This window comes from Vitis riparia, chromosome 12 (assembly GCF_004353265.1).
Source record: "Vitis riparia cultivar Riparia Gloire de Montpellier isolate 1030 chromosome 12, EGFV_Vit.rip_1.0, whole genome shotgun sequence".
Lineage (NCBI taxonomy): Eukaryota > Viridiplantae > Streptophyta > Magnoliopsida > Vitales > Vitaceae > Vitis > Vitis riparia.
In genome coordinates, this window is record NC_048442.1 from 6,513,598 (window position 1) to 6,657,776 (window position 144,179).

The window sequence follows — 144,179 nt, forward strand, 5'->3', positions numbered from 1 at the left end:
ATCCTCCAAATTGAAACATAGTTCTCCAGCAACTGATTGAGCAAGATCACTAATGAGGTCGTGCATGAGGAATTGTGATCCACCATTTCCAGACTGTTGGAAAAATGACCTTGACACCAATTCACGAAAGTACTCAGCACCTAAATCTTCCATTTGCTTATTTCCTTCCAATGGTTGAATTAATCCCTCTGCCATCCATAAGAAAACTAGCTCAGTTTCCCTAAATTCGTAGTCTTGAGGAAATGTTGCGCAATAAACAAAGCATCTTTTTAGTTGCGCTGGAAGATGATGATAACTCAACCGTAATGCAGGAATGATGCCACATTCAGTATCTGGTAAGGTCCAAATTTTGCTATTCAATATATGCTCCCATTCATCGTCTCGCTGTTTGGAGCGTAAGAGACCACCAAGCACCTTTGCTGCTAACGGCAAACCACGACACTTTTCCACAATCTCCTTGCCTATTGATTTTAAATGGGGATGTTTTTGCATGTCTCTGTTTTCAAATGCATGTTGTACAAATATTGACCAGCAGTCATCGTCTGATAAAGGCTCAAGAGAGTGGTGGTAGTTAACAGATGGTTGCATTATTAATGCCACTCCTTGATTACGTGTGGTTACTATGACTTTACTTCCTTTAGCCCCTCCCCTGAAAGGGGATCGCAAGTTATTCCAATCTTCATAGTTCATGTTCCAAACATCATCCAGGACAAGCAAAAACCTTTTTCCAGCTAATGATTGGCTTAATTCAACTTGGAGTCGATTGAAATTGTTGGAATCGTTGCTCTGGGGAGAGATGTCGCTGAGAATAGCCTTTGTTATTTTCTCCACATCAGACTCAACAGACACACAAACCCATGCTCATGGACTAAAATGCTTCACCACCGCATCATCGTTATACGCAAGTCTAGCTAATGTGGTTTTATCCAACCCGCCCATACCAACGATGGGGACAACAGCAGATTCATCGCTGAGCAGCAAATCTACGATCTTGTTTTTGTCATCATCTCTGCCATGAACTTGTGGTTCATTAAACAAAGATGTGGTGGGTGTTCTTTTCCAAGTTGTAGTCGTTCCTGCAACCTTTTTCAAACGCAGTTCGGCTTTGCGAGTGGAAATATCTTCCAAGCGGCTGGTGATATCCTTGATCTTGGACCCCATGCTAACATTAAAAGTAACATGACTGGGAGTGAAACTAGTACAGCAAGTAGGGATGAGACTCCATACCTTGCTGGTGGTGGCGGCGGCGTCGGCCTGAGGTTGCACTGCCAGCTTGCGTCGCAGCATTTCGGTGTTGAACTCGTCGAGGATGTCTTCCATGTCATAGGCCAAGTTCCTGAGGTCAGCAAGCCAGAGTTTGACAGAGGAACTTGTAATCTGCTTATCCTCGGCGTCGTTGAGCACTTCACGAATATTGAAGAGTTGGGTCTCCCACTTTTTGAGTTGAGAATGAATGTGTTCTTGCCGGGCAAAGGTGAGGAAATCAGAGGAGGCCAACTTATCAAACAGCACTTGAAAGGCGGCAGAAAGAAGAAGCTCTCCAACAACCTCCATGGTTGGTCTGAACTTTGATGGGAAAATGCAGAGAGAGAGAGAGAGGGAGAGAGGGATGAGATGGAAGTGAAGAAGAAACAGATAGGTTGCCAATCAATTATGAATTTCAGCTGTACTTTGGGCCCATCCATCGTGTCTTTTGGTTGTCGTAATGTACAAAATAAAATTCATGATGTGTGTTTTCAACTCTCTTACTCTAACATAATATATCTATTATTGAAATAAAGAAAACTATAAATGAATTAGAATGGAGTCAATTAAAATTTGATTTTAAAAATTGAAAATTCAAAAATTCAATCCATTAATATTATATATTTTCTAGATAGCTGACAACCTAATGAAGTACTAAAAAGAACTAAAAACATGTTAAAAACAAGTGATTACCTTCGAGATGGAAATACGATGTATGAACTTTCATCATGTATAACAACTTGGAGAAATTAAAGTATTTTTCATTAAATTAAATGAAATGATCGACCTTAAAATGAATTCCTTTTATGCTCATTAAATACTTTTGCTTGACTCTTCAATAAAATAAACTAAAAAAAAAGTGTTATTTTTTTTTCTATATTTTTAAAAATTGAAAAAAACACATATTTCCATTAGAATTTGAATATATTTAGCAAGTTTATAAAATTAATTAATAAGTTTTTATTTAGAATCATTGATTATGGAAAAAGGTATTCACTTAAAACAACTTTACCATGATATATTTAATGGTTAAAAATAAGTATCATAACATTTCAACATTAGAAAAATTATTACTTTAATGTCATAATATGTCTATTGTAAGTTAGTTTTTGTCCCCAAAAAGTGCTAAGTCATAATATGTTTATTTTAAATTATAGTTGGTTCCTAAAAAGTGTTAAGGAAAACATAATGTTAAAAAAATGATTTTTTCATATTTGATTTCATCATAAAATAAAAATAAAAAATCATCACATATTAATTAGAAATTTTTATATATTTAAATTATTTAATTTTCATATAGAAGAAAAAAATAAATAAAGAGTTTAAAATAATATATAAAAATAATTTATTGATTTTAAATCTATTTTTTATTTTATTTTATCATTTTTCCTATTTTCTTTCCTTTCTTGTTATCCATTAAATTTTCCCATAAACAAAACATAGCCTTAATAAATTGAGAAAAGAGAAAATTAGGACCAGATTTCCTGAAGCTTACAGGGGGAAGTCTGGAAATGGAAGCGGCGGTGTCATAATATTTAATGGTCTCCTGACTCTGAATTTGATTCATCTCCTTCTCCAGGCCACATGGTGCCGGAAGGAAAGATGCACTCCCCATCTCATCTTGCTCATATACTAGACGAACCCCACACCTTTTCACCACTTCGCCGGGAACTTTGGATGTAGCAAATGCAACCTTCAAGTGATCGCGTAAATCCACTCCAGAAATTAATCGATACCCAAACCAGATGTGGTCAGCTTTTGAAAAATGCATGGAAGTCGTGTTGTCGAGAGAGAAGCCGCCAGATTCATTCACACTAAAATACGCAGAACGGCCGAACTTACCCATGCTGAATTTTGGGTGGAAAACAGCACAAGCAGCCAATCCAATTGACTTGGTATTATAACAATCTGGAGGCAGCTCTACAGTTATTGAATCCCCCACGCTCTGATGGGTGAACCACTCTGGAATGCTACTCCCAGGAACAACAGCGTCATACCGATTTTCACCATACTGAATGAGGAAAAATTTGGGAGGCATGCATGTAGAGAAATAATGTTCTAGGATTAGTATTCCAAGATTATTTGTGGGATTTTGTCAATTATTTAACACCATATTAAACAATGTTTTAAGAATTAGTAGCGTGGGCAAACAAATAATAACATACCCTGACAGAATGCTCACTTGGAGCCATGGATTTCTGTATCGATGCAACAAGCCGAATTTCCTGTAGGATAGCTTCCACAGTGTCACTCTGCTCATTCCCCACTAGTCGGAAGCAATTAGAAAATTCGAAGTTGAAATCTCCGAACTTCCTCAATGCATATGCACTTGATGGATATGAAAAAGTTTCCAGGGATGTGCAATCATTGGCCAATAATTCTTTAATACTTGATGGAAGCTCTGGCAATGATTGAAGATTCTTGCAGTGTTCCACTATGAGCCTTCTGAGATGAGGAAGTCGACTCAGACTAGCAGGCACGGTGATGAAATTGTTTCTACTCAGATCTAAACATTCCAACCAAGAAAAGGAGCTAAATTCAACTTTTTCAAGGAGTGTAGAACCGTCAAAGAAGACAGTCGCAATCCATCTGTTGGTGATGCGCGCAAAGATAAAGCCAGATTCCTTGACTTAGATCCCCCCGCCTTACATCCTGCTAATGATAATACTTGAGCTTTAATAAACATTGTAGGCTCCCCATGTCATCTGGCAATTTCTTCAGTTCTGAACAACCAGAAAGAGTAAGAGTCTGAAGAGACGTCAGCTTACAAATGCTTTCTGGAAGACTTGCAACTCTCTTACAATTTTTCAGCTTCAACAAAACAAGCCCATTTAGATGCTCAATTGATGAAGGTAGCTCTCTTAGACCAGTGTCATCTAGAAAAAGCTCTTTCAAACTCTCCATATTTTCCCCTATCTCTGGAAGCTTCTTCAGTCTTAAGCAGTTTGAAAGAATAAGAGTTTTCAGGGACTTCAACTTAAAAATGCAGCTCGGTAATGACTCTAGGCTTTTGCACTCTTCCAGATTTAATAAAGCAAGTCCATTCAGATATTCAATGGACAATGGCAATCTTTTTATAGCAGTCCCTTTTAAAGAAAGCTCTGATAAATTATCCATGGCTCCCTGGACCTCTGGAAATTTCTTCAGTTTTGAGCAGCCAGAGAGAGTAAGAATTTGAAGAGACTCCAGAAGGATGCTGCTCAAGAAACTCTTGAGGTTCTTGCAGCCTTCTAAATTCAGGAAAATAAGCTTCTTGAGAGCTCCAATGGATGGGTGAACCTTGACTAAACTTGTACAACCTTCAAGAATTATTCTCCTTAGCTTTGGAGCTCCAGAGAAGTCTGGTGTTTTGATTAGATGTTGAGAGTGGCTAAGTTCGATGAACTTTAACTTATGGAATGACTGTCAAAGAAAAAGAGGAAAAAAAGGGCTAGAACAAATCCACTTTGATCGACTTTTTAATCCATTTAAAGAAAAACAACAAATTTAAATTATACGTACCTTGTTTCCTTCCCATAGTTGTTCAAGCTGACTAAAGCGCATTTTTAACTCGAGAAGCTTCTCAGGATGAAAATTTGATGGAAGGGACTTCAAAGGGTATCCATCCCAGTAGAGAGATCTTAAGTGGTTGGATAGAAATTTAAAATTCCCAGAAAGATGGAATTTACATTCAGTGTATGGACTTTTATAGCGATCATAGCGTCTCCATATCCAAGAACTTCCCCATATTTGTGCATCATAGAATCTGAGCACTCTTAATTTGTTCATCTTTGTGAAGACATTAACACTGAAGTGTAGCTCTTTTAAAGCAAACAAGTTAAGGACCATGCCTTCAACTGCTTCAGTCCCCTAACAATGAACCAAGAGCAGAGTATGAGCTCAAAATTAAAATTAAAAAGTTGACAAAAAAAAAAAAAAAAATTGTCATGCATTTCGGTCTTACTGTATTTGTTGTTAGCATATGAATGACATCCTCATTAACCCACAACCTGCTGCATTTGCCAGGGTCATTAATAGATTCTTGCCGAACAATTTCCCATCCCATTTTTTGTATCAAATCATGCATGCACAACTTATTATATGAAATAGTTACGAGAGACTTATCTATAAGATTACGTATTCCAATTTCTAGAAAGAAATCACAACTTTTTAGTAGTTTTGTGACATAATCTTTGTCTTGCCCTTTAAAGAAGCATGCAATGTCGAGAAATATATCCTTTTGATTATCATCTAATCCATCAAAACTTATTCTCAGCACATCTTGAATCTCTTTGTTTGGAATTCTTCTGAGTTTTTCCAATTCACTCTCCCATTCCTTTTTGCTTCTATTGTATAAAAAATGACCCAAGATTTTAAGTGCTAAGGGAATGCCCTTTGTATAATTTAGGGCACGGTCACATAGCTGTACAAAATCTTCTGTAGGAGGTTTATATTTAAAGGCATGCCGACAAAAGAGCATACGAGTTTCATCTTTGTTTAATTCCTTAACTTCATATATTTCCACTTTCTCATCTAGCAAATGCTTTTCTCTGGTTGTGATGATAATTCAACTTCTTGAACCAAACCAGTTGTGATTTTCAGCTAAAACCTCCAATTGTTGTGGGCAATCCATATCGTCAAGAACAATAAGGACTCTCATGGAGTGGTGTGTTTTTTAATAGCATTGATTCCTCTATTGAAAATTCTTGTATTTGGATTTCTTTCCCAAAAAATTTGTGAAAGGAGTTCCATTTGAATAACAGCTGGATCATTTTTTTGTGATTTTTCTCTAACATTTGAAAGAAAGCAACAACCTTCAAATTGAGTGCGAATTTTCTAATAAACAGCCTCAACAATGGTAGTCTTACCTATGTTAGCCATGCCCCAAAGTCCTACCATCCGAACATCATCTGACCCAATACCTAATAATGAAACCATGTTCTGTATATGAGAATCCATTCCAACTAGAGCCTCCATGTTACATGAGGATGCATCATTAAGTTCATTCCAGATCTTGGAAACAATTTCCTTAATAACCTTGGATTCATGTCTGTGAAATTCAAATTGAAAACTTTTTAAAGTCATAAAGGGACAAAGAAAAATAGATAAATAAAGGAGTACTAGTGCTTAGATTTGTTCTTTGTTGCGACTGAAAGAAAAGAAGGCAGACAAGATATGATTCAACTAGATGAAGCTACGATCAAACTATTAACCCCATTATCATGTTCTTAGGATGGGAACACATGGTATCCAATAAAAGAAGAGACATGAAGCTAGGAATACTGTATTGTGAAATTATATAATCCTAGATACTATTGTTCAGTCTGACACGCTCCCAATTGAGCAGTCTGCATAGAGAACATCTTAGAACTTGGATTAGGAACACTAGAAAAGCTATTGGATGCATTTTGACGCCACAATGATTGATTTTCAAAGCTGAAAAAACATATACGGTGATCCAATTAATTAATGGGCTGGGTCGGGTATCCCAGTGGGCCTTCAGGAAGGTTGAAAAGGCACTGATCCAATGCTGTTTGAAGAGGTGTTCCAAGCATTAATCACAAGAAAAAAAAACAACCTTATGCTTCTTGAAATTTCTGATTGTATATTAAAATTTTATATAATTGCATCAGTTTTTTGTTAGATGCTTCTTTTAAATGCTTGAAATCTTGATTTTTTTTTTTTCTTCTTGGATTTCATTTTGGATAATATTTTATGAAATGAACATGCACCCTAAGTTGTGCTTCTCTTGGCACAGATGCATGCCTTGGGTTGCACCTTGTGCTTAAGGCTTGGGGCACTTTTTTGCCTTAGGTGTGCTTTGTGTGTTTCAGACTATGGTATGCAGGGCACAGCACACAATGGAATATTGTAATTTAATGATAAGCAGTTATCTTAAAAATGAAACTTCAGATTAACAGAAAGTAAGAGTTTCTTTCTGCTAGTTATGTTGGTAAGAACATTCTATTCTTTCAGTGCTTGGGTCAGGCAGGATTTAGGTTTCAAAGGACTGCTTGTCTTTTTGTATACAGTCATTAACTTGTACAGGCAAAAGTTATATATACGGTTCAAACAGTCGGTAGAGCCCAGATTAGATGATTTAATATTCAGAATCTGTTTGGGAGTGTTTATAATTAAAATGCTTAAGTTACCTTAAGATTCCGGGCTTGGGTTGCTTTCCGAGCTTCCTTTGTCTAATTAATATATTCTCTTATGTGTTTACCCATAAAAAAAAATAATTAAAATGCTTAAGTGACCACCCTGGACTCACATCATGTCATTCTAATAATGTTAGGTGGTTAAGAAAATATTAGAAATTTTTTTAGTTAATACTTGTTTTATGTAGTGTACCTTGAGATTTGTGGATTTATAATTAGAATATGTGTTTTTGTTGTTGAGATTAATTAATTAAATTTTTTATTTTTAATTTGAGAAAAAGTATCAAATTCTAACTTTGTATTTTTCAAAATTAGTTGGAATTGTTAATTCTAGTGGATGATTAGATGAGTGTGAACTATGTTTTGAACTTCTAATTAAAAATAAATTCGTTAGAATTGATGGTTGTTAGTATATTTTGGTTTTGTTGTATAGTATAAGGTTGAATTTTGAAAATTTGTAGTAAGTTCATTTATAATCCAAATTTTATGATTCTTAGTGTTCAATGAGGAACATAAAAAAGCTTATAGACTTTAGTTTTGTTGAGAATTGGATGAATTATGAGGCAATTTGGTTGTTTTTGTGTGAACAATTTGGTTGTGTGTACAATAATAAATTGGGTGGATCATAATCATCTAATAATTCTAATGGTTTACCGTATAGACATTTTAGAGGGGTAATGTATTGTTGGATTCCATCCATAGACTTGTGTGTGGTCCTTGTGGCATGGCTCAGTTGGCATGTAGCACACAGAGCTTTGGACCCTAATACATTTACCCACAGTGTAACATGTTACTAACAGAGCCTTCTTCAAAAAGGTCTAGAGGGTAATCTACATAAGCAATATACTGATTTTCTTCTCAAGCAATGGGCTCAATGTGGTAGCATCAGGTTCCATTCCTAACGGGGAAAAATGTTTCCTATTAAAAAATTCATAGACGTGTATGGTGTAGGGATAGTGGTCTGGGTACCTGGGGTGCAGTTTTTCATTATATGCGACAAATGGAGTAGACTTTACCATCTTTTCATTTGTGCTATTCTGTTTATTTCCATTTAACTTACTTAGAATCCTGAGCAAAGTGATTTGTACTTTTGAAATATTGCAGACTGCTATTGGTGGTGGTGGTGGTGGTGGAGACATCGGAAAGAAAATCAATCATGGTGGTGGTGATGGAGGTGATGATGATGATTACTTTGACGACTTTGATGACGGTGATGAGGGAGATGAAGGTGGACTATTTAGGCGGCGCCTTGTTCTTGAAGAGGTTGGCACGTCAAGGGACAAAAATGCACATTCTTTGATAAGAAATACATTTTCTTTTATGGTATCAGGTTAAATTTTCCAGATGCAGTGATGATTTTTATACATTTGTTTCAGCTGTTTGACCGGAAATTTGTGGATGCGGTTTTAAATGAGTGGCAGAAGACAATGATGGATTTGCCTGCTGGGCTCCGTCAAGCTTATGAAATGGTGATTGTTTTTCCTACTTAATCTTATGGTTGAGGACTCTGAAGCTAGATCCTAACTGAAATATTGTTTCCAGGGTTTGGTCAGCTCGGCTCAAATGGTAAAATTCCTAGCAATCAATGCCAGACCAACCACTGCTAGGTTTATATCTCGAACACTTCCCCAAGGAATGTCTAGGGCATTTATTGGCAGGTAAAATTAATAAATACTCTTAGATTGATCAAACCAATGTAGTAACTCAAACAGCAGCCACTGCTTTATCTCCAATCCACCTTAATTCTGTCCTGAAACTACAAATTTGTCTTTCTCAATTTTTTATTTTTGGGTTGTCTTAGCTTTTCGAAGTAATCTGTGTATGTTGTCTGTTTGTGAACATTGTTGTGCAATTTTTGCTTCAATTATTGCTCTTAACCAAGTCACTTGTATGTAGGATCAGTAATATCATGCCTACCAATCTGACAACAGTAATGCACAGATACGTTTTATTCATCATATAATCACTCTATATGTCTTATCTTTTATCATATATATACATATATATGATAACTGCTTTGCTTGTGAATCAAGTCATTGGTGGCGAGTAGGGTCGCTTGTTTTTGTTTTTCTATTTATGGTCCCTTAAACAAATATAAATCTCTGTTGAATCATTAGTAGGACTGGTGATTACCAGTCAAAATGATTTTCCTTACCATCAGATGAAGCGAACCTAAACAGTCCTTTTTGTTCCTGAGTATGAGCTGGTTGCTCAGTGGCTGGTAATTTAAAATGGCAACTCCTGCTAGTCAGATTGAGAACGTTGTTTTAGTTTTCTAGATTTATCTACTACTGATATGATTTGATTTTTTTATTTTTATTTTTATTTAATATGTTTTTAGGTGGAAGATGGTCTTTAGTTTCTATCTTGCCCTTATGTGCATCTTTGATGGCCCAAAAACTAAACTTTGTCCAATTTTCTGTGGTTTTTTTTTTAATAGAAACATAAGATATACTGAATACGATACAAGTACAGGAGAAGGATGAGAGGTCCTCCCCTCAAAATACAAAACCTGACCAATTGTCTGTGGTAATATTGTGAACCTTTTTGCAATACTAGAAAAGAAAAGGAATAGCTGAAGTAGCCTGGTTTTAATTCCAGTCTAAGAACTACCTGTCGGACTGTTTGTATAAATCATAGCCCAGATAAGTCACAACCTAATGAGACTGAATAATGGTTAAATCAGTTGAATTAAGGTTATGATGGCAGTGGTGTCTCCCGGAGGTAAGTGTTGGTTTGGTGTGGAGTCTAGACTTTTGAAGTTTCAGTCGAGGAGACCAAGGGGAAGGTGATTGGAAAGATTTGTGAAAGGGGTCCAAACTTCTCGTCTTGGATAAGATTTAGTGGTAAGGGCTTGGCTTTGTTGGTGGAAGGAGCCGAGACCTGCAGTGCACTCAAAGTTGGGGAGCACTTTAGAAAGTCTTGGGTGGAGGGGGGGAGGGAGGGGGAGAGGAGTTACATGCTGGAGTTGCGCAGCAACAGAGTGGGGGGTATTTGCTGTGCTCTTTTTGGGATGTGGAAGGAAAGAGGTTTTCCTTGGTGTTTCCTGAAGGCAGGGGTTTTGTAGGGGGGTGGAAACTCCTGTCTAGCAAACTTAGAAACCTTGGTGTTTCCTTGCCTCAGAGGAAGGAACCTAGAGCTTCCTCAAGAAGGGCCTTGGTTCTCAGTGGGGGTGTCGTTGAGAATGAGGGCTCGGTAGCGAAGGTGGAGGCTTTTGGCTCTTCTGAATTTCGTAATGCTTTGTGGATTGAAATCCAAAAGGAGCTGATTGACAAAAATGTGGATGTCTTGAACAAGAGCCTTGTGGGAAGATGGGGAGGACTTTTTGACCAGCCCCCTGATTTAGTCCCTCTTAGGAATTGGGCTCTGTCCATTTGGAAGCTGAAAGGAAATCTATACTTGGCTTTGCTGTGAGGCTCATTCATTCTCTTCGAGTTTGAAGATATAGGTGAAGCTGAGAGGGTACTTCACTCAGGGGTGAAGTGGTTTGAAGGAAAATGTCTCTCACTAGAGTGGTGGAATCCCTCTGTTGGCTCTCTCTGAGGAAAGGGGTGTTTGTGAGGTGTGGGTAAGGATTTTGGGCCTTCCTTTGCATCTCTAGGGGAAAGGTTTGTTCAAAAGATTAAGGGAAGCGTGTGGGTGCTTTATGGCTATCGACGAGGACATGACTGAGCGTAGAAATTTGCAATGGGCCAATTGTTAGGATTAGAGGGTGGAGGTTTCCTAGCTCTTTGCAGGTGGTGGTGGGTTCCTTGTGCTTTGTGATTCAGTTGTGGTGGGAGGTTCCCTAATGGGTGTGTGAGGTGCAACCTTCCCGGTGTTGTAGAGGATGGGGGGTAGGAGAAGAGGGTAAGGCAAGGTCACACATGGGTTTGAATTTTGGGTGCAGCTGTACCATCATGTTTGGCGACTACTTGTGCAGGCCTGTACTATGACGTCCCACCTGTGCCTCGCACGCCTTACAAGAGTATTTTGGTTATTATACTGAAATAATGGTAATTAGTCTCCCTATAGAAAATAAAATCTATTTTAATCGTTTATATATACAGAATAATATTTTAATCTACTTTAAATATTATCATTTGATTACGTCTCATCCTAATTTCCTCATAATTTTTTTTTTTAATTTTTTTATTGTCAACCTCTAAATAATTCTTTAATTTCTTTCAAATTTTTTATTTAATTAAGATGAAAAGACACAACTTACCACACAAAATATCGTTCAATTAATACAACTACGAATTTAATCACATAAAATAATTGGAAAAATATTATTTCACAATAATCACCAAAATGAAATAAAATGATATGTTATTTATCCAATTCAAAATCAGTATTAAAATAAAGAAAACTACAAATAAATTAGAATGGAGTCAATTAAAATTTCATTTTAAAAATGAAAATTAAAATATTCAATCCATTAATATTATGTATTTTTTAGATAACTAGCAACCTAATGAAGAACTAAAAAGACTTAAAAACATATTAAAAGGAAGTGATTACCTCATAGATAGAACTTTGTCCTTCCATAGACGAATATGTTCAATTACCTAGAGAAATAAAAGTATTTTTCATTAAATTGAAAGAAATGATCGAATTAAAAATGAATTCTCTTTATGGTCACTAAAGACTTTTGATGGACTCTTTGATAAAGTAAATTAAAAGAAAGTATTATTTTTTCTACATTAAGAAAAAAAAAGTTTCAATTAGAATTTGTATATATTTAAATCAAAAAATAGTTTTTAACAATTATTTTTAAAAACTATTTTTCAGAACAATTTTCGAAAACAATTATCAAATAGACTTTAATTGTTTTCATCGGATTTCTAAGGTTCCTTTAAAAAAATAATTATATAAATGATTAAAAATAAAGTGATATAAATGAAATTTATTTTCAAAAAATATAGAAAGCATGTTCAAAATATTTCAATTTTGAACGACTTTTCATTTTAGAAAATATCATAAAACTAAAATCGAGAATTGTTTTTGTAGACATTTTTAAATAACCTTTAATCTCTAATCTTTATAAAGCAGATTGTAATCATTTCCAAATTAATAAATAAATTTTATTTACATTCTGGTCTATACATTTTATGCGCAAATTCAGTTAAATCATTAGATACGATTATGTTTTTTGTTATTTAATGAACTTGATTGCATGCTTGGTGCTTCCACCCCACCCACCCACCCCACTCACACACAAAAATGAAGGCCCAAATGCACTGTCAAACTTATGGCTTCATTTATATCCTTTTAGCTCTCTTGCCATTTTCCCTAAGCTCCCTTTTTGGCTCAGGCAAATTTTAAGATAATTTTAGAAAAACCCATTTAGACTATTTTGATTACACTTTATAAGGTTTTTGTAAAATTTAAGATATTCTTCTGCTTTTATTTATTTATTTATTTATTTTTATTTTAAGATATAATTCACATACTAATTATGTGAATTAGGTTGGTCATTTTAATGTATATATTTATCAATGGAAATTTATTTATATATGAATGTAGTAAGAAATATTCACGAAATTTTTGATAAAAAATGTCGATGAAGTGGAAATTAATCAAAACTTATAAAAACATTCGAGAATACTTCAAAAAATAATAAAAGAAATAATAATACACATATTAAAGTTATTTTATTGAAAAAAATGATATATGTATGATAAAATTTATAACATTTGATAAATATGTCACTTTGAAAACATATTTAATACTAAAATAATGATTTATATAATTTAATTGTACTTAATAATATAAAAGAAATGATGATATATGTATAAATTTTTTTTTTCAAATATTTATATTTTATATTTAATCTATATACAAACTATATAAAGAAAACCTGTTGAAAAATATCATGACCTGTAGTTTTTATATTCTTAACAAACAATTATATATATATATATATATAGAAAATGAAACCTTCACAGTGTTGCTCTGGTTTCCACCAGAGCCCCAAAGAGGTCGACAAGTAGTCGATAACCAAACCAGATGTGGTCGGCTTTTGAAAAATGCATGGAAGCCGTGTCATCGATATAGAAGCTGCCAGATTCATTCACACTAAAACCAAACTCATCCAACTCACCCATGGTGATGTGTGCGTTGAAAACAGCACAAACAGCCAATCCCATCAACTTGGTGTTATACCAATGTGGAGGCAGCTCTACAGGTACTAAACACCCTGCGCTCTGATGGATGAACCACTCTGGAATGCTACTTCCAGGAACAACAGCGTTATACTGAGTAGATAGACCAGGGTTATCAGGAATCACGGAAAAGTTGGAGGCATGCATGTAGAGAAATAATATTTCCAGTAGGATAGCTTCCACACTGTCACTCTGCTCATTCCCAGCTAGTCGGAAGCAATTACAGAAATAGAAGTTGAATCTTGACTCCTTCAATGCATATGCACTTCATGGATTTGAAAAAGTTCCCAGGGATGTGCACTCATTGGCCCATAAATCTTGAATACTTGATGGAAACTCTGGCAATGATTGAAGACTCTTGCAGTGTTGTTCCAGTGTGAGCCTTTTGAGGCTACAAGGCACGGCAATGAAACTGTTTCTTGTCAGATCTAAACGTTCCAATGAAGATAAGGAGCCAAGATCACTGGGTAGGGCTCCTTCCAATAGGTTGCAGTCACTTATTCATCAACATTTTCAAGGAGCATAGACTCGACAAAGAAGGCAGTGGCAATCGTTCTGTAGGTGATGAGCGCAAAGATAAAACCAGATTCCTTGACTTGGATTCCCCTGCCTTGCATCCTGCTAATGATAATACTTGAAGCTTTGTCAAAAGAGTAATAGAGGTGGGTACCTCTTGTATACCAATTCCATTTGCTTCGAGCTTTACTAAACATTTAGGCTCCCGATGTCATCTGGCAATTTCTTCAGTTCTGAGCAACCAGAGAGAGTATAAGAGTCTGAAGAGACGTCAGCTTACAAATGCTTCCATTAGAAAACCTACCCTTGCAGACCTTAGGACATTTATTACAACTACAACTACAACACTCACTTCTACACTATTATATTAAGGGCAAGTTCCATATGGAGGTATAACTTAATTACCAGAGAATGAATAAATTTGTGATGGCCTTTTATTGCTTCTATCCATATTTTAATAATTGTAAGGACACATAATTATTAAACTAAATGTCGTCCCGATTACCAAATCAATAAACTAAATACTGGGAATATCAATAATTAATAAACCAAGCAGCAACTGCATTGCCAAATTAATAGACTATGCATTTGCTGCATTAACAAGCCAAATATGGGCTGCACAACCAAAGTAATGTCCTCAACAACAATAACTACTGTTTCTACACCAGGATCCTCGTTTTGTTTTCAGTCACACTAGATCCAATGTCCAAAGCCTATGAGCACAAACCACAAAATGCAGCTAAAAAAAAAACCATAGTGAGATCAGTTATTGAAATCAAATAGCAAGAGAAAATGCATCTTACAGAGAGAAACCATTTCTTCATGCAGTGAAAAATGATAGAGAAATCGACTTCAAGGGAGTGAAATGGGAGAGAGAAGATGGACTTGGTGTGAAAGCAGAGAACCTGAAAGTAGAAGTAAAGGAAGGGTGTAAGAAGCAGAACATAATAATCATTTATGAGATCTATGAGAGCAGTAAAAAAAAAAACCACCAAGTCCATAATATTATTTATAGAATTGGCTGCCACTACATACCTTAATGCCAACTTTCCCACTAACTTTTGCCTCCATCCAATTCTTTGCATGCCTTAGAATTTTGGGTGCAGCTGTACCATCATGTTTGGAGACTACTTCTGCAGCACCTTACTTCGACCTCCCATCTGTGTCTCCCATTTCTTACAAGAGTATTTTGGTTATTATACTTAAATAATGGTAATTAGTCTCCCTATACAAAATAAAATCTATTTTAATCTTTTATATATACAGAATAATATTTTAATCACTATATCTATCTATCTATCTATATATGTATACACTTTAAATATTATCATTTTATTACGCCTCATCCTAATTTTCTCATAATTTAAAATTTTTTTTTTTATTGTGAACCTTTAAATAATTCTTTAGTTTCTTTCAAATTTTTTATTTAGTAAAGATGAAAAGGCACAACTTACCACATAAAGCATCGTTCAATTAACACAACTATGAATTTAATCACATAAAATAATTGGAAAAATATTAGTCCACAATGATCACCAAAATGAAATAAAATGATATGTTATTTATCAAATTCAAAATCATTATTAAATTAAAAAAAGTTACAAATAAATTAGAATGGAGTCAATTAAAATTTCATTTTAAAAATGAAAATTAAAAAAATCAATCCATTAATATTATGTATTTTTTAGATAATTAGCAACCTAAAGAATTAAAAAGACCTAAAAACATATTAAAAGGAAGTGATTACCTCGGACTGAAGAACGTGATCGTCCACATATCACTACCTTCAATTACCTAGAGAAATTAAAGTATCTTTCACTAAATTGAAAGAAATGATCGAACTCAAAATAAATTGTCTTTATGGTCGCTAAAGACTTTTGGTGGACTCTTCAATAAAGTAAATTAAAATAAAGTATTATTTTTTCTATACTAAAAAAAATGTTTCAATTAGAATGCGTATATATTTAAATAAGGATAATTAAAACATAACATTTAAGAGTAGTTTATAAAATTAATTAAAAAGTATTTATTCATTAGAATCATTGATTATGGAAAAATGTATTCACTTAAAACAACTTTACCAAGATATTTAATGGTTAAAAATTACGGGGACTACCAACAAGAGCGATGCTTATTGATAGTGACAGCCTCAATAATTTGGTGAGGTACGACACACCCAAAAAAAAATAATGAATAGAAAAATAGACAAAGCATATAAGACCAATAGTAGCATATAATAATGATAAATAATAAGAAAAATAAGAAGATGGTACCACTTGTGGTTGTGTATATGGCATAGGATGTTTAGGAAGAAAGGTAAGATAAAGAAAGGATCAAGTCAAAACAAAGTCTTCCAAAGTAAATTCCACCGCCCACCCTTTCATTTGTCCAAATGGGCGCAGAATGCCCTACCCTAGGCTTCACTCTTATGGATGAACTAGGCAGTTGAAGGACCTCAACAAGGACAAATCAATACTTTAAATATATGTATTTTATATTTATTGCCAACCGAAAGCAAGTTGGAGTAATAAACTTCAACCAAAACAAAGGGGCTTTTATTTTATTTTTTTTAAGTAGGTTTGTAAAGTATTGATTAATTACTATTTGTGATCATTTGAGCGCCCGTAAAGAAACAAAAGGGAGGGGAAGTGAGAACGAAAGTAGAAACTAACAGAATAAAGAGAGTAGGAATAGGGGCGTGGTGCTTTAATATGTTTATTTTAATAAATTAAGGAATGAAAAAATTAGGACCAGATTTCCTGAAGCTTACATGGTTCATCTCCTCCTCCCGGCCACATGGTTCATCTTGCCTAAATACCAGACGAGCCCCACACTTTTTCACCACTTCGCAGGCACGATTGAATCCAGCAAAGGAAACCTTCAGGTGATCGATGCTCGGGCTGAAAACCTTTCCAAAAAGGGGTCGATACCCAAACCAGATGTTGTCAGCTTTTGAAAAATGCGTGGAAGTCGTGTTGTGGAGAGAGAAGCCTCCAGATTCGTTCATACTAAAATATGCAGAACGGCCGAACTTACCCATGCCGATGTTTGGGTGGAAAACAACACAAACAGCCAATCCCATCAACCTGGTACTACAGCAATGTGGAGGCAGCTCTACAGTTACTGAACACCCCAGGCTCTGATGGGTGAACCACTCTGGAATGCTACTCCCAGGAACAACAGCGTCATAGAAAATAGATAGACCCCGCTGAATCATGAAAAAGTTGGAGGCATGCATGTAGAGAAATAATATTCTAGGATTAGTATTCCAAGATTATTTGTGGGATTGTGTCAATTATTTAACACGACATTAAATTATGTTTTAAGAATTCTTAGCATACGCAAACAAATAATAACATACCCTGTGAGCGGCAAGAAGATCACTTAGAGCCATGTATTGGGGTCTTGATGAAACAAGACAAGGTCCCAACAGGATAGCTTCCACATTGTCACGCTGCTCATTCTCCACTAGTCGGAAGCAATTAGAAAATTCAAAGTAGAAAAATGTGGACTTCCTCCATGCATATGCACTTGATGGATTTGAAATGGTTTCCAGGGATGTGCAATCATTGGCCACTAATTCTTCAATACTTGATGGAAGCTCTGGCAAAGATCGAAGACTCTTGCAGTGTTCCAATATGAGCCTATTGAGTCGAGGAAGTCGACTGAGGCTAGGCACGGTGATGAAACTGTTTCTACTCAGATCTAAACATTCCAACCAAGATAAGGAGCTAAGATCACTGGGTAGGCCTCCTTCCAATAGGTTGCAGTCACTTAAATTCAACTTTTTCAAGGGGCATAGAACAGGCAAAAAAGACGGACGCAATCCATCTGTTGGTGATGCGCGCAAAGATAAAGCCAGATTCCTTGACTTAGATTCCCCTCCCTTGCATCCTGCTAATGATAATACTTCAAGCTTTGTCAAAAGAGTAATAGAGGTGGGTACCTCTTGTATACCAGTTCCATTTGCTTTGAGCTTTACTAAACATTGTAGGCTCCCCATGTCATCTGGCAATTTCTTCAGTTCTGAACAACCAGAGAGAGTAAGAGTCTGAAGAGACGTCAGCTTACAAATGCTTTCCGGAAGACTTGCAAGTTTTTTACAATTTTTCAGCTTCAACAAAACAAGCCCATTTAGATGCTCGATTGATGAAGGTAGCTCTCTTAGACCAGTGTCATCTAGAAAAAGCTCTTTCAAACTCTCCATATTTTCCCCTATCTCTGGAAGCTTCTTCAGTCTGGAGCAGTTTGAAAGAATAAGAGTTTTCAGGGACTTCAACTTAAAAATGAAGCTCGGTAATGAATCAAGGCTTTTGCACTCTCCCAGATTTAATAAAGCAAGTCCATTGAGATATTCAATGGACAATGGCAATCCTTTTATAGCAGTCCCTTTTAAAGAAAGCTCTGATAAATTATCCATGGCTCCCTGCACCTCTGGAAATTTCTTCAGTTTTGAGCAGCCAGAGAGATTAAGATTTTGAAGAGACTCCATATGGATGCTGCTCAAGAAACTATTGAGGTTCTTGCAACCTTCTAAATTCAGGCAAATAAGCTTCTTGAGAGCTCCAATGGATGGGTGAACCAGGACCAAGCTTCTACAGCCAACAAGAAATATTCTCCTGAGGTTTGGAGCTCCAGAGAAGTCTGGAGTTTTGATTAGATGTTGAGAGTGGCAAAGTTCGACGAACTTCAAATTCTGGAAAGACTGTCAAAGAAAAAGAGGAAAAAAATTATAATCCACTTTGAAGAACTTTATAATCCATTTAAAGAAAAACAACAAATATAAATTATACCTTGTTTCCTTCCCATAGTCGTTCAAGCTGACTAAAGCACATTTTTAACTCAACAAGCTTCTCAGGATGAAAATTTGATGGAAGGGACTTCAAAGGGTATCCATCCCAGTAGAGAGATCTTAAGTTGTTGGATAGAAATTTAAAATCCCCATATAGATGCAATTTACATTTAGGGTACTGATATTTATACCAATCATAGTTTCCCCATTTCCAAGCATAATCCCAGCTATCACGTATTTGTGCATTACAGAATCTGAGTATTCTTAATCTGTTCATCTTTCTAAAGACATCAACACTGAAGTGTAGCTCTTTTAAAGTAGACAAGTCAAGGACTATGCCTTCAACTGCTTCAGTCCCCTGACAATGAACCAAGAGCTGCGTATGAGCTTGAAGTTAAAATTAAAAAATTGAAACAAAAAAGAAAAAGAAAAAAGGAAAGCAATTGTGAGTTTAGGTCTTACTGTATTTGTTGTTAATACATGGATGACATCCTCATTAACCCACAACCTACTGCGTTTGCCGGGGATAGATTCTTGCCGAAGAATTTCGCATCCCATTTCTTGTATCAAATCATGCATGCACACCTTATTATATGAATCAATAGTTGTGAGAGACCTCTCTCTAAGAATAGGTATCTCAATTGCTGGAAAGAAATCACAACTTTTCAATACGTTTGTGACGTAATCTTTGTCTTGCCCTTTAAAGAAGCATGCCAAGTCGAGAAATACACTCTTTTGATTCTCCTCTAATCTATCAAAACTTATTTTGAGCACATCTTGAATCTTTTTGTTTGGAATTCTTCTGAGTTTTTCCAATTCACCCTCCCATTCCGCTTTGCTTCTATTGTATAGAAGACAACCCAAGATTTTAAGGGCTAAGGGATTGCCCTTTGTATAATTTAGGGCATGGTCACGTAGCTGTACAAAATCTTCTGTAGGAGGCTCATATTTAAAGGCATGTTGACAAAAGAGCATACAAGCTTTATCATTGTTTAATTCCTTAACTTCATATATTTTAACTTTCTCATCTAGCAAATGTTTGTCTCTGGTTGTTATGATAATTCTACTTCCTAAACCAAACCAGTTATGATTTCCAGCTAAAACCTCCAATTGTTGTGGACAATCCACATCGTCAAGAACAATAAGGACCTTCATGGAGTGGAGCGTGTTTTTTATAGCATTGATTCCTCTATTGAAAATTCTTGTATTTAGATTTCCTTCCCAAAAAATTTGTGAAAGGAGTTCCATTTGCATATCAGCTGGATCATTGTTTTGTGATTTTTCTCCAACATTTGAAAGAAAGCAACAACCTTCAAATTGAGTGTGAATTTTCTGATAAACAGCCTCAGCAATGGTAGTCTTACCTATGCCAGCCATGCCCCAAATTCCTACCATCCGAACATCATCTGACCCAATACGTAATAATGAAACCATGTTCTGTATATGAGAAGCCATTCCAACTAGAGCCTCCATGTTGCATGAGGATGCATCATTCAGTTCTTTCCAGATCTTGGAAACAATTTCCTTAATAACCTCGGATTCATGTCTGCGAAATTATAATTGAAAACAATCATATGGTCATCTTTTAAAAGTCATAAAGGGACAAAGAAAAATAGATAAATATAGCAGTACTAGTGCTTAGATTTGTTCTTTGTTGCGACTGAAAGAAAAGAAGGTAGACAAGATATGATTCAACAAGATGAAGCTACGATTAACCCCATTATCATGTTGTTAGGATGGGAACACATGGTATCCAACAAAAGCAGAGACATGAAGCTAGGAATAATGTATTGTGAAGTTATATAATCCAAGATACTATTATTCAGTCTGACACACTCCCAATTGAGCAGTCTGCATAGACAACATTTTAGAACTTGGGTTAGGAACACTAGAAAAGCTATTGGATGCATTTTGACGCCACAACGATTGATTTTCAAAGCTGAAAAAACATATCCGGTGATCCAATTAATTAATGGGCTGGGTCCGGTATCCGAGTGGGCCTTCAGGAAGGTTGAAAAGGCACTGATCCAATGCTGTTTGAAGAGGTTTTCAAGCATTGATCACAAGAAAAAAAAAAAAAAAAAAACAACCTTATGCTTCTTGTCATTTTTGAGATCAAGGAGCACCAAACCTCATTGATTTGATGTAAAATGGAACTCAGCTTAATATAATCTCTACACCCCTTAATTAGGTTGTTAAAAATGAAATTTTACAAAACCCTCATCCTCGCCTTATCATTTTTCTCTTTGCTAAACCAACAGGAATAGTTGGATTAATACATACTTCAATTCCCTGAAAGAAATTTAAATAGATCGAGCTTAGAAAAGGAAAAAGAAGAATAAAAAAGCAACACCCAAATAGAAAACAAAAGAAATCCAGTTAGAAGAATTACTTATCTCGTGAATCCCATCCAGAAAGATTGGATGCCACAGTTAGAGCTTTTCTCCACTCGACCACTTTCTCCATGTTGTCCCTGTAAACTTGTTCATGCTTTGTAAATGCTACTCCATAACTCCCTTTTTGTTTTCTTACATGAGAGGGATCTACATTATAGAAAACAGGAAAAGCTGTATGTCTTCCCTCTTTGACACACTGAAGAATCTTTGTAAGTTCATCCAAACACCAACTTGAAGAAGCATAGTGTTCGGAGAAAATGATGATGGAAAACCTTGATTCTTCAATTGCCCTTAGGAGTGCTGAAGATATTTGTTCGCCTCTCCTGAGTTGGTCATCTATGAAAGCGTGGATTCCATATCGACGAAGCGCCTTGTGAAGATGATCAGTAAAGCTTTTGCGGGTGTCTTCTCCTCTGAAACTAAGGAAGACTTCATACTTCCATGGATGGGTGGAAGAGGAAGAAGCTACTGAGAGACTGGTTGAAGAAGAAGCCATTTGCAATTTGGAAGAAGAATGGTTGGAAGACGGGTAGCTTGAATGATCGATCCAGAGAATTGTAACTTCAAGATGGTAGCTGTGGCTGAAGACCAAATAAACAAAAAAAAGATAAGACCAAGGTTGCACATTCAAAAAGGAAAAGGAAAGGAAACACCGGGGGACACGGCAGAAAGATTGGAATGACATAAAAGTTAAAAAGAAAAAGGAAACCACTGGGAAACAAGGCAGAAAGAGAGGAATGACATGAAAGTCAAAAAGAAAAAGGAAACCACTGGGAGACTCAGCAGAGAGAGAGGAATGACGTAAAAAAAAAGAAATATTTAGATTCTTAAACAAAGGGATCCAACAAACATTATTTATTAAACAAAAGCTCCATAGAAATGGTCATGGAAGCTTTTAATAGGAAAAGTCATTAGGATATAGGAAGCTTGACTATATGATGGAAATATAAATTTTAAAATTTATTTATAAAGACTAGCTAAACTAGAAGTAGGAAAGAAAGAGCATAGAGGCTTCATATGCAAGTGCCCATGTTTGACCGACTTTTTGCTAGGGATGTTTCTCCCAATTTTCAGCTGTGACTTACTACCCAAGCTTCATTATCTTCCTAGTTTTAAAAAGGAAAAGAAAAGAGGGTTTCACTGTCTCAATAAATTGATGCATTTCCAAGAAGAAACATCTCAATTAATTTGAACCCTAGGACCACCTAACTTACTATTAGGATGTTAGATTTTTCACATGAATTTATCACTGAATTTAAGGCAAATTTCAAATTAAAATTGTGGAATAATATCATTGTTTTCTATTGGAAAGTGGGGTTCACACGATGGAAATGAAGGTTGAAAGTGATGTTTACACGTATGGAAGGAAAAGTTGAAAGTAGGGTTCACATGGTTAAAAATTGATGTTTAAAATGGGGTCCATATGTTTAAAAGAGTTGTCCAAACGGAGTCCACTTGGGAACCTTTATTTACCACTTGCATTTTCCATTTTCTTTCACATTTTTCTCCTCTTACTTTTTTATTTTTATTTTTATTTTTTGAGGTTGTGTAAGTGAAAATAGATTCTTTTTAATTCAATTGTACAAGCATATACAGTATAAAAAAATTTATGTATGATAAAATTCTTATATAACAAGCATAGTCTAAGCTAAGTCCACCTACGAACAACCTATTTCCTTTTCTTAGCATTTAATCTCAATGAAAATTCACCAATAGGACGTTAGATTGTCTTACTCAATTGCTTAGCCCCAAAGCATTTATTTGTAAATTTAGTGATTTTTTCTTTCTAATTTGTCATATTAATGTGTCAATACTTTGAGGAAAAGATAGAATTGTTGCATTAAATTATATATGAAGTTAAGCGAGTTGCAAGAGTTGTGGAATAACATTATTTTTGTTTTTACCACAATTTTTAGAAAACAGGGTTTAGATATTAATTGAAATAAAAATATAAAATGAATATTTTAAATCTATAAAAAATAATTATATTACATGATGCTCTGGTGATAATTAATTATGGTAAGAAAAAGGGTGCTTGCACCACTATAATTTTCTTTTATCATTTTCACCAGATTGATATATGATAGGTAAGGCTACAATTTGGACGGATTAGTATGTCCACAATTGAATCCAATGCAATTTTAAAGTAGGTTCAACCAATCATTTTTAGTATATGAATAAGGCTTGAGTTCAAATTTTTCCATCCAAATTTAATTCAAGTTGAATTTAAGTCAAGGTTTGAATGATCCGAGCTAGCCTAACTTAAAACTTGATTTAATATTTTTATAATATTATAATTTATATCCGTATTTATTTTATACTATTTTTTAATTCATTAAAGAAATTTATTTATTTATATATTATACATGATTTTATTTTACTCAAATTTAATTCACTTATTAACGTAGTCTTTTGATGCTAAACTGATTAACTTGACCTTAATTTAAATTTAGAAAAATAAGATTGAACTATGCTTGTATTAACTATATTAAATTAGACATTATATTGATTTAGTTCAAATTGAACTATCACCTTCAAAAACATTTCCAAAAACCGAGTACACTTATGGGATAAGTGTACTTGTCTAGGGTTTTGATCTCTTTTTGCTTAGGCTTAGCTTGAAAGATGTTATACCAAGTCAAAATCTTATGGCAAATTTCTTTTTCTAAATTCATGAGTTTTTTTTTTTTTTTTTGGGAAATTCTAGATACCGAAAAACACTTAAGGCCTGTATAAACCCTCTATTAACCCATTTTAGGGTTGGACATTTAGAGAGATTCAACCTAACTTGTTCTATCATTCCCAACTCTCAAAGATTCAATTCTTAAATCATGGGTTGTTAGAAGACCTGCATTCCCTTAGCGAGGCTGAGGAGAATTCATGATTGGAGATATATATATATATATATATATATATATATATATATATATATATATATATATATATATATATATATACTTTATTTCATTAATTCAAACTTGCAAAACAAAATATCATATCTCCAAAATTTTCATTTTTCATAAATAAAGAAAATTCTCAAATATATTTTTCATACAAAACACATACTTGATCCATGAGTAAAGATAAAAATAATATTTTTACACATTTCAAAATACAATATAAAAAAAAATATTTTCTTTTATAAAAATCTGCATTAATTTCCCTTACCTTGAAGAAGCGCTTAAAAACTTGAAGTATTTAGCTTGACGAATTTACTTCTCACCTAACATAATATCATACACAATTATCTAAAGGTAAAAATTTGACAATCCTAAACATATTTTATTTAGTATTAGGGATCCTAATTAATTTCTCATGCTAATATTATTACTACTCAATATTATTTTCAACTTACTAAACAATAATAAATTAATTTACTGAGTTTCCAAATTATAGTAAAATTCATTTTCTTTCCTAATCTTACCCTTCCTATTTATTTTTTTATATACTTAAATTAAATTAAAACCTATTCAATAAACTACTACTACTATTATTATTATTATTATTATTATTATTATTATTGTTCCCACAATCCAACGGTCACCTAACCACAATTCCAACCCCACAACCTATTATATAAAGATATATATATTAATATTGTTACTTTCAAAGACCAGCAACACCATTACTCCAAGCCACCAACTACACCCATTATTATTATAATAATAATAACACTTTTTTTTTTCTTCTTTTGTTTCTTTCTTCTTGGATATCCACACGCATCCTTGTTTTTTTTTCTTTTAAACCCTCTGCTACACGACACATGTCTATATTATTATTATTATTATTATTATTATTATTATTATTAAACGAACTCTAATCAAAATTGAAATATTCCAAAGAATATCTAAAGTGTTCAAAGCTAATTAACAAATATAAAATATTAATTTAAGGATTAAAAATCTTACCTGAAAAATTGATCTTTAAACCCTAAACTTCTAAATCTTCAACCATATGCTCTCTGATATTTTTTATCTCTATGTAAAAGCGTTTTCTGAATAAAGAAGGTAAGAAAAATCTAATTTATATCTAGGGGTTTTTAATATGAAAATACCTTTTTACCCTTATTAAATTACTTTAATTAATTAATAATTTCTAAATTTTGATTTTACCCCTAAATTGGGTTTGGGTCATTACATAAATCATCATCAACACTAGCTCTTTCTTGAAAATTATTATTAGATTCATAAAAATAACATAGATGGACCCCTCTACTACCATGACTTTTTTGTTAAAAACTCTAAAAGCTTTACTTAAAAGTAAGTCACCAAGGAAAATTCTAACATTTGATTTTGCATAAAATTTCCAAGGTTATCTTTGGTGCTTAAAATAAAATATTTGCAACCAAAAACTTTGAAATAGTCAATATTAGGTTTCTTGTTTTTTAAAAGCTCATAAGGAGTTTTCTTGAGGATGGGCCTTAACAAAACTCTATTTAAAACATATCAAAAAGTGTTAATCGCTTCAGCCCAAAAATATTTTTGTAAATCATTTTCATTTAGCTTGGTTCTTGTCATTTCTTATAGAGTTCTATTTTTCCTTTCAACTACCCATTTTGTTGAAGAGTTCTAGGAGCCGAAAAGTTATGGTCAATTCCATACTCATTGTAATAAATTTCAAAATCAATGATTTCAAATTCTCTCCTATGATCACTTCTTATACAAGTGATGGAAAAATCTTTTTCATTTTGAACCTTTTTACAAATCTTTGAAAAGACCTAAAATTCAAACATGACACATGTGTACCTAAAGAAATCATCCGCAATAACATAGACATAAGATTTTTTACCAAAACTTGGTGTCCTAGAAGGACCAAAAAGACTCATATACAATAATTTTAAAGGTCCTGATGTGGAAATGAAATTTTTGTTTTTAAAATTTTTTTATGTCCTTTTCCACTTGACATGCTTCACAAACTTTGTCTTTCTGAAAATTAATTTTGAAAAGGTCTCTAACAAGTTCATTTTTGTTGAGGTGTGAGATGATGTCCATATTAGTATATCTCAACCTCCTATGCCATAACCAATTTTGATCATGCATACTTGAAAGACATTTATCATGGTTATCAAATTTTTGAATATCAATTGTATAAAAAATTTCACTTCTATGGCTCATGAAGATGGCTTTGTCATTTTGAATGTCTTTGATGATGCAATGAAATACTTCAAAAATCACTTTAAAACCTTTGTCACATAGTTAACTAATACTTAAGAGATTATGCTTTAATAAGAGAAAAAGTGTTTGTCTCCTTTCTTTAGCCCAATGATCCTTTCTTTAGTGTAGTCTCCAAATGTCACAAAGTCACCCTTCTTCTTAATGAGAAATGCAAACATAGACTCATCTTCGATCATGTTTTTTTAACATTCACTATCCAAGAACCATTTGTCCTTTTTTAAGCCTTACAAGTATAACTTAAATAGATTTAGGTACCCATATCTTTTTGGGTTGTTGGGGGTTAGTAACATTTTATTTTTCAACCCAAATCTTCTTAATCTTTTAAGTATAAACCTTTTGAGAATCATTTCTAAGAGGGTAAGTACTACTAATGTGTCATCCTCTTCCACTAAAGTTGCAAATGGTGGAAGGACTTGCACTAGTTAATTCTTTCATAAATTAATTTTCGAAATACTTTTGATTCTTAGAAGATTTATGCCCTAACCCTTTTTTATCAAAAATTTAATTTTAACTAGCAAGTATCATATCAAAAGACTTTTGACCGCATGAGAAAATAGAGAGTGAAGAGGTCAACCATTCATTCTTCTTTTTCAAAAAAAGTTTTGGCATTTTCAACATTTGAAAACTTTTCTTGCACCTTTTCAAGTTCTTTTTTAGGTTTTTGAATTTTCTTTTTGAGGGACTTTTTTTTTCAAACCTAGATTTTCAAGGTCTTCATAGAAATCCTTAAAGGCATCTTGTAAATTATCAAAGCTAATGTTTGAATTTACCTCAATAGTTCATCAATGGCCATAAAGCACATGCATATTGTCACTTTCTTCTCCTTTTCTTTTTCGAATGAGTCTTCTTCACTATCACTTCATGTGGCTACCATAGTTTTATTCTTTCCTTTCTTTGCCTTACTCTTATAGAGAGGGCAATCATATTTGATGTGTCTCAGTTTCTTGCACTTGTAGCATATTATATCATTCTTCTCTTTGTCCACATTTAATGAAGCTTCCTTCTTTTGAGATTCCTTTCTTGAGGTGAATCTCCTTCCTTTAAATCTCTCACCCTTCATAAATTTCTTGAACTTTCTTATGATAAGGGCAAGTCTCCATCTTCTTCATTTTCATTTATTTCTTCTTCAACTTCCTCCTTATCATTTGTTGAGACTTTGAGAGCTATGATTTTCTTCTTCTTATCTTCAACATCATGATGACTTGTCATGGTAATTTCTTGCATCATCAATGATCCAATTAGCTCCTCCAATGGTAGCTTGGTTAAGTCTTTGGCTTCTTGAATTGTAATGACCTTTATTTCCCATTTCTTTGGAAAGGACCTTAAAATCTTCATCACTTTCTCTTATTTTTTGTAGGTCTTTCCCAAGGTTTAAGACCAATGATAATGTCAATGAACCTAATAAACATCTTAACAATAAGTTCATTATCTTTCATAGCAAACAATTCATAACTATGAACAAGTTTATTTATCTTTGATTATTTTACTTGATTAGTTCCCTCATGAGTTACTTCAAGCAATCTCCAAATTTCATTAGCCAATTTACATCGACAAACATGATTATATTCATTTCTATCAATAACACATTGCAAAACGTAAATGCTTGTAGCATTTAATTAAACATTTCTTCTATCATGTTCATTATATTGTTGCTTATTTTTTCGAACCATCACTCCATTTACAAGTTTTGAAGGAATAGTGAGACCATATTCAATAACATCCCAAAGGTTAAGATCAATAGATTGTAAAAACTAAGTTATTTTAGTTTTCCAATAAGGATAATCAGTTCCCGGAAAGAATGGAGGTTGGTTAGTTACAAAACCTTCCGAATGGTGTGAGCTTAATGGATTAGTCATATCTTCTGTTAGCCCAAGGGTTCTCCTAATCAAGTTTTAATGATAACAAACCATGGTTAAGTGACTAATTATTTTAAATTGTTAAGAATCTCAGGCATAATCTCAAAAATTCATCAAGGACCAAACGAATACCGGATCGAGATCATTTGGAAGACTTGTGATCATAGGAAATGAATGTAAGATGATAGCATGAGTGCACTTAGGATGTTCATACCTTTTCATGCATCGTAGAAAACTCGGTTTATTCTTTAAAACTTGATTTTCTTTAAAACCCGAGTTTTATCAAATATACCTTAGGCAAATTGATTCAAAATTGGCATATTAACTCACCTAAAGACCTTGCCTAAGTATTGGAAAAGAAAGAAATAAAAAAAGATAGGTTTTCGGGGCCAAAAGGCTCAACCGGTCGAGGCTATGGCCAACCGGCTCAACCGGTTTGGGAACCGGTCGATCGGTTTCCCTTGTCCAGTCGAGGTCAAGTCGAGGGAGGCACAAAAACCTTCTCTCTCTCCCAGTAGCTTTCTCTTCCCGGTCGAGCCTCACCCTTGTCCGGTCGAGGTCCGGTCGAGGACCGGTCAAGGTCCGGTTGAGGCAACGGTAACCTGTTATGCATTAAATGCTCCAACGACTAGTGATCCGGTCGACCCTTTGCTCGTCCGGTCGAGGCTACTTTCTGCTGTTTTTGTCTCCCGAGCTTAGAAACCTATAAATTGAGAGCTCCACTTCATTCATGACTAAGAGAACCTTTACAATCAATTGTCTACCTACCTGTTCTTGATCAAAAAGCTCTCATTTCTTTCTTAGTGCATTAAACCATCACTTGCATATTCTTAGTGCACTCTTGTAAATCATCCTAGCTTTCTCTTGTACTTGAGTCATCCTTAAGCTAGGTTGAGAGTTTCATATTTGTGTAAACTGAGTGTGAAAGCCTTCAAGTGGTTCAAATCTTGAAGAGATTGTGTAAGAGCCCATTGGAGCCGGAATCCAAGTGTAAGAAGATTGAAAGCTTGATTGAAGCTTCAAGTTAGTGGAACCCTCACTCGGTTAGGAGATTGAGGAGAGTGGACGTAGGCAAGGGAGTGCCGAACCACTATAAACCCGAGTTTGAATTCTCTAACTTTATCTCTTTCCTTTATTTATTTTGTGCATATATTATTGTGTGGAAAAAGATTTTGAAAAACCCAATTCACCCCCCCCCCCCCCCCCTTTTGGGTATTTTCCTTAATTATTCATAACCTTTGTTTTATCATCTTCTTAGATTGTTAAATCTTTAGCAAAAGGTCTAGCTTTGATACCAATTGTGAAATAGAGACTAATTTAATTAAGCAAAACCACTTAAATGGGGAAATAGGGGGAAGGAGAGTTGAATTGGGTTTTAAAACTTTTTCAAAAATACCCTTAATCCATAAATAAAAAGGCAATAAATTTAAAGAGATAAGAGTAAGAGAGATTCTAAGCACGGGTTTATAGTGGTCCGATCCTACCTATGTCCACTCTCCTCAAACTCTTTCCAAGTAAGGGTTCCACTAATGTGATGCTTTCAACCAAGCTTCCAAGTTCTTACAATTGGATTCACCGACTCTTATAGGTGTTCCAAGTAACTCTTCAAGTTTGTTCCCAACTTGAAGCCCTAGCACTTAACATTAATTCAATAAATGAGGCTTTAAGATCACTCAATCCTAACACAATTAATGAATAAATGCAAAGAAATTAGGATAAACACAAGGGTGCAGTAAGAATGATTTGCAAGTGTGAGTTTAATGCACCAAAGAGAGAATGAGGGCTTTGAACTAGAGAAATAGGTAGGTAAGAAGCTTAATGCAGGTCTTCTCTTATCAACAACTGAATAGGAGCCCTCTATTTATAGGTTTCCAAGCTTGGACACCAAAAATTGCACCAACTAGCCTTTCCCGATCAAGCTCCAATAGACCGGTTGACTAGTTGTTAGGTAATTAATGCATGGTAGGTGATCGTTAGGGGTTCGATCGGACCTCAATTAGGAAGGGGTTACCCTCAACTAAGAAAGGGTTTCCCTTGATTGGGAGCCCTTCTAGAAGAAATAGAAGGAAATGTACACCCTTGATCGGTCCTCAACTAGGAAAAGGCAACCAATTCGATCGATTCCCAACCATTTGAGCCGATTCAATTCTACCCTCAATCTATTGGACTTTTTCAGCTTTGAAAACAATCTTTTTCACTCCAATTTTCCTTTAACACTTAGGCAAGGTCTTTAAGTACCTTAGTCAAGTTTAAGTGATTTTGCCTAAGGTTTCTTAAACATATACTTGAGTTTGAATAAAATTAAGATTTAAAACTTAACTCGGTTATTAAAATGATGCATGAATAAAATAAAATTCCTAAGAGCACCCAAATATTCACCTTACATTAAGTTTCTAAGCTTGAATAGCCTTCATGCACCCTTGATATTACTTTCATTAGATCCTTTGATGATTAACTTGATTTCTCATTTGACTTTCTTGATTACTACCTGAAACTTATCTTGATTTTAACTCTTAGCATACTAACCATGATTTGTTATCATCAAAACTCACTTAGGAGAACCCTAAGGCTAACAGTTAGTAATAATTGTAAGATAAAAGAAAATTTAAATAATACTTCAAAGTGGAAAAAAACTCGTATATATCAAAAGTGACCTTTAGCCCTTTTTTTCATGGAAAAAAAATCAACTTTTGCTATGAATTTGCTTTGTTGAGTAATATGCTACCACAAATTTGTGCCAATAATTTTGCCTTTTAGCTACAAACTTTATTTTTTTATTATTAAAAATAAATGCTCATGAATTTATAACAACAAACTTACCACAAATAAATTTTCATGGAAAAAACTTTTTTACTACAATATACTCTTTTTTAATTACAAATTAATTTATGATAAGAACTCATATTTTCTGTTGTGTCTATAATTAATATGCTACTCTATTTAGATCTAGATAAAAATATAAACCTTGCCCAAGAAATTCTATTTTTCATAAAAAGATTGTATAATATGAAATATTACGTCCAAATAGTAGGCTTATGTTACTCTTGATTGTGAATCTTTCTTATACATGGGTTTTATATAAAAAAAAATATTTAAGAATATATAGCAATTTTTTTTTTTAACTTAAATCATGAAGAGAAAGCATATAACAATTTTTTATTTACACGTTGAGGGGTTACAACTTATAATTATATTATTACATATGGGTTCATTCTTGTTAAATTATATGAAGCAATATAACTATAATTGAAATACTTATAAGTTTTTCGATTTGACTAGTTGAGTTGCTTCTTTAATAAATTCAAAGGCATGACATGCAATTTTTTTTAATGGTTTTTTCCCCCAAAAACAAGGATATTTATTTATTGAGTCTCATTTGAAAAAACCCTTGCACCATGTTTGGTTCCAAAAAAATATTAAATAAAGAAAAAAATATTGTGAAAAAAATATGTTTTTTCATATTTGATTTTATTATGAAAAATATTAAAAGAATTCAAATATAATTAAAATTAATTAAAAACTCGAGCATTTTCAAATTATTTTATCTTTATATCCAATAGTTAAAATACATGAAATGATTTGAAGTAGCATATAAATATAATTTATTAACTAATAGTTAGAATGTGCAAAATCATTTGAAGTAATGTATAAAAATAATTTATTGACTTTAATTCTTCTTCTTTTTTTCCTTCTATTTTTCCTCCTTATTTTCTTTCCTTTACCATTTCCCTTAAATTTTCCAAAAAACCAAACATAATCTCAAGAATTAATAAAAATATATCATTAGAAACTTTAAGAAATAGGGTTTGATTCTAGCAAGGTTCTTCTCCGGCCATAAGTAAACAATACTAGTGGGATTTTTCAAGTTGTTAGCTATGACTCATTTCAAACATGCATATGAAAGCATACTTGACAAATGCAAATGAATAGGATATACAATTGATCCAATATCAAGTTTTTGAGCACCATGGACGAACATATGACATTAACTTAGTGTCATGTTCCTTTGAAGATTTGAAGATGATTTCTAGTAACATATTGAATGGAATAATATAATACGAAATCGAGCTTCTTGAATACGATAAAAGATTTTATGTGATTGTCATTGATAAGTGGAAAATATTTTGCACTAATATAATAACTAAAATCCTATTTAGTAACTATTCTTAAAAATGGTTTTCGTTTTCTATTCTTTTTAGAACATAATTAGAACTATTTGACAAACTTTTGATAAAAATAGTTTTTCCATAATTTATTTTGAAAATTAATAGTTTATTTTTTAAAACAAAATTGAGATTTTTTTTTTTTTTTAGTTATTGTTTGTTAAGTGTTTTGAGCCACAATTAAAAAAAATAAAAAAATAAAAAATATTTTGAAAACTTTTACATCATACATAAGTGTACAATATCTTCATTGAGAATGAGCTGAGAAAAAAATCATATTGGAGTTCTCAAGCATAATTTTATTCCTAAAACTTGAAAACACAATTTGAGTACATTTTACTAAAATCATGCTTTCAAGACATGATTTCAATAGAAAAATATTGAAGATTTTATTAAGATACATTCAAATCGAAAATAATAATACAAAGCTTTGATAAAGATGGGAAAAGCAATAAAAATAAAAATAAAAACATGAAAAGGAAATAAATTCATTTACTTAAAAAATATAATATAAAAAAGAGGTAGATATAATAAATAAAAAAATGAAGTGAAGTCTTCAAAACATGACTTCAAAATAATATAATTGTGTCTTTAAAACACGACTTCACAATGATGCATTGAAATTATGTCTTCAAGCCATGATTATAAAACAAGTTGTAATATGACGCATTTATGAAGCTTATGTGACATAAAGTATTATAATTTTATCAATAATTTTAAAACCATTACTTTTCAAAAATGATTTTTTTTTTTTTAATTTACTATAAATTTGTCAAAAATCCTTGATTTCCATGGTAAAGATCAACCCTTTATCATAGATTGAAAAATAGAATTAAAGGGCCTCAATAAAGGGTTCTCTTGGGCTTAAGAATGGTTCACCCCATACTCTCCCCAATTTGTTTTGGGCTTAAAAATGGTCCAGCCCATACTCTCCCCAGAAGGGCAAAAACAAATGAAGTTAATACCTTCAACCCCCCCTCTCCATTTCGAGACTGCTACCTCTCAAACCTCATCCATCCACCACTACCCCTCTTCCCCACGGAGGCGCGCGCTCCCACGCGATGGACAACCTCCACCATTACCTCGTTGACCACCCAACACTGGCCAACTTCGAATGGAAACAAGGCCACACTTGGGGCGCCTCCACCCAATTCCTGACCCTCACCATCTTCTGCTATCTCACCCTCACTTACCTCCTCTCCCACTCCCAAATCCCCACCCTCCACCCCCTCCTCCTCCGCCCCATCTCCGCCGCCCACAACCTCCTCCTCCTCCTCCTTTCCCTTGCGATGGTCGTCGGATGCTCCCTCTCCGCCGCCTCCCAAACCCCCGATACCCGTTGGATCTTCTGCTTCCCACCTGACACCCCTCCCTCCGGCCCACCTTCTTCTGGGCCTACGTCTTCTACCTCTCGAAAATCGTTGAATTTATCGACACCTTCTTGATCATCCTTAGTGGGAGCACCAAACGGCTGTCCTTCCTCCACGTCTACCACCACACCGTCGTCCTCATCATGTGCTATATATGGCTCCACACCTCGCAGTCTCTGATGCCGGTGGCGCTCGTCACCAATGCGAGCGTCCACGTGCTAATGTACACCTACTACTTATCCTGCACACTAGGGTGGCGTCCACGGTGGAAGCGCGTGGTGACAGACGTTCAGATTGTGCAGTTCATGTTCAGTTTTGCTGTTTCGGGTTTGATGCTGTACTACCATTTTAGTGGAATAGGGTGCTCCGGGATCTGGGGTTGGTGCTTTAATGCGGTTTTCAACGCTTCTCTTTTGGGTCTCTTTCTTGACTTTCATTTCAGGAACTATGCCCGGAGGAAGAAGGAGGAGAAAGCTAAAGGGTCTTGATTTTGTTGTTTTTGTTGGAATTTGTTTATTGTCTGGGCATCAGACGGTAGTGATTGGCCAGGAGAAGGCTAAAGGGTCCTGATTTTGTCCAAGTTTTTTATTCCTTTTAATCTCTTTTTAACGTAAGAATCACATTCCTTGAGAAAAAAAAAAATTTTATATATATATATATACACATATATTTAGGGACTAAATTGAAAAAGGATAAAAGTATAAATAAAATTTAGGGAATAAATAGATGACACAAGCTAGTCCGACTCCACCCCAAATTAAGATTAAAAAAAAAAACACGCTACAACATCGAAGTATATTTTTTCAATGCCCATTGAAAATATATCATTAATCAAAATAATATCATATATATAACTCGGGTTTCATTATCTCATATCCAAATTTCATTTATTTATATACCACATACGAAATTTTATTATTTCGTATCTTGGTTTCATCTCATTGTATCTTGGTCTTATTTGTTAATAATTCTTTATCATTTTTCCTTATATTTTAATCTCATTTCTTTATACTTTAATCTCAAATATTTATACATTTATTTAATTACTCAAATTTTATGGTATGTTTTCAATGGTCTAGATTCCAAATTCAATAGGTACCTTACTTTTTTCCCACCGATCATGGTAGTATGTTGAAGATATATTACCTTTGTAACTAAATTTATTAGTGCATTAGGTATTTTAGATTAATTTACACTTTTGTTTCATTCATCCCCTACAACTTTGCATACTTTCCTATGATTTACACTAGAATCAACTCGAATTAAACTGGCAAGTATTTTTTAAGCCTTTTTTTAATTTAAAAAACAATTTTTTCCAATTTCAATTTTTTTTTTTCAAAAGTTTATAACTTTCCTAAATTGATTTTAAGTAAAATATAATTTTTAAATCAAGTCAAAATTCACTAAGATTTTTCCAATACAAATATATCTATCGAAAGAATTCTCTCAGGAGCTCATATGCTTAAGCTTTATATTATTATTTTCTATGCTTAACCCATAACTCTCAAAGTGTTTACTTTTATTTTTTAGTTCGTAACAAAGATTCACATTCCCTCAAATTTAGTGGATCATATTGTTGCGATCTTTGAACCCATGATTTTTAACCTTCATAAAGTCGAGAAGGACTTCATAAATGATTTTCCACATAAATCAATTATGTCTCCATGCGACTGAAATTCTTGTGTTGGTCGATAAATCTGAATATAATTAAAAAAAAATCATAAAAACTAAAAATTGGTAAAGTTTAGACTAAAATGAAGAGGATAGGTAGTTGTATGACAGAACAGATCTTAAACTTTCATTATGTTAAAATTATTTTGAAAATATGGCACCTAAAATTTTGAAAAATCAAATCTAAATGGTTACCATAGTGGCCACATTTGAGAGCAAGTGAACCCAATTACCTCTTAAATGCTACTAAATTACATACCTGGATCAACTTATTTTTAGATGTAACCAAACCAACTCTCTGGTATAACCAAGCTACCTCTTTAAGAGTAGCATATCAGGGGGCTCCAGGGCATGATACAGCTATGCTGAGCTAAAAGAGCACAATCAGGGGCAACTGAAGTGGGTAAAGAGGAGGGGGGACAGAAAAGCTAGAGCTGCTAATAAACTAAGAAGGGTATGAGAATCATTTGCAAATGCAAGTAAGGAAGCTTAAAAAGCCTTTTATAGTGTAAGTTCAGGCCACCACTGCTTCTGGATTCACTCACTCCTGCACGTATTCTTCTCCACTCTCCTCATATATGTGTACACACAATGATACTCTTCTAAACACCTATGCTCCCATCTCCCTTCTTCACACACAGAGATGGCTTGTCACTTTGATCTCCTCACCTCTCTTTTCCTCATTGCCATTTTTATTCCATTAGGTACCATTTTCTCTTTCTCCTCTCCTGTTTCTTAACTGGTTGTCATGTTGAAATGTCTTGCTTTTATCCATTTTCCATGGTTTTTGTTTTTCCTTTACTAACCGTCCCATATCTTATGCTTTGTGTATGTAGGAGGAAAATTGTGTGAAAGTGCAACCACCTTCACCATTGTGAATGACTGCAATGAGACAGTATGGCCTGGAATAATAACACCTGGTCTCAACTTCCATGGTGGTGGTTTTGCACTCAAACCAGGCCAATCAGCCATTTTCACTGCTGCTGATGTGTGGGGTGGCCGGATATGGGGCCGAACAGGTTGCAGCTTTGACAAGAATGGCAGTGGAAAATGCCAAACTGGTGCCTGTGGCACTACCCTCAACTGTACAAGCCCTGGAAAACCTCCTGCTTCAATTGCTGAGTTCAACCTTGGTGATATTGACTACTACGATGTCAGCCTTGTTGATGGCTTCAACCTGCCCATTACAATCACCCCCACGAATGGTACCGGAAACTGCAGCGTTGCTGGTTGTGATGCAGACTTGAGGCAAAAATGCCCAAGCGAGCTAGCCCTTAAAACAGATGGGAAGATCATAGCTTGTAAAAGCGCATGTGAAGCATTCAACACTGATCAGTACTGTTGTCGAGGTGCGTATGGAAATCCTATATCATGTGTAGCTACAAACTATTCCAGGAGTTTCAAACAGGCCTGCCCTGTGGCATATAGCTATGCATTCGATGATCCTACGAGTATTCTCACCTGCAATGCCCCAGAATACACTGTAACTTTCTGCCCATCAAGGTAAGAGCACACTAAGAATGAAATTTTCATGGTCAATAACAGAATTTAACACGCATACAACTTCACAAACTTAAGATGAAAATCGAGACAGTTCAAACAAAATCTTTCATAATGTTGCTTATTATCCAGGGCTTTACTTACTACTAATCAATGGTGTTGAATCCAGGAACCAAACAGCGTGCTCATATCATGACAAGAAACTGAACTGCAATGCATCAAAGGGCTCAAAAGAACTCTCTCATACATGGTGGTGGCTCCTGATACTGGCATTGCCCTCAATGATTAATTTAGGGCTTCCAATTAGATAAAATCTGGTACAGTGTCGATAATTTTTTGGATCAACCAACTATTGTTGTCATTGGGACTATTATCTCTATTTACATAGTGTATTTTTTTGTTTGATGTTCCAAATGTTTACTATAGAAGTTGTACATAGATGCCCCAACGAACATTACCCCTGTTTTCAAAGTTTTCTAATGTAGTTCGGGTGTGTCTTCTTTAATCAAACAAATCCCTCTGCAATTAATGGATGATGGGCATCAAGCCATACCCAAATTAAGTTCTTACATTCTCTAGGAATAGAATCCAAAGTAATCTTCTTTGTACGTATCATGCAAGCAAAAAGAAGATTTTAGAATCAGATGAGATGATGCAATCATACACAAAAGAAGGAAATATATGCATGATCCAAGAATTGAGTCAAAGCAGCTAACTAAAATGAAGATGGAAAGAGACGTTCTCAAAGGTTTTACCTGGATTTGGTGATTACATAATGTCCTGCTTTCAGAAAAGACCCCAGCACCATTTTCTCAGCTGAATTCCTGAGTGATTCAAGCATCTTGCGATAATAAAGGTCTGCAGTATTAAGTTGTAACTTCTCCAGTTTGCTCTCCCTCTCCATAAAACGCATGCTCTTAATGCGTTTTATGACCACGAGATTCAGAACCATAAACTTATCAACCAAAAATTTCTAATTATTAGCTTACGAAAATAATAAAGAAAATGTCAATTTATATACATTTAAAAAAATAATCAGCAGGAAAATTTGGCTAAATTTTGTTTTTTCTTTAACTGGGAAGTGCTGGCCACTTTTTTACACAACTCCACCCTGAAAAATGTACATGTAAGTATGTAACAAATTATCTAGACTTAATATTGTTTTGAGTTCTTTCTGATTTTTTGTTATTAATTTCTTTCCTTTGATCCACTGACCAAGAGTCATCACTCTCAAACGGTATTACAGCAACCGGCGCTGCAGGCACAGTATCCCAACGCTCCTTCAAAAATCTGATGAACCTCATAGCCATTTCTCTACGAAACTCGAGCTCTCGTGTGAAAAGATCAAGGATAACAAAACCAAGAACATAGTTAAAAGGGATGACAAGGAGAATGGTTGCAGAACCTAACAGCACCAAGGCAACCTCTGTTGTTACCTGAAGATTTCAAATCAATCAGTTACCATCTGAGTGAAAAATAAACAGAAAAACAAGATAACACTAAACTTTAAAGCACAAAAGTGGAAAAAAATTCACATTCTCTCTCTCACCATGGTAACCACATGCACATGTGCTTAAGTGAATTACTGTGATCATTTGCGTGTAACATAGATATAATTTAGGTAACAAAATTGTTAAAATACTTGTGTAAGATTCCTAAATAGTCAGATATTTGCCAATTTATAGCATGGTTGAGAAAGGTACCAAAAAATTTTCTTTTCACTGCAGCAAATAACACACCCCAGCAATATGCCAAGAGAATATCACTTGCCCGATTAACTTTTCGGAGACCCAATCAGCAGACCACAAGGCCAGCAGTGAAGAACAGAATCGAAGAACTATTTATTTATTTCATTCAGCTGCTTTTTGTGAAAATAAATTTAAAAGAAATCAAATAAATAAAATTAGAAAAAAACTCAATTGTAAACCCAGATTTCTACACTACAACTCTATTTTTTGAAGTCACTAGTCAGGTATCTAAAATGAATTCCCGTTCTTAGAAATTTCAGACATCATAATTTTCATATAGTTTTTTAAGTATGCATGGCACAAACAGTTTATTTACCACAGCTATGTTATTGCATATACTTTTTCCTCCAAGATGATGTTTGATCAAATAAATAAATTTGGAAAAACATATCCTCAGACTAAATGCACCCACATAATAATAAAAGAAAAAATGACATTTGACAGGTTCAAGAATTTTCATAAGAACAAAGAATAATTGTACACATATAGCAACTTTTAGAAGTGTAACATTCAGAAGAATAATTGTACAGTGTCATGACGACATACCTGGGGCTGACCTGAAAGAATAATTGTACGTATTTTTAGAAGTGTAACATTCAGATTCTGTAGATAGTTTTCGACATCACGCATGGCTTCTTTTACAGCTATGATCTTTTGAATTGTATTTGAAGGTGGCTGATCACGTATAGTAACTTTTCCAAAAGATCTTCCCAGACGACCTTGCTCCTTGAGGCCCTTTAGTAACAACATGCCAAATGCCACGATCATCAATGTCATGGGAAATACATATGGCAGCAAGTTTCTGACAAAACGATCAGTACATTTCAGCTTAGATTTAGTGTGTAAAAATATGAAGCATTTTGAATGCCTTCAAAAAACTAATAAAGCAAAGTTCCTGCTTAACACTATAAATTGTATTCTCCATCTCTTTAAAAGGCATATCTTTGGTTAAAGGGTTATATAAAAACAACTTCTAGATCGCATCCTAAGCCACATTCTATTAAATCTTCTCTTGAACTAGGAACATTTACAGAAGAATGAAAAACATGAGACTGAAATAAGAAACATTTGTAACTTATCAGATTCTAGAAGATGGGACAAATATTCGGAAATTGGATTTGTCTCTCAATAACAGAAAAAACTGATAACAACCAGCATTTACCTAAATAAACATGTTCTAAGCACAAAATGTCCCTATGAAGGGCAATGTATCACAGTAGTTTAGAAAAGGGAAGGCATCTGCAGATTCTTACATCACATCAGAGTGCCTGCATAAAAAGTTAAGTTTTTTAATGAAAGGACTAAGAAATTCCTGGGTTGCCGCTGTGTTTCACTTTGTCAAAATAGATAAATAATGAGTATTTTTAAAGAGAGATAAAGTTCTCTTTTTGAATTGAAGGTGCATTGATGGAGACAAGTAGTAGCCACCTTTAAAAGTTTACCAAAGGTGCAAAGAGCTGGGCTCTAAGGCCCAAACTTTAATTTGGCAATTCTCCGGATGATAATGGACTTAGTTGGGATCTTATATAATTCAATATGGATTCAGCCTAGAAGTACTTTACAAGAATCAAATTATGGGCCCAGTCAATTGTCATAAGTTATTATTGTCCATCGAAATGTTGTCATCATTTTCCAAGAGTCTTTTAATGAAGTCTAGTAGTAAAACCGAGTTTCTGATATTTTCAAGCTGCATTCCAACTATGTGAATAGTTTGAAAAAGTTATTGGAGAAGTACTATACAGTAGTTGATCTGTCTTCTGAAAAAAATCAATGAATGGATGATAAATTTTTAACATTCACTGTTTTCTTTGTGTGATACAAACAACACTTGGGGGTGAAGCATAAAGGTTTCTACAAGTTATTCCTAGAGTTTTTTCAGTGATACTAAACATCTACACTCCTTGCATTTCACTTCCCTGTCCTGCAGCAATTTTGGTATCAGAGTGAGGTTGAGATCATGACTGCATGATCTAGACGGACTTTTAGAGGAAGGTTTTTGACAACCAGCATGATGAAATGCCAATTCAGACGGTGAACCAGCTTCATAGCCTCCACATTCAACTAACCAATGTCGAGACACAAACATCTTCACCCACTAAGGATTCATCACATGTTAAGCAAGGGGGAAAGGTCTCAGGCTTGCATTAAGGAAAACTAGGAGGACCAAGAAGCAATTCAAGCACCACGATACCCTATGTTTGAATCGACTAGAGGATTACTTGAAAGAAGAAATTTAGTTTGTGACATCGTTGGAGATATCTCCAAGAAAGTGAAAATAGAGGTTCATAATTTCCAAGCAAAAGGCTGATCATACTCAATTTATTGATCGGCTAGCTGCAATTGAAGAGTACTTTGTTTAGTATGATGACTGATGACCGAAGAGTGGGGTTTGCTAAAATGAAAATTGTGGGTTTAGCGAAATTTTGGTGGACAAGGATGAAGTAGACAGTAGAAGGATGGGGCTACCATGAATCAACACATGGCAAGAGATGAAGACTAAGCTATGGTAGAAATATATGCCCCACAAATTAGTAAATGTGATCAGCTCATTAATTAGAGGCAAAACAACATGCATGTTGCTGAGTATATGCAGAAATTTGATTTAAGACAAGAAGTCAAATAATGGAAGGTTCACAGAAAACACTTGCAAGATTTAAGTTGGACTAAGACCCAAAATGAAAAGGGAGTTGCTGTATCAGCCATTATACAGCTTAGAATATGCTTTTCAAGTTGCATTAGATATGGAGGAATATGTGGGATATTCAATCAATAGGGAGCCAGGAGTTACAGCTAGGGAATCTGTGCATAAGCAGTTCAATGACACAAGTTGCAGTATGAGGACAGGATCCAACCACAAGGTCTAATCCATCTTCTTCTCAAGTGGCTGATCCTAAGGGTAAGGGCATCAAGTGTTTCAAGCGTCAACAACCTGGCCACATAGCATACAATTGTTCCAAGAAGAACTTACATATTGGCTTGGAGCATGAATGTTGTCTCAGCCTCCACCAATTGAGTACCTCAAACTTCCTATTTAGCCACACCCACAACCATACAAGGTAGCATGGATAAATAACAGGTCTATTTGTTTCTCTTTCTTGTGGTGTTTATAGTGATTCAATTTGGTGCGACGGTGATCCCTATGAAAGTAATACATGTCATTCTTGGCTTTATGACCAAGGTATACATCATTCTAGGAAAGAAAACACTTACAGTTTCAAGAGAAGTTTCGTTGAAACCAGTGACTAATGCTGAAATGCAAAAATACGATATTCCAAAGTCAGCAAAAGTTGCCAAGGGACATGAAGAGTTCTCTTCTTATTCTTTCTAAGAAGTTTTAGAAAGAAAGCAAGGAAAATTGGGTAATATATGTCATGGTGATGAAAGAAGTCAAGAAGACAAATGCTAGCAGCATTTCTTCTATATCTAAGAAGGTCACTGAACTGCTCAATGACTTCTCAAACGTAGCTCCAGCAGATACCTAATGAACTTCCCTCACTATGCAATATTCAGCATGCTATAGACTTTATACCAGGATTCCATTTGTCTAATCTTCCAGCCTATTTAATCCAAGTGAAAATGCAGAGCTTAAAAGACAAGTGGAAGAGCTACTATCCAAGGGACTTATTTGCGAGTGTCTTAAGTCCTTGTGTTATCTTTGCCTTACTAACCCTAAAAATAGATGGCAGTCAATGCATGTTTCTAGACAGCCATGCAATCAACGAGATAACCATCAAATATTGGTTCTCTATTCCTTGGATAAATGGTCTGTTGGATCTAATGGCAGGATCTTATATCTTTTCAAAGATAGATTTGAAGGGTGGGTATCATCAGATACGATTAAAGGCCTGGGGATGAGTAGAAGACTGCTTTTAAGATGAAGGATGGTATCTATGGGTGCCTAGTCATGCCTTTTGGCCTCTCAAATGCTCTTAGCACATTCATGTGTTTCATGAATCAAGTACTTCAACCATTTATTGGAAAGTTTCTAGTTGCTTACATTGGTAACATATTAATCTACCGCAAGGCTGAGGATAATCATGTCTTCCATTTGCAACAAGCTATGAGAGTTATTTGGTGAGAAAAACTCTACATAAATTTAAAAAATGTTCCATCATGACCCCTTGTTTCAGCCAAGGGGTCAGAAGTAGACTCTGATAAGGTACAAGCCATCCTAGTTAGCACTATTACAGATCCTGTCACTAATTGTATGAAAAAAAAACCAATTTGTTTGGACTAAGGTAGCAGCAAAGGCTTTTGAAGAGATAAACAAGAGGTTGACTGAAGCACCTGTTTTGCAACTTCTTGAAGTAGCCTGCAATGCATCAAACATAGGAATTGGAGGTGCAAAAAGTCAGGAAGGACATTCTATTGCATTTCCAATGAAAAACTGAATGAAGCAAAGCAAAAATACTCAACCTAGACAAGAATTCTATGCTATGGTTCAAGCTTTGCACTATTAGGATCATTATCTGCTTCCAGAGGAGTTTGTTTCATATTCTGATCATGAAGCTCTCAAGTATATCAACTCTCAAACTAAGCTTAATAACCGGAATGTGAAATGGATCTCCTTCTTACAAGAATACACCTTCATTATTAAGCATAAATCAGGAGTTGAGAACAAAGCAACTGATTCTCTTAGCAGAGTGGTGTATATTCTTTCTTCTATGGCTATACAATTTGAGGAATTTGTTTTGTTGAAACAAGATTATCATTCATGGAAGTATTTCAGCATTATATATACTGACCTAGTAGCTAGGAACCTGGGAGCATATCCTGATTTTCTGCTGCATGATGGATATCTTTTCAAGGGGACCCCACTTTGCTGACCTAACACGACTTCATGAACAAGTGAAATAGGAATTGCATTTTGGAGGACCAACTGATCATTTTGGAAGAGATAAAACGATTGGAATGACAGAAAATCAATTTTATTGGCCAAGTTTTGAAAAAAGTAGCTAAGAATGTTACTAAATGCAGCATATACCAACAATCAAAGAGGAGGAAGAAAAATGCAGGACTGAACATGCCACTCTCTATGCCACCTGAGCCATGGCAAAGACCTAGGCATAGACTTTGTACTTGGTTTGCCAAAACCTTTCAGGGGACATGACTCCATATTGTCATGGTAGATTTTTTTTCTGAAATGGTGCACTTTATCCCATGTTCAAAGACTTTGGATGCTGTCCATGTTGCTAAATTCTTTTTCAAAGAAATTGTTAAGCTTCATGCTTTGCCAAGACTATTGTTTGTTATTAGGATGCAAAGTTTGAGTTATTTTCAGAGAAGTTTATGGAAGAAGTTGAACATAAAGCTAAGTTTTCTAGTACTTTTCACCCTTAAACTGATGGCTAAACAAAAGTTGTTAACCAAAGTTTGGGTGATCTACTTTGTTGCCAAGGTGGCAAACATGTTACTAAGTGGCAGCAAATTCTTCCAATGGCTGACTTGACATACAACAGTTTTGTCAACAGACCTACAAGTTACAGCCCCTTTGAGATCATGACTACCTTGCTTCTTAGGAAGCCTATTGATAAAACCAATGGAGGCATGATCAAGTGTTCAAGTCGATGCTTTTGGTAAACATATACATGATATACATGATGATGTCTGAGGAAAATTGCTCTTAGTAATGAGAATTACAAGGCTCATGCTGATTTGAAACGGAAGTCTGTTGATTTTAACACAGGAGATACAATTATGGCAAGGATAAGGCCTAAAAAATATCCTAAAGGTGCATACAAGAAATTTGACTCAAAGAATAATTGACCCATACAAAGTGCTCAAGAAAATTAGCTCCAATGCTTATATTCTTGATTTGCTAGAAAATATAGGCATTATTAACATCTTCAACATTGAGGGCCTAACCTTATGTTCTAATCCTAAAGATGCTACAACAAATGGTCCAAATGCTCACCCACAACCAGCCCTTCAAATGAAGGAAGAAATTGAAGACGTTACTAATCACCAAATTGTTTCAACAAGAGGATGGTTGTATCAAAAGTATCTCATCAAATGGATGGGCAAGCCAATTTCAAACTCCATATGGATTGAAGATAGAGAATTTTAACACTTGAATCATGACCTTGATGAGAGATTTCATGCATTTAATTTATCAAGGTTGAGTTTTCCTAAGCCAAGGGGAGTTGATGGAAACAAGTGGCAGCCACCTTTAAAAGCTTACCAAAGGCGCAAAGGAATGGGCTTTAACTCTAAGGTCCAAACTTTAATTTGGCATTCTTAGGATGAAAATAAGCTTAGCTAGGATCTTATATAATTTAATATGGATTCATCCTAGTAGACATTCTTAACTTCTAATATTTTCAAGCTATGTTACTACCATGTGAATAGTTCCAAGAAGTTAACAAGTCTTTGGAGAAGTTCTATATAGTAGTCAATCTATCTTCTAAAAAAATCAATGAATGAATGATAAAATTTCTAACCTCCACTATTTTCTTTGTGTCACACAAACAGCAACTAGGTGTGAAGCCTAAAGGTTTCTAGGAGTGATTCCTAGGGTTCTTGTAGTGATAGTAAACATCTATCCTCCTTGCATTTCACTTCCATCATGCATATTATTAGCTTAATACAGATCATTGGACCATTTCCTATCAGGTTAAGTTTTTGGGTAATAGCTAGTTGAATATGATAGCAAAGCTCTGGACCTTAAAAATCTCTAGTTTGAGCCTCTCGGTCTGTTTGTTTGTCTAGGATTATTGTCTCTCTCCACTAGCGGTGGGGGAGGATGTTAGCTTAATATACATTGTTGGTCCATTCCCTAATAACTTGAACTTCTAGGGTACACTTGGTATACAAGAATATGGAATGGGAATGGAAAATCCATTCCTTTTCCCATTCATTACTGTGTTTGGATTACTTACTAGAAATGGAAATAGGAATAAAAAATCATTATCATGGAAACCAAAACCCACTCTTATAAAAATTTTGATTCCTTTCTTCCACATGGTATTCCAATTCACCTTCATTCCTATTCCTGCAAACCAAACTATCCTTGCAGTAGCTGGTATTTTAGCAAATAGCCAAAGTAAAAAAGAAAAATAAGAAACTGAAAAAACTAATGATTTTTCTAGTTTCTTCAAGCAACACAATAGCGACACAAAGGTTTACAGCATTACGTCCAGAACTGATTTCATCTCTCAAAAAATATTTAGAAAGGGATGTTGTAAAATTGAGAGCTATGATCAAAGCAAATATTCTAACACCAAAAAATAAAGATAAAATAAAAAATAAAAAATAAAAAAATAAAAAATAAAAAATAAAAATAACAACCTTTGCAGGACATTGGTTTCATAAAAAGGAAACTACTGTAATATCATCAACAGAAAACATGTAGCAGTCAAATATTATAAACTAATCAATTATCTTGGCAGTAGGAAGTTACTAAAATAAACAATAGGTCTTTCAAACATCACCTGAGCACTATGTAAACTTGAATTCAGGAATTCAAAACCAAACTGTATACAACAAAAATTCTTCCAAACAACATTGTCATAATAATCTACCTGACAATAAGTGTATATGCAAATGCAAGAAAGGAGACAGTCAAGTGCGGCTCCTCCCAGCGCCTAAGTTTTTCAAAATTCTTGGCAGTGACAGTCAAAGGAAGTATAAGTTCCTGCACAAATGCAAAAATCCGATATTAACTAGTAATTTCATTATTGAAACAAACATTAGAAATATAACTTCAATCCCTCTAGAGAAGAATCAACTCATATAGTTTCTTAAAATGGTAAATTTCACTCATCTCCCCTAAGGTTTGAAGTAAATACACCTAGCCACCAGTAATTTGAAATTTCATCAAATACCTCCACTTTGCTTCTTATTTGTGTTTTTTGCTCACCTCCCTTTAATTCAAAATAAGGGAGGTATTTGATCAAATTTCAAACTCATGGTGGCTAAGTATATTTAGCCCAAGCCTCAAAGGAGGCGAGTGAAATTTATCCTTTCTTAAAATCATGCTTAGTTGAAATATTTGAACCAGTGCGGCAGTTTATCAAAGATGCATCAAAGTGATGATATTATGGGATTCAACGGAAAGTTTTGCACTAGAAACACTTAATGAAAAAACTAAACAACAACAACAACAACAAAAAAGGGAAAAAGAAAAGAAATTAGGATTGAAAATAAAAATAAATGAAATGACGGCCCAACCTTGAAAAGGTCAATGTTGCTGGGTATCCCTTTAAGCATTGCTGCATCAATTGTGGCTTGTGTTTTCTCAACCACTTGGTATTTATGTTTGCATGTTACGCTGCCCTTTCTACAAGAGTAGTATCAGCCACGACAAGATTTTTACTTAATACAACCCCTTGTTTTATTGAAGCATTCTTCCAGAAAGCTATAGAGGAACTAGAAACCCAAGATGCAGATCTCATCCACTTCCTGAAGTAGACACTTCCATCTATGTTAAATACATGGTTACTACTTTCAAACACATCATCAGAAGACCTTGATCCTCGATCTGGTAGATAGCCTGCCTCCTTAAATTTTGTGACTAACTGTCCACCCCAATAATTAACAGCTAGAGTTTGCAAAACAATGTCTCCATAGGGTGCATTTTGCAAATATGAGAACTGAACAAGTTTAGTTGGATCATCCAACAACTTCCGGATAAATTGAAGGGCCTGAAGTCTAGCAATACTGTTCATTGCACTGGTGATAGCCCTTTCCTTCCCTTTGTGAGCACCATACACATGAAATACAGATTGATCACCATCCTCTGCTCCATACTCATTTATGAACTTGTATAAAGCAATAACTTCATTAATAAATGCATACCAGACATCTCGTCTCATTTCACCTCCTAAGTCCACAAATTCCAGCACCCATGTTTCGGACCTGAATATAAATATATGATAGAGATGTGAATTTTGTAAATCAAGTCAAAGATGCAAATGAAGATAGATGATCCTCAACCATGTGAACCAAAGCAAATAACCTAAGTCCATTACCATTAGTTACTAGAAGCTTTATGTTACATAGATTTACAAATTTTCTCAATAAGGAACAAAAGGAAGTGTTTACATTCAAGAGTTCCAGGAGAAAAAATATGTTTACAGAAAAAAAAAATGAATTGAATGCTGAAACACAATTACATAGTACCAATATGAGCTTTCAGGTCAGTTAATGGCGGGCATTCATCTTGCTGCATCCATCTGATTAACCAAGCTTTCCAATTCAAAAGTTCCTTGTGACTACTTTTTTATTTGTCAATGCAATATTAATTTTTCACCAATTTACGAGTCGTGTAATTTCACATCTGAATGCAGTATTCTAGGACACACATCCTTGATTAAATGGAATGCAGTTTCGATATGTTATTATGAATAATTCCAACTTTTTCTAGACAAAAGGAGGCATTTACCTAGTGCGAATATGATGCAATAATGAATTTTTTTAATATAGATAAATCGCTTTCCATCATAGGGAAAACACATGATTTGGGATAGTTGTCCACAACTAATGTAAAATACCCCTGATTTTTTTTTCAAGGTACTGTGGTCAAAGAGCAGACTGGACTTGAGAATATTTTATTTTAAGGCGAGTTTTTCCACCGAAAATTGTTGGTTGTAAATGGTAATATTCAGAAAATGTGAGAACATTTTCAATGTTTTATCCCTTGGTAAACCTTTTATGATAAACAAACCCAAAACCAAATTTTAGGTTTTCCGTAATTTAGTAGATCTTTTCTTTTGAAATAATCCAACCTTAGGATGTGGTTTAATTTTTTAAATAAATGGTTTTTATAGTAAAAAACCATTTCAATGGGTTCTTAATTTAATCAAGGGACTGAGAGATATTAAGGACATTTTCTGGAAACTTCTAAGCTAAGGCTTGCACATTATAAATATAAAAGCACCACCTCACAGACAGAGAGAGAGAGAGAGAGAGAGAAGGTGGAAGATGAAAAAGGAAGAGATTTTTTCTCTTAGTCTCCAAGGTTTAAGGTAAGGGATCAAAATATCGTTTTTTTTTCTTGTATTTTGAACAGTGGTGGAGGCAAGGCATGCCCTGGAGGCATATGCCCCCTGCCTCCTCCCTCTGGGAAAAAGGAATAAAAGAAAAAACAACTGTGCATAAAGAGGGATTTGATCCCTTTCTCAAATATGAGGAATGAAATGAATTCCTTAGTTACCATTAGGCTATACATGCAATTTGTTCAATTTTTGCCCCCGCTGAATTTTTTTTATTTTTATTTTTATTTTGATAGACTCTCCCACTGAAATTAATACCCAGATCTTGCCCCGCCTCAACCCATTTGTTCGTTCCTCCACTGATTTTGAACCTAGAGTTTTGAAACCTTAAAGATTTAATGAGGGACGAATAAACCATACGATTGTTAAAGACCTTCATGATAATGGTTAATACCTTCTTATTGGAAAGGAACCCTATTTTTGAAAAACCTGAAAATACTGGATCATAGCTTAGAATAATAAATTCTGAAAATGGGGCTTAGACGTAAGATTGAATAAATAAGCATAAGTTTAAGCCCGTGATTTTGAATCATTTGAATGGATTGAGGCTTAGAAATTATGCAAAAGGATTCTAGGTTCATAGTTCAGTCAATACAGAACTTAGAAACACCCATATTCAAATTTGGGATCTCATCTTTCTTGTACTTTTGACTAAGATGATATGATGAGCTTGTTTCAACTCAACTAGAGAAAAACAATGAACACAGAAACAATGGAATACCACCTGGATTCTAAATATCCGCTCAAAAAACTTTAATCTAATGTACATCAACCAGCATAAAATCTTTCTTAAACATAAGGCTAATCCTTCAAAATCCAGTGAATTGAGAGAAAAACTCAAGGCTACAAGACAACTACGAATTATGAACTGTTGGCATGCCACTTTGTTTTTACATTATCCACAATTAACCATATACGTCCTTAATGATGGAAACATATTTGTTTGGAATGCAGTGTTAGGAGAATTCTCTCACATGATGCCCAAGTGTTCCTTTGCATTGTGATTTCTTTAATTATTCTCAGTCCCATCTTTTCTGGCACAATGTATTGTATGAGAGAATGTCAACTAACAAAATTAACCACACAGAGAAGGAAAACAAAGCATGCAGTATCAGACATGCAAATTTTTGTCAGTTATATATGAGTGCATCCATACAATAAAGATCCTAAATGAACAATGCCTCAAGTTGCCGTGTAGAGACTTGTTTTCAGAAGCTCACTCACCCAGGACCAGAGGAAACAGAAACGGCAGAGTCAAAAAGAAGGGATCCAAAAGGTCCAACTTTTGTTTTCTGCACTTGTAAACCATTTCTTGTAAGATCCAATCTTCTAGTATCTTGCTGCCCTACTAATCCAACAGCCTACAATGCATGTGGAATACTCGTTAATGCTACTTTAAATACATTATTTCATATGCACAATATAATATACTTAAGCTAATATGGATAACACCTTGACCATATACTAAGACAACCATACAGAACATACTATTCTGCACATTTTGTTTCTTCTTCTTCTTCCATTTTTTTTTTTTTTTTTTTTTTTTTTTTGCAGTTTGTACTAAAATAAAATAAAATAACTATTTTAAACATTTTTTAACAGAAACAATCATTTTAGAAAAGGACTTTCCAATATTATTTTTATAAACTTTGACTTGGTTCTATACTTAGTGCCAGATATTGGGTTAAATTTCAGTTGCTTCAGAACTGGAATTAATTCAAGAAGTTTTGTGAAGTTTTTTAGGAATTCAAATAATCATCATAGAACAGTTCCAACATGGAATGCAATAGACCCAGCTCTAGTCGAACCAACCTTAAGTTATGATATCTTAAGGAAAGCAAGTTAGCTTGACATATATTATTGTCTCATTCCATAATAGCTTAAACTTTTTAAGTAACTGGTAGTTTCGTGATGAGAACTCAAAACATTGCATTATTGAGTTCCCATCGATACCTCTCAATGACTTTCAGTTATCAATACATTCCTTTAGCCATATTTTATGCTTAGCCCCATTCCGTTTGTCTAATAGGCTTTTGGTAGTTTTTATAGTGTTTCTAGAGGATTAAATAAGCTGGTGTTTTCTTGGTTCGGATGGAGGAACGAATTGGAGAATAGAAAAAGAAGAATTATGGGAAATGCAAAGTGCTGGAGAGCAGGAAATGTAAGTTGGAGCACCAGGAAAAGAACTGGATAACGGCTTTTGGAAAACCAGGAATAAGCTTTGAAGAACCAACAGCAACAGTGTTAATGCCAGAGAGTTAAAAGAGGAAATAGAGTGCAGAGCTGAATTATGGTGTAATGCCCCCAGCACTGGTCATGTGTAGATCAGGCATAGAAGACCCAGCAGCAGAACAGAGAAGAGGTTTGCATGCAGTGGCTGGCCATATATAGCATTGACATATACAGGATTGGAGAACTGAATTAGACCTTTGGTAGTCCTTGATTATCCCAGTACTGACGAAGGAGCACATCATGGCAGTTCTCCCCATGCTCGTTCAACTCCACACCTTGAAAAAGTCTCAACAAAAGTTGTTCGCAGAAGAAGCACTGTCATCCCAGTGCTCACTTATTGCACTGGAGAACAGTTGGGGTTCCAAAATGTGAAGCTGGTCCTTTGCACTGAAATTGATATTTTTCTTGTAAGTTATCACATGGCAGCGTATACACAATTTGAGAGATTCTCCTTGCTATAGCTGAAAAATCGACAATTTAGGAAGTTTTATGCATTCCCCTTTAGCTCAGGGATCAAGCTGTGAGTGGAAGAAAGGAAGAGAGAAGAAAACAACTCCTCACTTAATTAGACTAGAAACATTTTACAGGGTATAAATACACAATCTGTACAGCTATTAGAGAAAAAACTAATTAATATACATCTATACAATCCTTAAAATTACTCAATTATTTGTGCCCATCATATATACATAAAACATTGACTAAACCATATTCTATGAATACGGACAGATTCTTATGTTGCTCTTGCTAACACTCCCCATCAAGCTGGTGATAGATGTCATGCATTCCCAGCTTGCCAATTATAGATTCAAACATGATGTTTGAGATTCCTTTTGTAAAGACATCTGTGAGTTGTTGCTTAGTTGTTACAAAAAGCGTGGAAATCTATCTACTCTCAATTTTTTCTTTGATGAAATGTCTATCTACCTCAATATGTTTAGTATGATCATGTTAAACTGGACTATAAGTAATACCAATTGCAACTTTACCATCATAAGACTTCAATTTAAACTCTTTTGAGTAGTCCTTTAATTTCCTTGATTCATAGTCCAAAATTCAGCTTCAGCACTGGATCTTACCCCAGTGGTCTGTTTCTTGCTTCTCCATGTAACAAGATTACCTCTAACAAAAGTGCAATATCCCATTTGACCTTCTATCCACAAGAAAACCAACCCAATTTGCATCCATATAAACTTCTATTTGAAGGTGACAAGAGTCCTTTCCAAAAATAACCTTTAAATACTTCAAGATTCTTTGAACCATGTCCACGTGACATTCCAATGAAGAATGCATTAACTAACTTACCATACTTACGGCATAAGCTATGTTTGGTCTTATATGGGATAGGTAAATCAATTTTCCCACCAGCCTCTAGCTTCTTCCTTTCTTAATGGAATTTCTTTCTATAATAAACCCCAATTTGTGGTTAAGATCAATGGGTGTCTAGCATCTTCCTTTCCATAATGGAATTTCTTAACGGATGGTGCAGCTGTATGCACAACTATGTTCGAGCTACAGCTGTGTTAGAGTTATGTTACAGCTATTGTGATATAGTTATTTCCTATTCTTATTTTTGTTTCCTGAATTTATGAGAGACTTTCTCCTAAAATCAAGGATTAGATTTCTTTTTCTAAAGTAATGATCTCAGCCATTCATGTATAAATATCAATACAAGAATCAGTTTAAAAGAGGTGAGAAAAATAAAAAGAAGTATTTTTTTCTCTCCCTCAAATTTCTTCATTTTCTATTTTTTTTAAGAATCAGTATCCCAGTTTTGTAGGGATTTAGTTGACTCTTGTTAGCCTGTATATTTTTCCATGTACAATGGCAAATTAATCAATAACATTCCCATATTTTCACATGGTATTAGAGCCAAATTTGGCTCCTTGGGATATTTTCTTTTCAGCCTTCATTGCTGAATATTTTTTTCTCTAGGTGTTTGCTGTCTCAATCATTGAAACTGCTGCAGTACCCAATCTTCCTCCGTCTTTTCGAGGCAAAACAGAGTACCTTGAAGCCATATATTCTTATTTATTTTTGCCTTCATCGCCCATTTTTTTTTTTTTTTTTTTTTTATAGGTAAACACACAAAATATATAAATTATAAAAAAGGAAGCCCGGAGGACAACCCAAGGCATACAGGAATTATATAGTAGGCACCATAAGGCAAAGAAGAACAAAAAGGAGGGGAAACAAAAACCTCACCCGCCCTCACCTAAAACCCAACCAATCAAAAAAGTTGATTAAAGGTAGAGATCCAGCATCTATATACAACTTTGTCCAAAACCAAAAACTACACACAAAATAATACTTCAACCAATGAACTGAAAACTCTTCATTGTCAAACGTCATCCTATTTCTTTCCTTCCACACCGTCCAAAAAAGGCATAAAGGAACCAGCTTCCAAGCTTTTTTGCGTTTTTTGCCAACAAAGGACCCATACCATCCAAGAAGAGTCTCCCTTACCGAGCAAGGGAGAACCCAAGTCACCTCAAAGAGAGCAAATAATAACTCCCACAAAACCCTAGTCTTCGAGCAGTGGATTAAGAAGTGATTAGTAGACTCCTCTTTGGCTAGACAAAAGAAACATCTATTAGCTAGGGTCCAATCCCTCCTCTTAAGCTGATCCAATGTTAAAACTTTCCCCCACAAGGCTTCCCAAGCAAAAAAAAAAAACCACTTTGGGAGGAACATAAGGACTCCAAATGATGTTACTTGGAAACCAGACTGTATTTCCGGACTCTACTGCACTGTAGAGAGACTTAACTAGGAAAATCCCACTTTTTGTCTTATTCCATACCACCCTATCCTCCCATTCTGTGCTAACCCTCTTCCCTTGAATTGTCATGAGCAACCATTCCACCAAAACCACCTCCCAATCATTGAAAGCCCTAGAAAAACGAGAACCCCAACTCCCCCCCTCAACAGAAGGGTCCCAAACCTCCAACACCCACTCCTCTTTCAAAACCGCCAAAGCAAACAAAGAGGGGAAAGAGTTGCAAAAAGTCTCAGCACCACACCATGAATCCTTCCAAAATCTAACTCTTCTACCATTACCCACGGAAAACACAATGTTGTTGCTCAACAAAGAACCTTCCTTCCTAATCTCCTTCCATAACCCCACTCCAAATCCCTCTCTTCCTTCACAGGTATACCACCCCCCTTCTTCCACCCCATACTTCCTACTAATAACCTGTTTCCAAAGAGCTTCCCTTTCTACCATTAAGCGCCAACTCCATTTACCCAAAAGGGCTCTATTAAGTGTAGAAAGGCATCCAACACCCAAACCACCCTTACTTTTATCCGAGCATACAACCGCCCATTTAGCAAAATGAGTCTTCCACTCCAAAGCCCCCCCACCCCAAAGGAAATCCCTTTGGATTTACTCAAATCTCAATCTAACCGATCTAGGCATACACAGAATAGACATATAGTAAATAGGCATGCTGGACAAAGTGTTTTGAATGAGAGTGAGTCTCCCTCCTTTAGATATATATCGTCTCTTCCACATAGCTAATCTCCTCCGAAACCTCTCCTCCACCCCGTCCCAAGTGGCTAATTTGTGTGGGGCACCCAAAGGGAGCCCTAAGTACGAGGAAGGAAGCGTCCCCACCTTACACCCAAGCTCAAGGGTCAGCTCCTCCAAACTGTCCACCCTCCCCACTGGTAGGATCTCACTTTTGTCCAAATTAATTCTTAAACCAGAGATGGCTTCAAACCACATTAACACCCAACTTAGGTGAGTCAGTTGTTCCTCAAAGGCTTCACAAAAAATCAGCATATCATCAGCATGCAGTAGATGGGTGAGTTGAACTCCCTCACCACCCCTCCTTTTAACCCTGCAACCTGTCAAATAGCCCCCACTAACTGCTCTCTTAATCAAATAGGATAAGGCTTCCATTCCTATCACAAAAAGATAGGGCGAAAGAGGGTTCCCTTGTCTCAACCCCCTTGAGCTGTTGAAAAATCCTGTCAGCGTGTCATTAACCAAAACAGAGAAAGTTCTTATAGAAATACACCACTTAACCCATCCTACCCATTTCTCTCCGAACCCCATTTTCTGCAACACCTGGAGCAGGAAATCCCATTTTAGGTGGTCATAAGCCTTTTCTAAGTCAAGCTTGCACAACACCTCACACTCATTGCTTTTCAGTAGAGAATCTATAGCCTCATTAGCAATTAACACTACATCCAGAATTTGCCTCCTCTCAACAAAAGCATTTTGAGACGAGGATACCACCTTACCCACCACTTTCTTCAACCTATTAGCTAACACCTTTGCTAGCAACTTGCACAGCCCTCCCACCAAACTGATAGGTCTGAAATCTCTCAGGTCCTCAACACCACCCTTTTTTGGAACCAAAACCAAAGAAGTAGAATTCAGACTTCTAACAAACCTCGTGAAATTCTCGGAAAAAACCCATCACCTCCTCCTTCACAAATTCCCAACTAGACTGCCAGAAAGCTAGGGAATAACCATTCGACCACAAAGCTTTGTTCCCGCTTAGATCAAAGAGAGTAAAGACTACCTCTTCATCAGAGAAAGCCTCCTCTAGCCTAGCTGCCTCTTCCCCTACTAATCTCTTGAATACCAGTCCATCCAAGCTTGGACACCAGTCATCAGAATCTGACAATAGGTGTTGGAAAGCACTAACAACACCCCCCTATATTTCATGCTCCTCACCTAACCATGTTCCGTTAATTTTAATCTTGGTCAGGTTACTCCTTCTATGAAAATTCGCCATCCTGTGGAAAAAACCCGTATTCCTATCACCTTCCTTCAGCCACACTTCTTTAGATTTTTGCCTCCATGAGGACCCATTTCTTCAATTCCTCTCTTGCCTCCTTCCTGGCCTCCACCTCCTCCACAAATAAGGCACTAGACCTCTCCTAATTATCCCATAAATTCACTAATTGTAACGCCAAGCTCTTGTTAACCTCCACCTTCCCAAACACCTCCTTATTCCAGGTTTTCAAATTACTCTTTACGGCCTTCAACTTTGCTACTAGAATGAAACTGCAAGAGCCCTTGAAATTAAACCCTTGCCACCAGCCTTTCAACAGATCCTTAAACCCCTCCTTCAACCACATATTCTCAAAACCAAAAGGAATAGGGTCTCTCCTCATCCCTCCCTCATCTAGTAGAATAGGGTAGTGATCAGGCACTAGTCTAGAAAGAGTGCTTTGCACCACCCCACTAAATTGACTCTCCTAATCCTCAAACACCAAAAAGCGATCCAATCTTGACATTGTTTGCCCATTTAGCCCACCATTCCAAGTAAACGAACCCCCCTGTAAGAGAAGGTCTCTCAATGCCAACTCATCAATCACCTTCAAGAATCTTCTTAATGCCTTCATTGCCAATTGCAAAGTTTTTTTCTTTCAACCTGAAAACTCTCATGTTTGCCTTATTTTCCTTGGCCTTCATCACCCATAATTTTTTCTCTCTCTTTTCCCTCACAACATCATCATGTCTGATGCAACTAAGGTGCCTAACACATCCGATATTCAAGTGACAAAGACACCAAGCATAGTTTCAGTCGAAGATTTGCAAAATATCCAACTAAGTTATCGGTTGAATGGAAAAAACTACTTGAAGAGGTCTCAATTTGTTCAAACCTTTCTAAAAGGGAAGGGCAAATTGAGTCATATGCTTGGAAAGGGCACAAAACTTGGGGATCTGAAGTTTAACACCTAGGATGAAGATGATTTTATGGTAATGTCCTGGCTATGGAATTCGATGATGCTTGAAGTAAGTGATACCTATATAGTGAACTCTTGTATGGTGAATTCAAATCGAATTATTGTAATAAAACCACTATAGTGTTGTTTTCAGGTAGTCACAGTGAGATTTCTTAGCTTTGTATAGTGAATTGTTGTCTTCAACTCAAATATACGAGCAACATTTCCTTTCTTGGAATATGTCAGAGTTATCGCATCCCAAACTTCTTTTCCAGTAGAAAGGAATAGGAAACGTTAGTGATCTCAGATTGCACAAAGTTGATTAACCATGAAATGACCTAAAAATTTTCAGCTTCCCATTATTTGAAAAAGAGATCTGAGATTTTTGGTTCTTTAATGGTACCATGCAATTACATCATCTTCCCTCTACTCATAAGGAAAAAAAAAAAAAAAGTACAGCTTGTGACCACCCAAGAAATCCTACCATTCAGTTTGTCAAAAGTAATATGTAGGATTAGATTATCATGATGGGTGATGGATCCATACGCTGCTGAGTTGTTTCAGTAGGAGGTTTTTTAGAAATTTCTTTTTTTTTTTTTATAGGTAAAAGCAATTGTATTAAAAGCGCCTAAAATGCACCTAAAACATACACGATGTATACAAAGCCAAAAAAAAGGGAGGGATTCAAAAAAAACAACACCCTCGCCTCACTTACAGCCCAGCTAATCAATAAAATCAAATAAAGGCAAAGTGCTAGACCATAAATGCACCCTGACCCACTCCAAAAACATGTACATGAAGGAACGTAAAATAGCATGGTCTGTCAAGTCTGAATCTTCAAAGGCTCTTTGATTTCTCTCCTTCCAAAGGGTCCAAAATAAGCATAAAGGAGCTACTCTCCACGCCTTCTTTCTTTTCTTCCCAACAAAGGATCCCTACCAGCTAAGAAGGGCATCCTTTATTGAGAAAGGCATTACCCATTGGACATTAAAAAGAGCAAGGATAAGGTGCCACAAAAAGGTCGCCTTTGGACAGTGGAGAAGGATATGGTTTGCTGACTCCTCTTCACCTTTACACAAATAACATTTGCTTGGACGACACCAACCCCTCCTTTTTAGTTGATCTAGAGTTAAAAAAAATTTCTCAAACTGATTTCCAAGCAAAAAACCACGCAATACCTAAAGGGAAGCCTCTTGGAGAGCACCCTACTAGGGAGGAGTAAAAGGACTTCACCGTAAAGGTACCTCCCTTTGTTAACCACCAAGCCATGACATCCTCAACACCACTTCTAATCACTTGTCCTTGCAACCTAATAAGTAACTCTTCCACCTCTCCCAATTCCCAATCATTTATCTGTCTTATGAACACCCAGTTCCAACAACCCCTTTCCCAACCTACTCCCACATCTAGTTTACCTAAGCTTCTCGATCAATGGCAATTGAAAACAACACTAGGAAAGCCACTGCCAAAGGATCCTCCTCATACCACCTATCTTTCCAAAACCTCACCCTCCTACCATTTCCTACCCTAAAACCAACCCTATTATTGAATTCCTCCCACCCATTTCAGTTTGCCTTCCAAAGACTCATCCTATAACCTTCCCTCAAAACTCTAGAACACCATCCTCCTTCTTCCTCTCCATACTTCCCTACAATCACCAACTTCCACATAGCCTCATTCTCATAAGCAAATCTGTAGCTCCATTTTCCAAGGAGGGCTTTATTCAAAGTGGACAACTTTCTAATCCTCAAACCTCCATCCTTTTTATCCAAGCCAATTAATGACCAATTCATTAAACAGGGCCTTCTTTGGAGCTCTCCTTCCCCCCAAAGGAAATCTCTTTGAAGTTTTTCCAATCTAAAGCTCACCTTACGTGGGATTACAAATAAAGACATCTAGTAGATTGGTAGGCTAGATAAAGTGCTCTTAATTAAAGTCAATCTCCCTCTTTTCGATAAATACTATCTTTTCCTCAAGTCTTTTCTGAAATCTTTCCTCTACTACATCCCAAACTGGTATAGACTTGAAAGAAGTACCCAAAGGTAGGCCCAAATAAGTAGAAAGGAGAGAGCCCACTTTACACCCCACCACCCCAACCGACTCTTCTGCATTAGAAACCTTAACTTACTCTTATCCAAATTAATTTTTAAGACCAGAAATAGCCTCAAACCACATGAAAGCCCAACTCAAAGCCTCCAAATGCTCCTTATCCAAATCACAAAAAATCAATGTATTGTCAACAAAAAGAAGATGGGATACTACCATACCATACCCTCTCCTCCTCTCCCATTGGCCAAGAAACCCTTAATGAAGCCTCCTTCCATAGCCCTCTCCAATATACTAGAAAGTGCTTCCATTGCTAAAATAAAGAGAAAAGAGGAAAGAGGATCTCCCTGTCTTAGGCCTCTAGAACTTTAAAAGAAACCTGTAGGGGTCCCATTAATCAAAACTAAAAACCGAGTTGAGGATATGCACCACTTCATCCACCTTACCTATTTTGCCCTAAAGCCCATTTTTTCAATGACTGCTAATAAGAATCCCTAGTTCACATGGTCATAGGCCTTTTCGATATCCATTTTGCAGATGACCCTCCTTTCTCAGCTTTTCAACCTTGAGTCTAGCACCTCATTTGCTATAAGGACTACATCCAAGATTTGTCTTCCCACCACAAAAGCATGTTGGGAGTTTGAAATCACTCTCCCAACAACTCTTTTTAGCCTATTAGCCAAAATGCTAGCTGGAATCTTATAGAGGCTCCCCACCAAACTGATGGAAAGTCCCTCAAATCCTCTACACCCCCTTTCTTAGGAATGAGCACAATAAAAGTGGCATTAAGGCTTCTCTCGAAGTGACCTAGATCATGAAACTAAACAAAGAAATAACTTCATTTTTTACAATATCCCAACAAGATTGCCAAAAGGCTAAAGAAAAACCATTCAGACCAGGAGCTTTGTCTCCACTCAAGCTAGCAAGAACCGCAAATAGGCAGAAAAAAAAAAAAAGAAGGAATAAAAAGGTGATGAAAGGAACAGTGGCAATGAAGGTCAAAAAAATTGCTAGGAAAGGATTAGAATATTCTTCCAAGCTCTCATATGGTGAGACTATATGAGTGGAAGAAAGGAAGACAGAAGAAACTGATTCCTCACTTATTTAGATCAGAAAAGTTTGACAGGGTATAAATACATAATCTGTACAGCTATTAGAGGAAAGAAAAAGTCTAATATACAACTATTCAATCCTATAATGACTTCATGATCTACTCTCTAGCAAATATATACAAAACATTGACTAAACCAGATTCTATGAATCTGGACAGCTTCTATAAATCTAGACAAATTCCATGAATTCTATGTTGCTCCTGATAACATAAGCAGTATAGTTTTCTTGTTCTCTGCAGCTTTTCCTTTACCTTACTTGGTCTTCTTCAATTCAATTTCAATTTCAATTTCTATTTCATCTAGTGTTGTCTAAAGCAAAAGGTGATGTTGAGACAATAAGAATCCTTTTAGCCTAAGGCGAAAGGCAAAAAACAAGGCTATCTCCTAACTGTGGGAAGGTGATAGGATTTCCCCTCACCTTGACCTGAGAGGTTTAGACACTTGTAAAGGCCATTGACACCAGGAAGATGTCAATGGAAGGTCCAAAATCCAGAAAACTATGGAAAACACGACCATTAGGGGCTGTGTAGCTAAAGAAGCTACTCAGAAGTGAATTACATGGTGAATACCAATGGATCCTAAGTCTTGACTTTTTTTTGTTGATTGGAGTTTCTTAATCTTCATTTTTCTTTATTGTTAGTTTGATATACCCCACCTTCTCTAACCAAATTGAAAATAGAATTTGCTTTGCTGACCTTAAACTACACATCACTCTACCTTCTCCATTCTTAGATTTCACTAGATCATAACAATCCCCAAGGTGTGATTCCTAACTAAGCCCAGATCCTACAAATCTTAAATAATCCTTGTGCTTTAGAATTTGACCAACCTTACAAAGCCAAGTTGCAAGCATTTCATATGATATCAAACTCTTTATTCCAGTAGTTCTAGAGTTGGAACCTATCTATCTTGTCCCTCCATGTGTAGCTTAGACCATACACAATGAAGTAGCTTGATATACATTTTCATTTAATTCCCTAATAACGAAAACTTCTAGGATATCTAATAGTTTCACAAAACAAGTGAGGCGCTTGTAGGGTAACTAAAGTTAAGCTTGTTCACACCAGTAATTATTTTTTTTTTTTTTATAGACAAAGGCAGATTGAATTAAGAAGACGCCAAAAGAGGGGGCACACCCAACGTACACAGGCAGTATACAAAAAGAGGTTCACCAAGCTTTGGTTTGACAACTCTTCATCTTGGAACGTTCTTCGGTTTCGCTCTCCCCAAATACACCAAAAAAGACAAATAGGTGTCAATCTCCAAACTACTTTCCTCTTCTTCCCTAGTCCCTTAACTTTCCATTCCAGAAAAAGATTTCTCACTGAACCCGGGTACACCCACACCAGTCCAAAAGATGATAGCAGCAGAGTTCATAACTCCCTTGTCTTACCACAATGAATCAAAACATGGTCCGTCAATTCCTCACTATCTTTACAAAGATTGCACCTATTGACCATGGACTAGTCGTTCTTTCTTAACATGTCTACCATTAAAATTTTTCCCCAAACTGCTTCCCAAGCAAAAAAAACAAGTTCTAAGAGGGGCATACGAATTCCAAATCTCTTTGGTTGGAAATAAAAAGCTATTCTCGACCCTTAAAGACCTATAATACAATTTGACATTACACTTTCCCCTCCCATCATTCTTCCAAACTAAGGAATCATCCCTTTCTTGAACCTTTACCACAGAAATATGTTCCAAAAAACGAGTCATCTCCTCCAATTCCCAATCTTGGAAGGATCTTCTAAAGTGCACCTTGGACTATATTGAGTCATGAGGGAGGGTGGTAGGTGTTGGTTTGCTATGGAGTCGAAGTCTTTCGAGATTTCGGTTGAGGAGATTGGTGGGAAGTTACGTGGTATTATCTTGGAGAAAAGTAGAGGATTCTCCTCATGGATTAGGTTCGGCGAGTTCAGTTTAAGATGCTTGCTGGAGGGGGTGGAAGCATGTTGTAAGGAGGAAAGGTTTAGAATAGGTGCAAAAAGTCAGGTAGAGGAAGGAAGGAGTTTTAGATTGGAGAGACGCTCAAGCGAGGCGAGAAGGTTCATTATCTGCTCCGTTCGTGATGTGGAAGCAAAAAGGTTATGTTTAGTCTTTCCAGAGGGAAGGGAGATCCTAAGGGGTTGGGTTAAGCTAGCGGAAAAACAACGTTCAATTGGTGTTGTTACCCCTGATGAAGCTAAGCGGGGTTATGGCCTTGGTGGAGTTAGAGCTAACAAGAATGGTGAAGAACAGGCTAAGGTAGAGGACGAGAGAAAGACCTTTGTTGAGGTGGCAAAGGCGAAGGCTGGAAGATTAGGAGACTCAGTGTGGCTCCAACTTAGGGGTAGTAACTTGAGAAGTAAGGAGGAGCAACTGGGGTGCAATCTAGTGGGGAGAAGAGGTAGCTTTGGTTCTGGATTTGGCTATGCTAAGGAGATGGGGGGTGCGCTTGTGGAATTTAAAAAAGGGAGTGAGCTTTTCGCATTTGGGCAGTGGGTTTTTTTTGGCAGAATTTGTGGATGCAAAGGAAGCGGAAAGGGTGTTAAGAGGGAGGGTTCAGCACTTTGAGGACAAGGTGTTTTCTCTGGAGAAGTGGGGACCAGAGGCAAGATGTTTTAGGGGCGGGGTTCAAGCTAATCAATATTAGGTGAGGGCAGTGGGCTTGTCATTACACTTTTGGAATCGGGAGGTGTTTAGGAAGTTGGGGGATAGTTGTGGAGGGTTTGTTGTTGTGGACGATGACACAACTAACTTCGTGCAGCTGTAGTGGGCTAGGCTCTTAGTGAGGTCTGAGGGGAAAGACCTCCCTAGAACGTTGCAATTGGTGGTGGGTGCCTCTTGTTTTGCAATCCAATTGTGGTGGGAAGTGCCACCATGGGTGACAACGATGGTGCCGATGCACGAGAAGGAACGACCGAAGGTTAGAGATGAAGGGCAAGTGGATTCACGCACATGGAAAAGTGTGGGGCTGCACAGGCGCAAACACAAGCTGCAAAGGATGGAGCAGTGTGTTTCAGTGGTAAAGTCAGAGTAAGGGAGAAAGGTGTTGACTCTAACTTGCACGTTATGGGTATGGTTGGGATTACAGGGGCAGTTGCAGGAAAAGATGGGAGAGGGAAGGCGCTCGTTGAGGAAAGGCATCCTTTTCCAGATGATGGAGAGGGGTTAAGTAGGGGAAGGAGTGGGCCCAAGGTTTATTGGGTAGGGTTTGACAAGGAGAGGGGTGGCCCGACTTTTGGAGCCTAGGAGCCTATCTCAATGGGCTTAAAGAAGGGTGGGCTTACGACACTTAAGGGCCTTAGGGTGGACCAAAATCTGATGGCCTTGGGGGCTGTTGGGTCTATGGAGGAGGGTCAGCACAGTTCTCCAAACTTAAGTAAAAGGGGTCCAACCCAGGCGACTGATGCTGGAACTTTAAAGGGGCTTAGGGCTCCTGAAGTTAAGGTCTCTGGTTTGGAATGGAGTCTCAACGAGGAGAGTCGCAGAGCTGGGTCGACTGCTCAGGCGTAGGGGATGTTTGTAGCAGATGAGTCACTGCTAGAGGAAGTCGCCAAGTACTCTTCTTCTGAGCCTCGCTCTTCTCTTAGCTTTGGGGGTTGGGGTTCTCCTTCTTCTTCTTCTTTCTCTAAGGGGGACAAAGCGATGGTGTTGTTGATCGGGGCCTTAGGGATCTCGATGGGACGGCCATTGAGGAAGGAGAGGCGGTTGTTGATCCGTTGAGGGTAATATGGGCAGATCGGAGTGAGAGGGGAGCAGCATCCAATTTTTTTTTTTGGGGGGGGGAGCAAAGGCGATGGTTGGAAAAGAGTTTCTAGATAGGGTTCTAGGAAATAGGTTGGAGGAGGATGAGGAGGGTGTTGCGGAGCCTTGGCTGAACAGTAGCTTCGTCACTTTCTGTCGATGCCTAGGAATGCCTTCAAAGGGATTTGAGGGGGAGATCTTGTTGCTTTTGAAAATAATGAAAGAAAGGAAAGAGCTTAAGGGCAATTTGGCTAGGAAGAGAAGAAAAGTCCAGAAAACCTCAAGATCTGAAAGGGAATTGAAAAAAATTAAGTGTTCGGTGAATTACAGTGGTGCAAAGAGGTGTGAGGGGGCACTACAACTTGCTAAATGAAGTCGAAGTCTTATGGTGTAGAGAATGGTGAGGGGAATTTTTTGGTTGCTTTATGAGGTAAAGGATTTTATTGTGGAATGTAAGAGGGGTGAATGACAATGAGAAGAGAAAAGTGATCAAGGCATTAATTAAGTCTCACAAGGTGGATTTAGTATGCTTGCAGGAGATGTCGATAAGGATAGTCCGGAGCCTTGGTGTGGCTACCATGTTTAGAGTAGGGGGTCGTTGATTCAAGGGGGGCCTTTGGTGGTGTGTTGGCGTTTTGGGACAATAGGGTGTTACATTCACTGGAAGTGGAAGTGGGAATGTTTTCAATCTCCTGTCGGTTCAAGAACTGTGAGGATGACTTTTGCTGGAATTTCACAGGGGTCTATGGCCCCACCCTAAAAAAGGAGAGGAAGCTTTTTGGGGTGAGCTAGGTGTTGTCAAAGGGTTGTGGGGAGGTCCTTGGTGTGTGGCAGGCGAATTTAATGTGATTAGGTTTCCTATGGAGTGTAGTAGGGGAGGCAAACTAAACTTTACAATGAGGAGATTCTGTGAGATTATCGAGGATTTAGAGCTAAGGGACCTACCTCTGCAGGGAGGTCCTTACACTTAACGGGGGGCCTAAACAATCAATGTAATTCTAGGCTCGATCAGTTTTTGGTTTTGGAGGACTAGAAAGGTCATTTTACAGGGGTTGTTCAGTGTGTCCTCCTTAAACCGATTTCGGATCATTCTCCAATTTTGCTAGATTGGGAGGGGGGGGGGGAGTGGGGGTGAGGAGAGGCCCAATGCCTTTTAGATTCAAGAACATGTGGTTGAAGGAGGAGGGTTTCAAGGATAAGTTGCAAGCTTGATGGGAGAGTCTCAATTTTAATGGAACTACTAGTTTTGTTTGGGGGCGAAGTTGAAACCCTTGAAGCCATTACTGAGAGAATGGAACAAGAATGTCTTCTTTGGTAAAGTTGAAGTTAATAAGGCTTTGGCTTTGAATCAGGTGGAATTTTGGGACAAAGTAGAGGTTGCTCGGCCACTTGTTGTTCATGAGTTGGAAGCTAGGAGAGGTGCAAATGAAGATTTTAAAAAGTGGGTCCTCCTAGAAGAAATTTCTTGGTGGCATAAATCAAGGGAGTTGTGGCTCAAAGAGGGGAGCAGAAACACTAGATTTTTCCACAAGATGGCTAATGCGCACATGAGGAGTTCGATGGCACGGGTTAAAATCAATGGTGTGTGGTCAACAAAGGAAAATGAGATCAGAGAAGGGGTGGTGAATGAGTTTAAGCTTCTATTGTCTAGTGCAGGAGGGTGGATGCCCAGTATTAGTGGCCTGTCTTTTGCAAGGTTGGAGGCGGTTGATAGGGCAAGGCTAGAGGAGCCTTTTTCTAAGCAGGAGGTTTTCAAGGCTCTTAAGGGCTTTAGTGGGAATAAAGCACCCAAGCCTGATGGTTTTTCAATAGCTTTCTGGCAATCCTCATGGGGGTTTGTGAAGGAGGAGGTTATGGGGTTTTTCAGGGAGTTTAATGATCACAATTGTTTTGTCAAAAGTCTGAACGCAACATTCATAGTCTTGATCCCAAAAAAAGGGGGTACGGAAGATTTAAGGGATTTCAGGCCAATTAGTTTGGTGGGTAGGCTGTACAAGTGGCTAGTGAAAGTGCTAGCCAATAGATTAAAGCTGTTAGTGGGTAAGGTGGTATCCAAGGCCCAAAATGCCTTTGTGAAGGGTAGACAAATCCTGGATGCTGCCCTTGTTGCTAATGGAGTCATAGATTCAATTTTGAAGAGTAATGAGGGGGTGGTGTTGTGCAAGCTTGATATAGAGAAGGCGTATGATCATGTGGACTGGTCCTTCTTGCTGTCAGTTATGAGTATGATGGGTTTTGGGGAGAAATGGCTCCGATGGATGCAGTGGTGCATCTCCACAACTAGTTTTTTCATTTTGGTTAATGGGACTTCCTTAGTATTCTTCCAAAGTTTTAGAGGTTTAAGGCAAGGGGACCCACTCTCACCATACCTGTTTGTGATTGCTATGGAGGCACTTAGTTGCCTTCTAAAGAGAGCTGTAAGTGGGGGTTTTCTGTTAGCCTGTAAGGTGAGGGGTAGAAGTGGTGAAGGGGCTCATGTATCCCACTTATTGTTTGCCGATGACACTTTGGTTTTCAGTGCGGCTACTCAGGATCAGATAAAGTATTTAAGTTGGACTCTAATGTGGTTTGAGGCCATTTCAGGGCTAATAATTAATTTGGATAAAAGCAAGTTAATCCCAGTGGGATGTGTGGAAAATGTGAAGGTTTTGGTTGCAGAACTTGGTTGTAAGTGGGGGTTTTCTGTTAGCCTGTAAGGTGAGGGGTAGAAGTGGTGAAGGGGCTCATGTATCCCACTTATTGTTTGCCGATGACACTTTGGTTTTCAGTGCGGCTACTCAGGATCAGATAAAGTATTTAAGTTGGACTCTAATGTGGTTTGAGGCCATTTCGGGCTATAATTAATTTGGATAAAAGCAAGTTAATCCCAGTGGGATGTGTGGAAAATGTGAAGGTTTGGTGCAGAACTTGGTTGTAAGGTCAGGAGTCTCCCCTCCTCTTATTTGGGACTACCTTTGGGGGCTCTTTTTAAGTTTGTGGCTGCCTAGGATGGAGTGGAGGAGAGGTTTCGAAAGAGATTGGCAATGTGGAAGAGAAAATATATCTCCAAGGAAGGGAGGCTCACTTTGATCCAAAGTACTTTGGCTAACTTGCCCATTTATTTTATGTTTGTGCTTACTTTGCCTAGGACAATCAGATTGAGGTTGGAGCAAATTCAGAGAGATTTTTTGCGGGGTGGTGGGGCTCTTGAGCAGAAACCTCATCTTGTAAGATGGACACTTGTTTGCTTAGATAAAAGAAAAGGGGGTTTGGGGGTGAAGTGTCTTTCTTCTCTTAATAAGGCGCTTTTGTGCAAAAGGAGTTGGAGGTTTGCAAATAAGAGAGGGGCCTTGTGGAATCAAGTGATTAGGGGAAAGTATGGGGAGGAGCAAGGCGGTTGGTGCTCCAAGGAAATGAGGGGTGGATATGGCGTGGGGTTGTGGAAAGCAATTAGGAAGGAGTGGCATGTTTTAAGTAGTAGAATCTCCTTTATGGTGGGCAGTGGTCAGAGGATGAGATTTTGGAAGGATAGATGGTATGGAGATTCACCTTTTTGTGTCGCTTTTCCTACTTTGTTTGCTTTAGCTACGTTCAAGGGCGCCTGGGTAAAAGATGTGTGGAGTTTCACCGAGGGAGGGGGGAGCTAGAGCCTGCATTTCTCTAGACCTTTCAATGATTGGAAGATGGATGAGGTGCACAGTTTTTTATTGAGTCTTAATGGGAAGAGTGTTCGGTAGGATGTGGAAGATAGGGTGCTTTGGATAGAGACTAAATGTGGAAAGTTCTCAGTTAAATCTCTCTACAAAGCCCTAGAATCTGGACCATCAGCCTCTTTCCCATCAAATGTCATTTGGAATTCATGTGTGCAGCCCAAAGTGAGTTTTTTTACGTGGGAAGCAACTTGGGGGAAGGCCCTTACTTTGGACCAACTTCAGAAAAGATGATGGCCTTTAGCAAATAGATGCTACCTTTGCCAAATGCATGAGGAATCGATAGATCATATCCTCTTTCACTGTGCCAAGGCAAGGACTCTTTGGGGGTTATTTTTCACTCTCTTCAGGGTGCAGTGGGTGCTGCCATCCTCTGTTAAAATGACACTCTTAGGTTGGAACGGGTCTTTTGTGGAAAAAAAGAGAAAGAAAGTTTGGAGAGCAGGCCCTTTATGCATTTTTTAGACAGTTTGAAAGGCAAAAAACAAAATTGTATTTGAAGATGATGTGTTGTCCATTCAAAGACTTAAGAGTTCTTTTATTTATTTTCTTTGGTTGGAGATGAAATTGTTCATAAAATATGGTCTTCCGTCTTTAGTAGGTTTCCTTGATTGGGTTGGTTCTTGTTGAGGGTGGTTTTTTTTGGGCCCCTCCGCTTTCCAAGGTTTTTTTTTGTTCCAGCTGGGGAGGGGGGTGTTCCTTTGTTGTATCTTTTTGAGTTGTTATTTTAGCGTCTCTTTTCAATACAATTTCTTCTCTTTTACTTATCAAAAAATCTTCTAAAGTGCGCCAGTAATTATAGTTATCCAACAAGTTTCTGATTTTGTTTCAGACACCTTTGAATTTTCTAAGCTGTGCTCTTATATATAATATTAAACAAAATGTTTAGTTACATAGTTCCCATGAAAAAATTTTATCATATGAATATGTGCCCATGTCTAAATATATGTAACAACCCAAAAATCATTAAAAGCATCATACTACTCATGTTCATCAATAACTCCATGAACTTCATATGATTTAAAAAAACACAACACTCCATTGAATGCCTTTGATGAGGTAACTTTACATTAATTCACTTCACAAGCTAGAATGAATAAATACCTCAAAATAGAGTGCTTTATTGGTCAAAATAAGTTTTCCTGGCCATGCAACATTGTTCTCCCACTTTATGACCGGGCGCTTCCTGCTAGAACCAATACATATGATCCGCTCCCTGGAAAGCTGGGGGGATTCTTGAATCTCATATGATTTGCGTCCTTCGTGCACTCTACATCCAAAAACAAAAGGAGAGAGGGAGAGGGAGAGGGAGAGAGAGAGAGAGAGAGAGAAACACCGGTAGAAGATAAGAATAAACTCTGAAAGATTAACCTACATATGTAACTGACAAACCACGGAAATGGGTTGCATGCAACAAGACATAACCATAACATGACAGATTATAATCGTTTAAGCTTGGAAAATATCAACTAAGAGAAAAATAGCACCACCATGTGACTCTAATTCAAAAGATTTCTTAAAATATTGATTGAAAACAGCCAGTTGAAAAAACTAGTGCAATAATAATTTTGAAATATATTACTGAAACATTTGCACAGCCCATGGCAAATCTTCAATTGCATGCCTCATTATAGACATATCCTACTTATTGCTTTACTTCAGAATTAATATCAATATTGCCCCTAATATTAAAGAAATTAATACTATAAGATACACATAAATTAACAGAGCCTCGTCCCAGATTCCCAATTACTTGATGTTGACTTCACGAATCCTATTTGCAATTCGCTTAATCTAGGGTCATATCTTCAATTAAGTCATAAACCATTATGCTCTTTTCTCACAACCTCAACCTACAGTTTTTTTCTGGACGTACTCTCATCCTTACAGCAGATTTAATTTGAACAAAAAACACTCTTTACCAGTGTCTTGTCATTTGTCTTCATTGCACATAAACAAACAAGTCTAGCCAACCTCTCATTTGTCCTCAAGCAGTCCTACCTCTTACTTCTCACAAGTACAATAATTCCTTATTTTACTCTTTCTTGATTTCCCAAATTGTCCCAACATTTTCATGTCAATTATTCTATCATTTTATGGAAATTTTGTTTGTTAACTCTCAAAAATTAAAGAACATGCCTGTGCAACTAACACACTCCCAATAAGTGGAATTGGTTTGTAAATTTTATTTTTTTTATTTATTTTTTTTTTTTTTGATAGGTAAATTTTTGCCCCATTGGACTTTGAACCAGGAACCTCCCACAAACCCTCCCCATCCCTTTAATACTTGAAACAGGCCTCAAGGGCAAGTTTGTAAATTCTAATATTATTAAAAGGTTCCTATAAATTATGGGGATTGCACTCCTAAATATTATTTTATGGGAATTGTGCTCCTAAATATTATTTATATTATAAATTCTCATCCTATAACCAGTTTTGAAAGAAAAATATACATCAAATACAACCCAAAAACTCCCCCATCAATGCTGTAGGAGATTAAGATTACTTTTGTCCACGTGTCCTGGTGGCAGTTACACTGAAATTACCATGAAACTATATGATCCAAGTCCAGAAAAAATCTTCCATCACAGTTAAGCTGTAAAATTGTCCACTAATGATCCAGTGTCGGAACTTGTAAGGTTGCCTTATGGGTTAGACCCTGGTAAGATCAACAAATAAAGTGAAAAGATAGAGACCAGTTTTCCTCATTTCTCAACACACACACATACACACAATAATAATAATAACAATTAAATTAATAAGCAAATAAATAATAAATTGTAAAGCCTCACTTGAAATCTAATGTCAACAAGCTTCTTTAATGATTTTATTACCATTAGAAATGAACAAATTCAACATTAACAGTTCATAGATCTTAAAAGAATTTGAAACTTTACAAATTGTAAAGGTTTCTTCAGATGATGATCATAAATGCAGCATATTGCAATAAGGTAATTAATTACCTTATATGAGAATAACAAGAGGTCATAACAATATACAGGATTATAAAGGGAATCATGACACTCACTTGAGAAGTTCATTAACATATGTACACCACAAGCTTAAAGATATGCCCCGTTCATCACCAGCAAGAGCCTTGAATAGATTATGTGCAGTTGGCCGATCGGCAACACCAGAAACAGCAGGAGCAATACGAACAAAAGCCTCTTCTCCTACAAGCTTCCTCTTTAAGGCCAACAAGCAAATAATCTATTTTAATTCATAACTCTAGAAATATTATTATAGAATGTTGAAAGATAAATGTTTCCAACCAGTACACCCAAGCAATAGAATTAGACTTCACAAAACCTTTGCAAAACTTTTCAACAAACTTGTTTTGCTGCACCAACAATTTTCCATCCCCTCAAGCTCATTGAATCTTTATTCCAAAGATGTTATTTGCAATTCATAGATCATTCTTTTCAAATACCTTGCTCAACCAAGCCTTTTAGCTCAAAATTTTCAAACTTACTCTTTGCAGCAATCAAACATATGGAAAGCACAATGTAAAACAGATGCAAAAACTATCATGAAGGATTTTGAAATAAAGACAATGATAACATACACAGCATGTGTACCAAACACAGTTAAAAGAAATAGTTTCTGGAGAATAAAATGATGATCTTGGAAACCTGTTCATGAATTTTTAGGAGTTGAGAACTAAAGAAGCACAAAACCAGTGATCCAACAATCTAATCTCTAGACACTAGAAGTTACAAGTTGCTTTAGAGGGTGGAATATCAGGAAGAGGAAAGAAAAGAAAAAAACAGAAAAGAAAAAAAAAATGGAATTCACCTGAAAGGAAGCTTTCTCTAAACCAATAGCATTTGAATCATTTGCTTCATGGTAAGGATTCTCCCACGCGAGCATTGTAATGAAAATCAGTCTCTGGAATGCAGGTTCCTGTGAGCACCAAATTTATCCCAAAAAAAAAAAAAAAACCAACTGGCCAATCAGATAATTTAGTAAGTCCTACAGGTCTCACAAAAGATTATGATAAATCAATGAAAAAAAATAACCTAGAGATAAATATGTAAGTCCCTAAGGTTATAGTTTTCAAAGCACTTGTATACAAACAGAAATAACTGTAGAATATAATCATATACACATAGTATATACATACATATCTAAATCATCAGAACTTATGCTTAAGATAAATGTATAGTCCACATAGTATCTTTATAAAATCAGATCACACAAGCTACAACAGATAATGTCATGTCTTTCCTATAATACCTTAACTAAAAGAAGGGAAAAAATAAAAAATAAAACTCCACCTACTTTAACCATAATTAGAAGAAAACATGAGTAAGGAAAGTGAAGCTGCAAACTCTTGGAAGACCAGAGAAAATAGAAAGGAAAACCAGATGAAAGAAAGAAATGAATGCAATATGCTTATACTTAATCTACAAACCTTGAGGCAAGGATGAATATCAGAACTATCTCTTGACAAGAACCTAAAGCAGCAATATTCCACCAAATTACGGGCATCATTATAGACAGTTTCAGGAACAAGTGCCCTAAATATTTTCTGCATTTTTTTCCCAGTCAATCCGTTCATCCTGCATATCTTAATTTCAAAAAGTCAAATGACAATCCCTTAATTAGTCTGATAGGTTGACATAGTATGCTGTCACAAGTAAAAAAGTAAAGCACAAAATAGCATCGTTTATCAACAGATAGTAATCTAAGAAACTTAAAAAACACAAATAAATAAAAATGCCAAGTATTGTCACCTGCTGAATTGCTCAATAGAAACAATAGCAGCCAATGAAAGGTCGCCACTGGGTGTGCTGCTCTGAATAGTTTGTTCTGCCACGAATACATCATCCATATCTCGAGTGTCAGACACATTTGCAGGGTCAGGCTTTCTACCATGACCAGTTCTTACCAATGGAGAAGTCACTTCATTCAAAAAGCTTTGAGTCTTCACTAGCCACATATTCAATTGTTCTTGCACAGCATCTGTTGAGAACATAAGGATTTGAAAATCCAAAACTAGAAGCAACATTAATGCAGTAACTGCATACCATCTCCCATGAAATCTCTAGCATCTTAGGACTCATACTAAGTTACAAGACAAACTAATCCTTAAACTTCAATCTCAATCTCCATCTCCTAGAATACAACTTTACATCTAACCCGGATAGACAGCTAAAGTTTTACAAAACTATAGGTTCTTAATGCAGTAACTACCAGGAAGACAAACCATTAGCATTCACAAATATGTTTATGATTTAATATGTTCAATATGAAATCCTAATTCTAATAAATTAAATTGTAATAGCAAGCACACACAAGAAAAACCAAATCTACGTGATTTGGCTAGATTGCATACGGACTTTGGAAGGGAGGAAAATCAAATCCACTATTAACAATAAGAAAAAGTACAGAAACTCTCAGCAGCCTCTCAACTCTCAACGTTTAACTCCACAACGATCATCAAATAAGCCTACCTGCCAACTACAATATATCCACCCACAGAAAAAGGAAAAGAGAATCATCTTGGGGACAGCAAATATTGGGTCTTTTCGATTGGTACCTCACCTGGGTCTATTGGCCCTCTGGCCTCTAGAGAAACTCTCTTACCTTGGTCCTTGAAGTCCAATAATGAGTGTATGTTACATGGAGCCTAATGTTACTGATTAGCATATTGAATCACAGAGGTTCCAAAAACCCCCAGGACAATCGTATAATGCCTACAATTCTGAATTATTTTTAAGTTTATTGATCAAAGCTCTTTAGTTGGGTTAAACCCTTATATGCTCTGGACTACTGTTTTTATGATAAAAATACATTCAATTCATTTCTGCATATGGACTTTACACTAATTACTGAAAATCAGAATGACCCAGAAGTTGAATCCAACCCAATACTCGGCCTTTATAGATACAAGAATGAAAATTGAAATAGAAACACAAAAGAAAAGACGTTTATAATTCACATGGAAAAAAAAAAATACAAGGACTCACTGGTATCAATGTCGCTTAATCTCCACCTATCACCCAGAGACTGGACAACGAGCTTGAACCGGAGCTTGGGTCTTGCAGAGAATCCCACCTTGCAGAAATCCCGATGAGGGAAGAGAGGAAACAGCCCGGTTTTTGATGGGTTTAGATGGGTGATTGAGAATTTTGAATGCATCTTTTTTTCTGAGTCTTTTACAATTTTTTTTCCTCTTGCTTCTCAAATTAAATCTTGGCCTCGATTCATGAGTGATGTATGGAGAGAAAGGAAGAGTTGAGAAGCAAGGAGGCGTGTGGAACAGGGCTATTCACTGGTTTATGCGCACATGAGACATGTGCTTTTCCTCTGTAGATTTGCTCCTCCAATCAGGCACTCTAGACTTTTCTAACTTTCCAAACACTATTAATAAAAAAAATTTAAGTAGAAAATTAAATAGACTGATGTATGTCAAAAAGGACAAATAAGAAATAATTATTTTATTTGGTGTATTCCAAAAGGAATGTTCTCGAAATATTTTAATTAGAAAAATAAATTTTAAATATGAATAAATAAGAATATGGTATGAAAGAATGAGGCATATATATTCAATAAATAAATAAATAAATGAGTGGGATTTGACCAATTCTTAATAATAAAAAAATATCATAGTATAATTTTAATTTAAGACCAAGAAATAAAGTTAAAATTGTGAATTATTTCAAAAAAATTAATAATAAAAGTGAATCTAAAAATACTAATTTAATTTGGGAATTAATTTATTTTAATCACATTGAGTTTTGAAATCCTTTGATAGTAAGATGATAAGAAACAAATGCTCTAATTAATCCTGTCCACCCAAACTATTTCTATTTTTATTTTTTGATTTTTAATAAAATGTGAAATGACACTAAAAAAGACATGAAACTGGAAGATGAGGAGGTGCCTTATTGCAGTGACCAAACCAAAGGCTACACCCACTTAGACCCACAAGCTCTATGGCCTTATCTCTGCATTCTCCATCTTCACTTCTCACTCCCATTCAACCCTCCAACCCCTCATCCCTAACACTCCTCAATTGTCAGTATTCTCCACTCACCAAGCCCACTAACCACATCACCTACAATGATGCAGCAGTCCTCTCAAATCCTTCACCTTCCAAGAAATGGAGAGTTGGGGTCTCTTTTTTTCCTGCTTTTTTGAAAAAAGGAAAAGATGCTAAAGCTCTCAAGGAAGAGCTTCTTGATGCCATTGCCCCACTTGATAGAGGTGCTGATGCCACTCTTGAGGATCAACAAAGGGTTGATCAGGTTGGGATTTCTTCTCTTTTCTTTTCTTTTCTTTTTTTAATCTTTTATTTAGTGTTTGGTTAATGTTTTGCAAGTAATTCTGTTGATTTTGGGTGTGAAGTTCAGAGGCAGGAAAATTCTTATATTTGATTTTGGTGTTTGCACTTTAAACTGTTTGTTGATTTTAAGGGCTAAAAGCAATGCTCTTGCTTTGATGTCCAAGGAGAGAAATTGAAGCAATATAAGGAGGCCCAAATTTACTTGTTTCACTTTACAAAAGGGCTATTTCGTAGGAGAAGATAATATTCATTCTTCACTCATATTGAAGATTGACCCAAAACTCTTGTGTTTGAGACATAGGGAAATTACACTTTCCAGTCTGCCAGTTTTTGAAGTTTCATTCCCCTAGCCAGATGAATTTGTCAGATGGCTTTTTGATCTAATTATTCCCATTTAAAATATAATATAAAATTAAGAAGTATGGGTATTACCTAAAAGGGAGTCCTGAGAACAATTTTGATTCTAGACAGATGGACAGGGCAATTGACCTTTTTGGGCTATTTATTAATGATATCCTTGATTCTCAGAGAAACTTTCCATGTTTTCCCTGTGTTCCCCTTCTCTTTCTATATCCCATGGTGAGAGTGTGATACATCTCCTACTCAAAGTAACAATGTTTAAAGCCTTTGCTGTTAGAATGTTGAAGTCTAGGAAATCCCATTTTGAATAGGTTCAGATTGTTACTACAGCCCACACCTGGCATTGCTTTTCTTGGACATTGCAGAACTGATTGTATTATGTCATGCTAATTTAAAACCAGATGGATAAATATAGTTATTATTGTTAATTAACACTGTTATTTTTTTCCTTTCCTTGAATTTTTTTATAAAATTAGATTGCCAGTGAGCTTGAAGCAGTCAATTCAATAAAGGAGCCACTGAAATCTGATTTATTGAATGGAAAATGGGAGCTTATATACACGACTTCACAATCGATTTTACAAACCCAGGTACAGTATGGTCCTATTCTTTAGTTATACTTACATGGGTATTTCATATTCATTCTCAGACATTTGACATCTTTTAAGATATTTGCTAACTTAGAATCTTGATTAGAAAAGTTAACTTTAAAGCAATGAATTGCAGAACACACTCCACAGGTTCTAGGATCTATTTCTATTGATTACAATGCATGAATAAATGATTCAAAAAATAAAGTTTTACTGGACTATTTTGCTTTTTCCTTTCTTAAATAACTTCTAATTACCCACAGATAACATTGTGACAGAGACCCAAATTCTTAAGGTCAATTGCAAACTACCAAGCAATCAATGTGGATATTCTAAGGGCTCAGAACATGGAATCTTTTCCATTCTTCAACCAGGTAATATTTGAGTAGTTCCCGCATTTGCTTAATCTCTGGTTGACATTCACTTGGGTTTTTATTCTTATTTTATATATTTATTTATTTGTTTTTTGTAGAAGTGTTGAGAATAATGTTTTGGCCTAGTTAGTCACCTTGCAATGGAATTTTTCATATTTCTATTCTCTTTGGCCCAAACGCCCTCCCATTTTTTGTATTGATAGGGCATAAAGTGTGGACAAGTTTTACATGCTCCCTGAAGAAAAAAAAGTAAGAATTAGACATATAAAGAATAGGAGTCTAACCATAAGTAGATGTGAAGCTGACTCCATCCACAAGTTTGATGATTGACTAAAATGGTCCAAGATCCACTACTATGGTAATCAATCCATCACCTGCTTCCTTATTATTGGGGAGTGGTTTTCTTGAAGTAGAGGTCCTTGTTGACTCATGACTGTCATGCACTCAGCCAAATTGTCTATTAACCTCTATAACTTCAGCTATAACCTTCAACTCATCATTGGCCTTTAGTCGATGATCTTACCCTGTCTGAAACCTGCAGTTAGAAGCGACTTCTCTAAGTCTCTTCAACACAAGCCAGTGTCCTTTCTTCTTTATCTGGATCCTATGTTGTTCCATTTAAGTTCTCTCACTTCTTTTTTGGTTTTGTAATTAGGCTTTTATCCTTCCTAGGTCTCTTCAGTTTTTGAAACTTGCATACTTTTGTATTACATGAGATATGATTCACACAGGACATCTCATTGAAACTCAATTACTGGGCTGGAGTCTGGACATCTTCAAAACCCTGGTTGACTTGGCCTTGCCCCCGTATCTTACTATCTTACACTATTTAAATACCAGGGAGGCTTAAACTCGAGATCTGTAGATCTGTAGTACATGAGATATGATTCACACAGGACACCTCTAATGTGATTTCTAATTAAGCTTTCTTCTTTGAAACAATAATCATTTTGCTTATGTGAATCATACCTCATATTGATGAACTAGTAATTAAGACACTAAAGGAAAGGAAATCCTTAACTAGGTCTGAAATTTTCCGCAAGGGTTGGTAATTGGTGGACAGGATTAGCAGTGACTTAAGGCAAGAAGAAGAGCAAGGTAGCTGTCAATGCACTACCCCATGAGTAATCCTTGCTTCAGCGAAAACACCCAAATAAATCTAAATCTGTTATGGAATCCACTTCAAAACAATGAAGAATAATTGTACCTATGATACAAATAGCATTAGTTGTTTAGAAAAATATTGTAATAAAAGCTTAAATCATTTTTATTTTCTAAGAAAAAATTAATACACTAGCATGCTGTTGTTTATTTTGGTCCAAGGTAATTTTATTAGAATTTTGGATGTTATATTATACCATCAAATTAACTACTTATCAAAAAAAAAAATTATACCATCAAATTAACATTTCCCCAATGACTTTTTGCCAACATTCTCTGCAGCAGTTACTTTACAAACTCGCCACATGATTTTAAAGTACACAGTTCCTTGACAGAAGCTGAAGGTCTACCTACCTTTAAACCAGTTAAATGCATGATACATGATGTGCTGAATGGGTATATAAGAGAGAGAGAGAGAGATCAAATCAGGTTTAAAGAATATCATTTCATGACCTGATGATCTGGTAAAATAAATTAATGACCATATCATGTGTTGAACTATATTAAAAGAGAACAAAAATCATTATTCAACCACAAAGATGGTCTTCAATGGTCATTAAGTGATACGATTTTAAAAATGTAATAAATTCAATTCATTGCATTATGTAATTATTAGTGATTCAGTAACAATAATCAAGTTTTAATAATGTAATTACATAATTGCATTTTGAGTGTAATTGACAACAATTACAGGATGTAAGTATATTACATAGTGAATTTAACTGAAATATAAATTTTATGATGTCTTAAAACACCCTTTTTTTTTTTCTTTTTTTTTTGTATCCCTCTGCAAAAAATTACTTTAAAATCAAGCAAATAGAAATTATTTCCCAGATGTAGAGCTATTATTCAAGATGTTATTAAGCATGCATTCAGATGTGCAGCAAGTCTTGTTGACTGCACCATACTTGTAGTCATTGTAAAGTAATATTCTTTAAATTGTTTTAGGCCTTATGTCACATGTTTCTAATTCTAATACATGGAAATGATAAGAGCATGATGTGCTTAACCAGTTTAAACTTTTAAGGTCCTTCTATTCACTGACGAAGCAATGTATTTTAGAGTTGTTTGGAGGGTTACTTTCCTGAGCGCTACCATCAAATTTTCTAAATTAAGGATGTCAGGAAGGAATTCATCTTAGGATTCAGGATGTCGAAAAGAATGCATCTTATGAAGTATCGAGTCATAGATGTATTTGAAAAGTTTCCCATTAGAGCCATCAAATGCATTTAAGCAGTGTGCAAGTTGGCCCCTGTGAGTGGAAATGGACTGTATCTTTGTGGTTTTTTAAGCACCTGAAAATTTTAATTTTTGGGTTCTCACCCTCTCTTTTGTTGGTTTTTTTTTTTCCTGCCATTGAAGCATGTCATAGATACTAAGAGTCATTTTAGTAGGTAAACATATGGCTAGCTAATGATCAATTAGTTTTCTGTTTGTGAATATCGTTTCTATTCTTCAAAACTGATGTTTTATTGCACGAATATTGGCCTGTCAAGTTCACATCAACATTCTGTAGGTGACAGCAGATTTAACGCCTCTAACTGCAAAAAAGGTGGCTGTAAAATTTGATTCTTTCAAAATTCTTGGGCTGGTAAGTGTTCTCGTTGCTTTTAATTGTTTCATGTGCAACATATTAATGTTTATTTATTGCATTTTGTACGGAGTAACATTGAAACCTAACTGCTTCTTTGAAAGTTGTGGGCATAAGCAGAGAATTTTAGGAGTTCAGATATCAAAAATGGTAGGGTGCAGGCCGCAAATTCCATAAGTTTTTTTTACCCCTCAGTAGTCAACTAACAATAATAGAAAAAATGACAAATTCCTTCAACACATTCTCAGGCAACCTTGTTGGGAACTAGGGGCATATAGGCCTATAAGAATAATGTGGCACTTAAAGACACTAATTTTTTTATTTTTTTTTTAATCTTTAGCTTAATTGATGAGCTAATTTTAAATTCATAATTTGTATACTTATCTGTACTTGTGCTAACCATATCCAACTCTCGTGACAGTATTATTTTTATACACATTCTGAAGCATGCCATCCAGTTTTTCATTCAGTTCTTTACTAGTCCAAAGATAAAAAGTACATGAAGCCTCTTCTTTCTTCAAAATACGTTCTAATAATATCTACATTAAACGATGCATAACATATCTGCACATATTGCTTATGAATTCTCATCAAATAATTTGCTTAACATACATAGTGATGTCTTTGTGGTGTATAGATACCTATTAAGGCACCTGGTAGAGCTCGTGGTGAGTTGGAAATTACGTACTTGGATGAGGAGTTAAGGTGAGTTGAATACAGTTTACAACTTATATAAACTTGAAAGTTTTCCAATAGTTCTACTCAGCTCTCTTTCAAATTCTCCCCTTGGCCCGTTGCTTTTACTTTCTAAAGTCAAGATACGGAAAAAAATAAATAAATTACTACATCAATTTCTAGTAGTGAGGAAAAGGAATCTTAGAGATGCATCTTGAGAATTTATGTTAAAGGTTTTTTATCCCTAAATGAAAAGCTGTTAAAGAGGTCAAAATATTTATTGATGTTTTTGTTATTTGTGGTCATAATCATTGCAATTCTACCCAAAAAAACAACATGATCACTATCTCAAAAACATTGACTGCCTGAAAACAGTATATGAACAGCCGTGTATGGCAACCTCACACCAAACTCTAGACTATGAAAACTGAGGCAATATATGAAGCGCAAAAGACACTCGTTACTGAGTTTTCACCAGGAAATACAACAAATGATTTGTAACTTCATAGTTTGTCTACTACTAAAAAAAGTTCCTTGATCTTCATTGCCCCTGTTTGTCACAGCTATAACTTCTATGAAAGTCCTTTTCAGAGGGATCCATGCATAGAAAAGCTTATTAGGAAAAGATCTGTTGGTGTTTGCTTACTGTTGTTTAGGACTTTTAACCTGGATAATCTTAAGTTATAAAAATAAATAAATGGGCAATGTTATCGTTTTACAAAATTTATGAAATTTTTGATTTGTATATATATATATATATATATTTCTAAACAAATACTAGCTTTCCCTTGGGCCAAAAGTTATTGCCTTGTAACTTCTATTCAAAGATTTTAAGTTCTGATGTCTTTAATCCAAATAACTTAAAATACAATCACGGACAAGATAAAAGAGCTTTCACTGTCAAAATGCTATTTTAACAATCAGCATTTTTTGTCAGAAGTTTTGTCTTATGTTTGAGATTGTAATATAGAGGAATTAACCTTCATATCATAAATAGTTGCACTGGGCTGGTTGTCCCACAAGTTGAAAAGAATATCATTCGCATGCGTCAAGATTACCAGGTCTCTGGAGGAGGCCTGGCTTGGTTGTACTGTTACTTGACTAGGAATATAAGGGGACAGTCTATAAATTTATGAAACCAACTCTTGGCATATTTCGGTCATTGCATTAAATGAAGCAGGAACAGATTCAAGTACCTCCTTTCATGAATATCCTGAACATGGTTGGCTGTATGAAGCTGCATGTTTCTTGCACCTTGTATTAATTCGATGGTTTCAATTGGTTTTTGAACTGCATTTGGGATTTTGCCCAATATGCAAGTATCAATAATTGTTTTGTTTAGAGGAAGTAATCAACTGCAGTGTGATCCCATCAGATCCTTTGTTCAGCTCTTTTGCCTACTTCCCTTCCTAGACTAGAGAGCTTATTTTTTCTTGGTTAAGGGTTTCAATAACAACCCAGGGTTAACCCAGTCTAGAACATCTTGTTATTTCTTTTTCACCAATGACTTTTGTTTGCCAATAATGGATTCTTACTGCATGGTGGAATTATAAAGTATTTGCTAATTTTTCATTTCGACGTTCTATATCTATTATCTACCATTACTCCATTTAGAAACAGAAATTTACAAAAGGGCTGTTTCTCCAATGCAGAGTATCAAGAGGCGACAAAGGAAACTTGTTCATCTTGAAAATGATCGACCCATCCTACCGGGTTCCTGTATAATGATGCTTGAATCACACTGTAGAAGTATGATACCTGAATCCCAAGCTTCCTTTGTTGTGGGAATCTTCCTGAGACACTCCTTTTAATTTGTATAACAAGCCAATTTTGGTCAGATAGAAACTGATTTTGGAAAGAGTTAAATGCATATGTGCTGCATACTTCTATTTTTTTTATGTATTTATATAAGAACATGATCCATATTGATCAACACTGTCTATCACAAATTGTTTGTATCAGCAGTAGGGTTTGCTGCTTTATAAATGATCTTTTAAACAAGAGATTAAGGTTATATTTGGTTCCCGAAAAATTTGAGGGAAAATGCAGGGAAGAATAGAAGCATATTATTCTTCAAAACTACACCAAACTAGTTTAATCAAACTACAAAGAAGAAAAAAAGGACAAAAATTGGAGCCCTTAACAATGCATTAATGGGAAACTCAACCGAGGAGGCCTCTTTTAATTTTGTCCCATGCAAATTCCACGTGCTATCTACGTGGACATCCAGTTGGGTTGCTAGCATGGTGCTGCTGTGGCAATATATGTTGATTTGGTTCTCTCATTTCAACTTCATTAAGGACAAAATGGGAAATCAATGTAATTGTTGTGTTGAAGCTCGTAGAGATGCTTGATAGTGATTTTAGAAAATATTTTTGAAAAAAAATTAGTGTTTGATAAAATATAACATTTTTAAATCTGAAAAAATCATTTGTATTATTAAAAAAAAATACTTGTAATGTTTTTTGAAGAAATATTTAATTAAAAATACTCAAGTTTTTTTTTAAAATTTTTAATTTGGATTGTTAATCAGATTCCTTGTAACTTGGATCACCATAAGTTCTTAATTTTCAAAATTGGATTTATTTACATAATTTTTGCTTCCTTATTTTTTTAATATTATAAAGTGAAGGATACTAAATAAGGAAATAATAAAAAAAAAAAAGTCAAATATATAAATATTCTTTCCTTCGGCACCATACCTTTTTTTCTTTATTTTTCTTCTTAACAAACCTAACACAAAATCTTCTTTTTCCAATCTTCCATGCCAATGAAAAAAAAATATATTTAAAGAGTATGGTCATTTAATTAAGGGGTAATTTTGTCCATAAAAATTATCATGTAAGTGGATGTGAAGAGGATTAGATGAATGTATATATGATTTCTCTTGAATTTTTTCATGAAATGAGAGCATTAAAAGAGTGCCAACCAAAAAATTGTAGCACCTCATCCCACTAAGAAGCAATCTATTTTCGAAAAAATTACACAAACACTCCCTAAGCTATCTGATAATTATACTTTAGTCCATCAAGTTTCTGAAATCAAAGTGACCTATTGATGCTATAATCAAAGTGTACCGATATCTACCCTTTTACTGAGGTTGACCAACCTTGACCGTTGGTTAATTGATGATATCATTATTAATGAATAATATATATATATATATATATATATATATATATATATTTATATACCTTCTAAAGATTATTTTATTTATCTTAAAATATCTTACCTCGTTATCTAATTAATTTTAACTTTTTAAATATAAAAACATAATTAATTCTTATTAAATTATTTCATATTTATTTTCTTACTAATTGAATTCAGGTAGAGAGAGGAATATTCGATCAAAACCCTTAGTCCGATCGGAAGATAGTATATATTTCATCAGGATAAGATTTCATAGATGAAAGACAAATCAAACAAGAAAGACAGAAAAAAGGGTCGATCTCTCGAGTGATATTGATTTTTTTTTTTTTGGGTGAATATGACTATCTTCATTTTTGTTGGTAGGCATACGAGTAAGGGGTAGTAGACAAAGCTATATGAATTGAATGGTACTCCTAATTATCTTCAATTTATTATTAATTAATATATAATAAAAATTCTAAAAATACCCTTAATCCTAATTTAATGGTCCTTTCCTTGCTATTGTGATATATGAAACTTATTTATTCTTGTCATCATGAAAGCATATTATTTGCTGCTTAGGTTCATTATTTATTGGGAAGCACTCTCCTAGACCCAATAAAATTCTCTATTAAAGAAGTGGAGAAAGAGAGATCCTAAAAAGATTTATACTAAGCAAATGGAGGGGATCCAAAAAAAAAAAGAATGACACAAATCAATATACCAAAAGATATAACAAAAATTAGATTATAAGAACATAAAATTATTAATAAGAGAATTATATAAATTGATTTAAATTTTTTATTATCATTTTCAAATATTATAACACACTTTTAAGAAATTTCAAAATAATTTATTTACATTAAAAAAAACTTTAAATCAATTATTTCAATTTATTTATTTACAAAAACAAAATATCAACTTATTTACAACAAAAGATTTGATTTACATTTATTCACATTCAATTTTATTTTCAAGAAGGTTATTCTTACTTATTATTATTATTAAAAGAAATTATTGAATACAATTTCATATTTTATTTGCAAGAAAAAAAATTATCCAACTTTGTTGAAAAAAAATGATTTTCATAATTTCATTCACAAAAGTATTCAAATTTGATTTTTATTATAACAAAAAAGAATTTTATAATTTTGTTTAGAGAAAGAATTTAGCTTTCATAAAAAACAAATTCACAATTTTATCTACAAAAATGAATTTTGTTCAACTTTTATTAAAAACAGAATTTTAAAAAAAGGGCATTGCAATTTTATATATATATTTAAAAAAAAAAAAAAAGGGCATTGCAATTTAATTTTCATTTTAAAAAATGATTTTTACAACTTTCCAAAAGAGACTTTGACAAACTTATTTACAAAAATATTTCAATCCCCCTTTTAACTGTTATTTAATTTTATTAAAGAGAAGATTTATTGAAAAATATTCTTACCTTTGTGTTTTGTTTTTTAAAAAATGATTAATTTTAAGATTTTTCATTTTTACTTAAAAAATATTTTATAATTTTCCCAAGACAATGATTTTACAGTTTTCTTCTTGAAAAAGGTTTTATATTTTTATTTAAAATAACATTTTTACACTTTTACTTATGAAAAAGACTTTTGCAGTTTTATTTAGAAAATAGTTTTATTTTTTAAAAAAAATGTTTTACAATTTAAAAAAAAAAAAAAGAATTTATAGTTTTACTTAAAAAAAAGAAAAAAGATTTTACTCTTTTATTAAAAGAAGAATGACTTTATTTTATTAATAAGAAAAATGATTGAAAGTACATAATATCTATACTATATATAACGAAGATAATTATGAATGATTTACCTTTCAGGTGGAAGGCTACCATGACATGGTATCCTCAGTCATTCGTTGACAAGGATGGACATGAGACCAGACTCTACCGATGGCTACCATGGTAGGACTTATCGGTTTTACACAGGGGAAGTCGTCTACACATTTGGAGGTGGGCTAAGCTGCTCAAAGTTCAAGTATCACCTTATTCGAGCACCTAGATCAATCTCTATCCCCACAGAGGAGGGCCACATTGTCAAAATGCAAGTTCGTGATCATTGTGCAAAAACGTCATCAAAATGTGGCTTTCGATATCCATATGAGGGTCGAGAATGCGTTGAACCATAAGTGGAAGTCACACGGCTCTCTTGTTTTTTTCTCCCCCATCGGAGTACAACTCACCCCAGAACACCCACTACAAAAAAATAGGTTTTTAATGACAAATCTTTAGTCACGGCCAGAGTAAAATTGTGACTATATGTGTTAATCAAGGGTGGTGAAAAAAAAAAACATGTTTAGTCACGGAGATTTTATGAACCGTCACCAAAAGGATTGATGAGAGGGTATTTTAGTGATGGATTTATTTGAATTCGTGACTATTTGTAAATTTAGGGAGGGAAATTTTGGCGCCAATACTTTTAGTTACAGTAATTTTATCATTCGTAACAAAAAGTGTAACAAATGATGTTTTAGTCACGGTTTTTTTGTGAAATCGTCACTATATATATATATATATATTGTGATTTTTAGTCACGCTATTGATTGACCGTGACTGTATGGCAACTTATAGTCACAAATTTCGCATTGACCGTGACCAAATACATAGAGAAATATTTTGAACCTATGGTCACAGGGTTCACACAATCGTGACCAAAGTCTATTATTTATTTTAAACCATTTTTGGGTTACCTATTATAATTTTTTAGATAATATATATATATATATATATATATATATATATCATAGAAATTATTATTAATAGTAATAATAATAGTTCTTATTAATTATAAAAAGTTTAAAGTTATATTATTATATTTTTTTAAGTTAAGAAACAAATTAGTGTGTTACCTATTTTTCCTTAGTTAAAATTATTTAATTTCCTTGTTATGATTAATGTTTTAATGAGAAGTAAAATAAAGTTTAATATATTAGTTTAAAAATATGATGGTTCAATTTGATATTATTTGATAAAAAATTTAAATGCAAGTGACATTTACTCCCCAAGACAATGAGTTTAGCTTTAAAAAACCAAAGCCAAAATCTTAACTTAGTATGAGAAGGTGGGGGAGGGGGAGGGGCCTAATCTCTACTTAGCTGCATTTGACCTAACTTTTTGATTGGAAATGTAAAGGATAATATTGTTTATTGAGTGAATCCCCCCGTGGCCCATTTCTTTCCCATTAAATAAAATTGCCATGTTTTGGTGAACCGAATGACCCAATGCCAAAATACATATTATTATTATTATTATTATTATTATTATTATTATTTGCTTCATTTTCCAATCTAGGTAAACTTCGGCCACTTCACCTACCCTTTAACTTTAATCCCTTCAAGCAAATTGTAGCATAGCCCTTAACTCCGACCCTTCATCAATTATCAGATTTTTTATAAGAGTACTACAGTTTTTAAAAATAATGCCTAAATTATTGTGATTAAAAAAATAATTCCAAATCTACGTAGTTTTGTCCAGCTAGGAGAGAGAAGAAATTTGTAAGTGAGAAATCGTCTCTTCAACAAACGATTTTCACCAAAGAAAAAAAAGTGAGAAATTCTCACTTAAAAAAAAAAAAACAAAACCTTTAAATTTTTTTTTCCATTCTTTATTCTATTTATACAATAATTCGATTATTATAAATATATATTATAAAATTAATTAATTTTATTTACTAAATTTAATTTATAAATAATATACTAAATTTAATATAAGATAAATAATATTTATATATTATTTTTTCTTTCACTTTGGAATTTAAAAGAAAAAAGCTATTATCAATTTATATGAAAATTGAGTTGATTTTTTTATTAATTTATTAAATAAAAATAAAAAAACAAAAATGTCACAAACGATTTTCAAAAAAAAGAAAACTTTAAAAATCCATTTTTCTATTCCATATTATACTTATACAATAATACAATTATTAAAAATATATATTATAAAATTAATTAATTTTATTTAATTTAATATAAGATAAATAATATTTATCTTATATTAAATTTAGTATACTATTTATAAATTAAATTTAATAAATAAAATTAATTAATTTTATAATATATATTTTTAACAATTGTATTATTAAAAACTATATATATATATATATATATAGCTTTATTAAAAGACGTTTTTAATCTATGATGTGGACACAGTTTATGCTTGGCCACAATTTAAGATCTTGAGAAATTTTTTTAATTCCTTTTGATGCCACTTTTCCTTGGCTGCTACTATGAGTGGACATAGCTTATGCTTGGCCGCAATTAAGGTCTTGAGTTTTATTTTATTTTATTTTAATATTTTAATTAAAATTCTCATTGCATGAAGAGATGTTGCTGAATTTTCTAGCATATATTTTCTATTATATATAAAACTTTATTTGAAGCAACAAAATTTTAATCTCTAATAATACATATATCCAAACTATATATTCCAAAAATATATAAAACATATTTATATACATATCCAAATTGGATAATCCGATAATAATCCCCAATACAAAGTTTTTTTGCTAAATAACAAATTACATCAACCAACTTATAGGCCAAACAAAAAACCATAGGCCATAAAATTGAAACATTATTTCAATAGACAAGATGTACAAGTGCATAGCAACTGCCTCAAGGATACCACTCCCCTAATTAATCACATCATTTATAAATCATCATTTGCACTTTTAGGCAGCCATCTAAATTTATCTCCAATGAATCATATCTCAAAAGGTATTTCTAAACTCTGTGGGAAATCACGTTGATAAGCCACAGAAGCTTGGGATTTAAAAGCCATAGAAAATCACATCTTGCCCCTACAAAAGTAATCATTCATTCAAAAGCTAGAAAAAAAATAGCTTTATTAAAAGAATTCACTTGAGGAAGATTTATAACAATCCAGAGAATATATAACGTCTTTATTAAAAATTGTCGTACTCTTATCAAAAATCCATCAATTACCCTCTTTAAGCTCAATTCTCTTGTTAGAAGAAGATTTTGTTTCATGGTGATTTTATGGAACATTTTTAATTTAAAAAGTATTTTTTATAAAATATTAGTACTATGTTTGATTTAGAAAAATTGGAAGAAAAATGAGAAAAAAGAAAATAGAGAAAAAAAAAGTGAATAATTTTTTTTTAATTTGATAAATTATTTTACGCGCTTCTTTAAACTCATTTCACTTATATGATAATGATTTAATATCTATTAAAAAATAAAATAAGACTAAAAATTTATTTTACAATGGTTTTAAAAAGCGTTTTTAATTTAAAAAGTATTTGATAAAATTTAAAAAATATTTAAAAAAAAATTTAAAACATAATATTAAAAAATCACTTATAATGTTTTTTTTTAAAAATGCTTTTACTCGAAAAGCACCTCCAGTAAAAAGATTTTGAATAGAAACACTCCCAAACATGCTCTAATTAAATTAAAATATAATATTAAAAATTTTAAAATATAATATTAAAAAATCATTTATAATGTTTTTTTAAAAAAATGCTTTTACTCAAAAAACACCTCCAGTAAAAAGATTTGGGAAAAGTATGTTATGGGTCTTTGATATGCAAATAACTAGGATTTTAGAACCCAAGTTTACTATTTTCAAGTTAAATACAATGGTCCCAAAAATAATTTGGATTTTGAGCACTCCGGGTTGAGGTGTGATTTCATACCCAAATTGCCCTCCTCATTCAGCAATGTCAGCGTCCACATCTAATAAACCAAAAAAAAAAAAAAAAACCAAAAAACAATACATCCCTTCTCACACATTTCTCTCTTTGTCTTAACTTTCTCTCCACCGGCACTGAACTCAAATACTCCATCTGCTCATCTCCCTCTCAAAACCCACCATTTCTGAAACCCTAACCTCCGCCTGGTCTTCCTCTAAATCTGAAAAACCTAAATCCCATGAAGCCTAACCTGCTATTGTCCTATATATCCCCGAAATCTCTAGAATCCCGGGAAACCAACCCTAACCTCTTCTTCGTGAGTCAACAATGTAGATCGAAGAATTTGGGGAAACTGTAGCTGCTCTCTTCGTCTCTGTCTACAAATCCAGCTCCGAATCTCTATCTTCATCACCATCATCAGGTGATTATCTTCTTGACTAGTCATTTGAATCATGTTTCTCTCCCTCGTTTTCTATTTTTGTTGATGTATTTTTTGTGTTGATTTATTTATGGTTTATTTGTGTTGGTTTATTTTCACATTGATGGAGGGGAGATTATGTAGGGTTGCAACATTTTTGAAATCCTGGTATTATGATTCGATTTAGGTTTTGAGTGGTGCACATTTGGAAACAAATAGGCTATAAATTCTTTAGGGAAGTTGTGTTTTAGGAGGCCCATATGAACAGATCCATAAAACATAGGAATGGAAAAAAAAAGGCAAATTTTTTTGTTTTCCTTGGGGGTTTTGCAAGGATTTTCTTGGAAATCAAACGAGGATGAATTTTCCTGGAAATCAAATGGGGGATGGATTTTCTTGGGAATCAAATGGGATGGATTTTCTTGGGAATCAAATGGGATGGATTTTCTTGGGAATCAAACGGGTGTTTCAAAAAAAAAAAAATTAATAACGTGATTATATTAGTACCTGCGAGGATTGAGAGTGGCAGAGGAAAATAGGGCCTTTTTAGGGATTCTCTCGTCTGGAGGGAAACTTCAGAAAATGGCTCGTTGATGGCCAAGTGAGAGAAGTGGGTCACCCTTTTGAATTTTGGATTTAGTATGAAAAAAAAAAGGAAACAAATCATGAGAACAATTTGCTCCATATAAATAATTATTAATTATTAATTATCCATTTTAATTTTTATTAAATCAGCTGATAATCTATTGTGTCTTACACTTCATTTATGATTTGGCTGAAATGAGTTCCAATTCATGGCTATGGATACTACAAATACATATGTTGTTTGTTGTTACCTAGAAAATTATGCCTTCAAGCTAAGTTGAGTAGTTAGTATGGCTATTACAATTTTTAAGATTTATGTCCATGGCATTTTGATATCTTGTGAAAATTATGCTTGCTCTTCAGTTTGAAGATTGAATTACTATTTCCAAAAAAAAAAAAAAGTTTCAATATGGAAATCTATGAAAATTGGAAAATTGAGAAAAGGGTAAGGTTAAAAATATGATTGGTTTTGCAGCCTTAATCAAGTTTTAACTGACTCAAACTTGAGAAAGTTTGCAAGTTGAATTGAAATGGAGTATTTGCACCTCTCTAAAATGAAAATGAAGAGCTTGAATCTCCAGAGTTTCCAATGTTGTGGAAAAATGAGTTTGGTTTGGGCAAAAGAAAGATCCTGAGATTTTTTAGTGCCATGAGAAAAATTATTGGATATCTCAATTTATTTAAATAATTTTAAAAATCATTACATTTTTAAGAACTTTTGTATCTCATATAAAAAAAATATTAATATTTTTTATTTTTAAAATTTATGACAAAAAGTATAATTAAATAGATATTAAGTTAGGGGTGCAACTTGGGTAGAATACGAACCCAACCTGTAGACTTGGACAATCATTTTCAGTACTTGGGTTAGGCAAAAATTAAGTTTTTTTTTTTCCCGAACTTAATTAAGGCTGGGTTTAGTTCAAGGTTCAAACAACCTAAGCCTAACTTGAACTTGATTTAATGTTTTTATAATATTTATAATGTTGTGAAACAATTGCCAATAAGAGGGCGCTTCCCTAGTACTTGTGATGTTCATAAGGATTTTAAAACGAAAAAACAGGGGGGAAATTAAACTCCTTGATCCTTAAAGTAGCAGTTGAAATATTAAATGAAATCTACAAAAGAAAGGCCTCTATTTCTTACTGATGTAGCATACCATTCAACAAAAAATTCAGGAAAACATTTTTCAGGTACAATTCTGATTGATCAACATCATCAAAGATTGTTTTATTCCTTCACTTCCAAATACATCAAGATACGCATGGTCGGCTCGTAAGCCATACTTCTCTCTTTCCTCTTGTAATCTCCTAGTCAACTATTCAATATGTCCTTAATTTAGAGATTTGCTTTATGCAAACTTTCAATCTTGTCCTCTCATAAATCTGTGTTCCATTTGTCTCTCTACCAAACATGATCTTAGATTCTGATGACTGGGAATATACATACAAGATTGGAGTTGTATGATGACTGGGAATTATTACCACTAGGTCTAATAAATGGGTCCCAAGAAATTGCAATCAATTTATTTAGATTGCTAGTTATTTTTATTGAAGGTATAATGCTTCTATTTTATTTTTCTGGCTATATTAGATCAGAAAACCGTCATTTGGCTCTGTTTTGATCTCTATGGTTCTCTTGTTTTCCTTTTCTATATTTCTTTTCAGAAATAAAATTTTCTGCTACTATTTATTTATTTATTTATTTTTTCTCTCTTTGGATAGTTCTTAAGCCTTTTATCTATAGTTATTGATTTGGTCATTGGAAGCTTGCTAAAACAGTAAGACATCATAGTTGTTAGCAATTCTGTTGTGGTACAATTTAGGAATTATTATTGGATTGGTTAGAAGCTAGGCACTCAGGCATTTTATGGATATTGGTCTTTTTTTCTCTCCTCTGTAAACAAATAACTATGAAGTTAATCCTCTTTAACTGATACTTTCTCTTCTAGTTGTTGCTGGATAGAGATTGTTATTGAGACTTGAGAGCTTTAATCTTAATTGATGGAGATTTTAATAAAAATTCCCTTTGCGTTTTAGAGTATCTTTTGACGCTGTTGGGCTATGGAAGCTTGCTAACTTGTGAAACAATAAACATAGAACATTCAACTTAGCTCACCAAAGCTTTAATTCTGACTACTTAGGGTTGGATACATGGCTTCTTTTTCACATTTCATCTTTATCTATGAAGAATTTGTTCAGAAGTTTGGGATTTTTTATTAAAACTGTAGGAATATCATTGGTTTGGTTAAAGATATCTTTCTAGGAAAATATTTGTGTGTTTTTATATAATTAACTTTTCTTTCTTGTCTTTCTAGAAGAGAAGAAAGTATATAGGGGTGGGGTAGTGTTATGATTGGAAATTTTTTGTTTTCACTCTCTTTGTCTATCTTCTTCTTGTTGTACTATGAAAGTTTGAAGTTTAGTTATATAATTTTACAGCAACCAATGAATGGAAGGATTTTATGTTATCATTTTTTCTCTGATGGCAAAGTTTAAAAAGATCTTGTGGAAATATATTTAATCTCTTGGATGGATATTGATTCTTTATTTTATCCTATACTTGAAATAATATATGCTGATTATTTTCTCATAATAAATTTGTGCTTTCATTTTGTTTTTTTTTTTGGGATGAGTGGTGTTGGGAGGAAGTAGATGCCGGGGATGAGTGGTGTATGAAGATCTAATTCTCCTTGTTTTGTTTATTATCTCAGTGTAACTTTTTTCAAAGCAGTATTCATGACTACCTTACTTACTCTGTAGACAATGAGGGTCGTGAATACGTTCTGAGGCATATTCTCCGTAGAGCTGTTTATTATGGAAGTGAAGTTCTGAAAGCACAAGAAGGATTCTTCAATAGGTAGAAATGACAATGGTGCTTAGGTTTTTTTTTTTAATTTTCCCCAGTGTAGGCATTTAATGAAGTTTTTCTTGTATCTTTTTCCCTAATTTTTCACATAAAGGACCACTTGAAACTTCGTTCATAGTTTTTGTTACTAATTCATAACTCTATATACTGACCATTTTTGTTAATGGTTTTTTGAAACTAGCCTCGTAAACATTGTTGTAAAGGTGATGGGTGATGTTTTCCTTGAACTGAAACAACATGAAGTGCACATCAGTTTATAATTGCTGAAGAGGAAGCAAGTTTTGGCAAGACATTACTTAAGGTATGCGTGCGTATATGTATATAATTATTGCTAAGTTTCTTTACCTTGTGCTTGATGTTTTGGTCTCAAATTCTAACATTTGTGGACTTCACTGAATTGTTTTTATGGGTTCACAGTTTAGCATTGCTAGAAATATTGAAAATTTTGAAAATGGGAAACTTTAATATATTTCTGAATGGGTAGAACTTAGAAGTTGTGGTGACATTTTTTTGTCCTTTAGGTCAAATCTATATGACATGTTGTGGAACTCCCCAGAAATGGATTTAAAAAACTTTACAAGTTCTAGGGCTCTGTGTTTTTTTTTTCCTATAAAAGAATAGTGAACATGAATAATTTCAGAAACTTTCTTACTGCTAGGCATAAATTCTAAAATTTAAAATAATTTCAAATTCTTATTCTTTCATTGTCTGATGTTGCTAGAATGCTAACGGGAATTATTTTGTGTCTTGTTGAAACCATTATTTTTGAAATTATGTTGTTAGTTTAATACAAAGAGGGCTTATGATCTTCTTTTAATTTTAATTTATCTTTTTGGTTGTGTTGTTGGATTTTGTCCTTCCTTGTGTTGCCTATTGTAGTTAGTGCACTGCTTGCATATTCCACATAAAGAGTTGATCTTAAAGGCTTGTTTGGGATAGCATTAACTTTTGTGTAGTAGAGGTGGAAGTTGAAGTAGATATTGTCGTCGGGTTGCATTTTATGTTTGGTAATTGTATTTTAAAAATACTTTTATTCAAAAGAAGGATAATTTGCACATTTTTAAACATTTTAATCAAATAAAAATTTTCTTCCTGCTTCATGTTTGAGGAAAACCTTGGGTTTTCTTAATTTTCCAAAATGTGAATAAATTATGTTTGAATGTACATGGCCATTGTTGAAAGTTCTATCTAAATACTCTCTTAAAAGCTGCATTTGACCTTCAAACCCTGCTTTTAACATCTTAGAAGCTCTCCCAAGTTGGTTTAAATGTTGTTGGATAAGTAGATGGGTAGAGGGATGCCCATTATGGAAGATTTTCCCTTTCATGGGTTTTGAAGTATTCACTTTTTGTGTGTGCGTTGGGGGGGATGGAGAGGGACATTGAACCTATTAAATTGGGAGGTCTTTTAGGGATGAGACAAAGAGAGGAACACCCTTTGTTTACAAGTATTTTTAGTAGGTGTTGTAGTTGTCAAATTTCATCAAGGATAGGTGAATTAATACACACACACATAACATGCCTGGTTCCAAGAACAATATTTCACTATTACAAATACATCCATGTAACTAATAAGCAGATAAAGGATGTATTTTTAGGGACTTATAGTGAGCATGCAGATTTTATCTTCCTTAAATGAGTATGCCTGTCAAATTTAAAATCTAACAATAGGCTTGTTGCACTCATGCCCCATGCCTCTCTTCATATTATGTTGTATTTGACATGCATACTTCACACTTTTTGACATGTGCATGGAACAAATGAACAACCCCTTATGGAGAGTAAGATGCTAGACCGGTATCCTATTTTATCTCTAGGCAAGCTGGTTTATTTTTTTGATAGGAAATATGAAAGAGATATATTGATAGAAATAAGAAGTACAAAAGAAGGATGAAGACTCTTCCCACCAAAGAAAAAACTAAACAACAAGAATAAAAAAACAAGAAGCTACAATGTAAAAACTACAAACAAGCTCTTTTGGCTAGACCATCCCGTTGGAGCTACACACTGCTAGGCAATCTAGTTGTAACACATTAAAAGGAACGCCCTTAAAAACCATGGAACAATAGGCAAGTTGGTTTATTGGTGAACCCATATAATATAATTGCAGTGTACATAATGCATCCATGCCTTTTTAGGGTTCTTATGGCAATCTGAATTTTGTAATACTGATGATTGATCTATCTTCAGGGAATTGAGAATAGGGGTTGGTTGTTGGTTTTTATGTACTTCCACCTTCTTTCTTTTTGTTTGTCTTGTATACTTCGTGTATACTTTTAAATTTTAATACAATTTGCATTCACCTATCAATAAAAAATAAAAAAATCTTCAGGGAATCGAGAAATTTAAGAAGGCTGCTCAAGAAGTTCAGGGGAAGATATTGAATGGACAAGCAAGTAAATTTCTAATTTAGAATTTCTTTATTTTTAGTGATTATACGATAAAGTTTTCATGCTTCATGCATTCATTTTCCATGGCATGTCATAAGTTTCATATCAAGTAGAAACTTTAGACTTTTCTGTGTGAAGCGTTTTTCACAGTTAAGAGTTAATTTTCATTAAATACATTATATTTTAATTCTTTTATAAATGTTTTGTAATGCCTTGCTATTTTCTTTCATTTTCCTCATTTTCTTACAGATATTTAGGTGTTGTTTAAATGATTTCTCTCCTCCATGATGCACACCAATATTAGATGCAATTTTGTTTCATTCTTAAAGTTGCTGAGGAATTTTATACTATACTAGTATCTACTAATTTTATTCATGATTCACAAAAATGTTGTAATCGTGTGAGCTAATTCAATTCAATGGTTCTAAAGTGGGCATGTGTGGTTATAACTTGTAGTAATTCATTAATGGAATCTGATATGGAAAAAAATTGTTGAACTTTTCTATACGAGAACAATAGAGCATTGACTGTCTTAATTTCCTTGGCTCAGAGGATCCTATAAATGTATATTTGAATGAGTGTAAGGGTGCCAATTAGTATGGATTCTTACATTTATTAATTAACGAGTATAAATGTGCCTATCAGTATGGTTTGTAAATGAATGAATATAAAGTTTCCTATCGGTATGGTTTATAAATGAATTGAGTATAAAAGTTCTTGCCAGTATGGTTTCTTATATATATAAGTTTATAATATATTTGTATGGATAGTTTAAGGAAATCTTCTTGTGGGTAGGGAGTGCATTATGGCCTTCTGGGAGTGTGGAGGTTGTCCATTTTGTGGAGTTCTCTATTTTATATTTCTTGTTCCTCATAGTACATCTGATTTTTTTTTTTTTTGATGGGTTACATGTGATAAATATAATGTTTTTTAGTTATTAGCAGTAGGCAGTGTGAGTTTTCCTTTCCAATGAATAGAAAACATAGGATTTTATCTATTTTATTCATTTTCTTTTAGTGTATCCTCTTAAATATATATGTAAAAAGAGACTAAAAGGCACAAGAAAACTTTGTACTTCTATGAGTCATGGCATTTGACTCCCAATATTTTTTGCACCTGATTTTGCTACTCAAAGAGTGATATTTTAATGCTGTTCCAAAATGTAGAAGACTGACACAAACTTCTGTCTTTGATGATTATTAAAGTTATGGAATATTTTTATTAACTGAAGTTGTCCTAGGATCAGAAAAAAAAAAAATACAATGAGATATAAAAGGTTAATTCTGCTTTCATAGGTAAGAAAATTATATTTAATGCACTAGAAAAGAGTGAATCCAATACATGGGAGAATGAAATAAGTAAAATGTAAGTTAACTCAATAATATATATGTTTATATATATATATGACAAACACCAAGGGTCCATTTTGTAACCGTTCTCGAAAATAAAACTGTTTTCTAAATTAAAAAACACTTTTGGCAAACTTTTGATTGAAAACGGTGTTTCCATAAATTATTCTACAAACATATTGATTTTTAGAATAATTGAGGTGTTTTCAATTGGTTTTTGTTGCATTTTCTACTGTTCACCAATCCTATATAGAATATCACATGCCTACACTATCTATTAGTAAATACAACTTCAAGTTCATATTGGATACTTACCACAGTATGTTGCAGAGACTATATTATATCTGCATATACCTAACAAATTAATTTAACTAGTCTTTGATCCAGCTACTTCACTGGTACTGCTATATGAATCCTTCATTGCCAACCAACTTCATGTTTGAATCAACCTTTCACTGTCATGTTGTTTCTGGCCACCTCTACTCGTATGCTTAATGGTCAATAGTTGAACATAATATTTTGATTGATAGAATTTGCATAGTCAGGGTATATGTTATAATTTGATTGAGATTTGTTTATATTAGCTTCCAGATTCTTTCTTGCTGCTTCTTGCTTCTTAAAAGTTGTCTTCAATGCTTATTTTGGTCTCCCTTTTCATAGCCCTTGAAACCTGGTTGGCATAGCAAAGTGTTGGGGTGGGATCCTTGTAGGTTTCCACTTTAATTTTTAGGAGAGGGCAAAAATATTACCTATATAAAATGTTTGTTTTGTTGTCATATTTATTTCCAAACATAAGTGACTTTAACTTCTTCTTGTCCAAACATACCAGAAGAGCCCTATGTTATTTACAATAAACATTAATCCTTCTTAGCTTATTCATTATGTACTATTGATTCATGCCTAATTGGTGTCTCAGCTGATGTGTGTCCAGCTGGTGCTCCTTGATGGCGGGTGTAATCAACAAAATTTTTAACCTATAACACCATGAACTAGGGTAGCAAATACAAAGCTACTATAGCATAGTGGCTCTAGGATCGTTCCACTGGGAAAGGTACTCAAGTTGAAAATGATACCAATTCAAAGTGAATTGGTGCTGTTTCATTTCAAGATTAGCTTAAGAAATAAAACACAAACTTTGGTTGAAAAAGAGTTAAGCTTAAGTTAACAACACGGCAAGTGATGAAAATTACTTAAGAAGAAAATCATTCCTTGGAGATTCAGGTATACAGGGGAGGTTCCTCATGCAAAAGCATAGCTCCGGTCAGTTGGTTCAATTCCCTCACATTAGAGAATTAACATAAAGTCAATTCTCTAACAGGTGCCGCACAAATGCATCCCTCAATTGGATTTCAGCTTTAATTCTCTCACTGATGCAACTTGCAATGGTTTGAGCCTCTCACTTAGCCTTTACCATTCAAGGTGATCTTTAACCTTGGATTACCCGTCAAAAGCTTGCAAGAGATAACTAATGGATGTCTCCTTAGAGTCCAAAAGCTTACCAAGTGTTGGCTATTCTAGAAAATCCTACCTTCAAGTCACCTACCAGAGGCTCGCAAGAGGTAAACTAGTGCATCTCCATGGTTAGAGATCACTTGCCTTACCAAGTGTTGGCCCAGGTGACTCCAAGGCGTTTTAAGTTAACTAAAAACATTAGAAACCATTCATGGGACACACTTACTCTTCATTCATAGCTGAAACAACAAAACTTCCAATTTATGCATGTGGAAACTTACCCGGTTACCTTAGCTCCAAGAGACGAAGAGCCTAGCCTCTCATCCTCTAAGAAAAAATCCTCAAAGTTTGATTAGCTAGAAAGAAAACTAAAGAGAAAACAAGAATATAAAGAAGAAACAAAGCAAGTACTCTATTCGTCGCTTACATATATCTATGATGGATCTCCTGGAACAACCTCCTCCCAGAGTTTATATAGGAAGGTAATTTACCCTTCCTTGGATACTTCCTAGTTAAGGAATTACATGAGTGGCTGAATACAAGGAGAAGATGGAAATTTAGACACAAAAATATCAGAAGAAAAGATCTAAAAGAGTCGGTGCACAACTATCGGAAAGCTTCAGGACAGTTGCACTGTGCAAAATGAGGTCTGCGAGATTTCGCAGATGCATAAGAAGGGCTACGAAATTTCTTTGCAGCAAAAGGCTGATTCAACACCTTTGCGAAGCTGGCTTACATCTTGTGGTGTTTGGCTTCCATCACGGCGTGAAACTTTAGGGGAAATCCATAGCACTGTGCAAAAGTGTTGCGAAATCATTCCGCAACAAAAGGCTGATTTCGCAACACTTTGCTGAATCCTTCCTTCAGCTTGGAGTGATCTGCTTCCAATGGCTGTAACTTCCTCATTTCAACTCCAAATCGTACACGGTTTGAAGTGTTGGATTCTTGACTTCCTGAGATTTGAAATGGTATATAGCATGTAGAAAATGGACTTCAGGAAGTGCTCCAAAAGTGCAAAGGAAGACTGCAGCTGCTGTCCTCTGTTTTCTTCACTCTGTTTTCCTCTTTGCTTCTCTCCTTGCATACTTTGAACGACTTTGGCAAAGGGCTATGGAGCTCCAAATCTTGGTTCTTCATGAATTTGAGATCTTCATTGCTTTGCCATGGTTTCCAAATAACTCTCCTCAATCTTGGATTGCTTTGGTGATCAAATTACTAACAAAAACACCAAAACTTACACAATTTGATTAGAAATGATTGCAAGGGTCCTTAACATGTTAATTGGGTTAAAAGGCAATAACTACTACTCAAAAGTGTTTAAAAGAGTTAATTACAAGCTATGAAATAGCACTTTTTGAGTAGTAATCAACTATATCTAAGCTTTTACATTCCTCTCTTGTCCCTTTTTCTCTTCCCATTCTCAGCTTCTCCTTGTTGGACTACAGATATATACGGACTTTTTGAGAAACCAACTTTGTAGCATTCATAGATTACTTGGGAACTATTTTTGAGGTATTCTTTTTTTCCTATGCTCCTTCTTCTTTCTTCTCTGTGTGTCTATCTCTGTCTCTCTCTCATTTTCTTGCGAGAACATCATGCAAATGTAGGGAAAACCCATAATTATTGTGATGTTTCTCCAATCAACTTTTCTTCCTAACTGTGCAACTATTATCATCTGTTATGTTCACTAAGATAGTAACTTATTTGTTTATAGTCAGCCTCATTAATCACTCACTGTTTACCACATATTTTTGCTTTGTCTTTGTCCACCAAAATTGTTTTCAATTTCTTACCTTGAAAGGATGAGGTGATTGAATATTAACTCTATGAATGAATTTGATGCATTATACAAATTGATTTTAAAAAAAACTATAATATGAGATTTATTGAGATCTTTGTGAAGATACGATGGGCTTTTCACTTTTGAATCAAGGTCCATGTATAAACACATTAGGCCTAGGTATACACCTACAAAGTTAAGATAGAAAGTTATGTACATGAGAGTGAGAGTGAGAGTCATAAACTAATTGCATGAAAAGAATGTCCCTCTTCGATATGTGCGATCATTTAACTATTAATGTCTTGTCCCTCGTAAAAGGTTCTTTTCGATAACTGTTATAAGATGTAATTATGTTTTTAGGATGATGAGAAATGGAAGTGGAAAGAAACACAGAAAATCGGTTGGAGATGAGGACATGGGAAATGTGCGTAGGGAGGAAGCCACCATTCATATTCCTTAAGCAACTTCATGGGATTAGATTATGGATACATGTATATATTAAGGATTTGAATATAGAAAGGGGCCCTTCGATCCATGCTCCCTCGTTTCCTCTATGTCTTATGTGTCACTAAGAAAAAATCTTAGACGTTCGATTACCATCACATGGCCCGAGGATGACCCCTTTATGGCCTTTCTCTCCACCCTCTCTTCTCCTCTTTCCTTCATCATTATATTCATACATAATCCCTATTTACTTTTGTTGTCATTTTTTTTGTAACAAGTTTCTATTTAATTAAGGTGATGGAAGAGGACATGTTCTGCTACATTCATGAAGACGGTCAACTAGTTAAATGTGTTGGAGGGTCTGTTCAATATCAAGGTGGTCGTAATGAATAGATGGTTGTTAGCCGGCATATGTCACATAGTGATTTCGTTTCAAAACTGTGTGATGCACTGCATTATGACCAGAATTCTATCAAATTGGAATTCACGATCAAGTTTGAGCCATCATGTCTACTACCGTTGCATGATGATGCAGCCCTACTTAAGATGTTTTGATTCAACGAAATGTTTTGTCACATCTATGTCTCATCATCAAGTGAAGTTGTTGAAGGCTGTATAGCACCGAATAGGTACTGATTAGCCTTCCCAACATCACATCCACTATGTCTATTAACTTTTCTTCAAATATATGTAGATGGATGAATATATATATATTTTCCTTTGTAGTGCCCCTTCTCCTATTGTTGGTTAGAATTCTGCACACCTACTTCCATCCGGTGGCGATCTGCCAATTAATGTCTGTAATGACTCTCTTACAATTGAGTCATATGGGTTTTCCCATAGATGTGCGGAAGCAAATATACTCTAATGTGACTCAAGGCAGTTTGAAAATTCCATTATGGGTAGTGGACATACCTCCCCAATGCTGCTGAGTTCCGTGATGCCGTTTATTTGATGTCAATTGCTGGTAGATTCCATTATCGCTTTAAGAGGAATAGTACGAAACACATGACAGTTATTTGCACAGTTACTAAATGTCCTTGGAAAGTCACAGCTCGTGCAATTGGGGATTCGAACATCGTCCAGGTTCACACTTTTCATAACCACCATAATCATAGTTTGGAAGATGTTGTCGCATGCCAACCTTTAATGAGATCTAATTGGGTTTCATTGCTTATTGATGATGTCATCCGGTCCACTCTCGATTACCAATCCCGCCAAATTTGTAAGGACTTTCAAAGGCAACATGGGATGCAATTGACGTATCTTCAAGCATGGAATATCAAGGAGAAGGCAAATGAGCGCATTTATGGAGAACCCAAATATTATTACAAATTGTTGCCTTGGATGTGTGAGAAAATGGTTGCAACAAATTCGGGAAGCATTTTTGAGTTAGGGCATTCAAGTGATGGACATTTTGAGCAACTCTTTGTTGCTCATTCGATATCTATCCAAGGGTTTGCAATAGGGTGTCGGCCAATTATAGCTATTGACTCCGCCCATATGAGTGGGCCATATAGGGGTGCGTTATTTTCGGCGACTGCATACGATGCTAATGACACCATGTTCCTTTAGCCTTTGGCGTGATGAGCTCAGAAAATTATGACGATTGGTCTTGGTTTTTGCAAAATTTGAAGAAGGTTGTTGGAGATAAGGAAGTCGTTATTATCTCGGATAGATATCCTGCTCTCCTTCGTAGTGTTCCTGAAGTGTTTGGGCTTGAAAACCATGCCTACTGTTACCGTCACTTGAAGGAAAATTTCAGCTCTTTCTTGAGCAAACATAACACAAGAGGGAACAAAGGTCAAGAAAATGCACTCCAATTCCTTGATAGTATTGCCTATGCAAGGTTAGAACACGATTACAATGTTTTCATGTTTGAACTACGGAAATACAATGACGCTTTGGCCAAATGGGTTGAAGAAAATGAACCCGAACATTGGGCTATGTCCAAATTCCCAAAACAAAGATGGGATAAAATGACCACAAACCTTGCCGAGTCGTTTAATGCTTGGCTAAGGAATGAAAGACATCACTCCATTTGTACATTTCTAATGGAGCATATGACTAAGTTAGGTTCTATTCTTGTCAAACATAAAGAGGAATCAAACAATTGGAAGGGATGCATAGGGCCAAAAATTGAAGAAAAAGTGTAGCAGAAAATTGCCAAAGGTGAGGTGTATCCGGTCACTCCTTCCATGAACGGAATATTTGGGGTTTCTATCGGAACCACCTTCTTGAATGTGGACATTATGAAGCGTACTTGCACATGTAGGGGTTGGGAAATGTTGGGCATCCCTTGTGAACATGCGGCAGCCATTATTCTTTCCGTCGGTTAGAATGTTGTTGATTTTGTTCAAGATTGGTACAAATTCCCAATGCAAGAGCTGATTTACTCGGGCTCCTTCTCCGGTATAGAGACCCATGACATGCCAATGGTCACTAATGATGGTTTGGTTCGATCTATCACCGGTGAAGTTTTCCTTTCTCTTAACCCTCCCCATACCAAGCGGTCTCCCGGCAGACTAAGAAAGAAGCGCATTGAGTCCTAATTTCAAGATAAACGGACTATCCCTTGCCAAGATGTCATACTTCCAGGCACAACGGGAAAACGTGCAAGAACCCTTTGTCTTAAGTGCAATGCTGTCACATTCTTCCATGACTGAAACTATGTGTTTTTTGTATATCCATTACATGTTTTGAACACTCTTCTAAAGGTTGTTACCAACCAAGAACACATATGTAACACTTATCATTGGTGTGTTGTAATGGGTAATATTACATCAAGATTGTTATCATAATTCCTTTTGCTTCATTTCTTAGTAGGCTAATTTTGTTGAAAACCATATAGTGGTGTACTTTTTTATTCCAATTTAAGGTATATTGTAAATATCAAGCTCCCATTTATTAAGAACTGTGTTGTATAATACTTGAACAAATGTTATTGTTGTACTAAACAAGCTTATATAGGTTGTAAATCAAATTCCATCATTCACAGACATAAGGACAGCTGTTTTATGTAAACTTTATGAATTTTCTTTGACCTCTGAACTCATTTTTATTATATTTGAGATCAATTTTGATCAATTGATACAACTACAACACTATACATGTGGCCTTTTAAGATTGTTATGCTGTTAATGAGGAATACATATATAAAACTGCTCATTTCATTGTGCAGATGCAGCATCTACCCTTTATATTGCTATTGTCACGGTGATGCTCTATTCACAATCTCTTGGTGCATAATTTTCCCCAACTACTAGTCTACGCCGTTATTGAAAATACTCAAGGAAAAGAAGCACTTCATTTATTAAACACATGGATAGCAGACAAAGGAAGCGAAGAAACCATGTTCCATTAAGATCTGAAGCGGTAAAATATTCGACAGCCCTTTAACCTACTTTTAAGACTATTGCCCTTGAGGCTTAACTCTGGAATTGCGACATATTTGTAATATATTTTCTTTCTTTCATGTTGTAGGTTAAGTTACCAAAATCCCGCTGCTCGAGAAAGAAATTCCTATCAATCATGGATACCGTCCCAATGGATAAGAAAAATGCCATCAACGATATGGGATTTGGGGGCTTGCTGCAGCTTGGTTGTAAAGAATTGTGTTATGAGCTAATAACATGGATAGTCGCCAAGTACGACATTGGCTACCAACGCTTATGCATGGAAACAAAAGTTGTTGTCCCAGTCACGCCCAAAGACGTTAGAGAGGTGTTGGGCATCCCGGACAATGGCATTGACATTCTCATCTACAATAAGCGTGGCATGCCCAACCGCACATACGACATTAAAATATTAGAAGCTAATTTGCGTGATCTACCAGTTGGCGAAGAATTCATGAAATCCTTCCTCATTTTCGCCTGTGCCACTATCCTTGCCCCCAACTCAAAACAAGAAGGTATGCATGACTTGTGGGACACGGTTTGGGATAGTGAAGTGAGGGTGCGCAAAAATTGGGCCAAGTTTGTTCTCCAATATGTCGAGGATGGGATAAGGGACTATCGTACAAGTCACCCGACATACATTAGAGGTTGTGTCTTGTTTCTTCAGGTATTCGTTTCTCAACCTCTCCACATTAATGTCATATGCGTCTACCAAAATAATTTCTTCTTTTGTTGATATTATAATAGCTTCTCTAACCAACTTATATTTGATTCCCACTTCACAGCTTTTCTATATCACCAAGTTCTATATGACGGCTTTCCAAGTTGAAGTCCGCAGTCCACTTTCGGCTGCATGGACAGATGAGCAAGTCAAGAGGCACTTGGCTGCCGAAATACACACCTATGCCAATTATGGCCATGTCCAGGTATGCTAAAATTCAGCAACTCCATAAATGTAGTTTGGTGTTATCATTAATTTATGTTTCAAACGTAATCATCAATGTTTGTTTGATGTATGGGCAGGTTATATAAGGAAGCAAACCTTTTGCACATAATGATGAACATCCATACGAGGCGAGTTGCTCACACTCTGATGACCCAACTGAGATACGCCATGGCACTATGACTTTATTACTTCACAAACAAACTTGAGCATCATCCTCATTCTAGTTGACCGTGCTAATTGATATTCCTTTTCCCTAACACTAGACCATTGAAGCACGGCTGAGTCGGAATTTCGGACATCTTATGAGCCTCGCTTCATCTGTGGCACAAGACATTGCCACACTACGTGCAAGGTCTAGTGGATGACAAAGTGGCTGTGCACTCACCCCACCAGAAGAAGCTGTGAATGTAGAAAGAAAGAAAGACGAGGGAAACACCGGTGTGCATCCTTGTAGTGATGAAATGATGAGAAGAGGAACCAGTGCCGCAAGCACTCATTCTGGCCAGCAAAGAGTCACCGGTGCAGCAGTAGATGATGGCCCATGTATTGACCACGACACATTCCCACCTTCACAAAAGAGTGCTAAATTGCAATCACTTAAAGGGGTGCAAATGGGTGTTCAAGAAGGCTGTGGCAACAAACAACCTTCTCCTACCCCTAGGCAGAGATTTAAACACAGAGCGAAAAAACTTGTCAAGCCAGCCACCATTTGCAAATCCCCCTTCGTCTCTTAATGTGTTCAACTATTTCCTAAAATCAGCTAACAAGAAAGGTTGGTTGCGGATTATGTGTTGTCAGAAAACGGTGAGTGATTCATGCCTAATTGGTGTCTCAGCTGATTCGTGTCCAGTTGGTGCTTCTTGATTGAGGGATTAATCAACAAAATTTATAACCTATTACACCATATACTAGGGTAGCAAAGACAAAGCTACTATAGCATAGTGGCTCTAGGATCGTTCACTGGGATGTGTTTTCACTTCACAAATGATATTAATTCAAAGCTGAATTGGCGCCTTTTCATTTCAAGGTTAGCTTTAAAAGAAAACATAAAGACGTTTGAATGAAAAAGGTTTGGTTTTAAGCTAACCAAAAGTAGTAGTAACTGATTTTACTTAGAAAAGTGTTTCTTGGAGTTTCAGATCACTAGGCTCAGATTCCTCATACAAAAAGGAGAGTTCCGGTCACTTGTTTCTTTTCCTCGCATTAGAGAATTAACATATAGTTCCTTCTCCAACCGGTGTTGTACAGATGCTTCCCATTAATGGGTTCAAACACTAAATCCCTCTCACTGATGCAACTTGCAATGACTCATACCTCTCACCTAGCACTTGCCATTCAAGATGATCTTTAACCTTGGATTACCCGTCAAAAGCTCGCAAGAGATAACTAATGGATGTCTCCTTGGAGTCCAAAAGCTTACCAAGTGTTGGCAATTCTAGAAAATCCTACCTTCAAGTTACCTCCCAGAGGCTCGCAAGGGGTAAACTAGTGAATCTCCATGGATGGAGATCACTTGCCTTACCAAGTGTTGGCTCAGGTGATTTAAAGGCGTTTTAAGTTAACTAAAAAGATAAAAACCATTAACGGGTCACACTTTCTCTTCATTAACAACTAAAACAACAAAACTTCCAATTCATGCATGTGGAAACTTACCCGGTTACCTTCACTCCAAGAGACAAAGAGCCTAGCCTCTCATCCTCTGAGAAAACATCTCAGAGAATGTTTGGCTAGCAAGAAAATGAAAATGAAAGAGAAGACAAGAATATATAGGAAAAACAGAGCAAGTGCTCTGTATTTTACTTCCTTCCCAAAACTGTACAAAGGATCCCCTGGAACCCCCTTAGAACAGGCTCCTCGGGCTCTCTTTAAGACCAAAAATACAATGATAGCTATTACCCTGATATTTTGCCAAATTCCTAACTTAAAAGCTAAGGAAATCTATCATTGGTGACTTACAAGGAGAATTTGGGCATTTAGGCAACAAAAAACTACTGAAAAATATCTCCAAGTGTCGGTTACAAATATCGGGAAGCACTAAGGACCACTTCGCAGGTGACAAGTGAGGTCTGCGAAATTTCGCAGGTGCACAAGAAGAGCTGCGAAATTTCTTCATAGCAACCAGCTAATTCAACACCTTCACGAAATTGACTTCCATCTTGTGGAGTTTGGCTTCCATCGCGGCATGAAGCTTCAGGGGAAATCCATGGCACTGTGCAAAAAGGCTGCGAAACCATTCTGCAACAAAAGGCTGATTCCGCAGCACTTTTCTGAAGCCTTCCTTTAGCTTGATGCAGTTGTCTTCCAATGGCTGTAACTTCCTCATTTCAGCTCCAAATCATGCACCGTTTGAAGCGTTGGATTCTTGACTTCCTGAGCTTTGAAATGGTATATAGCATGTAGAAAATGGACTTCGGGAAGTGCTCAAAAAGTGCGAAGAAAGACTGTAGCTGCTATTCTCTGTTTTCTTCACTCTGTTTTTCTCCTCTTTGCTTCTCTCCTTGCATTCCGGATTTGCTTATGGCAAAGGACTTCAAAGCTTTGGTTCTTCATGTTTCTGAGCTTTCCATTGCTTTGCCAAGGATTCCAAATAACTCTCCTCAATCTTGGATTGCTTTGGTGATCAAATTACTAACAAAAACACCAAAACTTACACAATTTGATTAGAATTGATTGCAAGGGTCCTTAACATGTTAATTGGGTTAAAAGGCACTAACTACTACTCAAAAGTGTTTAAAAAGATTAATTACAAGCTATGAAATAGCACTTTTTGAGTAGTAATCAGTGAGCCAAGGTACTTCACATGAATTCACCATTTATTGTTAAAGTTGACATTATTGTTAATGTTTATGGCTATTGACTTAACACATTTTTGACATTGCAGCAAGATCTTGTGCGATATGCATGACACATATATAACACGGGATGAGCTTTCTTCGCTCAATGGAGGTCGTTGGGTAAATAGTGTGGTATGTCTCAAAGATTTCTATTATGCCTTGGTCATTATATAAGATACACATTATTATGTTTTATGGTCATTTACATGTGTACATTTTCAGATTATCGGACTGGTCTGCCGAATGATGAATGCAGAACAAGTTATACCACCGCGCGCACACTATTTTGACCCATCATTCTCTGTGAGGCCTTAATCATAATTCTTTAATGCGTTTCTCTATTCTTTTAAATTGGAGACTATGTGGTGAGCTGTAAGAACAAATGAACAGGTGGTGCTAGCCAGCTTTACAACAAAGGCCAAAAAGCATGAAATCGGAGAGCGGTTTCGGATGTTCCTTCATACTGAATTTGTGGGCCATGATTTCTCAAGTTGTGATATGGTACGTCAAACCTAGTACAATGACATCATGATCAAAGTCTTTGTTTCATTTAATTATCATATTATAGTGCCCTACTAACCTATTAATGGCAATGTCATCAGTATGTGTGTAGCTATTTTTTCCCGTCTGCGACAACAACCATTGGCACGTGCATGTGGTCAATATTCCAGCTTTAAGGGTCAAAATCTTATCTTCATTGCCTTTAAAAAGGGGTAACGAGATAAGTGTCGTATCAAGACGCTTATCTGATGCAATTGATAAAGCATTCCATGCTCAGGCGATTGGAGGTCTCAAAATTCTAGCATGTGCAACCCCAAATTGTGCAACAACTAAATGGGTAGATTCCTTTAACCGTTATTATTCTAAGTATCATTAAATATACGGTACTAATGTATTTGTCTTTTATGCTTGATGTATGCATATGATTGGTGTAATGCAATTGGTGGTGTAGATATGATTGTGACATGTTCGCAATCAAGTACGTGGAACATTGGAACGGGGCGACACTAGCACATTCAATCATGGAGGTAAGTGCAACCAAGACTTTAGAAATTGGTTTATTTGAATTTTTACCAAACCAGCCTATGATTTTGGTGTGTGTTGTGCAGGACAAGATGCATCTATATCGATTGAGGCTGGTCGTTACTTTGGTTACTAATGCGGCAAACAATGCTAGAGATAAGGTCTCGAAGGCATGTCAAATTTAATTAATAGAGGCCACCGTGGACAGGCAAGGTCAATGATGGAACTGTACTTGCATGAGAGTGGGGCTGGTGGTGTCGGCAGTGCATAATCAGAAGGTGGCACCCTCTATTTTTTTCTCTTGAAAATTTATATTTGAGGGAATTACCTTTCCAATAAAAAATACTCAGGCATAAAAGTAGACTTTTTCCTGGAATCACAATTAAATACATATGAACTAAGCCAATAAATTAGTGTTCTTGTGAGTTTTGATAAGAGAAGACACACACTAGAATGAATACCCTATGAAGTATTTTATTTATTATTTTTTTTTTGTGATAAGTACCTTGTCAAGTGATTTTGATAGTTTATTACTGAAAACTTTATACCAGAATTATATCTGCCGAAACATATAGAGACTTATTGTTTGAAAATTTGAGCATGTAGGCTTTATCAGTGGAAATTTAATGGTGCAGAATCTGGAGGTGGTTCGTAAGCTGGGAAAGCACTGAGAAAAGAAGAACAAGAAAATACCAAGGTTCTCCTCATTAATGCGATCTCACTTGCACATGCTAGTTGTAAGTTCTCATTTCTTGGATGGTTTGGATCTTTATGTTAAAGTTGTTAGTATCATGTGAAAGAGCTACCATCATACTATTGACTTTCTTTTTTTGTTGTGTTGTGAATTTCATTAGGTGCTTTTGTTTTCTACTACTTTCAATGATACAGATAAAAATTACATTATTATTATTTTTTTTCTTAATTGTAGGCGACAATTGGAAAACAAGATGGTTGACAACCATAAAGACATGAGCAATGTTACAATTTAGAATTGTGGCTGCTGGAAAAAGGGATGTGATCATAAGACATTCTCATCATGACTCAGACTTTATAATATAACTGTTCCTATTTTGATTTTTGTTTGTAAATGTAGGCATGCCCAATACCGGAGCCCTCTAAAAACTATATAGATACATCATAATTGGTTTTTTGGTTTACCATTTTTACTTTGGGCACCCATTGCATACTTCCGATATATTTGGGTTGTGACCCCCCTTCTGTTAGGTGCTTTTAGATTAATTTACCACTGACTATAAAAAATACATTGGTATATGAAATTTTGGTTGAGCTAAAGAGGTTACTCCATGACCTCTTTGCAGGTGCGTTGTGCTAAGAGAGCCATGAAATATGAGAAACTATTGGCTAGGTTGAAGAAATTGCTTTCTATTCTGCCTACTATTTGGCCAAGCTAATTCTGCTATATGAGAGTTGAAGCTGGAATTTTTAAGTAAGATATGGTGAATTCTATTTTGTGTCATCATCATGAATAACACCTATTTAATATCTGCATACCGCTGATATTGAATCTGTAATGGACAGTATCTCTTGGATTCTTTGAAGACGTCTACAGACTGGTCCATCTTATGCCAAATCCATCCCACTGTGAGCCTAACCCATAAAAAAATCTCACCTACATTTAAATTTTTAATGGAATTAAAATTAGATTGTTTAGTATTTCACCATTTGCTTTCTTTTTTTCTTTTGTTTTTTTTTCACTCATTTCACGGCTACTCCTTACATTTGTATGTATAGTGTAAGGACTTATTTCCTTGTATGGAATTCCAGGAGTCAAGTCATATGGATACCGGATAATCAAGAACAAAAATTTCCTATAGATGGAACAGACAAGGTTTATGTTGCATAATTTTGTTTACAGTTCAATAATTATGCTAAAACTTCCAGTTATGGTTTGCCTTAACTTTTGGTGTTCTGCTGCAAATTAGGTTCCAAGTTCAGAGTGTAAGTTATTCTCTAGTTCCAGTTGAGCAACGAAAAGAGTCAAAGCCATTTGCTCCTATGGTGATTTCGGTAAGTTCATCCTTTGAACTTCATCCTTTCAAGGTTTTTCATTTCTAGAAGAAGGGCACCTCAAGCTCTTTTTCCTTTAGAAGCTGTGGTATAATTTTAAGGGCCAGCTGCATAGAGATATTGCTACTCCCTAAGATTTTGTTTTCACTGGTAAGAGTTTCTAAGCGCTGGCTGATGGAGTGTGCTCAAAACTAGTTATGTTATATTGTTTTATGGCTCTTCTTTTAGTTGGGTACCACTTTGGCAGTCGTTTGAATACAGTGAAACAATATTGCTATTATAAGGACTAGAAAAATGAAGTAAACAGACTTTTAGCAAATTATTCAGAATAAGCTCCCAAACATTTATATTTTCTAGACAAATAACCTCTTATTTCTTGAATTTTTCTAGTAATTTACTTGACTTCTCGGTTAGTAATTAGCATTCTCTATTTCACTAGGAGATTATTTATTTATCTATTTATTAGAATTCTCATATATACAGATCCATGTGTGTGTATTAGATATGCCTACTATACTAAGTCTTTAGTTTATGGGTTGATACCACTTGTGGTAAGCGATATATGAATAATTAATATATTATATTTTCATTTTCCATCTCTGTGATAATATGGATTTATCATCCTTTGGTATCTACTAATTTTGTTCCCATTATGCATTATGTTTCATCCATAAAATTAGCAAGTTTTTAGTAAGTGTCATTTTCATTGAACTAATCTAAGAGCAATTGTTTCTCATACTGAAGCTATAGTTTTAAATCATTAAGCTGTGTAATAATCATGGTTTTAAGGATTGTTTTTATTCAGAGTGTAAGGCCTCCTCAGTTCTACTCAATATTATGACTATATCAATTAATATCTTTCCAATCCAGTAGGTTAATCCAGCTTTTTTGATCCCTTATCATATGCAAAATGAATTTTCATGAGCAACTATTATTGCATTGTAGGCATACTTGATTTAGTAGTTTAGTTTTGTCATAGAATGCAGAGATCAGGTTGAACTGGAATGATCAAATATGCGGTTGCTTCATGTTTGCCTGCCAGCAATGGTTGTTTGATGCATTTTGATTTAAAATGGTGTTTTACATCTGCATATTCTATTTTTTCTTTTTTCAGATGAACCACCTTTTGTTGGAATCATTTATGACCGGATATCTCAACTTACATGTCCATGGAGTTGGTTGATGGATGCATTGCTCTGTTTTATTCTGCTGAATTTTTTTACTGTCTTAACCAAGTAGGCATTAGGAAGTGTCTTTGGGAAAATAGGTTTAATTTAAGATAGTTTTCATTCATTTTGTTTCTTTATCTTTTGTTGATCATCTATTTTCTGATGTTTCAAGTATCTTAGTTGATTTGGACAACATTTGTATTATGAAACATCAAATAGTGGTTTACAACTTATGTTATATTTGAAGTGCTTGGCTTGAAGTTTGATGGAGTTTTTTTTGTCTTTTGAAGAGTTCATATCTAGTTATTTTAGTGATGTGTAGACCCTCCACCCCCCAAAAGTAGGAACCGGATAACCTCATAAGTCATGATAGTGAAACTTAAACTAATAATATTTTCAACTTGAGGTTAAATTTAAAGATTTTTTCAAGTTAATTACTTTCTTCTTAAAGATTGAATTTTTGAGGGTTATCAATGATTTAATAAGACACAGCTTGGAGGTTTCTGGAGTTACTAGTGATTGTTGCTCACCTCTCAACCTTCCATTGATAAAACAAAACAAAGAGGTATTTTTTCCATTTTATGTTGTCATACTTTCACTTAGATGATCATCGTGGATTCTTTTGTCTAATAAACTATCAATCTAGACTTCTTTAATCATAGAAGAATGATGAGATTTGGTTCTTTATTTATTTTTATTGCTTTGGCTAAGAAATAAAATTTTCATATAGAGGACTTGTTTAATTTTATCTGCATAATCTTGTTTAGCAAGTGTCTTAGCTTTGAGGAGATTTTGATTCAATATTCAGGGTCTTTTTCTGGCCTGGGTTTTCTATCATTGTACTTATCTGGAAAATACAACCATTTGACAATAGAGGCCATGTTGCAAAACTTTGCATTGTGTTTCTTCCCCTACTCGTTACATCTCTTATTGGCATTTCTCGAGTGGATGACTAGCAAGATGTTTTCCTTTTTTCTTCTCTACTTTTCTATAATTAATCTCATTATTAATATGTTTATAAACATGAACTTGTGTGCCTTTTTTGCTTCTTTATATTCTTTTTCTATTATTATTATGTTTTTGGATTCGTGTGCATTTATTTTCCTGCATCTACATCTGTCTCCAATTTCAACCCCGTATAAGATCTCTAAGCTTGCCCATGAAAAATAAATCTTAGAAGTTGCAGAATCCAACATAAATGAACCTCATTGTCCAAGATAAGAAAAGTTTGTGTATTTATGATTTTCTATTTTTTGGACATTGAGATAAAAAATTTTGTTCCTGTTGTTTTCTGTTGTAGGCATTCAAGAATGTATTGGATCAATATCTGGGAGTAAATTATGATGACCCAAAACCATTGGTTGGGTGAGATATACGCTGACACAAACTTCTCTAAAGAAATTGGTCCCGCCAGTAGCCACAAAAGAGCAAATCGATGCATGTCTCGAGAAGATGCTTTTGTCTCAATTGGTACTTTTACATGTGAGTCATCCACAGAATTGTAGAGTATGAATCATTGCTAACTTTAGATGGTGTTGTATTTCTCAGTTGAGTACGTGCTATCTGAGCCATGCTACATGATCTGCAATGCTAGTCCATTCATTATTTGATGTTCTGTCTGGTTTTAAGATATGAGACATGTTTTTGTTCTTCATCCAAGTTACATGGCATAAAACATACTGATCCAACACTGTTCACCAAGATGATCCCAACTACCCACTAGTGTATTAAGAGTATCACTCCCTGAGTATGATAACAAAATTTCTAAGTTTACCTTATAACCTCTTGATATGGGTGCCAAAGAAGTTTGTGCTACTATGGCTCACCAATTAATCATAATTAGAAGGATATGTTCTAATAATTATCTTTGTCAATCATTTGAAGTGAATTTTGTGTAGGACTGATTGTGGCTACATTTTTTCCCACCCCTATATCATGTCGAAGGTTTGTGATTCTTTTTTGTTTTTGTTTTATCAAGTATTTAATGCATTTTTGGTATTTGGGAAAAATAGCTCCTATAACTAGTGTTGGCAAATCCTCTTACTATTGTTCTCACATAACAATAATTGAAATAGTTTGTGATAAAAGTTGTACATTTCTTCAAAATGATTGTAAATGGGTTTTTTTTTCAATTTTTAAGATGTCACTTTTCATCAAATGGTTGTCATACTTTTATTTCATGCTATGCAATGGATTTGTTCAATAGAGCCTAACTATAATTTTAGTAATTTTTTTCTTTTTATGGAAGGAATGGTTTTCTTGCAATGTTCTTTCAATGGGATCTCTTCTTTAGGGCCTATATGGAATCTTATCATTATAGGCTTGTTCTACAATGGTTTATTATAAATGTGTTTTCAGTTTGTATTTGATGAATTAAGGATTATAAATTCTGCTCGTATGGTTCTACAGGTTGAGAATGAGTTACAGAACAACTTGACTTTTGGGTTACTAAGCTTCAAATCAACACAACTGGACATAAATAGTGAATACTGCTGGAGATCAATACTTTGAAAGGAAATGCTAGTTGCATTTGAGAAACCTTCACAACTTCTAATGGGCACAGTGGTAGGCACCGAAGAACTTGACAGTGATGTTGTGATGGCCATGAAAGACTGAAATATTGCTCCTATATGGAAAGAATTGCTATTGGTGCTGATAAACAATGGCTAACTGTTGGTACTTAGGCTATTTATACATTTTATGAAATTAAAGCTTATTTTAATTTGAGAGTTCTCAAAACAACCTCAACTAGCATGACATTTGGTGACATTTCCATTTGTAGTTTACTACTGTTTAACTAAGTATGTAGTATTTGTGTTCGAGGTGTAGTTGGTTTTGCAGATTGGAGATTGTTTTTATTTTTCAATGGAAAATGTTTTTTACTTCATCCTCAAGTAGACCTATAATGAATTGGGATAACATGCACGTAGCTCTCTCACCAAAATCTGGAGTTTCTTGTAGATAACATGCACGCAGCTCGCTGTCCAGCTTGCCCCACCTTGCATCAACTCTCTTATAGGGAAATATTGGTTTATTAAGACTGTTGAAACATAAAACAATTACAAATTAACACAAACAAAACCAACTCGCATGTTGATCAGGCGGTTCTGGTTTATTCTGCACTGAATCGATTTATTCTGCAGCATTAATCTGCACTTTCAACCAACACCTTTCAACCTCACTTCTGCTAGTGACACCATTTATTCTGCACTGGATCGATTCTAAAGGACAAATTCAGCCTCTAATGCTATGGCAACAACGAGATAATATTGTCATCTGCACGCCAAATGCAATTGTCAGTTTTCTTAATACAGAATAGGAACAATGCTTCAGGTGAACCATAAAATTCTGCTCCTACTTTCTTCCTAGATTGTGAATTTTGAATTATCGTACAAACAAACACACACACGTGATTGTAACAGCTTACTGCTATAACGTCTTTCAATGACAATAGGAATTCAAATTCACAAATAGCTTTTGTACTGACAATAAAAATTCAAATTCAAAAATAATTTTTCTCTCTTTAGTTATAGCTGAAACCAATAGCTTCTTTTGCTACTTCCCTTCATATTTAATAACTTTTTCCTCATCCAATTCCTAAACGGATTCATTTTCACAACAGGATGCAAAGATACATAATACAAGACATGTACAAGACACCTAACTCCGCCTCACAAACTCCATATTTAACTTAATTCACCTCAAAGAAATTAAACAAGTGTAAACAAATAAATTAAATGATTATTATAGAGGGCCTGCAATGTTTTCTTATACATAGGCAGTAGAAACAGAGGAAGGACATTCAAGTTTCACATTTTTCTCCTAAACTTTCAGTAAATCAACCATAAATTTTTAGAAAATTTTAGTACATTTCTTCATGTATTTATGCTTGATAAGTTAATTGATCATGTCGGTTTCAAAAGATTTTTATTAATCAATAAATGAGTGGTGGGATTTTTGTATTAAGTATTACATTATAACCTAGATAAAGTGAATGGCAGAGTCCAATCTGCATGCTAGACCCCAAAAATATTAGGGACAATGCTATATTTTTAGTTTAGATAAGTACTATTTCCATTTATTTGATCTTATTCCAAGTTCCACATCTGCAACTTCAAGCATAATATGCTCAGGGAGCAAAATATTTCCATACTTAGAAAAAACCAACTAAGGTATACTTAAATCAACAAATCACAGAAAACCTGATCATTAAAGCTGAAAGAAACATTTCGCATTAAGGATTCACCTGAGTTGCTCATTAAGTGAGAAAGCAGGAAATTGGCCCTACCTGTTTCAGAAGATGTTTTGGTTGTCCACTGGAATGTGAATGAACTAGTATTGGCCTAATCCTGTGCTCTGCTCTGGTTTACCATAACTATGAAATATATCACTAAATCTTTGGTTATCCATATATCTATTTCTGTCTATATAACCATACATTCATGTGCACATCGACCTTTAACATTAAAATGATCAATGATGATTTTTTCCTACCAATTGGATCTACTCCATCTAGTTTCACCCATTTCAGAATGCAGATGTCATACTTGGTTAGAGATGTGGAATGGAACATTTTCCCATCAACTCCAGCCACATCATGGCTTTCTCCTTGTGCATTTAGACATTTGATTTAAACCCAACTTAAATCCTTCTGAAGACCATACCAATGGCTTTACTAATGGAAACTGAAAAGTTGAAAAACTTTCTGAAAATTCAATCTACTTTGAAGGATCAAGAAAACAATCATGAAATAGTATAACATTTTATTCTGACATAGGTGCATGTAAGGATTGAAGTTATCTTCCAGTACACTGTATTTGCTTACATACTAGCACAAATCAATCAAGATAGTTTTATATTTGAAACTAAAAGTTTTCATGAGGCAACACATACAAACTAGCAATAGCAGCCGAGTTATGCAGTATATAATCCAGGTGTACAACCATTCTCATACATAGAGGATTTACATGTAATATGGGAGGTTACTAAGTTACTACAGAAGCATACAAAGACATTAAAACTTCTGCCTTCCCATTATGCTCAAAGCTGACTCAAGGTAAATAACTAAATGCATTCGGACAGTATTAAGACCCAGGACACAGATTTATTTGCCTTAATTGAAAGTTCATAGACTCTGATAGTGCAAAATTGTTACATTTTTCCTAAATCACAAATTACCAAGTTTGACAAGTGAAAGTACATGAAGCTATTAACATACTTCAGAAATAGTGTTTAAAATTCAAGCTCAGATAAACTATTATGGCAGAGATTATCAAATACAATGGTTTTGCTTTTAAGTTGCTTAGATTAGTTTTGCATCAAGATTGTCCAAATTAGATTGATTTGAAGTAAATAACAATCGACAGTTGAGACCTAAGTAGAATTCAACCGATTGATAATGTCAAAATCATATCCAAACCTCCAAAGCAACAAGTTTAAACAGACCTGAGCTGCAAGAGTATGGAGAAAAGTCCAAGTAGCCCTTCCAAGCTCTACTTTAGTCACAGGATTAGCTGATTTTCCCTGAATAAAGAATTAATGAAAAAATTTAGCAAGAAAGCCAAGTCTTACATAATACCATATGATAGAATAAATTCACCAAGTAGATGCAAATATGAATAGATATTAGTATTAGAACACAAATCAGGCACTAAGAATCCTATATCTGGTATGTGCAGAAGGTTTCACTGAATCATCAATTTTGCATGGCAAGTTCAATGTAGCATGATAGAAGTACCAAACCGAGAGAGAGGGCATACAATGGGGAAAACCCACTTGAACCAACAAGCCAGTCACAAAAAACCAAACATTAGACAAGGTAGTAGCTAAGGACCCTTAAGGTAGTACCTAAGGGATATAAAGGTAATACCTAAGGGCTCTTAAGGTAATACCTAAGCTACAGTCCTAAAAAACCAAAGGTGAACCACTTGAACACACATGAGAACCACATAATGGCATGGTATAAGGGTCACAAAGGAAGACTCGAGGCTTGGGAGAAGTAGAGTTCAAGTTTAGTTACTAAGGTAGTACCTAAGGTCCCTTAAGGTAGTACCTAAGGGCCATTAAGGTAGTACCTAAGGGCTCTTAAAGTAGTCCCTAAGGAATAGTAGCAAAAACCATTGGTAGACCACTTGAGAACTCAAGCGAAGCATATAATGGCATGGTTTAAGGGTCAGAAAGGAAGACCCGAGGCTTGAGAGAGGTTGAGTTGAAGTCTAGCCAAGGTAGTACCTAAGGTCCCTTAAGGTAGTACCTAAAGGCCATTAAGATAGTACTTAAGGAACAGTAGCAAAAAACCATTGGAGGACCACTTGAGGACTCAAGAGAAGCATATAATGGCATGGTCTAAGGGTCACAAAGGAAGACCCGAGGCTTGGGAAAGGCTGAGTTGAAGTCTAGCTAAGGTAGTACCTAGGGGCCCTTAAGGTAGTACCTAGGGGCCCTTAAGGTAGTACCTGAAGGCCACTAAGGTAGTACCTAAATACCATTAAGGTAGTACCTAAGGAACAGTAGCAAAAAACCATAGGTGGACCACTTGAGCACTCAAGAGAAGCATATAATGGCATGGTCTAAGGGTCAGAAAAAAAGACCCGAGGCTTGGGAGAGGTTGAGTTGAAGTCTAGCAAAGGTAGTACCTAGGGGCCCTTAAGGTAGTACCTGAAGGCCACTAAGGTAGTACCTAAAGGCCATTCAGGTAGTACCTAAAGGTCATTCAGGTAGTACCTAAGGAACAGTAGCAAAAAACCATTGGTGGACCACTTAAGGACTCAAGAGAAGCATATAATGGCATGGTCTAAGGGTCACAAAGGAAGACTCGAGCCTTGGGAGAGGTTGAGTTGAAGTTTAGCTAAGATAGTACCTAAGGGCCCTTAAAGTAGTACCTCAAGGCCACTAAGGTAGTACCTAAAGGCCATTAAGATAGTACCTAAGGAACAGTAGCAAAAAACCATTGGTGGACCACTTGAGGACTCAAGAGAAGCATATAATGGCATGGTCTAAGCGTCACAAAGGAAGACCCGAGCCTTGGGAGAGGTTGAGTTGAAGTTTAGCTAAGGTAGTACCTAGGGTCTCTTAATGTAGTACCTGAAGGCCACTAAGGTAGTACCTCAAGGCCATTAAGGTAGTACCTAAGGAACAATACCAAAAAGCCATTGGTGGACCACTTGACGACTCAAGAGAAGCATATAATGGCATGGTCTAAGGGTCAGAAAGGAAGACCCGAGGCTTGGGAGAGGTTGAGTTGAAGTCTAGCTAAGGTAGTACCTAGGGGCCCTTAAAGTAGTACCTGAAGGCCACTAAGGTAGTACCTGAAGGCCACTAAGGTAGTACCTAAAGACCACTAAGGTAGTACCTGAAGGCCACTAAGGTAGTACCTAAGGAACAGTAGAAAAAAACCATTGGTGGACCACATGAGGACTCAAGAGAAACATATAATGGCATGATCTAAGGGTCACAAATGAAGACCCGAAGCTTGGAAGAGGTTGAGTTGAAGTTTAGCTAAGGTAGTACTTAGGGGCCCTTAAGGTAGTACCTGAAGGCCACTAAGGTAGTACCTAAAGGCCATTAAGGTAGTACCTAAGGAACAGTAGCAAAAAACCATTCGTGGACCACTTGAGGACTCAAGAAAGCATATAATGGCATGGTCTAAGGGTCACAAAGGAAGACCCGAGGCTTGGGAGAGGTTGAGTTGAAGTCTAGCTAAGGTAGTACCTAGGGTCCCTTAAGGTAGTACTTGAAGGCCACTAAGGTAGTACCTAAAGGCCATTAAAGTAGTACCTAAGGAACAGTAGCAAAAAACCATTGGTGGACCACTTAAGGATTCAAGAGAAGCATATAATGGCATGGTCTAAGGGTCACAAATGAAGACTCGAGGCTTCGGAGAGATTGAGTTGAAGTTTCGCTAAGGTAGTACCTAGGGTCCCTTAAGATAGTACCTGAAGGCCACTAAGGTAGTACCTAAAGGCCATTAAGGTAGTACCTAAGGAACAGTAGCAAAAAACCATTGGTACACCACTTGAGGACTCAAGAGCAGCATATAATGGCATGGTCTAAGGGTCAGAAAGAAAGACCAAAGGCTTGGGAGAGGTTGAGTTGAAGTTTAGCTAAGGTAGTACCTAGGGTCCCTTAAGGTAGTACCTGAAGGCCACTAAGGTAGTACCTAAAGGCCATTAAGGTAGTACCTAAGGAACAGTAGCAAAAAACCATTGGTAGACCACTTGAGGACTCAAGAGAAGCATATAATGGCATGGTCTAAGGGTCACAAATGAAGACCCAAGGCTTGGGAGAGATTGAGTTGAAGTTTAGCTAAGGTAGTACCTAGGGTCCCTTAAAGTAGTACCTGAAGGCCACTAAGGTAGTACCTAAAGGCCATTCAGGTAGTACCTAAGGAACAGTAGAAAAAAACCATTGGTGGACCACTTGAGGACTCAAGAGAAGCATATAATGGCATGGTCTAAGGGTCACAAAGGAAGACCTAAGGCTTGGGATAGGTTAAGTTGAAGTTTAGCTAAGGTAGTACCTAGGGGCCCTTAAGGTGGTACCTGAAGGCCACTAAGGTAGTACCTAAAGGCCATTAAGGTAGTACCTAAGGAACAGTAGAAAAAAACCATTGGTGGACCACTTGAGAGCTCAAGAAAAGCATATAATGGCATAGTCTAAGGGTCACAAAGGAAATCTCGAGGCTTGGGAGAAGTTGAGTTGAAGTTTAGCTAAGGTAGTACCTAGGGTCCCTTAAGGTAGTACCTGAAGGCCACTAAGGTAGTACCTAAAGGCCATTAAGGTAGTACCTAATGAATAGTAGCAAAAAACCATTGGTGGACCACTTGATGACTCAAGAGAAGCATATAATGGCATGGTCTAAGGGTCAGAAAAAAAGACCTGAGGCTTGGGAAAGGTTGAGTTGAAGTTTAGCTAAGGTAGTACCTAGAGTCTCTTAAGGTAGTACCTCAAGGCCACTAAGGTAGTACCTCAAGGCCACTAAGGTAGTACCTAAAGGCCATTAAGGTAGTACCTAAGGAACAGTAGCAAAAAAACCATTGGTGGACCACTTGAGGACTCAAGAGAAGCATATAATGGCATGGTCTAAGGGTCATAAAGGAAGACCCGAGGCTTGGGATAGGTTGAGTTGAAGTTTAGCTAAGGTAGTACCTAGAGGCCCTTAAGGTGGTACCTGAAGGCCACTAAGGTAGTACCTAAAGGCCATTAAGGTAGTACATAAGGGACAGTAGAAAAAAACCATTGGTGGACCACTTAAGGACTCAAGAGAATCATATAATGGCATGGTCTAAGGGTCATAAAGGAAAACTCAAGGCTTGGGAGAGGTTGAGTTGAAGTTTAGCTAAGGTAGTACCTAGGGTCCCTTAAGGTAGTACCTGAAGGCCACTAAGGTAGTACCTAAAGGCCATTCAGGTAGTACCTAAGGAATAGTAGCAAAAAACCATTGGTAGACCACTTGAGGACTCAAGAGCAGCATATAATGGCATGGTCTAAGGGTCAGAAAGGAAGACCTTAGGCTTGGGAGAGGTTGAGTTGAAGTCTATCTAAGGTAGTCCCTAGGGTCCCTTAAGGTAATACCTGAATGCCACTAAGGTAGTCCCTAGGGTCCCTTAAGGTAATACCTGAATGCCACTAAGGTAGTACCTAAGGAACAGTAGCAAAAAACCATTGGTGGACCACTTGAGGACTCAAGAGAAGCATATAATGGCATGGTCTAAGGGTCACAAATGAAGACCCGAGGCTTGGGAGAGATTGAGTTGATGTTTAGCTAAGGTAGTACCTAGGGTCCCTTAAAATAGTACTTGAAGGCCACTAAGGTAGTACTTAAAGGCCATTCAGGTAGTGCCTAAGGAATAGTAGCAAAAAACCATTGGTGGACCACTTGAGGACTCAAGAGAAGCATATAATGGCATGGTCTAAGGGTCACAAAGGAAGACCCGAGGCTTGGGATAGGTTGAGTTGAAGTTTAGCTAAGGTAGTACCTAGGGGCCCTTAAGGTGGTACCTGAAGGCCACTAAGGTAGTACCTAAGGAACAGTAGAAAAAAACCATTGGTAGACCACTTGAGATCTCAAGAAAAGCATATAATGGCATAGTCTAAGGGTCACAAAGGAAATCCCAAGGCTTGGGAGAGGTTGAGTTGAAGTTTAGCTAAGGTAGTACCTGAAGGCCACTAAGGTAGTACGTAAAGGCCATTAAGGTAGTACCTAAGGAATAGTAGCAAAAAACCATTGGTGGACCACTTGAGGACTCAAGAGAAGCATATAATGGCATGGTCTAAGGGTCAAAAAGGAAGACCCGATACTTGGGAGAGGTTGAGTTGAAGTTTAGCTAAGGTAGTACCTAGGGTCTCTGAAAGTAGTACCTCAAGGCCACTAAGGTAGTACCTAAAGGCCATTAAGGTAGTACCTAAGGAACAGTAGCAAAAAACCATTGGTGGACCACTTGAGGACTCAAGAGAAGGATATAATGGCATGGTCTAAGGGTCACAAAGGAAGACCCGAGGCTTGGGAGAGGTTGAGTTGAAGTTTAGCTAAGATAGTACCTAGGGTCCCTTAAGGTAGTACCTCAAGGCCACTAAGGTAGTACCTAAAGGCCATTAAGGTAGTGTCTAAGGAACAATAGCAAAAAACCATTGGTGGACCACTTAAGGACTCAAGAGAAGCATATAATGGCATTGTCTAAGGGTCACAAAGGAAGACCCAAGGCTTGGGAGAGGTTGAGTTGAAGTTTAGCTAAGGTAGTACCTAGGGTCCCTTAAGGTAGTACCTGAAGGCCACTAAGGTAGTACCTAAAGGCCATTAAGGTAGTACCTAAGGAACAGTAGCAAAAAACCATTCGTGGACCACTTGAGGACTCAAGAGAAGCATATAATGGCATGGTCTAAGGGTCACAAAGGAAGACCCGAGACTTGGGAGAGGTTGAGTTGAAGTTTAGCTAAGGTAGTACCTAGGGTCTCTTAAGGTAGTACCTCAAGGCCATTAAGGTAGTACGTCAAGCCCACTAAGGTAGTACCTAAAGGCCATTAAGGTAGTACCTAAGGAACAGTAGGAAAAAACCATTGGTGGACCACTTGAGGATGCAAGAGAAGCATATAATGGCATGGTCTAAGGGTCACAAAGGAAGTCCCGAGACTTGGGAGAGGTTGAGTTGAAGTTTAGCTAAGGTAGTACCTAGGGTCTCTTAAGGTAGTACCTCAAGGCCACTAAGGTAGTACCTTAAGGCCACTAAGGTAGTACCTCAAGGCCACTAAGTTAGTACCTAAAGGCCATTAAGATAGTACCTAAGGAATAGTAGCAAAAAACCATTGGTGAACCACTTGAGGACTCAAGAGAAACATATAATGGCATGGTCTAAGGGCAGAAAGGAAGACCCGAGGCTTGGGAGTGGTTGAGTTGAGGTTTAGCTAAGGTAGTACCTAGAAGCCCTTAAGGTAGTACCTAAAGGCCACTAAGGTAGTACCTCAAGGCCACTAAGGTAGTACCTAAGGTACAGTCCCTAAAAAGCACTTGGGGACCACTTGAGCAGTCAAGAGAAGCACATAAGGGGATGGTGTAAGGGTAGGAGAGGAAAGCCAGAGGCTTTGGAGAGGTTGAGTTGAGGTTTAGCTAAGGTAGTACCTAGGGGCCCTTAAGGTAGTACCTAAAGGCCATGAAGGTATTACCTCGAAGACACTAAGGTAATACTTAAGGTACAATCCCTAAAAAACGAGACTACTTCCCAAAATTACCTTCTAAAATATTATTATTGTGCCTTAACTTGAGGTGGGTCATTAGATGACTAGTTCTATAATTGAGAAGTGCTCATCAAAATCATCAAATCAACTTCGACCCCATATGTAAAAGAGAGCCTTTTTTTATCTACTTTCGCAAAAATACACTAAAATGTTCATGTTGTTCCAAAACTTGGAAGTGGGTCTTTGTATGGATGGCCATGTATTGAAGAAATGGTCAGCAAAATTGTCTAATCTAAGATTTTTTTTTCCCACAGATACAGTCAGAAGTTTACATGGGTCATTTCATGAGTAGCCATATAGTTAAGAAATGCTCACGAAATCATCAATCAAATTCAAACCCATGTGAAAAAATGAGACTGTCTCCCAAAAACACATTCTCAAATTTACTCGTTATGCCAAAACTTGACCTAGGTCATCAGAAGAATGGGCTACAAATTGTGAAATGTTCATCAAAATCCTCAAACCCACACCTAAATGGGAGAATTTTCCCTCAAAGTTTTGAGGGAAGCAATGTGGAGGCATCCAATAAAGGAATAAGAAAGAAGTAGGAAATGGTATTGGAAATGACTCAATAAAAGCAGTAAGAAATCATAATATTGGAATGTTCAACAAAACTATTTTATGCAGGCCAGTTCCCCCTATGAGTGGTTAGCCTATTGGATGCCTGCCTATAGAACATTCATGAAAAATCCATATCCATTTCGAAACTGACAACAATCTTCATATTCTACTCTACTTATGCAAAAGTAAAGTTTATTATTTTTCTAGATTAGTTGATATTTTGGGATGCATTACTTCCAATGATATGTTCACAGGAAACATGCTTGAGAAATGACCATAGATGATTTCTCAAAATGGAACTACACATGAGGAAATGATTTAGAAACAAGTATGGAACGATGTTGAACTATCTAATATGGATAAGAAATCTGGAAATTACAGTGAAAAAACTAACTCTTTTATTTTGCTATCTTTTTATCTAGGTTGTGGTTTAGTCTCATGCTTCAGGAAGAGTGTTCAGTTAATTTGCAACCAATATTTACTTAGATAAGCTTCCTTTTTTGTTACACAATGAGGATTCGGTTTAGGGAAACTTTAAGAATACAGGGTTCAAGAGTGTTGTGACTAACAAATTAAGTGTTCTTTGTTTACAGGACCAATATAGTGAATTGAGAGGGTTATAGAAGAGTCTTCTGATTTGATTTGGGGATGAAGTGTTGAATTTAAATGGTTTTCTGCTGGTATCGTTATTATTAATTTTTCCTCAGAAAAGGTGAAGAAGAAGACAGGATTACTCCTTGAAGGTGAAAATTCGTACCAGCAGAAATGGTCTTCTTTTTCACCTGTTCTAAGGAAAAATTACAGGATTACACCTTTAAGGTGGAAACCCACTTAACGGAGACCCACATACCTCATGCTGTGTTTCCTCTGATCGGCTTCTTCTCAGTTTAGATTTGAGTGCTTATTACATGGAATATTTTGGAGACCAGTGGCTACTTACATGGAGACCGTGGTGGCTGCTGACAAGGAAAACAAAAGGGCAATTTTGGAATAACATTTCCAAACAGTAGTTAGTGCACAAAAAAAATAATATTCTGATCATTAATGGGCAAAGCCCATATTCTAGGTTCTATGGGTTTCATTTCCATATAACCTTCATATGGGCCTTCTAAAACACAACTTCCCCAAAAGACTTTGAATAGAAACACTCCAATAAAAATATCACATGCTTTTCTCATCATCTAATCGTCGTTTCACCGTCACAGACGCTCCGACACCGTCCCAACCATGCCTTTTTTCTTTCTCCAATAGGGTTCTACAACCGAATATCACTCGCTGAAGCTACTAATCTGTTAACGGCAAAAGTTTGGCAATCGATTATTTGCTTGATTTGGTTTTTGGGTAAGATCTTGATATTTCGTTATTTTCTGTCTCCGAGTTTTTTAGATCTAGAAATTACTTGTGTCTTTTCAGTTTTAGAGTGAACTGGAGCCATTTTCCCGTGAAATTTATACTTTATTAATCTTTTCTATTTTCAATTCATGAAAAGGTTGTTTCCTGTTTCAAGGGTTCTCTCAAATTATTTGTTTGTTTTTTCTTTTAAATTCTCAAATTATATTAGAAGGTCCCAGATACTTCCCTAAACACACTCAAATAGTGAAATTTCGCAATCAGGAGGCTATTGACACGTTCATCAGCATCACCGACGCTTCCGAGGACATTGCCATTAGGAAACTACAGGTATTTCACTTACCTCTCGAGAAATCCCTACTTTGTCGTTATCTTTGAGGGTTCGGTTGAATGGTTGGTAAATTGAGTTTTTTTTCTTCAACTAGGGTTTCTTGTTGAGGAATTGTTTTTCCAGAACAGAATTGAGGTTAAAAATCTAGTCCAATTTTCATCTGAAAGTGCAATTTCTGGCCATCAATTAAGGAACGTTGTGAACTTGTGTGATTATTGCAATTGCCTACCATAAGCTTTCATTTTGGAAGGGGGTTAAAAACAGTTTTTATTCTTCAAAAAGAAAAAAAGTTCTTCAATTTTTAAAATCACATTGGAAGAATTTTGTGCTGAAAATAGTGTTTTTTTAACCCAAGAATCAACATATTATAAAATATATATCAGAAACAAAATAAAATTTTAAAAATAAATTTAAAGTGTTTAAAATATTATAAAATATATATTATGTTATTCAATATATAAAAAAAAAAATTATATATTATATATTAGTTTTTCTTTTTTAGTCATAAATTTAATTTATAATAAAAAAATTATTTTGAAAAATGAGTATATAAAAAATTAAAAAAATGATAAAAATATAAAAATAAATGTATGATATATCAGATATGCATATCTCATATCTTAATATGAGATTAACATATCTCATGTAGAAGGAAAAAAATTTGGATAATATATTTCATCACTTATCTTATCTCATATTTGATTGAATATAAGATATGATAATTAATTAGATAACTTATCATATCCTATCACCAACCAAACATGAAATAATATATAATATTCTTTTTTTTGATCTCATCTCATACTATATCCTACCAACTAAACATGGTTTTAATGATTTACAATGGCTTCATGTAGGCATAAAATAATTTTTTTCCATTAACAGTAATATTAGATAAAAGAAACATTTGATGAAATGAGATAATTTAATTTTTAATTTAAAAAATAATTTTCACTTTTTATACACATCTTGTTATTAAATTAAAATCTTTTTTATTATATCCATTAATGTTATATTTCAATTTTTTTAAATATATCAATTATTTTTTTAAAGAGGTAAATTTTTTTTATAAAATATTAATCCACACTAAAATGAGATGTTCTGGTTGATAATATCAATTCATTATTTTGTGAAACTCAAAAAAAAAAAACTAATTATTTTTTAAGTGTGTTTAAGGAATTATTTCTACTACAAACATATTAACATGTCATGTTGTTTATATTAAATTATAGAGCTTATGTCCTAAATTTCATTAGGATGTGAAACTTGGAATAAGAAATAAACAATAAGAACTCTATTATATTTTCCTTGATATAGTTAACTTATTTTAAAATAAATTTTAAAAAAGTATTAGTGGTATATAAATTCCTTTTATATGAAACAACCTTTTTCATAAATTGAAATAAAGTTCATATAGGAAGTAATAATTTTTTCTAACTACCATATTAAGTTTATTTTTAAGTTATGCGTTTAGTGGATGTTTGGTAAATTAACTTAGTAACTTAAAATAACTTAATAACTTAATTTAAGTCATTAAGAAAATTAAATATATTTGATAAAATATCTTAATAATATAACTTAAACTCGAAAACAACTCTAAGTGATAAGTGAAACCAATTAACTTATTATTAGGTTCATATTTTTATTTTACTTTTTTATTTTCATTTGTTTTACTTATCTCTTCAATCTTCTTTGCTACTCTACAACCTCCATTATTACTTGACTTTTTTGTCATAATTTTAATTTATTAAAATAAATATATCAATTTGATGATTTAAAATCAATTTTAAGTTAATTTGATTAAACAAACTTAATATTTAAAGTAAAAATTAAATAATAAGTTTTAAGTTCATAATTTAATATAATTTAACTTAATGTTAACTTAAGTTATTAAGTAACAAGTATTAAATTTTACCAAAAACCTCCTATTTAATAAAATAAATAAAAAGATTTTTATTGAAATATATTTACATAATGAAAGAAAGTTTTCCCTTGACATGAATGAACAGTTGAACACTAATATCTTCAACCCTTCGACTACCTACATATCTTTTTTTAATTATTATATTATTATTATTAATGTTTTGGTGTGGTGGTAGTATGAACAATTTATTGATACAGATGTCTATACGTATAAATTAACTTTTTCTTTATTTTGTGTTATTATTCAATTTAGAAGAAGTATGTTATGAAAACCTCTGGAATGTAAATATAATTTTTTTTATTAAAAAAAATTGAAGTAAATGGAAAACATGGTTGAGTGGGCACAGCAGCTGCCCCACCTCAAGTTTTCTCCATGTGTCCTTACAACATACAACCTGCAACTCTATCCACATCCTGCTCCAATCCAAACCAAACCACCAACAGTGAACTAACATTCAAAATCCACTCATTTTCATCATCTATGGCCATATCCTCCTACTCTTGTTCTTCATATCCGTCAGCTACTCTACTCAACGGTACCCTTCATTTCTCCTTCACTGATCTCTTCATCTCTCGTACCCCTTTACCCATTAACATCAAACCAAAACCCATCCTCACCGCCACTCAGACTTATCACTACCACCCACATAAGGCCTTAGAATTTAGTGGGTATTGGAAATGGAGAACTGGGGTCTCCTTCTTTCCCTCATTTTTGACCAAATCCAAGGACAGTGAGGCCCTGAAGGAGGAGCTGTTCACTGCAATTGCACCCCTTGATAGAGGTGCTGAGGCCACTGCCCAAGACCAAGAACTTGTTGATCAGGTCATGATGATGATGACCATGTTTGATTACTTCATTTTGATAAGGAAACTGAAACTTTCATTTACATTGATTTTCTGTGATTTTTTTTTGTTCATTGATCTAGATTGCAAGAAAACTTGAGGCTGTGAATAAAATTAAGGAGCCACTCAAGTCTGATTTGCTGAATGGGAAATGGGAACTTCTATATACTACTTCTCAGTCAGTTTTACAAACACAGGTCTGCTGGGATTCCCATTTATTTTCATTTATTCTAAGTTACTTTTATTGCATCAGATACCTATTCTTTTTATTCACCTTTAGGGATGTTTATATAACAGGACATGTATTTATCACTAAGCTTTCCTGCTTCCTATTTTTATTTTGTTTCTTTTAAAGTAATCTCAATAATCAACAAATTTGGCTGCAACCTACATTATGTTTCGAGTCTTTTAGTCATCTTTCTGGGTACTGTTTCAAATATTCACATTCAATTGTTGGTAGACATTTAGTGTTGAAGCCAATATGAAATCATCCCTTTTGTTGACTTGTTTCAGTCATTTTTTTCTCTATAGTTTTTGTGATTATATGATTTTGGTTTTTGTTTTGTTTTTTTTTTTTTTACTGATCTTTGTGTTCAAAATCAGTTGGTATAATGAGGGATTACCTCTAATTTGTATATCCATCTCTCTCTCTCTCTCTCTCTCTCTCTCTCTCTCTCTCTATATATATATATATATATATATATATATATCAATTCATGTTATTCATTTCCAAGTATTAATCAGTGATCCTTCTTTCTTCCAGAGATCAGAAAATATAAGTAATTGTCTTTGATATTTCTATGGCAGAGGCCCAAATTCTTAAGACCAAATGGAAAAATCTACCAGGCCATTAATGTGGATACTTTGAGGGCTCAAAACATGGAAACTTGGCCATTCTTCAACCAGGTTCTTTCTTCCTATTCACAAACTGCTTCATATTTTTTGCTTCTGTTCATTATTGATCAGTTCCTGGATTACTAATTTCAATATCGCATCAAAAATCAAACAATTAAAGTAATTCAGCAGTAGTCATGCCCATGCTGCATCATGTTTGGCCTTCTGGGAAGTAACATGGGTGTCAATATGCAACCAAATTACCGGATATCCCACTAAGACAGGAAAAAAAAAATGGAAAAAATGGTTTAATTTTGTTCAATACACATATTGCTCGCTATGCCTAACAGAAAAAAGCTGCTAGGTGGGGTTGTCTTATGAACAGAAACATCTTGCTAAAGTGTTCTAGTAGTCAGCATCACCTTGGAACACCTATCTTGCCATTACCAGAAGTCTGTATGTTAGTTAATAACCTTACTGTGAGTGTTTTCTGAAAGTCAAGTGCCTATTTGTATACTTTGAGGTGCTTCTGGAAGGTTTTTCATTCATAAGATCCTCCAATTTTCCTTTAGCAGTAATGGGGACATGGGCTGATTTAGTCTGAATAATTTAGCCCTGTGTCAACTTTATGGTAGGGTTAATCTGTTTTCAATGTTTCTGCAGGTCACAGCTAATTTAGTACCACTAAACGCAAGAAGGGTGGCTGTCAAATTCGACTTCTTCAGAATTGCTGGCCTGGTAGGTGGTATATTGCTATTCCTGAAGAATTTAGCTTTCTCAACAAGATCATGTTCACAACTAAGCAGACGTCTTCCGGGAATCATAAACCAAGATAATGAGATAGCATTGTTAACCTAGAATGAGAAGCACCTGGTACATGTTTTTCTCCAAATAAAGCCAATCTTTTATAACTTCCAATGTTTTTTCAATGGTTTACAGATACCTATTAAGTCACCTGGAAGTGGTCGTGGTCAGCTGGAAATAACATACCTAGATGAGGAGTTACGGTAAGAAATGTCACAACTTTTTGTTCTGATCTTCTTGAATGTTTGTTTATTTCTTCACTTGGCTTGATAAAATAGATAAAATGGGATACTGACTGATTTTCAGAGGGCTATATGTACATAACAATTTGTATGCATTTTGCAGTTAAACTAGATTTGTTGAATCAGTCTTTTTCCTTCATCTCTCAAATTCAACCATATATTTGTCTTGCCCATTGAGATCATAGACATCGCGAATACTGGAAGAAACTATAAAGCCTTGGATACCTCTTCTTAACAATCACCTAAAGCCGATCAGGAGAACCTACCTCTGCTCTAGTAGCATCCTTGAAACTGTAAGGAGGGGGAGTACACCAAGTATGGCATCTTGATCCTTCCTTATTCCACTAATCTTAGGATGTCCCAGGTTTCTTAAGGGCAAGCCTCTAAGTTAAGCCTTTGCGTGTTCTGTGATGGGGGGTTGAAGAAGACTGAGCAGGGGAGGCTCTCATCAGACAGCTCCAGTCTCCAATATAAAATAAAGGGAACTCAAAAAAAACTTTCTAGTTGATCATGACCAAATGGAAACCATAAAGTTGTTCTATTATTTCTCTCATTCCATAGAAACCAAATGATGGAAAGAATTGTGCTTGTGCATGGTTGATCAGACTTGAGAGAGCCTCTGAAACTCGATAAAGAAGATCCAGGCAAGGGGGAAGTCCATTCTAGCTACCCAGATAATTCCAGCCCCATTGAAAAAAAATAAAAAAAAATCGTTCCAACCATTGTGGGCAACCATCCTACGGGCAAGATTTTGAACTTAGGACGAGCTGTGGTGGACCAAATCACTTAATGGAAATCGGAAAGTGTGCAATTTCTAGGACTTAGAACTGAGAAAAGGGATACTAGAAACAACTTTCATGATCTTCCCATCCACAGTCTGATTCTACTTTCAGAACTACAGGTATGATTTGTCCAAAATTCTAGTTCATTATAGGTAATCGCTAGACATTTTAGCGGAAAAAAAAAATACTTATACGGTTCTTTTGTCCTCTTGATTGAAAGCTATTTCTTTTTTTGCCATGCTTATGTGAATGTATAGCTACTCCACTGTCAACTATGAAATTAGGCAATCAAGTTCTATTCAAAACAAAGGGAGGAGTTCATATTCATGGCATTGCTGAACACTAAATTTGGCTCTCAACAATCTAGAGATGAAATGCATCGGTATCTTTCATTTTGAGTAAATCCTCTTTTATGGATCTTGTATGAGATTGAGTTATAATTCATTGCTTGCAGAATATCAAGGGGTGATAGAGGCAACTTGTTCATTCTGAAAATGGTGGATCCATCCTATAGAGTCCCTCTTTGATGTAGTTACTGCAAAGTGTCAAGTGTCAAGGAACTTTATCTGTATAGGGAGTCTTCATACTGCGCGCAGAATACATATCTAACTAAGGCTTATACCTAGTTTTGTTCATTGTATATTTGTTTTACTAAAACTGATTTGTTACACTCATAGAATATGTTAATATGCATTTCTATGCTTAGAATGGTAAGAAAATAATGAAACAAAGAAATGTTACCCCCACCACCTTTTTAATACCTGTTAGTTTGATAAAACCTCGCTAAATATGTGTAAATGTATAATTTAGTAGCATGTTAACGACCCTCTCCCAACCATGCATTTAGATATTATTTACTTTGGGTTTAATGGGTCATTACGGTTTTAAAATGCATTTACATGGTTAAGAAGGATTTATACATGTATAGCGCCATAAACTTTTTTTTCTATTTGATGTAAGATGTTACCGTTAATGACATGTTTCATTGTAAGCTTTGGATTAGGATTAAAACCTAGTGAAGACTTTGTTAGGTTTAGTGAATAAGGTCACACTTGAAGACTTGACTTCTTTTTGTTTGAGATTTGGCTAAGGTGGCGTCTGTTTTTCTAACTTTTTGCTATAAGCAATTTGTTTTCAGATTTCAAATTATTTGCTTTTTTATTTTTTGTTGACTTATTACTTATTTCTTAAATTTTTTTACTAAGTAGAAAAAATCAAAATATTTGATTTTTTAAAATATTAAAAGTAACGTATTAATTTTTTTTTATTTTTTAATACTTAATAAAAATAAAATATTAAAAAAAACACAAACAACTTAATATTTAAAACTATTAAGTTTTAAACTCTATTTAAAAGTAATTCAAGAAAACAAACATGTGCTGTTGGGATTCATTCATTTCAGATTTAGAGGAGTTTTGAATTGAGAATATCAGCCTGAAGAAGTTCCAGTTTGATTTTGATCATCATTCGAGGATAATTCATTCAAACAACTGTTTGAATACATGTCAGATTCAGTTTGCATTTTGTGGAGACTTAAAGATTGAGATTCAATCATGGAATATTAAATATTAATTCTTTGCAATGGTGATGGGTATATTTACACCATTGCATGAATCAAGTGTTTTAAAAAATAAATTTTATAAACAAAATAAATTTATAAGAGTGTTAATTGACAAAATTTGAAAACAATGGTGATGAGTATATTTACACCAAAACCTAAGGGTTTTAATGAGATTAACCCTACTTATTTTACAAATGGTGAGAAAGCATGTATAAGAACTTATTTGATAACTGTTTTCTATTTTCTAAAATAAAATATCAAAAAAACTTGTTTGACAATTAAAAACTGTTTTTTATTTTTTATTTTCGATTTTTAAAATAAAAACAAGGTGTTTTCAAATAACATATTTTATTTGTTTATATTGTTTTTAATTATTTTCTAAATATTATTTTAAAAAATGATTATACAAACATATAAAATGATTAAAAATAAAACATTAATATAAAATTATTTTTAAAATGTATTTAAAAATATTAAAATCAAAATTTAAATTTCCAACCATATTTTTATTTTAAAAAACATTAGAAAATAATTTAAAAAAAATTGTTTTTTCAAAAATAATTTTAAAGTTTTTTTCAAAAAGAAAGCTTTTTTAGTTTTCAAAACAACGTCAGAAAACAAGAAAAATGTTAGTTGAACTTTAAATATGGGTAATAAATAAGTAGGAAGGAGAGTGAGGATGTAAGCTTGACGTGACCTATTCCCAGTCACACAAGGCCTGCTCTCTAACCACATTTACTTGTCTTTTCTTTGCTTATCACCCACCAATGCCAAGAGTCGGAGAGAGAAGTCGAGAGAGACTTTTTTGCTCCGAAAATTTATAAATAAATTTTAAATTTTAAATTTTAATTACATAATTAATTAATGTAGTGGTCATTCATGATTGTATTTACAACATTTATATAAATATTTGAAAAATTGTAAAAAATAAAAATAAAAATTTATAGGGAAAACTATTGGTCAATTCAAAATTTTATTTTAGGGAAGGCAGCCAATGGGCAATGGCACACCTCCGTTTCTCTCTCACCAAAACCATACAAACGCAAGAAGACAAAAATGCCACAAATCCCTTTTTTTTTTCTTAATAAGAAAAAAAAGCAAGGAAAAAAGAAAACAAAATAAAAAACAGAAAAAATAATTTTAAAAGAAAAATAAAAAGAGAGAAACACAAGCATAAAAATGTTTCAGTTTCTGAAGAAACGCAAGGGACCTTCTTCTTTTTCTTCTTCTCCCATGGCTTCCTCCCTCTCCTCCCTCTCCTCCCTCTTCTTCTCCCGTCTCCCCAACGCTAATTCTAACCCTAACTGTAACCCCAATTCTAAGCCTAAGTTTCAACTTCCGTTCAGGGTCCTCGGTTGCTCCGCCAGCTCCGACCAGAATCAGAAGCTGGCTGCAGTGTCGGAGAAGAAGTCGTTCGCGGTGGCCACTGGTGAGATCTTCATAGGGCTGGCGTCACGGCTGATAAAGGCGAGGAGGAATGTGGGCGGGTCTGGGACGGTGCTGATGTTCCGGGAGACGGAGGGGTCGGAGGTTGGTTCGGTTGTGGGGGGAAACGGCGTTGTGTGGGAGCAGAGAGTGGAGGATGTGGAGGCGGAGAGGAGGAGGAACGTGGTGACGAGTCCGGGGTTTAGCTTCTCTGCTGCTGGGCTTTTGTTTCCGTACCATCTCGGTGTGGCTAAGTTTCTCATTGAGAAGGGTTACATCAAGGTTAGAATCGTGTCATGTGTGATTTTCTGTATTCCTTTCCTGTTTGTTTCCCTGGAAAAGTTCCGAAAAGGGTTTTCCATTTTTTGATTGTCAATTAGTTTCTTTGTTTCTGTTTGGAAGGAAAGAATCTTATTTTCCAGAGGTAAAAGTCACTTACTTTGTAATGGTTTTCTTATTCAAGTTTTCGTAATATGAAATGTCTTCGAGATAAAAATTGGGCCTTGCTTTGAAACGAACGAATTATGAATTTAATTTTGTGTTTCTCAAGGCAGCAAATATTTTCTGGGAAAACAAAAAGATAAATATTTTGAATAGGCTTATGGATTGGAAGCCAGAAAAAAGAGGTCTTTATGTGGTATGTTTTTTTCCCTGCAAATTTTCTATGATGAATAATTGATTAGTAGGAAGCATGTTTTATGTTTTTGAAATATTGAGTGGATTATTTTTTCCTCCTGATATTTGCTGAATTTGGCTATTTGGCCATCTTCTTGTTTTACTTTTTATTTTTTGATCTTTATTCCTCAAATTTTGCTGGAATTCCTGAATTTCTAGTCAAAATTAATTAGAAAATTGAAATTGCTGCAAAAGTTTCTGATTCCTCTAAGGTTTGAAACTGATTCAATACTTTGTGAATTCCTGTTTGAAATTTCCCATCTAAAATGTAAACTCAATTTAACAATGGAAATCCTGTCATATTTGAATTTGGGTAGTTGCACCATGTTGAAATTTAAAATTTAAAACCATGTGCAGTAGGGAACTAGCATTTATTTGTTCTTCTCTATGTCCTTTACGATTGGTTAGAGTTTTGGAAAGAGTGACATAAAGGAACACAAAAAACAGAGAAAAGCTTGAGAAAGCGACCATTTTTGAATAATTTTCAGCATTTCCCTTTCATTTTCCTTGTTGTTTCTGAATTAAATATGACCACATTTTCTCCTCTATGAACAAACTATGAAAAAGAAGGCATCTTATTTTATTGCTCTAGATCTTTAGTCTGATGGTGACAGCGTAAATAGGTTTTACCGAAAAGTTAGAATTGGAGTTTCAAATTTTGGCATGATTGGAATTTGAACTCTTTTTTTGTTCCCCTTTTTCTTTCTCTATGTGTGCCTTTGTCTGTGTTGGTTGTCTTTCCCAAGAAATTGTGGTAATGCTTGAGAGGATGGAACAAGCATGGATAATTCCAAGTCTGGTACCTGCTTATTGTCATCCTTGGAAATGATATATCCAGCATTAAACTAATGAATTTCCATTATATAAAAAATGTTGATGTATATGCAATCGCATTTTAGGAAGTCTCATCCTTGTTGTTTTGCTTGTCAGGTCACGCCAGCTTATTAAGTGGCATTCTGTAACCTATTCTTCTAATGATCTCCAGAAGGAAAATTTCTTCTGTGTGTTTTTTTCCTTTCCCTATGAAAATTCTTCTTTTTCATGTCATTATTTTTTCATTATTCACTCTGAAAACAGAGAATTCTTACCTCTAGTTTTAACTTTTTAATTTGTAATTGTCGTTCTTTATTCCTTGAGACAGGAAACCACACCCTTAGCTGGTTCGTCAGCTGGTGCAATAGTTTGTGCAGTCATTGCTTCTGGAGCCAGCATGGAAGAGGCCCTAAGAGCTACCAAAATTTTGGCTGACAATTGCCGGGAAAAGGGTACTGCATTTCGTCTTGGGGTATGCTTTTCCATACACAAAATGAAATAGATGCAACATATATGACATATTTTTTTGATAAGTGCAACAAATATGACAGATCCTCCCCTCTCTTATTTTAACATCATATTTATATCAGGAAGCAGTCACATGATGTTATTATGAATGTTATTCAGATGAAACTAACTGGATGATTGAAGTATTAAGACAACACTTTATAACACTATTTTCATTGAGGTAGTTAATGTTATTTTTCTTTCAGTCTCCTTGATCTTATAGTGTCTACTTGTTAATATTAACATCTATGTCAAACAAAATGGCATATTTTAAATAAGAAACTTAGTTTCATGTTTTACAAAGTTGTATGAGCAGAGAGGTTATGCGTAACTAAGATCAAGATTATTCAAGTAGCATTGATGTTACCTTTGTCAAAGGCACGAAGAATCAATAGATCAAATTCTCCTCCACTGTGAAAAGGCAAGGATTCTTTGGATGTTGCTTTTCTCTAAGTTCGGGGTGCAGTGGGTGCTGCCAGCCACTGTTAAGGAGATGCTTTTGGGGTGGAATGGGACTTTTGTGGGAAAGAAGAGGAAGGGTGTTTGGAGAGCAAGTCCTTTGTGCCTCTTTTGGATGGTTTGGGAGGCAAGGAACAAAGTTGCTTTTGAGGAAGGAGCTGTCAATTCAAAGGCTTAAGTTTTCTTTTGTTTATTTTCTTTGGTCCCTTGACCTTAGTTGATTTTGTTGGTTGGGTGGCAACCCGTTAAGGGTATGGGTAGAGCTGCTCCTCTGGCCTTGGCGTTCAGCTAGGGTGTGAAGGGTGTTTTCTTTCTTGTAAATTTAAGCCACTGCTTTGGTGGTTTTTTAATACAATCTCTTTACTTATCAAAAAAAAAAAAAAAAGATTATTCAAGTAGCATCCATTCAATGGGGCAGGATTTTGTGGCTGAAAAACATCAAGATGGGAAGGATTTTTCATGTTTGTTATCCTCATTGCCAATGTTATATTCTCTGAATTTCTTGATGTGGCATTTCTGGGGGAACAGCATGCCTTGATTGGGAGTCATAAGATAGTGGTTATCATATATCAGACAGGGAACGAAATGCTAAATTATGTTAGGGTCTTTTAGGAAAACAAATTATGTTGGGCTGTCATTCTATCATTAAAATGAATGATTGCTTCAATTTCATATATAAGGGAGCAAATACTAGTGTTTAGATCCCAGAGTCCTGTGCTAACCTTTTTATTTTGATAAGAAAGTTACAACCTATTTCAGCATAGTTTCTTTCACTGGAGTGAGGTGTAATGGAAAATTTTTTGGACTTTATGGCTACGGGAAAGGGGCTTGACGAAGAATTCCAATGAGATGAAAGGTTTGAAGATCAGAAAGTGGTAGACAGAAAATATGATTGAAGGACTTGCATGTGGTCCAAACTAAAATAGTTAAGGCAAATGCAAAGTCTCATATATGTTTGACCCATTCTTCAGTTTTCAGTGGTAGGTAATTGCATTTTCCGAATGATTGTAATTATATGGCTGTGCAGTTGATATTTAGAGGGTGGGAGTTATTCATTGGTACTGTCTGGTATTCCATTTCAGCAGTACCCTAAGCTTATATCTTTTGTCTAACAGGTACTGATGGCCATTGGAGATTCCCTTAAATCTCTGGCTTATGGGGTTTTTGAAATATTTTGAGGCCTATCTTGTAGCAGGTAGAGAATGAGAATGATTTTTTAGCTCTGTGTTTTGATGGTTATTTATGATGCCATTGTGTATTTTTGATCATTGGATGCTAAACAAATAGTTAGATAACAAGCTTATGCTAAACAAATAATAATAAAAACCATGGATATATATATATATTTTTCTGTTATCAACAAGTAATGGAAATGTAAGGATCTTACTAGACTTCTATATGATGAAGTTAGTGATGGAATACATCAATGCATTGAGATGGAAAACAATTATCGCATTCCATCAATATAAGAGAGTAATATGAGGATTTTACCAAAGAGAAAACTTCATGAATGAATTGGGAGATAACCAACCAGAATCGTGGGAATTACATTGGCAATATATTGCCAAGACTGAAAAGGGATTATCTGAAACATGTACGATGAATTTTGGAGGCCATGGAGCAGTTTTCCATCATGTTATTATCTATGTTAGATGTGTTTTGTTTGCTGCACAGTTAAAGTATGATCCTTAGAATAATATTTCAATTGACTTCAGTATAGAGTTTAAAGATAGTCTTCTCATATAAGAGACTGGGATTTTGCCATGGAAATTCGAAAAGTAAAATGCAGTCCTCTGGCAGATTTTGATTGTTCAAGATAGTTTGCTATATTTCTATAGAAAAGACAGTGTTCTCATAGAAAATGATGTGGGAGAATATGAAGTATAAACTAGCACGAATGCTAAGAAATTCAACCTGATATTTTGGAGTTTTGGTAATTTATAGCTTTTGGCACGATTCTATGGTACATTGGAGAGCAAATTAAACTTCATATGGTAATCTTATTACATTCAATACAGATTATAGCATTTAATTGGAATTGCTTCTATATGCAGGCTGTTCTCAGAGATGTCCTCGACAAATTTTTGCCAGATGATGTTCATACAAGGTCCAATGGGAGGGTTCGTGGTAAGAATGATTCTCCTCCTCTCACAATTCAATTGATCCTCTAACGTACTGACATCCATCTAGGCTGAGACATGCTTACTGGTGGAAGTATTCATCCTTGCTCTTCCACTAGTATGTAGGTGTTTGTATTTATGTATGTAGGTAGTGGTGATCAAACGGCCTGAATATTGGTGAACTTGGAAACATGTGAAATTTATGTGATGTGTTCAGAATTGGAAAAGGGATGGGAAAAAGTTACAATATAACCAGGCCAATTTGGCATGCTTTCAGGTTCATGCAGTTATGCTTGTTTGATTATCTCCCATATGAATGTATTTTCACGTTTGTTTGAGTAAATATTGGCTATTACTCTGTGTCATCCCAAACTCCACGGGTTAATTGAAATCTAGTGTGTGTGTGTGTGGTTTATCCTTTCTTTTAACTCCAGTTAACAAGTAATATCAGTTACCTGATACATAGTCTGCAATGCATCTATTAAGTTCAAGTGTTTTTCTTTTGACTACCACCCTTCACATACTGTACAATTTTCTATAAATACCAAGTCTAAACTGTGTAATTCCATTTTTGTTTTTGTTTTGTTTTGAATTTGTTTTTATTTTTTTATTTTTTTATTTTTTTATTTCAGATTTTTGTTTTAATGGTTTAGTAAATTTGGTTTTTGATGCATATGTTGCACGTGTTACACATTTTGTACCCTTGAACCCTTTTAAGTTAATCCTCTAGTTCATCACAGCCCTCCACCACATAGGTATTTTATATTCTATTCATTAGGATCTGCTTCTCCTCTGACTTCTTAAGTGATAACAACAGTTACATCCCCTTTGCCCTAAAGTACTTATGCAAGTTCTCAGTGATTATTCTACCACTTCAATGACATGCACATGGAACTAATCTTTACACCATTCCAAGCATAGATAGATATGTGGCAATATGGTGATGCATTAAATGCCACTGACTGACCTTCAGGCTGCAAGATACTCTCTCTTTTGGTCTCTGCTTATACACCTCATGGGTGTTCACTGCTTTCGGAGTTAGAGAGGCATGGCTGCTGGAAATGGCTGTGCCACTTCTCCCATTAGCTGATCTCAGTTTCTGTTGGAGGAGGGCAAATGCAACTTGCTGCATTACAGAGGGATTTCATTCAAACTTTTCACTTGTGCAAGGATAAAATTGTTTAAAAGCCCTTTTTTTTGGTCTTTCTGTTTTATTTCTTGGGAGCACTGATAGAAGTTGGTGTTATTATTATTATTATTAGGGTGGGAAGGTGGTTCTTTTTTTGGTGTTGGGTTTTGAATATTTTTGCTTTGTTGTTTTTTATGTGATATAAGAAAAATTTCATGAGTTTTCTCATTTTTGTGGGGGATATTTTAGATATTTTCTCATTATTTATTATTATATTATTATATTATATTATATTATATTATATTATATTATATTATATTATATTATATTATATTATATTATATTATATTATATTATATTATATTATATTATATTATATTATATTATATATATTATATTATATTATATTATATTATATTATATTATATTATATTATATTATATTATATTATATTATATTATATTATATTATATTATATTATATTATATTATATTATATTATATTATATTATATTATATTATATTATATTATATTATATATATATATATATATATATATTAGATATTTTCTCTTTCAATTTGACTTAATTGGCCATAAGTGTATCAACCTTTGGTTGCACAATTTCCACGTCTTTATAGAGTTCCATCAGTTCAAAATTCTTTTATTTCATCTATCCTTGGTCCCTCTTCCCCTCTTACTTGGAGCTTTTAACTTTATATCAATTCTCAATAATATTAACCTAACACCATCATCTTAAGATGTAAGGACTTGGTCATTATCACCCTAGGCTTATTTTTGGTCAAATATTTTTTCCTAACCTTATCTAATCTTTCAACTTTAGTTTTCTTTTCTCTAGCTAATTTCATATGAAAATCAAATTCCCCATCAAAGTTCAAGGCATTTGCTTGGTTGGTGGTCAACAAGAAGGTTCACTAATGACTTGCCTTAGGTGGGAAGACCTTTTAAATCCCTTGGTCAAGATTGTTGTGCTTTGTGTATAGGTAATGGAGTATTGATATATCACCTTTTTTTACACTGTTTGATGACTTTAGAGTTATGACATAAACTATTTAGACTAGTCAGTTTGGATTGGGTTCCTTCTAGAAGTGCTAGTGACATGTTGACCATTTATTTTTGGGGTTTAGGGAGCACTGATATGGGAAAAGTTCTATGACAACTCGCTTGTCTTACATTAATTTCGATAGTATAGGGAGAAAGAAATGTAAGGATCTTTGAGGACAAGTGGAGGACTTCTAAAATGATATGGGACCTAGTCTACTACTATTCATCTTTTTGGGCCTCTACTACTAAATCTTTCAAGCGGATTCCTTTCAACATTATTCAACTTGATTGGCTTTCAATAAATAGAGCAAAATGGTTAAAATAGCAATTTCGTTTTGATGTTTTTTTGGATTGTTTTTCTTTTTCTTTCTTTTGATCAGGTTTTGTATTTAGGGAAGGATTTCTCATCCTTTTCTTGTTTACTCTTTTAATGAAAATGTTTTTTGTTTTTGTTTTTAAAAAATATTGACAAAAATATGGCAGAATAGTAGATATAAGATTCATTTGTTGTGATGTGGTGAAAAAGTTGTTAAAAAAAGAAAAAAGAAAAAGAAAAAGAAGAAGAAGGATTTTTTCACATTACATACAGAGGAGAGGTTGCATGTTTCAAGCATTTACAACTTGGATGGAATTTTTTTTTAATAGATTTTTTCATTTGTAAAAATCTTAGGTGAAGTCTCACTCTTTGTCATGTACCCTTCTAAAACTAAAGCCCTTACTCTGTGACGCCATTAATCCTTATGTTAGAATTGCTTGTCTAAAATTTCTGGGCCTTCTTTCCAAAGATTTTATATCCATGCATCTATTTATATGCTTGTGAGCATTTGTTAAGAGGAGTGGATTAGCATGATAAGAGTAGATTTTATATATTTACAAGTAAAATGAGGTCTTTTGCATATTCTCTTTTGCCCTTTTAAACACGTGGCATCTGAAACATGTGCATAGTATGAAGGGGGAACATGACTTGGTAATGCCCTTGTTGTGTTGAACAATTACTTCTTGATTGGCTTATGCTGATAGGTGCTGCTAATTGATATCCTCTTTCATCACAGTTGCGGTAACCCAGATTCTTTGGAGGCCGAGAGGTTTACTGGTGGATCAATTTGACTCCAAAGAGGATCTCATCAATGCAGTGTTCACTTCTTCCTTCATTCCAGGGTAAATAATCTATGTTTCAGAAACACTTGTTCAATTAGTACTTGCTGCTGTGTTAGTTTATAAAATGAAGTTGAACTAAGTATGATTAATGCAGATATCTCGCACCAAGACCAGCAACACTGTTCCGGAATCGACTTTGCATTGATGGGGGTTTGACATTGTTTATGCCCCCAACATCCGCTTCTCAGACGGTATTTGCTTGACATTATTCTGTTGTGTAACTTGTAAAGATTTTCTTAGATAACATAACAAGTATTTTGTTTCACTAAAGAACTTGATATTTGATGTACTAAGAAGCCACATCACTCGTTGCTTCCATGCAAATAATTCATGCACTGGCATTATTTTGTTGGGTGGTATTTATGAATTCTTATGTTAGAAACAGTGTTGCAATCTAATTACTGTAGATTAGAGGAAACCCTTGAATGACTTCTGATTGGGCTCACTCAATAGCATTAGCAATGCTACTAAATTGGTCAAATAAGTTTGTACTCCTGGTATGCAAGTTAATATTGTGAAGATGTAGTGGTTTTGGAAGGACATCTTTTCAAAATGGATCCAAATAATCCTCTTGAGACTGTGGCCAGGGACTAAGAAAAAGTTATAGGTTTATCATGTGTAAGTTGTGATTTAAAGTCTTGAACTCTGGTCTTTGAGTTGTTAGACTTGAATGATTTGATAGCATATCTGCTGCAAGTTCTCTGGGACACTACAGAAGAGGGATTAATGTTTATGGAGACTTTGGTAGACGGCTAGTGATGTGTGTCTCTAATTTTCCTATCCAAAGAACAAGATGTTCACAATGACAATGGATAGCCTTTAATTCTCCTCGTGTTTTTCTATTTTCCCCAAGCTAATTCCTATTAACATTTAGCTATTGAGGCCTGGTTCAAGTGGTAAGGGGTTGGGTGAGGAGGTTTTAGGTTCAAGGTTCAAGTACTAGTAAGCACAAAAAAGAAAGAAAGAGAAAAAGAATGCTACCTATAAAAACAAGGGTTTCTATTAAAATTCCCCATCCTTTTACTTTTCATTGCTTGTGTTTGTAAAGGGTTTCTATTAAAATTCCTCTTTCTTTTACTTTTCATTGCTTGTGTTTGTATAGGGTTTCTATTAAAATTCCCCATTCTTTTACTTTTCATTGCTTGTATTTGTAAAGGGTTTTCTATTCAAATTCCACTTTCTTTTACTTGTCATAGCTTGTGTTGTTAAGGGTTTCTATTAAAATTCCCCATTCTTTTACTTTTCATTGCTTAATTCTCATTGTGATTTTCTATTTTCCCCAAGCTAATTCCTATTAACAATTAGCTATTGAGGCCTGGTTCAAGTGGTAAGGGGCTGGGGTGAGGAGGTTTTAGGTTCAAGGTTCATGTACTAGTAAGTACAAAAAAGAAAGAAAGAGAAAAAGAATGCTACCTATAAAAACAAGGGTTTCTATTAAAATTCCCCATTCTTTTACTTTTCATTGCTTGTGTTTGTAAAGGGTTTCTATTAAAATTCCTCGTTCTTTTACTTTTCATTGCTTGTGTTTGTAAAGGGTTTCTATTAAAATTCCCCATTCTTTTACTCTTCATTGCTTGTGTTTGTTTTTTGTTATCATTTCTCAAAATGGGAACTATGGTGCAAGTTTCTTGTGATGAAATCAATTCTCACGTATTCACCTACTTGAGCTTCTAAATTATATTTTTCATATCTATTTGAGCTAATACTTCAGTCTAGCATGTCTCTGGGTTTATTCATGGTGTGATTTTAAATTGAAATGCATGAGTTTGGGGACATGGTAGAGCCTCATATATTTTTTCTGCTACTAACTTCATATCATGACTTTCAATTATTTGCAACAGCTTCAACTTTGTTTAATGATGACCTTATTTTTGTGTACTCATTTGTGCCTTCAAATTCTGTGGCAAATAAAACTGGATCTTTTCATGTATACATGAAACATTTTAAAGTTAATGAATACTCAATATTGTTGTTTGCAGGTTCGTGTCTGTGCTTTCCCCGCAGGTCGGTTGGGGTTGGATGGGATTGGGATAAGTCCAGACTGCAATCCTGAAAATAGGGCTACCCCTCGAGAGGTAATGTTTTAACTCTTAGGAGTGCATAGTACCCTTTCTTCAAGGATAAGGCCATGACATTTTTTTACCTTAACTATTTCAGCTTTTGAATTGGGCACTTGAGCCTGCAGAGGATTATATCCTAGACAGGTTATTCGAGCTTGGATATCTAGATGCAGCAGTATGGGCTGAGGACAACCCAGTTGAGGAGTTGGTTCAAGAAGATACAGTCCCTAAAAACTGAAAATGTCTTTGCACAGTAGCTCGGCAAGAAGACCATTGATCCAGTTCATGGTTGAAGATGGATGGCATTATGGGCTCTCAACCATCTTGGATCCCATTGTTTTGCTTCGACATGGCAGGTCAGAGCAACGCGTTTTCTTACAGGGCGATATGATTGTTTTAAAAGAATAGAATGCACTTTGTAATATATGTTGCTGTATTCTGTACAGTTATGTTTAATTCTTGTAAGTTTTGTAAGAATGGACATGGAATAAGAAATGAGAAAAGCAAGAAGTAAAAGAGAAGTTGGGGTTTTGAGATGAAATCACAAATGCCAGTTCTACTTCCAAGCCCATTCTCTTGATGGTGATTACTTGCCAGAAATGGTGATATATTTTCACATGGATTTTCCCATGCTATATGAACATATTGATGTTAAGTGTACACATGGAGAACAAGCAAAGATTGAGGCAGCTTGAGAAGAGTTGATCAAACATTATCAAGTGGTGTGTGCTATTTTTACAGAGGTCCCCCCACTATGAATGTGGTGGAAGCCAGCTTCCATTAGTTGCATCCCCACAAATTAAAGCAGATGGAGTCCAGAGGCTTCATTTCTTGCTCTGCAAAAGTGTGAGGACCATGGTAACAAATTCCTCTACTGAAAAATGTTTATTTATATATTTATTTATTTGAATCAGATTTCTCTCCCAATTGCTTCTTTTGTCAACTATTGTGCTCCATTGAAGAAACCCATGAACAGTTTTTAACCTTGAATTGTTCCTGAGTTTGAAATGCATGTAAAACATTTGTCATAGAAAGGATTAGGATTAAATTGACCTTGGCAGTGGTCCATGTACTTGTGTCATAAGCATTGCACTTTG

The 144,179-nt window shown here is 35.1% G+C and overlaps 7 protein-coding genes, 1 long non-coding RNA gene and 2 pseudogenes across 19 annotated transcripts in view; 6 read left to right on the forward strand and 4 right to left on the reverse strand.

Moving 5' to 3' along the window:
* LOC117925930 (putative disease resistance RPP13-like protein 1) overlaps positions 1-690 on the reverse strand; it is a 762-nt gene extending 72 nt beyond the window's left edge. Inside the window, exon 1 of the mRNA XM_034845037.1 lies at positions 1-690. This exon is cut by the window's left edge and continues 72 nt beyond it. Coding sequence (XP_034700928.1) covers positions 1-690 — 690 coding nt within the window.
* A 2,681-nt stretch (positions 691-3,371) lies between these two features.
* Positions 3,372-5,290, reverse strand: LOC117925931 (annotated as a pseudogene).
* A 3,269-nt stretch (positions 5,291-8,559) lies between these two features.
* LOC117926565 lies at positions 8,560-9,043 on the forward strand. Its single transcript, XR_004653164.1, has 3 exons — positions 8,560-8,645; positions 8,759-8,851; positions 8,925-9,043. It is a non-coding gene; the product is annotated as an uncharacterized LOC117926565 (long non-coding RNA).
* A 4,184-nt stretch (positions 9,044-13,227) lies between these two features.
* LOC117926563 (disease resistance protein RPV1-like) lies at positions 13,228-21,887 on the reverse strand. 10 transcript variants are annotated; one of them, XR_004653161.1, is made up of 9 exons: positions 21,229-21,886; positions 19,299-20,382; positions 18,838-19,194; positions 17,406-18,749; positions 16,815-17,252; positions 15,792-15,838; positions 15,080-15,219; positions 14,848-14,949; positions 13,228-14,277 (listed from the first exon to the last, which is right to left on the reverse strand). XR_004653161.1 is itself a non-coding variant. In XM_034845695.1 (7 exons), the coding sequence occupies exons 1-6, from the start codon at positions 21,726-21,728 to the stop codon at positions 16,855-16,857; spliced, it is 3,555 nt and encodes a 1,184-aa protein (XP_034701586.1). In that variant the 5' UTR covers positions 21,729-21,887; the 3' UTR covers positions 15,081-15,219; positions 16,815-16,854. The 10 variants fall into 10 exon arrangements, 6 of the variants coding, with proteins under 6 accessions (XP_034701586.1, XP_034701583.1, XP_034701582.1 ...); XR_004653163.1 differs by having other exon boundaries at positions 13,228-14,304; XR_004653162.1 differs by lacking the exon at positions 13,228-14,277 and adding an exon at positions 14,525-14,757.
* Positions 21,888-33,403: 11,516 nt separating this feature from the next.
* Positions 33,404-34,393, forward strand: LOC117926975 (annotated as a pseudogene).
* Positions 34,394-36,087: 1,694 nt separating this feature from the next.
* LOC117926645 (pathogenesis-related thaumatin-like protein 3.5) lies at positions 36,088-37,525 on the forward strand. Its single transcript, XM_034845829.1, has 3 exons — positions 36,088-36,170; positions 36,303-36,969; positions 37,136-37,525. Exons 1-3 carry the CDS (start codon positions 36,110-36,112, stop codon positions 37,275-37,277), a joined length of 870 nt encoding a protein of 289 aa, XP_034701720.1. The 5' UTR covers positions 36,088-36,109; the 3' UTR covers positions 37,278-37,525.
* LOC117926644 lies at positions 36,300-73,539 on the reverse strand. Its single transcript, XM_034845828.1, is given in 13 exon segments — positions 36,300-36,927; positions 37,722-38,402; positions 39,261-39,516; positions 46,235-46,347; positions 46,884-46,981; positions 46,984-47,570; positions 49,931-50,067; positions 68,298-68,463; positions 70,222-70,379; positions 70,989-71,096; positions 71,608-71,755; positions 71,930-72,158; positions 73,166-73,539. Coding segments are annotated over 12 exon segments (2,466 nt in total). The 5' UTR covers positions 73,338-73,539; the 3' UTR covers positions 36,300-36,927; positions 37,722-38,108.
* Positions 73,540-74,077: 538 nt separating this feature from the next.
* LOC117927269 (probable plastid-lipid-associated protein 4, chloroplastic) lies at positions 74,078-81,196 on the forward strand. 2 transcript variants are annotated; one of them, XM_034846725.1, is made up of 6 exons: positions 74,078-74,446; positions 75,321-75,434; positions 75,713-75,808; positions 78,486-78,560; positions 79,198-79,265; positions 80,888-81,184. In XM_034846725.1, the coding sequence occupies exons 1-6, from the start codon at positions 74,135-74,137 to the stop codon at positions 80,958-80,960; spliced, it is 738 nt and encodes a 245-aa protein (XP_034702616.1). In that variant the 5' UTR covers positions 74,078-74,134; the 3' UTR covers positions 80,961-81,184. The 2 variants fall into 2 exon arrangements, with proteins under 2 accessions (XP_034702616.1, XP_034702617.1); XM_034846726.1 differs by lacking the exon at positions 78,486-78,560 and having other exon boundaries at positions 80,888-81,196.
* Positions 81,197-127,013: 45,817 nt separating this feature from the next.
* LOC117926213 (probable plastid-lipid-associated protein 4, chloroplastic) lies at positions 127,014-130,871 on the forward strand. Of its 2 annotated transcripts, none has more exons than XM_034845291.1 (6): positions 127,014-127,431; positions 127,535-127,648; positions 128,259-128,357; positions 128,949-129,023; positions 129,225-129,292; positions 129,937-130,561. In XM_034845291.1, exons 1-6 carry the CDS (start codon positions 127,090-127,092, stop codon positions 129,962-129,964), a joined length of 726 nt encoding a protein of 241 aa, XP_034701182.1. In that variant the 5' UTR covers positions 127,014-127,089; the 3' UTR covers positions 129,965-130,561. The 2 variants fall into 2 exon arrangements, with proteins under 2 accessions (XP_034701182.1, XP_034701181.1); XM_034845290.1 differs by lacking the exon at positions 129,937-130,561 and adding an exon at positions 130,568-130,871 and having other exon boundaries at positions 127,015-127,431.
* Positions 130,872-132,865: 1,994 nt separating this feature from the next.
* Positions 132,866-143,744, forward strand: LOC117927098 (patatin-like phospholipase domain-containing protein 2). Its single transcript, XM_034846505.1, has 7 exons — positions 132,866-133,381; positions 134,916-135,059; positions 137,608-137,680; positions 140,917-141,022; positions 141,117-141,213; positions 143,002-143,097; positions 143,180-143,744. The coding sequence occupies exons 1-7, from the start codon at positions 132,908-132,910 to the stop codon at positions 143,318-143,320; spliced, it is 1,131 nt and encodes a 376-aa protein (XP_034702396.1). The 5' UTR covers positions 132,866-132,907; the 3' UTR covers positions 143,321-143,744.
* The last annotated feature ends 435 nt before the right edge of the window (positions 143,745-144,179 follow it).

What these genes read in the sequence shown, in the direction of transcription:
- LOC117926563 (XM_034845691.1), bottom strand. Translation starts at nt 21,728, where the DNA reads ATGGCTTCTTCTTCAACCAGTCTCTCAGTAGCTTCTTCCTCTTCCACC. An exon ending in GGATGGGATTCACGAGATAA is followed by an intron (nt 20,383 to 21,228) that starts GTAATTCTTCTA and finishes ATAATTTCGCAG; the next exon opens with ACATGAATCCGAGGTTATTA. An exon ending in GGGAGGAGGAGATGAACCAT is followed by an intron (nt 15,839 to 16,814) that starts GTAAGCTTCAGG and finishes TAATTTCTCTAG; the next exon opens with GTAATTGAAGGTAGTGATAT.
- LOC117926645 (XM_034845829.1), top strand. Translation starts at nt 36,110, where the DNA reads ATGGCTTGTCACTTTGATCTCCTCACCTCTCTTTTCCTCATTGCCATT. An exon ending in TGCCATTTTTATTCCATTAG is followed by an intron (nt 36,171 to 36,302) that starts GTACCATTTTCT and finishes TTGTGTATGTAG; the next exon opens with GAGGAAAATTGTGTGAAAGT. An exon ending in GTAACTTTCTGCCCATCAAG is followed by an intron (nt 36,970 to 37,135) that starts GTAAGAGCACAC and finishes TGTTGAATCCAG; the next exon opens with GAACCAAACAGCGTGCTCAT.
- LOC117927269 (XM_034846725.1), top strand. Translation starts at nt 74,135, where the DNA reads ATGGCCTTATCTCTGCATTCTCCATCTTCACTTCTCACTCCCATTCAA. An exon ending in AATCGATTTTACAAACCCAG is followed by an intron (nt 75,435 to 75,712) that starts GTACAGTATGGT and finishes ACATTGTGACAG; the next exon opens with AGACCCAAATTCTTAAGGTC. An exon ending in CTTTCAAAATTCTTGGGCTG is followed by an intron (nt 78,561 to 79,197) that starts GTAAGTGTTCTC and finishes TGTGGTGTATAG; the next exon opens with ATACCTATTAAGGCACCTGG.
- LOC117926213 (XM_034845290.1), top strand. Translation starts at nt 127,090, where the DNA reads ATGGCCATATCCTCCTACTCTTGTTCTTCATATCCGTCAGCTACTCTA. An exon ending in ACCAAGAACTTGTTGATCAG is followed by an intron (nt 127,432 to 127,534) that starts GTCATGATGATG and finishes TCATTGATCTAG; the next exon opens with ATTGCAAGAAAACTTGAGGC. An exon ending in AGTCAGTTTTACAAACACAG is followed by an intron (nt 127,649 to 128,258) that starts GTCTGCTGGGAT and finishes TTTCTATGGCAG; the next exon opens with AGGCCCAAATTCTTAAGACC.
- LOC117927098 (XM_034846505.1), top strand. Translation starts at nt 132,908, where the DNA reads ATGGCTTCCTCCCTCTCCTCCCTCTCCTCCCTCTTCTTCTCCCGTCTC. An exon ending in GTCCAATGGGAGGGTTCGTG is followed by an intron (nt 137,681 to 140,916) that starts GTAAGAATGATT and finishes CTTTCATCACAG; the next exon opens with TTGCGGTAACCCAGATTCTT. An exon ending in CAACATCCGCTTCTCAGACG is followed by an intron (nt 141,214 to 143,001) that starts GTATTTGCTTGA and finishes TGTTGTTTGCAG; the next exon opens with GTTCGTGTCTGTGCTTTCCC.